The sequence below is a fragment of the Uloborus diversus genome, chromosome 4 (assembly GCF_026930045.1).
Source record: "Uloborus diversus isolate 005 chromosome 4, Udiv.v.3.1, whole genome shotgun sequence".
In the NCBI taxonomy this organism is placed as follows: domain Eukaryota; kingdom Metazoa; phylum Arthropoda; class Arachnida; order Araneae; family Uloboridae; genus Uloborus; species Uloborus diversus.
The window spans coordinates 103,551,332-103,695,510 of record NC_072734.1 but is presented as its reverse complement, the minus strand read 5'-3'; the positions used below and the strand labels follow the sequence as shown (position 1 = coordinate 103,695,510).

The 144,179-nt window shown below is 32.9% G+C and overlaps 2 protein-coding genes across 2 annotated transcripts in view; one reads left to right on the top strand and one right to left on the bottom strand.

Moving 5' to 3' along the window:
- The window catches only part of LOC129221521 (S-adenosylmethionine synthase-like), a 16,481-nt gene extending 8,169 nt beyond the window's left edge, over window positions 1-8,312 (bottom strand). Inside the window, exons 1-4 of the mRNA XM_054856013.1 lie at window positions 8,119-8,312; window positions 2,865-2,942; window positions 2,606-2,728; window positions 120-232 (exon numbers count right to left, since the gene is read on the bottom strand). Of these exons, the coding sequence (XP_054711988.1) occupies window positions 120-232; window positions 2,606-2,728; window positions 2,865-2,942; window positions 8,119-8,266 (462 nt within the window). The 5' untranslated portion in view covers window positions 8,267-8,312. The remainder of the gene's footprint in view (window positions 1-119; window positions 233-2,605; window positions 2,729-2,864; window positions 2,943-8,118) is intronic.
- Window positions 8,313-54,210: 45,898 nt separating this feature from the next.
- On the top strand, window positions 54,211-129,922 carry LOC129220739 (uncharacterized). Its single transcript, XM_054855169.1, has 3 exons — window positions 54,211-54,214; window positions 64,625-64,683; window positions 128,234-129,922. The coding sequence occupies exons 1-3, from the start codon at window positions 54,211-54,213 to the stop codon at window positions 129,164-129,166; spliced, it is 996 nt and encodes a 331-aa protein (XP_054711144.1). The 3' UTR covers window positions 129,167-129,922.
- The last annotated feature ends 14,257 nt before the right edge of the window (window positions 129,923-144,179 follow it).

Below are 144,179 nucleotides of genomic sequence, written 5' to 3'. Positions count from 1 at the left end.
TGAAATAAAAGGATGAGATTTTAAATCTGCCTAACAAACGGCTCATGGGATAAGCAGAAGGTTGGTTGTTGGAATTGCACTGCTCTTGATTGTAAATAAATAGATTAAACATAGCATACTTGGTCTCCTGCTCCAATATCTTCTTCATTTTTGTTTTTATGAACACCGGTAGCTATTTCCGTAACTTGTTCGTCAATAGCCACTTCAATATCACAAGTTTTGTAGTCAATACCTGCAGGGAAAAAAGCTCTTTGTTAATGATTGATTATTTTGTGAGCAATAAAATTATTTTCAGTCAACTAATAACCTTGCCATTTTAAATTTGATAATAGGAAAATATTCTAACCTTTGAAATGACAAAATAGTTTTAAAAGAAAGTACTCCTTATTTATTTGAAAGGAGTTTTAACTGGTTTTCGAATGGAATATCAAAACAATTCAAGGAAATAGGGTGACAAAATTTTTAAACACGTTATATTTACCTAACTCTATAGTTAAGCCGAGCTTTATTCTACTTGTTTCGGTTGAAGAGAACATGGGTAACAGACTTAATATCCTATTTTCTCTAGATAATTGTTATTTTTAAAACTTGATATCGACAATTGTATACTCATCGGGAAACCGTACGATATTGTAATAATGCAAAAAATAATAAATAAATAGACGCATAATTATTTGCCCGCGTGTCTCCGTTACCGAAATATGAGGTCTTAAAGTCTGCCGAAATTTAAAAAAAAGTCACTAAATTTAGCGATTTTCGGTGAATAATGGAAGAGACCTTTCACATGCTTTACCCCGCCGCATGCAGACGATTAAGTCTAGGGTACCTTTCATTTATCGCCAAATCTTTAAATTTGCCTCTTTTCTTAAAATTGTGGCGGAGTTTAAATTTTATTAGCCGCCTACTGCCGGTTGGTGTGCACCGCCACGCCGTGGGAGCTTCGCCCCCTCCTTGCCGCTTGCGGCGTTACAATATATAATGTGCAGTACGTTAATTTTCAGCACAGCATGTCTTTAACTTGACCCACTTTCGCTAGAGTCATTCTAAGGCCGCTCGCGCCATTTCTTCAAACAGAGAGGATGAGACAATTCCAAATCATTCCAAAAACGCGCCTTTTTAATTCTTCCACTTCCGCTCGAAACAGGGAATCTGCCAAAGAAATGAAGAGAGAAGCGAAAAAGTCGAAAGGAAAAACAAGCTACCAGTAGATTTCGAGAGAGGGGGAAAAAAACTTTTTTAATGAACATCTCCGCTAATTGAAATCGTATAAGTATGCAACTTGGCCAAACACGAAGCCTAAAAAAATATGAATCTATCAATACCTGATTCGATGATCAGTTCTCTGTCGTTCGCTAGGAGTAGCGGTGACATAGATAGATGCATATTGCATACATAGATTCATACACTCGCTTTTTAATAAATAAGGTATCGCGAAACGGGGGTATGAAGGCAAATTTTCGACTGCTTTTTTACAATGAAGGCAAAAATAAAGATTTGGCGAAATGAGAAATGTTGCTGAAGTTATAAATGAAACCATCGTAGCGAATGGAAAAGGTCTACAGAAGATCTTCTCAGAGGAATGGTAGTGGTGAATATTGCTCATTTGACTGGAGCTCGCAAGTAAATACTATATGAATAAAAATGTCGAAGTGTATTGGATTTAAAAGAAAAAACTAATTATTAAACATTTAATACATTTCAACTGTATTTTCTTGGACAATTATCTTTGTTTCACTATTCTTAGCAAGCTGTTTTAAAGCATATCCTTAGTACTGTCTGTATTCCTTAACTGAAACCTCCCGCAAATGTGCGCATGCGTCAAGTCTGCTTCGATTTTATAAAAAAAAAAAGGGGGGGGGGTGGAAAGCCAGAAGCAAATGGATGCAAATTGGCAGGGTCCGACTAACTAAAAGTGAGGCCCTAGGCCCACAGTAATTTGGAGCCCCCCCCCCCCCCCTGCAGACTCTTTAACGGGATACGGTGGTTACAAGTTTGGTCCCCGTCGGAATTCATTTTTGGGGCCTCTTTGTCTATCCCAGAATTACGTAAATCATTAACCATGTGCATTTATGAATCCCTTCAGGGCCCCTCATAGTTATGACATGGTAAATTCGCTAATAGCAGAATGAAAAAAAATTCTCCTTTACGGAAGTTTTTTGCGATTAATAAGTTATTATTATTATTTTTAATTATTATGCATAATTCTTTAGGAAATTTGAGGCCCCTTAGGAAGATGGGGGGCCCAGGCCTAGTTGGCCTATGCTATAATCAGGCCCTGCAAATTGGAAATGCAAAATAAGGTGTTCAACAGTTTTTCCAAAGTAGTGTCGAAAAAGATAGAGATGACAAGTGCGAGCGGAAAGTGCCCATCCTCTGCCTTTCGCCCTTTTCGAAATGAAATCTGTTCCAAGTGCTAGTCTTAGCTTTTGAAAACGGACAGTGCCCAGCAATGCAAATTCACGAAGAAACAAATTGCGACTTTGAACGCTTTTTCCTCTATTCTTTATATTTATGTATCATACATTAAACTTAAAAAAAAAAACATAACACATTAATTGAATATGAACAATTCAGTTAAAATTGGAGTATTCTTAAAATATATTACCTGTTTGCACATCATCGTACCCAACGTGTTTTAAAACTTTTCGAGCTACTTCTTTGTAGTCGACCGTGTGAGAAGATGTGATTTCACCACAGATAAGAATTTTACCATTCTTCGTCACTGTTTCTGAAATTCAAATGATAAATCGTTTTATTTCAATCAAATGATAACAATTTAAAAAAAGAATAGAGGGAGAAGATTTTATTTATTAATTTATTTTGATTTGATGTTAAGAAAGATTAATTTCAACAATAAAACTTACCACAGGCGACCTTGGAGTAAGGATCGTGCCTGAGATGAGCGTCTAAGACGGCATCACTTATTTGATCACATAATTTATCTGAAATTAAAATGCAATTGTTAAATGAAGAAACGCAAAAAAAAAAAAAAAAGGAAGAAAGAAAGAAATAACTGAAAACAAAGTTTCGCCACAACCTAAAATTTTTACCGAAAAATTTGAAGTGTAAAAGTAACTAAAATACCATTATAAATTTAAACGCTATACGGGTTTTGAAAAAAAAAGAAAGACGGACTAATATTTTGGGGTTATGAATCCCGAACATATGGCCGCAATGTTTTGCAAAGTTGTTCATTCTTAACGTTGTCTTTTAGCACAAAGGAATTTACTTATTTCTTCTGTTTTAAATAGGTTTTAAGAAGTTATTGGGGCAATATTCTCTAAATAATTTCACCTGCTGTAAATTTATGTAAGTGAAATTGAAATTTCCAAACAATTATTTCATTTTCTAGGGAGGGTATTGTAAGCACAATGTTTGAAACATTTCAATTAAACCTTCCAAAATGTCAGATTTCAAAAAAAAAAAAAAAAATCAAGTTCAAATGGTTTTATTCAAGTTTTGAGGCAATATTCTCTTAATAATATTCTCACTAAATGTAAATTTATTTAAGTGGCATTGGAATTTTCTAAACAATTATCTAGTGTCCTTGGATATTGTAATCACAATTGTCTGAAACAATGCATGAAATTTCAAGTTTTGAAATGATCGTGTCATAAAAAAAAAACAAAGAACCTTTATATAATTGCACAAATTTTCAAAAAAAAAAAAAAACGCAGGCACGTGTTTTTAGGGTTATGAATCAACAAGAAACCATGTGTCTGCGTTTTTTTTTTTTTTTTTTTTTTTTGCAAAGTTCGGAATTTCTAACGCGGTGCTTACTTTCACAGTTTAGCACATCATTTATTTCTTAATTTTTTAAATGGTCTCATTCAAAAGAAAACTTATGAACGTAATATTCTTCTTTATCTTTACTAATAATAAAGCTGGATGTTTGTTTCTCTGGATGTCTGTTACGACCATAGCGCCTAGATCGTTCGGCCGATTTTCATGAAATTTGGCACAAAATTAGTTCGTAGCAAAGGGGTGAGCACCTCGAAGCGATTTTTCGAGAATTCAATTTTGTTCTTTTTATATTCCAATTTTAAGCCACCATTTGTGAATTAATTTCTCTGCAGCAATACCGAGCGAATAACCATAACATGGACGAGCAAATTAACATAGCATATTGGCAAGAAATTCATCATCCATTATTTGTAAATATACAGGCGAACCAAATGACCTTTTAATTTTCTACTTGGGGCAAAGCCGTGCGGGTACCGCTAGTAACTTAATAATTCTAACTGGTGTAAATTTTATAAAGTGGCTTTGAAATTTTGTAAACATTTATTTACTAATATCCTAAAATGTTGTAAACGCAATCATCTGAAACATTTTAAGAAATCACAATTAAATCTTTCAAAATGACAGAGTTAAAAAAAAAACTTGTTCCCCACCCCCCCTCTCAAAAATTTTCCACGGAATATACGTGGATTAGAAGGATACAAAAAACCTAGTAATCCACCTGTGATCTTAGACTTATGTAAACTCCACTCATTTAAATTGAGGACGGTTTATTTCGGTGTTATACTTTTGCTGAACCTTTTTTGAGCAGAGTATGTTTTCTTATTCTGTTTATATTAGCAGCTAAACATTTACAAGATAATTAAACGCATACACATCCTAAAATTCTACATTTTCCAGCATTTTAAAATAATACATGTAATTGTATTCCTTCGGTCGGTAGTCATGTGCATAAAAACCCATTAATTTTTGGAAGTGAAAAACATCTTTTCTGCAATAAATCAAAGTATAATTATTTAAAATTGATGTCTTTATTAGCTTGTTTACGTCCTTGAGTTATATCAATGAATATTTCGTATGCATTTCTGGATACATCTGGTGCATGACCGATAATTGCTTTAGTTCCTTTGGCAAAAAATTTGCTTATTATATTGTGGAAATATTATGCTGATTATTCGGATGCGTTCAGTTTTTCATTTTGGAAACTGAATACAAAATGTTTTTTAATTGACACTCGGGAGATCGAAATATACCTTTTTACTTCCTCTTACAAAAAAAGGAAGTATTATATTCGCGAAAAAATTTTCACTCAAAAATCGGCCTTAATTTCCATTTTGCTCACCCCCCAAATGAATGTTGAGTTTTTTTTCGATCCGACCACACGTACATATGTACCTAAGAACGTATAGACACCCGAAATATCCATTTTGACGTTTCCCGAGTCAATTACAACGAGCTTTCTCGTGACGTCTGTATGTACGTATGTATGTATGTCGCACAACTAAAGAACGGTATGTCCTAGAAAGTTGAAATTTGGTACGTAGACTCCTAGTGGGGTCTAGTTGTTCACCTCCTCTTTTGGTTGCATTCGGGTGTTTCTAAAGGGATCTTTTGCCCCTTTTTGGGCGGAAATCATTGTTAATTTCGATGTAAACTCAAATGGTGTTATAATTTGTCGGATACTTGACGATATATCGCCAGTTTTTTGGTCGCCAAGTTTTGTCACCAACTTGGCGATTTTTTTTTAATTTGGTTTTAAATTGGCCATTGTTGGTGATATTTAGAGAGTAAACTATTGAATCACATTAAAATTGCCAATAATGGGGAAATGACATTGAATTGGAGTAAAAGGAAGTCATGTGATGCACACATCTGCTCGTTTTTTTTTAAAGTGTGGGAAAATTTGAGTTGAAGTGTGATCTTCTCAATTTTTCTTCGGGAGTTGTTCTGTCAAATTTTGAGAGGGAGTCGGTTTGCGAAATTGTGTCTGACTTCAAGAAAAAGTGTGTAAGCATTTTGGTTGAAGCAAAAACATTTTTTATAAAAATATGTTCTCGTAATCAGGGGAACACCGCTGGGAGGTCACTGTAACTTCCCAAAAATTTTCTAATCTGGCAAATTCTTTCTCACTATTCGACCAAATTCGGAGTTCTATTCGGAAAAATTATCATCATTCGTTGAAATTTTGAGTTCCATTCGACAAATTGAGAATTTTTGCTCTCTCAAAAAATTAATTTCGGGGCGACCCTGCACGTAATAACGTAATATAGCATGACATGTGCCAATGGGAAGGAGTAAGAGGTGACGTGTGACACTTTGTGACAAAAGGGAGGGGTCAAATAAAAAATTCAAAAAAAAAAAAAAAAGCGACGTCGTTTATGGACGGCTCCTTTTGATTTTACATTCTTAAATCGCGGAATGATAAGATTCATTCATGTGTCAGTGATAGTAATTTTGATTATTAAGCAGTCGTTTATAGTATATTCAAAAAATATATTTACTCTTTTCTTTTAAGCCATAATGGCATGATATCAGATAAGACCCTGTTCTATATGAAGGTTACGTGAACTCATGCAACGCAAAAGAACGAGTTTCAAATACCCATTATTATATCAATACTCTGGAAGTAAATTTTGGCAACAGAATAAAATCTGTTTTTAAGTGTCAAAGAATATTTTCACTATTTACAAATTAAAACAATATTCAAAAAATTTCCAAAGTAAGATACGATAAAAAGCAAAGGAAAAGCAATATGTGATTTAGTGTGGCAATCTTCAGTGATTATGAAATCTTTTAAATTGGCTAAAACTTTTCTATAAATTTAGACCCAAAATGAAAGTGTAATGGAGATGAAAATTGTCACTGATAAGTTAGTTTCGTTAAGTTAAACATTAAGTTATTTTTACCAACTTGAAAAAAAAGTATGATCTTTAATCAAAAAAAAAAATCTTAACATAAAAGGAAATAAAATCAAAGTAAACTTCTCGTTAGTTCAACGATGAAAATTGCTTCTCTCTGGAAAACAAGTTACGTTTTGTTCATAAAAATGAACTTAAAAGTATTCCTAGTGGCATTTTAAAACTAAATATACAAGTGTTTAAGTCTATTTAAAACGTTTAATGGACTGTTCAAAAAATAAAGAAAATATTTCTTGATAAAACATAACTTCAATCAAAAAAAAATTTATAAACATGATTGGATGCAACTTATATTGTTTTGACAACAATGAATCAAACTTTGTTTCAACTTTTCCTGCAAAAGTTTTTTCAGCCCCTTTGCTTTCGGTAAATATAAATGAATAAAAAAGTGTTCTACTCTAAATTTCGTCGCTTGTTCTACCGATACTATTTTTATAGCGAGATTCTTCTTTTTTTCTTTTTAGGGCTTTAGTTAAACTTTCAAAGACTAAGTTTTATTTTCCTTTTAAGAAAGGGAGTAACAGATTTTTGATCAACTTATGGGTGAATTACTTTAACTTGGCCCTGCTTATACTAAAAGTTTTGTTTATTTAGTGCATTAAAATATGTTAGAAAGCCAATCTTCTGATGAAAGGACAGAAGTTTAGAATGAGTTGTGTCCCGTAACAATTTATTTCTTCTAAAACGGATTGATATGATGTGAATGTAGTTGATTGTGTCTCACAAAACAGAAGTACAATTATTTCTCTGAGCTAGGGCTGGTTTTCAGAGGTGAGTAAAATAAACTTAATTCCGTCTTATGAAAAGAGTACAGCTGTTTTTCTAAATTGGGTTTGTTCAGATTCAGACTTATTTAAATTGACTTAATTCAGTTTCACAAAACATTATAGTTGCTGATCGGAATTGGAGCTGTTTTTCCGACTTTATTTAAATGAACTGAATGAAGTCCTCAAAACATTGCAATTGGTATACCAATCTAAGATTGATTTTCAGGTTGTTTTTTTAAGCTAACTTAATTGAGTCTCTCAAATAAGTACACCTGGTTTCTCCAAACAGGGACTGTATTTCAGACTTGATTTAGTTCATTGAATCTCACAAAACTTATACTTGTATTGCGTTATCAATTGGAGCTGCTTTTCAGACTCGAGTTAAATTAAATTAATTGAGTTTCATAAAGATGAGTTCTGCCGTAGAAAGACATCTGTAAATAGCAGCTGTAGGCAGTATCTGCAAATTTTCTATCGCTGGTTTTTAGATTTGATCTAAATGAACCTAAATGAGTATCACGAAAAAATACAGTCGCTGGGTTTCAGATTTGATTTAATAGAACTTAATGGAGTACCTCGGAAACATACCGTTGCTTACCGAATACTGGTTTTCAGGTTTGATTTAAAAGAACCAAATGGAGTATCACAAAAATATAGCAGTTTCTATGGCAGAGCTGTTTTTTCAGACTTACCAGGGTGTCCTTCTCCAACGGATTCTGACGTGAAGAGGAAGGGTTCCCCCGTTCCGTGGTGCTCCCGGGATCCGTCGTGGTTCACGGTTTCTTTCTCGTTTCGTACCATGGTTTCTTCTGTTTGGTCAAAGGATCCTACGGTGGCCATATAAACGACGTTCTTGTGCGGGCGGGTTTCGAGCGAAAAGGAGGAGCGAAGCCCCCAAAGCTCGTGATGCGGCACTTCAGCCTCCTTATCTTATCAGCAACAAGTTGCTTTCGTCAATGAATTTGCGACATACTCCTGAGGAGGCTGTCCCAGACGCGGGGATTCTGCCTCATCATCGTCTTACGCAGATGCTGAAGTGAAATCCTTACCCGTTCACGTGAAATTCTTGGGCCCTGGATGCATGTCATCGGAGTAAGAAGACACCAAACAAACAAAGATGACTTAAGAGTTTATTACATTCGTGATTGCGCAGTTTCGTTACTGTGTTACAGGTTATATCGGTGCAACTAGTGATGAATCACGATCGCTGCCATATGTTGATACAATAAGTAAAAGCGTGGCTAAAATAAACTTGATTGATTGACTGAATGGAAAGAAAATAGATAGTTCTATTTTCTATATTGAGAGGTGAAATTGCGATTAATCTTCCAAAAACAAAACAAAAGAAAGCGTAACTAAAAATGACTATCCATATCTATTTTTATTGAACTGTAAATGTTTATCAAAAGATGTGTACAAACAAAGTTTCAAGAACTCCCAAAGAAAACGTATTTGCGCAAGCAATATGTGAGTAAACTGATATTCCTCCTGATTTTCACGATTTCGGGAGTTTTTTGAATCAAAATCGAAAATGATCCTAGAGGCTGTCCTCAAATGATGTCACGCTTGGGGGTAGGGGGGTCGTGAAATTGTGATAGTTTGTGACAAAGGGGTGTAACAAGAAGTGAGACATAACGTTTTTTTTTCCAGAATATGTTGAAAAATAGCGTTACATGTGACAAAAAGGGGAGAGAGGGGTTTGATAAAGTGTGACACTTTGTGCCAAAGGGGGAGAGGGTCAAAAGTGGAGAAAAAGTGTGACATAATTTATGGAAAACTTCTTATAAATAATTCTCCATGCAAATGGAAATTGGAGAGAACCAACAAAAACGTAATTTGAAAGAAATAAAACAAAGCATCAGTGGTGAAAGAGAAAAGTAATTATAACAATATTAATAAAACGCAAAAGATTTGATAATTTTTTCAATTAGGTTTTTCGAGCAAAAAAAAAAATCTTCTGATGGATGTTTTTTACTAATTCTGTCAGTATTATACTTTCTCTGGTAAGAGAAGCTTTTTAATCGTTTCCAAAAACAAAAATAAATAACAGTAACTAAGACGTTAATTGCTGATAAAGTTAGAAAAAAAAAATAGTATCTGGATTGTGATATTTTGAAACTTTTCAAATAGCACAGGTTTTCGTGGCTTTCCTTTTTCAAAACCTTTTTCACCATATACGTCTGATTTATTTCCTCTACGTTTGTTTGCAGAAATATTTGGGGAAAAGTTTGAATTCAAAATTTTCCTGATAAAAAAAAAGTCAGTCCTTCCGAAGTCGGAATGAACCGAAAAGTAATGCTGAACAGTTTGAATGAATGATCTGGGTATCCTTTATGTTTTAAATAAAAGTTTTAATTTTGCCTAAAAGAGACGTACTCTTTTGTTTTCGGAAAATTCTAATTTTTTAAAAGGTATATTTGAAATAATATGCAGCCTAGTTCAACGGGTAGAGGGATTCAGTTGAAGTTAGAAAATCGTTGCAGGTATTGGAGAAAGTAGACTCGCTTAGTTCTGAACGAGCTTTAATTTCTTTTAGGATGGAAAATTTTGATTGGAATAATTAATTTTTTATCATGCAAGAGTATGTGACGCAAAGTAAAACAGTCAACACGACAGAGCTTTTTCAAAATGAACAAATTGGAAATTTATTTTGAAAATAAAAGAAGAACATTGCATTTTATAATAAAACTTGCATTGAAATATTATTTTTTATTTTTGGCAGTGAATTTACTCCTTCAAAAAAAAAAAAAAAAAAGGTGGAAATATTTCACTATTTTTTTGAATGGGGCAATGGGGCAAAGTGAAAAATAAAATATTTTTCTAATGAAAAATTTTCTATTCGATTATTAAAAATAATTTTGATAAAATGAATCAGTTAATAAAAGGTTGACTGAATAATTGAAAAGGTAATGAAGCAGTAAACGAAGGATTATATAAATAAACTAATTAATTTTTGAACAAAAATTAATCAGTGAGTGAAAGTGGGAATGAATTAGAAAATAAGCGAAGGAATGAATAAATAAGTGAATTACTAAATGAAGGTATGTAATTGAATCAATTAATAAACGAATACGTAAGTGATTTAGTGAATGATTGATTGAGTAAACGAAAAATCCTATTTCACTTTCCCCTTCAACTTTACCCCGAATGTACTTGACTAATAGTTCAAAATATTTAAATTACAAATAAGCTTAATATTAACTAAATAAATACTGCACCGAGTAATAGAAAATCTTAACTAATATTGAAAATGTCAATAACAAAAAGTTTATAATTTTATTATACCAATTTTTTTTTTTTTTTTTTTTTTTTTTTTGAGCAATCACGATTGCTTATTGTTCTCACTTGACTGTTTTTGACGTTCCTTTGATTTTTCCCACCGCCACCCTCCGCACCATCACCGTCGACGGGCTCCTCACGATGCTGCTCCTATTGCGAAAGCCGCCTCCAGGTTGCATCCATGTCCTGCACACACGCGCATACATACACAACTGCACACACACACACATACACCTACACACAAGTACCCACACACGCATGCCTGCACACAGACACAAACACACATGCCTACACACACATACACATACCCCTACACACAAACACATACACACAATTACCCACACATTCATGCCTGCACACAGACACAAACACATATGCCTACATACACATACCCCGCCTCCACACACACAAACACTCATACACACTACCCACACACTCATGCCTGCACAGACACAAACACACATACCTACACACACATACACCTACCCCCCCCCCCCCCCTACACACAAACTCACACGCCTACATACACTCGTGATTGCGAAAAACATAATTTGAATTCAAGATGACAAAATTCAAATTAATTTTCTTTTTTTTTTTTTTCTTTTTGGACTTATAACAATATTTCTTGAAAATAGCTTATATATGCTTTAATCTTCCGTGGCATTTTTTTCTTGACTGGAATAGACTACATGTGCTACTACATAGTTAAAAAATAAGCAGAAAGATAGCGCTAAAAGCAGAGTAAATGATTCACCATTTCCTTTGCCCCGCTATTTCATTTTGCTCCATATTCCTCTACTTGTTTATCCATAAGCTTACTAATTCTTGCATTGAAAAAGGATTCCTTGCAACTACAAAACATGAACATGAAGCATTTGCTATTATCACAATAATTTTTTAAATTGATTTTATGCAGAAATTTTTTGAAATTTTTCCACTATAAAAAGAAATGCTTGAAGCTTGTTTCAACCTGTACCAATTATAGTAATTTATTAAACAGAGACAATTTAATTCATGTTGAAACACCTAAGTGCTCTTATTTAATTAGATAAGGTGTCGTGTTGGCGCTTTGTCACTGGTTATTCGACGAAAATAAAAAACAATGTTTAATCAATCTGTTTTCTAAGGCTATATATTGCTTTCCCAGTTGGTTAAACACTAACATAAATAAATGCATTATTCGTTATATTGCTTGAAAGAAAATTACTGTTATATATTTATTGGAAAGTTATCTTTAGTTAAAATAGTTCTCACAACGTTAACAACCATTTTAACTACAGATAAACACAGAGAAATATTCTATGCCTATACGTTTAAATTCTCCATTGAGATACTTTGTTCAACAAGACTGAAAAGTTTAAACACAAATAATCTTTACAAATAATAAAACTGAAAGTCTCTGTCTGTAGGACGTCTGAAGGATGTCTGTAGGATGTCTGGATCTCTGTGACGCGCATAGCGCCTAGACCGTTCAGCCGATTTTCACGAAATTTGGCACAAAGTTAGTTTGTAGCATGGGGGTGTGCACCTCGAAGCGATTTTTCAAAAATTCGATTTTGTTCTTTTTCTATTCCATTTTTAAGAACATTTTCCCGAGCAAAATTATCAGAACGTGGAAAAGTAAACTACTAAATTATCATAACGTGGAACCGTAAGATGGGCAAGCATTGCGAATTGGCGAGATTATAGCAAATTGGCGAGAAATTCATCATCCATTATTTGTAAATATACAGCCGAACCAAATGACCTGTTAATTTTCTACGGGCAAAGCTGTGCGAGTACCACTAGTGAATAATAAAATGACTACTTATTTGACATCTCTCTTGTACTAATAATTTGTTCTCTAGTGAGTTTTGTTGTTCTGAATGATAATTTTTACAAGAGATTAAAAAACAAGAAAGTCCAAAGAGAGTAAATTTTGCATTAACAAGCTCACGTCTTTTTGCATTGAAAAGGGAGGCTTTTTTTTTTTTTTTTTGTGGCAAATTGCATGTTTTTTTTAACAAGTTGGGAAAATGAGCTTTCAATTGCAAAGCTTAAATTTATTGCTAAACTTTAAATGCCTCGCTGCTTTTTTTTTTGCACTAGATAAGTTATTATTTTTCAAATATGCTTATTTAGACGTTTTAGAAATTCTAAATTGTCTCAGCATTTTTTTCCAGCAATACCTACTAGTAGAGTTAATGATTTTAACTGATATCTTAAGATTTCACTGTTCTTGCAAAACTAATAGAGTAATTCGTCTGCGGATATACTAACTCGTGTTTGGAATTTCAAGATTCTCTTCTGATAGCTATCAAACAAAACGGAACAACCCTCTTCAGACAAAATACTTGATTCAGTGCCACAGCATACAAATATTTTTCATCGGCGTATCCTTGGTAGTTTCTCAGGCGAAACTACATTTCCTATCTTATCAGTTGTAATCTGCAGACGACTGACTCAATTACGAAAAAACTTCTCTATCGTTCTGGTCTTAATGTCGCAGTTTATCTTTAACTAATCAAACTGTTGAATTGTTACAGGATTTTTGACAGATAGAATTTGAGCTTAAATTTATTGTTCATATTACGTATTATGTTTTTAAATTTTTCTACGTACAGTAGAGCCTCGCTTGTTCGGCCTTCCTTGCTTCGAATCTTCGGTTAATCTACGTTACGTTTGTAGATACATTTTTATTTATTTATTTTAACTTTTTTTTTGTTCACATAGATAATAAATTTAAATGATGGTAGCAAGAACGTAACTTGCTTAGTCTCTTTGCACGAGCGAGACATTTTTACGTATATATTTGCAATTCCGCAATCCCGGAATTTTGAACTGAAAACTTTAAATGTTATATGTTTGAGTATAAGGAACCATTATATATCATAACTAGCTGCGTTGCCCAGCTTTGCCCGGTCCATCTTGAAAATACAAACTGTCTCAAGGAACATATATACAAAAATCAGGCTTAAATAAACAATAATAAAAAAACATCATGCAAAATTTCCCTTCCAAACAATGACGTTAGATATTAAAATACTTTTAACAAATTAAATCGAGAAAGATGGATTTAAAAAGCGTAACCATGGAAACACAAAATAAAATAGGTTTAAGGAATTAAAATGCGAAAGAAAATGGTTAACAATTTGAATGCAAATGCGATTTTTTTAATTTGATTTAAAAAAGCTTGTAACTTTTTTTCGTTTGGAGATAGAAGCTTAGTTTCTCGACCAAAGGTCGGGATAGATCTGGTGTCAAAAAGAAAACTGTGGGACAACCCCTTCACTTTTTATTGATAGATTTAATGAAGAAAGCAGTGCCTAAGTTTCAGCTAAGCCTAAACAAATTCGAGCCAAAAACGTAAATAACTCCCGCCGTAATCAAGGAGGAGGATTGAAACAAATTGCGTAGAACGCGGAAAATTCTACTCTTTCTAACGATATATAATATTAATACGTGCAAGTAATTTTTCACTCCCATCATCGGGAATTTATGTGAAAATTGGACCTAAATTGGAATAAAAAAGAACAATTCATCGAATTTTTTTCGAACTGGTCTGCAAACCTTCTCAGGACTTAAAAGAAGAAACTGTGAACATTTCAGCGAAATCAGCCGGGTAGTTCTCAAGTTTTTGCGAGTTTGACCGGTTCCATGACTAGACCGCGAAGATATTTTCCCCACCAGAATTTTCTCAGGCACGAAATCAGTTTTAGTGTCTTCTTTTGTCTCAAAACAGTTCAATGCAGAATCGTCAAGGAGCTTGAATCAATACATCAAAATTTTAAACGTCCAAATAAGATTTTTACAGTTCACTTACTAATAATTGACATTTTCCCCTTTTTTTTCATTCTTTAAATATTACTGAACAATTAAATGGGAACTTTGACTTGAAAGGTGCATTTTCAAGTACAACTACCCATATTTAAAGTTTTATCATAAATCGTCACAGCAGTGACAACTATGAGAACATTCAGAATGACGCAGTTGCTATCATTGAACCGCTATGGGTTTCTATGAATGAACCAGCTAACAAAGTGGTTCATTCATGGAATCTTACTAATATTATTAAAGTTTTAGCTCAATTATCTAAAATAATTGGTCAATTTTTTTGAATAAGTATGATAATAATGCAAAATGTTTTTAAAATAAGTTTTGGGAACTCGCCTCAGTTATTATATTTTCAACTTAAAACTTGTGTAGTCGATTCAGTTTGTGTTAAAGTAAATATTAATACATCTTCAAGTACGTTTGTTGTTCGAGAAAAATACCAAAATAAGTGAAATAAAGCCAGTTTATAACTGAGGGCACGCAGCGTGCTATAACAAAATCCTTGTCGTCAAGTAAAATCTTTGTGGATCAAAATTTTTGAACTTGGATGAAACAGGACTCTCATTTGTTCAACAGAGGCCCGATGAAATTTTAGCTAAGAAGAGTAAGTCACATGTTAGAAAATAGCAAGTGGTGAGCGAGTTGTGATGAAAACAGCTGTGTTGTGTGAGTCCTTAGGGGTTTTCATGTTTTTCCTGTGATAAAAAATAATTTTAAGAGACCAATTGTCCATTTTTGAATAACTTATTGTTATTTGTAGTGTTTGTTTAACTTCTGTAATAACTATTTATACTTTAAGGTTTAATTTTCTTATTTGAGAATGTGGTCCGTCGAAGGAAACTCAATGGTCCATCCATAGCACCTGGTTCCCAAGAATGGACCACATGCTAAAATATTTCTTTTAAATTTTTATTCTTTATTGAATACAGTTAACATAAAAGCGAATATTTTTATTAAAGGAGCAATATACTGCGTAATTATTCCTATCGTCAATATAAAGTTTGAATTACTTCCTAAAAAAGGTCAAAAGTGTTACGTGGTTCATTGACAGCAACCGTCCCCTAAAGCAGAGTTTTTTTAAATTGTGATCCACAGAACCCAAGGGTTCCATTAAGATCAATCAAGAGCTTTTCGAAACTCTCATTCCTTATTTTGCTAACTTTCTTTTTAAACACTTGAAAAATGTTAAAATAAGGTATTTTCAAAACTTAAACTTAAATTTGAAACTTAAAAAAAAAATTGTGTCTAAAAAATTTTGTTTTTGAATTTGTTCTTAGATTTATTTATCTATGTATTTTTATTTTTAAAATTTAATTTATTTATTTATTTATTCATTCATTTATTTATTCATTTTTGTTTATTTTTGAAATTAAGCTTTGGCATATTTTTTTTTCAGATAAATTTTACTTTGACTGCAAATAAAACATTTGAAGAATGTTGCTTCAAACTATACTACTTGTGAAAAAAAACAGGGGTCTAAGAAAAAAAGCGATTGTCTAATAGAGTCCATTCATAAAAATAAAAAATAAATAAAAAATAAGAAACGCTGATATAGAGTATCAGCTTTTTAAAAAGATTTTTGTACAACTATAACAAAGACTGATGCTAACATCAAAAATTCATGTTTAAACTATTTTTTTTAGAAATATAAAGTTTTATATATATGAGTACATGCAACTTTTTATCCTGATGTAGGATATTTTCATTTATTTTTTGTCTCGACAGGATTCTGCGTAATATCCCAGAAAACCATAACATTTACTAGACTGAATAAATTTATATGATCTCAAAATCACGGGCGCCCATAAGGGAGGGGGGACTGAGGGGGCTAGATTTTCTTCCAGACATTGGAATTGTCTATTCTTTTAACGAAGCTTAAATGTAAGTATTATTCAAAACATTTCAACATCAGCCATGAGTGCTATAAAAAAAATTTTCACCTTAATTTTTTTATAGTGATAATCTGCATCGATTTTGCTGTAGGAATTGTAACAATGTATTTTTGATAACAAATCTCCACCCGTCTTCTAATGCATCGTTTTTAGTTTTTTTCATAAGTGGAACCCTTTTAATGTCCACTTTTTTTTTTCAGAATCACTCTTGTTTTCCATCAATAGTAAACGTAACAGTCTAAAAGTGATTTTCTTGAAATAAAAATGAAAATTATATGAGATAACGTTTATTGTCTTGAAAAGCAAACTCATTAGTTAGCACATGCTTTATGTATAAAATTTGAATTCTCATGTCAAGTTCAGAATGATGGAATGTCATACATTGACAATAAATGAGCATTTAATAGACAAATGATTTTGATAGTTTCTCTGCTATGCATTCGGAAAACATTCATTTAAAGCTTCACTCAAGCCTCATTTTCATCGATTTTTTGAGTGATTAATTTCAATTCAAGGAAAGAATGTAAATTTGGCGGAACCCGTGAGGAATCTCTATGGAACCCTAGGGTTCCATGGAACACAATTTAAGAACTGCTGTTCTAAGGAAAACAAATATACGTCTTCCCTTAAAATTTAAAGTCCATCTGAATTTTAAAACAGAAAATCTTCACGAATCGAACTTCCTTTTATTACTTCGTCGACAGAAGAAGAAATAAACTTTTTTTCCTTTAAAATACAGGTTTGAAACGCAAAAATTTTCTTATCTCCCTCTAAAATTACACATGGCTCCAATCCAGGGCCGCTAAGGTAGATCCCGAGTCGGTTTTGTCACTGGGCCTTCGCCCGTTATATTGATTTTATTTTCTGGAATACTGTCCAGAGCCACCTCCCCCAACCCACAACGCTGAGCCCCGCGTTTCCGATTAAACTGACATTGCTCTAATCTTATTCTAGGTACGCATAGTAAATATTGATCTGTGGAATATTCCAAAACAACAACCAACAGACTGAAAAAAAAATAAAGTTCTAAAATGTTCATCTTTTGATTAGTCAAAGTCGAAGCAATTTGCAAAATCTCTGCACCAGTTTCTACGTGTGAAATGTTATCGAATAAAAAGTCATTTACGTAAAAAGCTAATCTGATGAATTTCAACACATGAAATGACCTCGAGTGAGTGAAATAGTGAGATTAAATACGCTATCTAATGCTTCCGACAGTTGGTCCTTTGAATTTTTGTGCGTTCCGTTTCTGACGAGGAAAGATAACGCGAGAGATGGATACTCCCAAACTAGCAAAGAGCTCATTGTCATTAGATATGTTTCTGAATTAAGATTTTCTTTTATTTCCTTTTTTTTTTATTACAGTCGAGCCCGCTTAATGAAGTAGCCAATTTTCAACGAAAAAATATTTTTTAGCGGGTCATTCCATTAAGTGCTATTAAATTAATAGACATCAATTGTTTGGTACATTGAAAATGTATTACTTTAAGCGGGATATTCTTTTAAACGATATTCTAATAAGCGGAATTGACTGTACTTACAAAGCAATTGGAAAACTTTAAAAAAAAAATCCTTTTTTTTCAGCATCGAAATATAGTTTAACATTTTCACATAAAGCAATTTCTAAAGGGGGTGCGTTAAGCAATTTAGCCTTTTGCAGACTTCCTGCGACCCCCCCCCCCCCTTCCGATCTGGCATCCATATTTTCATGCACCACTATTAAGGGTCGAATGGGAATGGCACAGATAATTCGACACCCAGTTTCCACCAGATGGAGGCACCGGGGCTCTTTTCGGTGCGAAACTGCACGAGGGGTTTAATTTTGCCAAAGGCATTCAAACTAAGGCAAACAAGTGGCAAACTAAACGCACGAGTTTTACTACACTTAGACATCTTCAAAATATTACCAGATTCAATGCAATTGTTTGTATTATTTTCAGAATGGTTGCAATGGCGGGCTATAGGAACCGTAGAAAATGTTGGGGCTAAAATTTAAAAACAAGTTTTTTTAAGGGTTTTTTTTGGTAAATTTTGTTGCTATAATTAGTTGTATAAGAAAGATATAGTATAACTGATACTTTATGGTGTTGTTACATTTCAGCATGATTTTTAATCACTTTTTAATGATTTGAAATTGGGTCATCTAATATTTTCCTTGTTTCAAAACAAAGTATTTTTTAAGCCCTCCATAAACTACTTGTGTAGAAACCTTGATACGTGATTATACTGAATTTAATGGGGATTCAATGAAAAAAATGATTAGTTGGTGGAAATTATTAGAATTGATAAACATAATTCAAAGGACATGATTTGTAACATTTTTATAAGATTGAACCCACAGAGAGAGATTGACCCAAAAATACTTTTCAAAGGGAAGATTAGTCTGATGAGTTCATAAAAACTTTTTCAAATGAAAGTATATGATTTGGAGTACTTTCTTAATACAATTAGTCCTCTTTACAGAATCAATTGCAAGTTAACAAAACAGTTTGCGGTATTACAAATACCAAAAGAGTTTTTCCCGTTTGGTCATGTTTCTTGGCAAAAGAATCAATCCATTTAAAAGAAATAAATCTTGCAAAATCGATAAAAGTTGTGAGAGATACAGCGAAAGAGGAAATTAAATAAAGTAGAAAAAGTTAATCAGCAGTTTACCGAAGACGAGTCAAAAAAAAACATTTTTTTTTACAGACAGTGCAGGACTATCGACGATATATCCAAGAGACAATTGGTAGACATACCAGAAAAAATAAGTTAAACTGAACAACGATTCTCAACTCTCTCTCTCTCAGCTATCAGCACCGGTCAGCAGAAAAATTTCACCGCCCCGCAGAAATTTTTGCTCGTTCACGTTAAAAATAACATCCTAACTCAAAAAAAAAAAGACGAAAAGAACACGATAGTAATAATAATATCCTATACGTCATCGTTTATGTGAATTTCGCGATTAATTTTCGTATTTTTCTATGATTTTTCAACAATGTTTATTGCTTATGTATGATTATTACAATAGTTACTTATCTTATTCTTATCATTTGAATATTTTTTGTAACTTCTTTAACACCAAATCAAGCTTATTTTATGTATTTATTAATTCATTTATTATTATTTTTATTTTCTAGAAAGAAAAAACCTCAGCCATTAGTAAAAAATTTTCTTTAGTGTTTACTGGTTTTCGAGTTGAATTCTTTTTTTTCCCAGCAAAAAAAGGGAAAAAACCCACTTATTCATTTAAAACATACCACTTTTTTTAATGGTCCTCAAATGGAAGGTTTTTTTTTTCTTTCTTCCTTTGCAGAATAAAAGGAACGAAAGAAAAGAAAATAAATAAGAGAGGTGAAAAACATCACCTGTCCGCGAATTTTTTTCAAAAGCCCTTGCCCCATCCGCGGGTCAAAAAAGGTTGAAAACCGCTGTCTGAAAGGAATTGTAAAAACATTTTAAATTCTTGCACCTTCTAGTTGTCTAGTTTGTCGGTTATCTATGAAAGAAATACAATTTTAGAAATACTAAAATTACGAATGTTAAAAACAAATGTAACCCGAAAGCCAACAACGCAAAATGTCTTCTTTTTTTTTTAAACCAGGTATTTAAACTTACAGTGCAGTAGTGCATAAAAAATACATTTTCATCGAAAAAAAAATGAATTACATGCAAATTTGAATTTCAATTGCACGCGTAATAGCCGCATTTAAATGCAGATCGTAAACCATTAAATAATACAAACCGTAACATTAATAGAAAACACTTTTCTCCCAGCCATTTTCATAATTCCCGCTACTGGGCACCAAAGGATTAATTTCCGTCACGGTATTACAAGCATGTTTGTTCTCAGACATGATTATTTCTTGTTGAACGTTAAAAAAAAAAGGAAATTCAGAAGGGAATGAATAAGGTGTGTATTAATTCCCTTTTTTGTCGTCATAAGAAAACGAGATTTTTTTTTCCTCTCGGGATGGTGGGCCCGGGGCCCATCCAGTGTTGCCCTCGGGTGGAGACTAGGCCTCCTTAATTGGCCCCGTTTGCAGACAAATGGAGCGAGACTCAGCCTAATATTCATTACCTCCGCCGGTAAACCGTTACATTGAGATACATAATTCCAAAAAGTCCTTTATTCCATTTTGGGACGCTAATGCGTGTTTCCCTTCCATTCCGGTGATGAATGGCGACAGCCAATTGCTTATTTTATTAGGCTTTAACGTCTAGGTATTGCTTCTTTGCCAAAATTTTTGTTGTTTTTAGATGACTGTTATTTCAGTGCTGAATAATCTTTTTACTTCAGTGAGTGAAGCAGCGACGGTGTCACATCGCCCCAGAACCCTTGATTTCAACAGGGGCACCCCGATGGGAGGTCACTTTTACATTTCACTCCAGGGTCCTCCGTACCCACCACTATTTATGTTTTAACCAGTTGGATGGGTCCCTGAAGACAGCTCTGATTTTTTAATCCAGACTAGAAACCGAGCAATCCTTGGTCCAGCACCTTCAGCGGTATCTTTTCACTTGGAGCACTTTGTGATTACGAGCATATTTAACGTCCCCCAGTCACCATTAATGAAGACGGACGGGAGGTCACTAGGATCTTCCGAAAATTTCTTTATTCAGCAAATGTTTGTCTGGCAATTTGCCTCACGACCCGGGATTGTATACTTGCACTCAACGGATTTTTAAAATGAATATTTGGATATAAAAAACATCAATTCAGTATTTTTTTAGGGTAAAGAAAAATTTAATTATTTGAATTATAAATGAATTAAATTAAATTCATTTTAAACAAAGCGTAAACTACAACGTACATCACAAAAAATATTAAGGTCATGTTTACGTCTATGAGTGCGGCATGGAGGTTCAAGGGTTTACACTTTCACCCCCTAGATTTTAAAATACAGTTCAATTGTTTAGAAGGGATTAACTACATATTTCTTTAAAAACTACAATACTTCAAGGAAATTATTAATATGTCCACGAGCACAAGTAGGGGATGCGTTTCACACCCCTTGGCATTTAAAAGCAAAATTGAATAAAATAAACAAGGACAAATTACACAATACTTCAAAAAAAAAAAAAAAAAATGCAAAATACATCACGAAAAATATTAATCTCACTTTATTCATGAGCGTAGGCTGGGGGCTGCAAGGGGATGCACTTTCAGTCCCTGACTTTTAAAAATGAAATTAAATGAATTTTTGAAAGTAATATTAGTTTCTAGATTAATTATTTATAATTAATCCTTCAATTTTTTTAATTAAAATGTTCTTAAGGAAACTTTAAATAACAATTACTATATAAAATAAGTAAAATTAAACTCCTTTTAAGCAAATGACAAATTAAAAATATTTAAACTATAAAGTACATGCCGAAAATATAATCCTATGTTTATATCTGAGTTCCGGCAAATGGATAGTGCACTTTCACACCCTGGCTTTTCAAAACAGAATTAAAATTATTTTCAGGGACAAACTACTAAATACTGAAAACTACAAAATACATCCTGAAATTTATTACATAATAATCATGTTTATATCCATGAATTCCAGTAGAAGGGCGCAAGGCGGTGCACTTTTACACCTTGACTTTTAAAAATAAAGTTATAATTATTAAGCAGGGATAAAGATATTTCAAAAATAACAAAATAAATAGCGAAAATAATTAATCTCATTTCCAATGTCCACGAGCGCCAGTAGAAAGGTGCAGGGGGTGCATTTTCACATCCCTTGGCCTTTAAAAGTAAAATAAACTTAATAAAGTAAGGAAAAACTGCAAAATACTCAGAAAAAACTTAAATACATCATGAAAAATATTAAATCTTACGCAAGGGACTGCTTGGGGGTACACTTTCACTCCCCTGCCGAGGCTCACGTATAAAACAAAACTAAATAGATTTTTAAAAGGAATATTAGTTTAATATATTTTCAATATACCTTTTTTAAATAATTTTAATTTTGAGTAAGTGAAATGAAATTCATTTTAAGCGAAATACATATTCCAAAAATATTGTGATCAGAGAAAAAGAAAATAAAAATTAAATAATGACAAAAATGAAACTACATCTCGAAATTTACTTTAAAATAAATAAATAAATGAATGAGTGAAATAAAATGAATTAAAAAATAAGTAAATAATGTTTTTTTTATTAAAATGAACAAAAAACAACTAATAAAAGATTTTTTCTTGTGAATTAACGTTTGGGTGCTGCGTTATGCCCCAATGTATATGATTCTGTCGGCGTCCATGGTCACAGGTACGTTGCTGTTTTTCATGTTAACATTATACTTTTTTTTAACGAAATATGAAAACTAATGGAATGTGTAAAAATATAATGGAAGAATGAAATAGATGTAATAGAATTACTTATACTTAATGTTAAAATTAACTGCGATGAATAAAATATTTGAATGCAATTAAATGTGCTTATCAACTAAATCTATTTCATAGTAATATCTTCTAATTTTTAATCACTTTTACGGATCGGATATGTGTAAGACGACTGAATTTCCTTAAATGGAGGGGGGGGGAGAAAAAAAAAGGCAAAACATTTCCTTTTCTCCTTCATATTTTAAGCCTTTTACAAAATGTCTGAAGTACGTTTCGTAAGTCTTTGTTTTGGAGAGCAATGTCCTTTATCTGAAGACTCCCTCTGATGTTTGGATTCTGGACTTCCACTTTCATGTTTAGGACGGGAGAAAAAAACCATTGCCTAATGAAATGACTTTCAACTGGGAGACGAAAATGTTTACACTGATGAGCCGAGATAAGTACTCGGTACTGAGATACTTTTGTTTGTAAATTGTTTCGGGAAACAATGTAGCTTCTTTTACTTTTTTTTTTCTTTTTGATAAAAGGAGTCCACATACAAAGTCAACACGAGAGTTATCAGCAAGCAAAATTCAACGACGCAATTTGAGTAGATTGCGTGACATCGGATAAATGAGATTTACTTGTTAAATATCTATTCTTTGGTGCAAGTTAAGACAAAAACATTTAAAGCGCAGGAATGGGGTCGTTTCCAAAATTTTAAAAGTATTTTTTTCTGAAAGAGCATGCTTAAAAACATAGGATCTGACCATTTTTCAAATAATTTATTTAAGTTTAATATTTTTAAAAAATTACTTAAATCGGTGCGCTTTCATTGTTTACACTTCTGTCGTGTGACATCACAAATGATGAAATGCCATTCAATGTTGCCATTCACAGAACAAAATATTTAATTCGCATCTTTACTCACATGCATTGGCAACGATATGGTTGATAGCAAGTGTAGAGCGCAATTTTAATTCGCTTCTTGATTATCATAACGTGGTAGAAAGATGCACCAAAGAGCATCATATGTGATGCTATCAAGACCACGCCTTGTTTGAAAAATCGGACATTTAAAAAAAATAATTTTAAAAAAAAATTAGGAGAAATGAAAGTATTATCTGGGCCCATGTTTTTTTTTTTTTTTTTTGCTCATTCCATCCATTTCAATGACTAAAAGTAGTACTTTTGACTGAAGAAAACCACCCCATTGCGCAACAATCCCATGTATCACTAATGTCCAACCGTTTTTATAAGGCTGCACCTCATATTCAGATAGATCTCGCAAGCAACCAGAATACGTATGAAATTTAAATACATTTAATTTCGTTCTATATAACATGGAAAAACACGGGAAAAGAAATAAAATTATAAACCAAGAATTCTTGCTATCATTACTATATGCATATCTCAATACTCTTAACTATTAAAACCTGTGCGCGCCTGTTGTGTAAGAATTTTAATTTTTCAATCGTTACTATTTTATAACTAGAAAATCGCTTGTCAAAGTAGGACGGGAGAAAATTGCTTTTACATTTGAATGAAGCAATGAGCTTGTTTCCTTCAGTCAAAAGTACTACTTTTAGTCACTGAAATTGCTAGAATAAGCAAAAAAAAAAAAGACGTGGACCCAGAAAATACTTTTATTTTCCTAACAGTTATTTTTTAATTGATTTTTTTAAACGTCCGATTTTCAAACAAGGCGTGATCTTTATGACGTCACAAATGATGCACTTTGGCGCATCTTTCTACCGCATTTCCACGTTATGATAATAAAAAAGCGAATTAAGTAATTGCGCTCTACGCTTGCTATCAACCATATCGTCGTCAATACACGTAAGTAAAGATGCGAATTAGATATTTTGCTCTGTGAATGGCAGCAGTTAATTGCGTTTCATCATTTGTGATGTTATCGGCAGAAGCGTAAACAATGAAAACGCACCGATTAAAGTATTTTTTTAAACTATTAAACTTAAATAAATTATTTAAAAGATGGTCAGATCCTAGGTTTTAAGCATACTCCTTTAGAAAAAAAATACTTTAAAATTTTGGAAACGACCATATTGCCTCTTTGGTGATATTTTGAAAGTTGAAATTTTAACCCTAACTCCAGTGGATTAACCCTAAACTCCAGTAGATAACGTTCATTGTTGACCACTTTTTTGTTTCTTCATTCTCCTGAAATGAGTCTTACCAGTAAAACGAGTTAAGTTATAGGATCCAGTTCAGCCTTGTTAAAATAAAGCATTTCTCTGCGTGGTCAAACATTACCAAAACATATCATCAATTAAGTTCAGCAAGTTAAAGATTTACAAGAAAACACAATGGTGCAAATCTGTATACATTTTCAACTTAGTTCTTAAAAGTTTTAAAGCTCTCTGAACTGAATATTTGTATACATTTTACTATTTGAAATTTCAGACAAATAAAAGATTTTTTGGTTTTGTTTTTAAATCATCATTATTATTATTTTGGTTCTTCAGTGTTTTTTTTTTTTTTTACTTATTTTCACGCAAAGATGCCTAGACCAACCATGTCACACCGAATATTTCTCTAAAACCATGAACTCTAAAAAATAATTTGTCAGGTTTGTCTAAAAATATTTCCTGGTACTCAAGATTTTACAATTTTTCTTGGACTCTGGTTAGCATAATACGTATAGCAGAATAGAAACATATTAAATAAATGTTAAATTTTTATTAGAAACTAAAGAGCACGTAAGAGGACTAAGAGGATTGTGAAGCAAGTAATTTAAAATCTGTTTGAAAAGTTTTTATTTTTATTTTTATGTTTTTTCTTCAGCTGGCTGTACGAATTGTTCTAACAAAATGATGGGCGATCTAAATATCTTTCTATTCTTTCCTAAATTTCAAATCATTAATTCATGAGAGTCAAAGCATTTTTTCAATATCGACTTCAAATATTTATAATTATTTTTCTAAGAAATTACTTTTAGATTTACCGATGTTCAAAACTATTTAAGAGTAATGTTTTCCTTTACTCATAAATATTATTTAAAAATGATATTATTTTAAAATGATATTAGAAACCATAGAATGATAGATACCAAAAATTTTAACAAAGAGTAGTAAGAATTGTCTTTGCGCAATTCCTAACTTCGATAAGATTAGATTTGAAGAGTCACACTCAAGATCGCGAACAGAGAAAAAAAAAGTATGCACGTGTCATCGTATCAAACAAGTTGCAAAAAAGTTTAATAATAATAATAATAACAATAATAATACCAACAATAATAATAAAAAAAAAATAGTAAAAAATGTTTTTTAAATAATTTCTGAAAGATAATAAAAATAATTAAAATTAATAAAATAATGATAACGGTTATTGTAATAATAAATTTGATAATAATAATAATAACAATAACAATTATTATAATATTAATAATTATACTAACAATAATAATAAAAAATAGTAAAAAATAGTTTTAAAATAATTTTTGAAAAATAAAAAGAATTAAAATTAATAAAATAATGATAACGATGATGATAAAAATAATGAAAAATTTGATAATAATAACAACAAATAAAATAATAAGTAAAATAAATAAAAAATATAACTAACAATAAAAAATAGTAAAAAAATAATTTAAAAATAATTTTTAAAAAATAAAAGAATTTTAAAGAATTAAAAAAATGAAAATAATGATAACGACGATGATAATAATAATAATTTTGATGATAATAATAATAATAAATAAATTTAAAAAAAAATAAAAAGGTACTTAGCTCAACAATTGCTGTGCTTTTTTTTTGGCAATCATTGTAAAATGAAAGTTTTGTCCCAGGGGTGGTTTCAAGTTGGGAATCACGTAAATTCAATGTAAAAAGAAAAAGGTTTGTTTAAGACGTTTATTCAAAAGTTGGGGGGGGGGGGAAACATAAAAACAGATTATTTAGAACAACTACTAAATACAGTGATTTCATGCACACGTATCCTACGTAACATAATGTTGACTGCTATGGTAGCTGACGACGTTTTGATTACGTCAACACGTACCCTACGTAAAAATATCAGTCTTATCTCAAACATAAAATATTATCTTAATAAATCTAAAAACAATAAAAAAGTTACGATAGTTTTCAAAAAAAAAAAAAAGGAAAATACTCACACTTAAAGGTAAGAATGGTTAGGGGAAAAAACGTAAATTTTGCAGAGAGAGGTTTTTTTTTTTTTTCTGTCTTATTTTTCGAAACATTTAATTTCCACTCAAAAAAAAATTAAAAAGAAAATAAAAGACTAAAAATTCGGGCAGGAAGTAATGTAATCATAAGTTTATAATATTTAGGTTTCTAGTTTTTTTTTTCTTTAAGTATTTTTCATGTTCAGTGTCCCATATGAAAACACTAACTTTAGAGATAATTTAATTTTCCTGTGCATCAAAATTGCTGCTACTTTTCTTACTAAAACTGTAAATACAAAGAATAGAATTATGCTCATAAAATCAATTGGTGTAAGTGTTTAAGTCGAAATTTAAATATATGTTCATTTAACGTGCGTGTACTTTTGTAGACATATACATTTGTAACTGCGTGTTAGAAACTTAAAAAAGCAAAAGAAAAAAGAAACTTTCTGATTTTCTGTTTCAAAATTTCCCAATTCAATTTTCAAAATAATAATAAAAAAAATAACTTTGCAAATTGTTAACTCCAGGGATGTGTCGTTCGTGAACCAGCGAGTCTAAACAAAAGAATCCTTAAAATGAACGGTGCTGTATGATCTCCTAAAAACTGACAGCCATTCTTTTAAACGATGAACAGTTTGGAACATTGTACTGATGCACTAAAAGTAGGGAATGTGGGGCAAAGTGAAAAGGTGAAATATTTACTCTGCGTTAAGCGCCAACTATTTGATAATATTTTTACAATGTAGTTGCACATGTAGTATATTCCCGTCAGGAAAAAAATACCGCCAAATATTAAAGCGTATGATAATACAGGCAATTTTCAAAAATTGATACTCTTATTGTAATAAGTGTTGAAAGTCAAAAATTATTATTATTTTTTTTGTATTATAAAATAATAAAGTTCTTGTTATTAACATTTTAAGTATTAATTTAGGCTTTCTAATGTGCACTGCAATATTTATTTAGTTAATATAAGGCGTTATTGTGTTTTAAATATTTTGCATTTTGCTTAAGTAATCGAGTACATGCGGGGCAAAGCGAAATAGCTTATTTTGTTAATTCATTCAATCATTTACTAAAACATTTACGTACTCATGTATTAATTAATTCATTCACATTCCTTCCTTTAGTAATTCACTTATTTATTCATTCGTTCTCTTATTTTCTTATTCATTCACTCTTTTACTCACTCATTTATTTTTTTTCCTGCATCAGTTAATTAATTCAATTATTCGTTTATTGTTCCACTTTCTTTTCATTTATTCTTTCTTTCTTTTATTTAATAATTTATTTTATAAAAAATATCTTTTATAATCGAATAGAAAATATTTTATTGGAAAAATATTTCATTTTTCACTTTGCCCCATGGAAAAAAATGAAAATTTTCTACTATTTTTTGAAGGCTAAAAATTAGTACCAAAAATAAAAAATAATGTTTCAATAAAAGTTTTATTACAAAATACAGTGTTATTTCCTTTTGTACTGCAATTTTCAAAACAAATTTCCAATTTGTTCATTTTGAAAAATCTCAGTTATCTTAGCCATTTCACTTTGCCCCACATTCCCCTACTTTTGCCACAACTCACTCATTCGTTCGTTCGTTCATTTTAACGGCAGACGGTTTAAAACACTGCCGCTTTGTTAGCTAAAACTAACTTGCGTAACTTTTACTTATATTAGTATTATACTGCTCAGCAGTTATACCAAAGTTCTATTACCTTTGGTTATACTACACAAGAAAATATATTTTCTTCCTTCCCTCACTCTTTCTCTCTCGCACTCTCTCTTTTCTATTTTATAAGAAAGCATGCGGTATCACTTGCTCTTCAGCTTTTCGTCGCCATCTTGTCGTCACCGTTAAGTTAATGAACTACAGATTTTGTAGTTATAAATATAACTAGTATTACCCGCACGGCTTTGCCCGTAGTAGAAAATTAAAAGGTCATTTGGTTCGCCTGTATATTTACAAATAATGGATGATGATTTTCTCGCCAATTTGCTATATATTCATTTGTTTGCCCATGTTACGGTTCCACGTTATGTTAATTTCGTAATTTATTCGTCCACGTTGTGATAATTTGCTGGGTAAAATGTTCTTAAAATTAGAATAGAAAAAGAACAAAATCGAATTTTCGAAAAATCGCTTCGAGGTGCACACCCCCATGCTACAAACTAATTTTGTGCCAAATTTCATAAAAATCGGCCGAACGGTCTAGTGCGCTAAGCTCGTTACAGAGATCCTGACAGAGAGAGATCCAGAAATCCAGGCAGAGAAAGATCCAGACAGACTTTCATCTTTATTATTAGTAAATTTTGATTAAATTTAGAATTTTCAATTATTCACATTTAGTGTTTTTTTAAATGATTTTTTAAAGATTGTCATTGACTTTTTTTAATGAGCGAAGTCGTTGAAATGAATGAGTTCAATGTTTTCTGATGAGCGGATTATTATAAAGAACAACATTGCCTAGATGCCTAGATAACTCAATTATTTGAACCTGTCATATAATTGATTCAAAGATTTACAAAACCACATCTTACCCAAAATTTATACTTGAATAGTGATTCGCCTAATTTGAATAAATTTTGAGGTTTGAAACAATTACAGCTTTTGGCAGTTAGGAAACAAAAATGCTATTTTTATAATTATTGTTTTTAAGAAAAAAAATAATATTGACTGTGGATATTTTTGAATATTTTACTTTAAGTATTCTAAGAAAATTTTTAATAAATAACATTTTAACATGTAAAATAATAATTTTCTATTTTTTCCGATTTTAACAGGAAAAAAAAACGGTTTCTTCCCTCTTTTTCCAAAATTCTGGAAATTTTTCGTCTCCATTCACATATAAACCACATGGTCAACAGACACGTTTCATAAAGACTACTACTTTTAATAGTTGCAGCCTGATCAATATTGTTGTCACCTTTTAGTAAGTAGTACGCACTAGCGCACCACATGAATGCGAGAACATTTGGTTTCGTGTTAAAAGCGAATTGCATAACGTAATACTGACTCCAAAAATATCTTCAGTAAATACAGCTCTCGTTAATAATTTATAGTTTCTTTTTAAAACTTATACAAAAAAAAATAAATAAATAAATAATGGCATTATAAAATTATAAAACAATAATTTCCAATTACACATTTAAAGTTTTAATTTGCTAAAGCAGATTTTATGAATAAAAATGAGAAACAGTTATTATTGCCTTAAAATTGTTAAAGAGTTTGAGAATTAAAACTGTGAAGGCCAAATTAGTAACTACTTAAAAATGATGTCTGTAAGTAAATTCATGTACTTACTGTTTGGTAACTGTACCTGATTTCAGTTTAAAAACTCAAGATTCTAAAAAACACCTTTAATTTAACTTCACAAAATTAGAGGCAAACAAAATAAGAATTGGCAACTAATATGAAATGAAACTAAACTTCATAATCATTCATAAATTTTCAAGAGTCAAGTTTAAACAAAAAAAAATTGTCTAACTGAAATCAAATGCAATCAAAAAAGAAACACACTAAATTGTTGAACGATTTCAGTTTTTGGAAAATAAGAAAACGGAATTCATGCGGAAATTATCTTTTCAAGGAATTATTATTTAGTACTCAACGCTAATATTCTTGGCAATTTCTCTTGAAGAGAAAATTTATCAAAGCCTTGTATTTTACTAAATGCCACACGATATGGTTAAAGTATTGAGCAAATATGCAATTTTTGAGCAATCACGATTGCTTATTGTCCTCACTTGACCGTCTTTGGCGTCTGGTTCCTTTTTCAGCTCGGAGCAGCAGCAGCACCACCCACCGTCCTCTGCAGGCGCGACTCCTCCGGTCCCGAGCTATCCGCTCTCCTGGTCGGAGGCATCCATGTCCTACACACACGCACACTCACACATATACACACAAACGACTTCACACACATACACTCACACATTCACACATATACACACAAACGACTTCACACACATACACTCACACACGCCTACGTGCATACACACAGGTCTACGCACACACACTGTTAAAAATTTTCCGGAAAATTTACGATAATTGTTACTGGCATCTATGTTGCCAGTAACTATTACCGCAAAAATCAAATGTTACTGTAAAATTTTACGGTTTCCTCGGTAGGCCACAGCAACTAATTGGAGCTGGGATCGCTAATTTCTCCGGTATAAATTACTGTAAAAATCAGCGATACTGTAAGTCCACCATTTTACAGTAACAATTACCAGAAAATCTTCCTGAATTTTTGACAGTGCACCCAAGCCTACACACACACATAACTATGCACACGTATCCGCCCAAGAGGAGGGGCAGGAGCCGTTTCTAGAAACAATAACTCCAATGAGTAGAGTCCTGTCTCAGTTCGTGATTGTGAAAAACATAATTTGAAGTCAAAATTTCAGAATTCAAATTAATTTTCTTTTTTTTTTTTTTTTTTTTTTTTTGACAAAAGAATCTGAACAGGTTGTTTTTTCTTACTTCAGTGCGAAAAGTTGTTATGAAAATTATCGTCAAGAAGAAAATATTAATAATGAAAGATCAATTAGTAATAACAAAAAGAATGAGCTTCAATCTATACAAAAAGCTACCTGTTGAGGCAAAATAATTAAAACAAGCTGTCAGATGACAAAACCGAAAGATAGCAAATTCCTTGCAGGAATTGCAAATCACTCTTCAAACAAGATTAGCACGTTCGCTGATAATGTTGAATCGCACTGAGAAAAGCTGAAGTAGTTCACAATGAAGCCGAATTTTGCAACAAAAAAAAAAAAAAATGTTCGCCCTGAACTAAATGAGTCTACTTTTTCGAGTAGCAACAACAATTTTCCAACATCAACTAAATTTCTTCTGAGCAAGTTCAATTATTTCAAATAGCACTTTCAAACACTTAACATTTTGTTTTCAGAACTATCCCTTGTCTCTTTTAGGCAAAAATAATTTTTATAATTTTCATACATAAATTTTAATAATAAAAATAACAGATTATAATAAATATTAAAAAGATAGTAAACAACAACATATTATTTCCGGTTCCAGCGACTTTTAGTTTATTTACTCATTTGTGTCTTGTATTTCTCGTTTACTTCGTCCATTGTTGGACATTGTTGTGAACCATCTTTCTTTTTACACTGATGAAGGGGTTTGCTTTTATAACCTCGAAACAGCTGTTAGCAGAGTTTTTCAACTCCTTCTAATTGCTTTTATTTGTAATATATACCCCTTTCAGGGGCGCGTCATTAATTTTTGAGAAATCTTAAGAAAAAACACCACAAATGGGTTTATTTGATCATCTAGACATAGATTTTTCAGTTAAAAAAGAATTTTCAGAATTTTTTTCACTGGGGTGGTGTCCCCATTTATTCACACCCCCACCTGCGGAAGGACAAAAACATGTTTATGCATGTAAAAAATGAATTTGAATCTTTTCGAACAATATGATTGACTACCTCAGGAAAAAAGAAGGAAAATGATTCACTCTTTCAGCGCTAATTAAAAATTTTAAAATATGAAGAAAATTCCAATTTTCGGGTTAAACGAAAATTTGAAAATTTGATGATTTAAACAAGAAATTGAGCGTGCGAAAAAAAATTTTTTTTTGTTATTCTGCCATCTAATGTTGTTTATTAAACTTAAAAGAAGAGGACTCAAGCGATTTTGAATCAAAAAATTCGGGAAAAAGATAAAAAAAATTCATAAATCAGTGGTTTCACAGCGCAACCACTGCCCCTGAAAGGGACACGTTGTCGTAGTTTTACTCATTTTATTGCACAAAGTTTCTGCTTGTTTTTTTTTGGATAATAATATATTTGCATAAATTGCTTAAATATCTTTTATTGCAAAGGCTCGTAAGTGGCACAAAAGTGAGGAGCCACATACATTTAAATGGAATTTGAATAGAAAAAAAAATATGAGTAAAATAAGGCCTATTTACTTCAAAACTATCTCAAATCAAACTACTTACTTATCTGAAAATAAATATACAATACTGCCAGTTTGGAAAAGAAAACAAAACTGAAGTCGCATTCCGAATTTTTTACAAGCGGAAAAAATTTTTTTTGAAAAAATTAAGTTGGCAGAGCATGAAATACTTCCTGTCTTTCACGTAAATTTTAAAAAAATGTATTGAGCTAATTTTGATATAAAACGCGTAAGTTATAAACAACAAAAGAATAAAGGGAATGTTAAGCTGCCATACCAATTTTATCATTCTGCCACACACATGATTTCAGAACTTAGAGTGTAAGTTCATCCTGCATGTTTTAATGGGGTCGTTTTCAAAATTTTAAAAGTATTTTTTTCTGAAAGAGGACGCTTAAAAATATAGGATCTGACCGTTTTTTTTTTAAATAATTTGTTCAAGTTTAATATTTGTAAAAAATTTCTTAAATCGGTGCGCTTTCATTGTTTACGCTTCTGTAGTGTGACATCACAAATGATGAATTGCCATTCAGTGTTGCCATTTACAGTGCAAAATATTTAATTCGTAGCTTTACTCACATGTATTGGCAACGATATGGTTTATAGCATGCGTATAGCGCAATTTCAATTCGCTTCTTGATTATCATAACGTGGAAACGTTGTAGAAAGATGTGGCAAAGTGCATCATTTGTGACGCCTTGTTTGAAAAATCGGACATTTTAAAAAATTAATTAAAAAAAAAAACTGTTAGGAAAAATAAAAGTATTTTCTGGGTCCTTTTTTTTTTGGCTCATTCTATCCATTTCATTGACTAAAAGTAATACTTTTGACCGAAGGAAACCGCCCCATTGCCTTTTTTCTCTTTCAGTTCTCTCGCTCCCAACTCTTCCGATTCATCTCCTCCTACACTAACGCAACATCCGAAGAAACTTTACCTCATTGCACATAATAAGATAGATAAAAAAAAGTCTAACATGTAAGTTTGGAATAATTAAGTTGTTGCAGGTATGCAGTTAATATTTTCATTCATAAATGTTCGTATTTCAAGCAGCATTGTAGTTCTCAACATAATTAAAGTTCGTGCGTTGACATTTTCTGTCGTTTATCTATATCAGTTAAAACTTTTATTACAAAGTATTTTTCACATAAAGAAATTTTATTTTTTATTCGTAAAAACTTTATTAAAGTTCTACTTTTCAAAAATTTGTCTAAATATAACTGCACAAAAAAAAAAACTTTTTTCTGTCCAAGCGTTCAAGAGCTGCAAATTTTAGAATTTCTTTAAAATTTCAAAAGTTGATTTAAAATATTCAATCAAAAAAGTTTAGACTATTCCTTTTTTAAAAATGTATATGAGATGAAAAGTAAAATTAATTAAAATAACTAAAAGTCTAAACACAGATGATTGAAAAAAAAAAATACTTGTATAAGAATTTGAGTCTCTTTTTTTTCTTTAATCATTTTTATTTGATTGCATTGTATCATTTTGCTGCTTTATATATTTGTATAAAGCTTTTACAATTGATTTTTACACAAAGTGAATTAACATATTTTGTTTTACATCTTGATAAATATTTGTGAGATAATATTTAAAGAAAATAGCCAACATATATGAAATCGAACAAAAGAGAAAAAAAACCACTAACTCGATGAGAAATTGCTTTCATTTACTAAGCTTTAAAACAGGTTATACGTTACGACAATTTGTTTGTTTTACCTCTTTCAACCGTCATTAGCGAGAGACTGCAACGCCTCCTATAGTTTACTGCAATTGTGAGTAGTAAATTTACCAGCAGAGAGCAGCATGTAGTTTTCTAAAGTTTCAACAATCAAATGAAGTGACAAAAATTTAACCCAAGCAGCGCAAAGTTTCCTCTGATTTTAATGGAAATTAAAATTACTTCCAGGGGCGGGCTGACCTGCCAGCCCATCGGCCCGATGCGCCCTCAAGCCTAAACACATTTTTTAAATTTAACATTTTTTCTTTTTTTTTTAATGCAACTTCCTTTTTTTCCTTTCTTTAAACTCGTAAACCTGTGTACCATTGTTTTTCTTTCTTTCTTTTCTTTTCTTTTATTATTTTTTTCATTTTACTTTATTTTTATTTTATTTTTTGCACCTTATATCTTCCATACATTTTTTTAAACTTTTGCGCCCTCAGGAAGCCAATGTTGGCTCCCTCTTGAGAGACCTAGTCCGCCCCTGATTACTTCTAGACATTTAAAAGAAGAAACTGCTGAAATAAACTTCTCAAAACAACAAAAAGTATCCACGACAAACAGGTAATGTCACATTACACTTTTTAGCAGAAAACATTCAGATTGTCGACAATTATCACTATTTTATCTTGATAAAATCTAAATTTCTGAATTATTTATCAAATTTTGTTTTAGCGATTGCTTCATACGAACTTAAAACGCATTCCGTCACAAGACAAACCAAGGTCAATGTCAGTCATTTGAAAGGAAAATAATGGTGCAACGTTCTCATTAGATGTCCAAAGACTAGATAAGGTTCTCACTCGTGGCATTTCTTTACCGTAATCTGAAGTTCTTTTTATTTATATTTACTATTCTAACAATGTTTAAATGTGTTAAATTGAGCATAGAAGATGAAATAGAAAAACCTGATGAAACAGGAAAAAAAAACCCTTTGCGTTCAGGTTTGTGCTCGGGAGGGGGGGGGGGAGGACACCTTTATCTTTACTAATAATAAAACTGAAAGTCTGTCTCTCTGGATGTCTGTTACATGCATAGCGCCTAGACTGTTTGACCGATTTTCATAAAATTTAGCACAAAATTAGTGCGTAGCATAGGGGTGAGCACTTCGAAGCGATTTTTCGGAAATTCGATTTTGTTCTTTTTCTATCCCAATTTTAAGTCACCATTGGTGGAATTAATTTCTCTGCAGCAATACCGAGCGAATTACCATACATGGATGAGCAAATTACCGTAACATGGACGAGTAAATTAACGTAACAAATTGGCGAGAAATTCACCATCCGTTATTTGTAAATATATAGGCGAATCAAATGACCATTTAATTTTCTACTATGGGCAAAGCCGTGCGGGTACCGCTAGCATCAACATAAAATGACTTGCTGTGCACAAAAAAGGTTTTTCTTTCAAATATAGTATCGTGTCCGAGACTTTTTCTAATAAATTTTAATAATTACCATCAATTTAATATGAAACGCTTAAACGAAATCGTATCTTTTTATTGAATCTCCGTTCAAATATATGTCCATCTAGCGTCAATTGTTTGCACATAAGTAGTTTATAAAGGGTCCAAAAATGTATTTCTTTTTAATAAGGAGAAGAATATTGTCGCCAGTTCAAATCATTCGGAGTTGAAATGAGATTTAAGATTGCACTGAAATGCAACAACAATCTTTATATATTAATAGGTAAGCCGTTTTCTTTCGGTACCGATTCCTCCTCTGTTTGTAAACCGATTTCCTTCATTCTTTTTTTGTTCGGTAGCTATTGCCGAGTTTTAGTGTTATCAATAAAAAATTTTGAAATCGAACCCTAATTAACGGAGATATTAATTAAAAACGCATTTTCGTCCTAAATGGCTCTCTCTACGAGAACAGATGATCCAATTTTTTCAAATGTGATGTGGCTGGAAAGGTCTTTAAAAAACACTCCTAACGAAAAAATTGTCAGGGCGCCCAAGGTCCAATAACCTAAATCCATTAGAAAAAAAGTTATAAGCGGTTTTTAGTTAGCAAAACTCAAAAATTTTAATTTTATCTCTTTTCCATTGTTGAAATTCATTGTTGAAAGCGTGAAACATTAAGTTTTAATTCATTTTTTAAACCGCTTTTTCTACACGAAAAATGCATTTTAATGCTTCAAGCTTGGTATGGTTGGAAAACTCGCGAAAAATGCTTTGAAACACGTTTTCCCCGGTTTACCGAGCGAAAACGCTAACCCGCTAGAAACGCTAGAAACAGCACAAGAAACAATTAAAAGTTAATGAACATTCATTTTTATTTGCTTTTTCACGCGACATAGTTAGCGTGAAGAAATTGCTGGATAATATTGTGGTGTTGCCAATTCTCGCTTGAACATAAAGAAATGAAATACTTGCATTTGTTTTTATGATTGAGGCTTTTTGGGTAACTACGGGCATTTAAAATATTTTCATTTTGATTATGTTTTTGCGATTTTACTTAATACTTAAATAAATTATTTTACGGAGTGAGGGACGACTTTCAGTTCCAGCTTCCAATAATACCTGCATTTACTATCACCACAAACAGATCTCAAGGTGAAACTATTGATAAAATTGGCGTATTATTACGACGTCCAGTGCTTTCGCATGGACAGTTATATGTTGCCGTGAGTAGAGTTTGTTCATTTGACTGTTAGAAATTTTATATTTAACGGCAAGATCATAGCTACTTTTACAAAAAATATTGTTTGTGTAGAAGTTTTACGTATTAAGGGAGTTTTGCGGCATCATTTCATTCAGAATGACTTCCATAATTGTGAAATTGGCGAACTTGATCCATTTTGGCACCAATGCCAGGACGAGAAATATTTTTCTTTTGCATTCGTAAAAAACGAGTGCAAAAATGTCTATTTGGAAGGAACTGACTACGAATGAAGTTCCTCTTTAAGGTGGGGTTCATTAAATTGTAACCGTTCGTGACAAGGCGGAGGAAATAAATGACAAGAGGAACATACAATGGGGAGAAAGGGACATCAAGCTTTTTTTGATAAGAACGTTTATGAAAAACAGTGTGATATGTGGCAAATGGAATAGGTGTTATGGTGAAATGTGAAACTTTGCGACAAAGGGGAGAGGGATCAAAAATTTTGAAAAGTGCATTTGTCAGTTTTCCCCTAAACCGTAAACAAATCACAAACACGGTTTTTAAAATAATAACACCATTATTGCGACGTCCAGTGTTTTTGAATGGACAATTTTTAACGTAGCAAGTAGGATTCGTTCATTTGACTGTTTGGAATTTAATAATTCTAACGGTAGAGGGCAAGGCAACTTACTCAGTAATATTAAACTTATTAAAAGAAGCATTGTTCATGCAGAAGTTTTGCGTATAATCTGAGTTTTTCAGGATCATTTCATTTGGAAAGATTTCGACAATTGTTAAATTGGCGGCCGCTCTTCATCTATTGGCATCAAATTTTTGGCACCAATTGCAGCTCGAGAAATGTTTTTACTTTGCATACGAAAACAAAGAGTAGGTAAATGTATATTTGCATACAGTTGCCACAAAATAGGGGCTGTCCACAAATGAAGTCCCGGTTTAAGGTGGGGTCACGAAATAGTAACAGTTTGTGACAAAGGAGAGGAAAGACATGACAAGAATGGCACAAAATGGGGTGAACGTGACAACAAGCCTTTTTTTTTAATAGGAACGTTTATGAAAAACAGCATGACATGTGACAAAAGGAAGAGGAGGTATAGTGAAGTGCAAAACATTGCGACAAAGGGGGGATAAAGTCAAAAATGTTGAAAAGTATGACATCAGTTATGCACCGCCTTTAACCATAAACAAATCACAAAGTCGACCTTTTAAAAAAAAAATGTACTATTATTACAACTCCCAGTGTTTTTGAATGGACAGTTAGATGTCGACACGAGTCGAGTTCGTTCATTTGATACTTAGAAATTTATATTTCTAAAGACGAGGAAGCAACTTACTCAGTAATAGTAGACGTTTTATAAGTAACATTGTTCACACAGAAGTTTTACGTATAAATTGAGTTTTGATGCTTCACTTTTATACGGGAAATTTTCGAAAATTGGATAATTGGTGATTTTTATCCATTTGCGTCAATTTTTTTGTTTCCAATGCCAGCGCGAAAATTTTTTTTCCTTAGCATACGTTAACAAAGAGTAGGGAAACATTTATTTGCGTAGGGTTAGCACAAAGCAACATGATATCCAAAATAAAATTATTCAAGCCAGCAATTTGTCGATCACACCAATTTCTCAATGGGGTTATTTCCTTCGATTAAAAGTACTACTTTTAGTCACTGAAATAGATAGGATAAGAAAAAAAAATGTTGAGCCAGAAAAAACTTTTATTTTATCAACAGTTGTTTTTTAAAAAACTTTTTTGAATGTCCGATTTTAGAAATAAGGCCGTGGTCTTTATGACGTTATAAGTGATGTACTTTCGCGCGCGACTTCATTGCCGCGCTAAATATTTACGGTGTGCTCTCAACCGCATTTTCGGGTTTTGATAATTTGCGCTGTCCAATAATGGCATCAATGAGTGGCATCTTATCGCTTTTGAAGCCAAAAAAAAAAAATTAATTTCAACCCGCGCACCAATTAAAATAGTTGTTAAAAAATATTATTTGTTTTCAAATTATTTAAAAAATGGTTAAAACCTTTGTTTTTTAGCATCCTCTTTCAGTAAAAAATACTTTGAAAATTTCGGAAACGACCCCATTACCGAAATATATCCTTTCATCCATTTATTTTGAGATTATAGGTAAAAATAAAATTGGAATAAATTATTACTGTGGTATTGTGTATCCGTATAAAAATTGTATCTTTTCAGATATGCAGTAAACATGAGTAAGAGTAGAAATAAAAAATGTTGGAAATAGTTAAATTCATACAAGTTTTCTCTAATATTCATTTATGAATATGGTTGAATTTCGACCACTGGGCGAACACTAGTATAAATTATCAGTCATATCATATATTTCATGTAAAAACAAAGTTACAGCATAACTTGTAGGAAAAAAAAAACCCTGATTTGTTAATTTTTTTTTTTTTAAATTAATGTTGAAAAATTCTCCATGTCTCGCGTAGTCTATTTTGTTATAGAGATTTCTAAAACAAAATAAACAATTACATTGAGTCAGGGAATATATTTAATAATTTTATGTTTAGATAACGACTTTTAATTCTTTTGTCAACAAACATTCAGAGCCTGATTCTTATTTTCTGAAATTTAAGCTAATTTGTTATCTGTGTTACATTTACTAATCAGCAAAAAAAAAAAAAAAAAACAGACAGAATAACAGTTTTAGAATCATTCCTACATTTTATGTTTGTGATGGCTAGTTAGAAGGATTTTTTAAAGCCTCATTTGTTCATTCTGTTATTTGCTTTTTGTTACAAAAAAGTGGTCAAAATATTTAAGAATCCTCCGTAAATTCCTAAGGCACAAACCATTGATACTTTATTATACACAAGTAAATGTAGTATCTACAAAAAAAAATGGATTAGCTTACCTATGCATTCATTCACATATTTTTTAAAAAGTTAAAACACTATCTCAAAAAGTTTTGACTTTTAAAATTTTGTGAACCAACTTTATTTATAGAAAAGTATTTTAGTCACATATTAAATTAATGCATGCAGTTTTCTTTTTAAATATGAGCTTTACACAACACTGCAGTTCCCATAAAACTTGAGTAACAACATTTTAAAGCAGTGCCGGCGAGTTTTTTTTTTTTTTTTAAGCGTTTTTTAACGAATTTTAAAAAATAATTACTCGTTAATTTCGACCCAGAACAGGCAATCAAATGATCATGTTAAAACGTTTCTTAATTTCTTAATACTCATCATTTCTATCGCAAAGCACTTGAAACGCTGATAGGATATACGCTTTAAGTTGATACGAATGGCGTAATGCGTAATCAGTTAATTCATTGTTGTATCGCATTTTCTCATTCTGAAGGAGATCTGTCATCCGTCTGCAGACGAAGTTGTGTTCATTTTTCCCTGGGAAAATTTTTGGAATGCTATGTTGCGAAATACTTTCCTTTTATCCTCTCGATATCGCAGACGCTATTCCATTGAAAATATTCAAAAGTATTTCCATAGTTTGAAAAAACGTGACTTTGTTTACGATAGTATAAGAATGATTCTTTGAGTATTCATGAAAATTAGATAAATCTTTCAGCAAAAGCATGCTTGCTGTTGTTTATTGGATTTCCTTAATATGACCTATAGATTGTTGCCATTTTTGAAATGTTTCAATAGTTAAATTTTTTCTTTCCTCTGTTATTGCTATGCTTAACAAGGTTAAAGAAAACTCAGGAAATATTCATATTTTCAGGAAGAGAACCTATTTAATTTTGAGAAAACCTACAAGAAACACGAAAATTGAACTTTTAAGTCTCTAAAATGTTAAAAAATCAGCGGCGACTTTACCATGTTGTTAATGCTGACATTACGAGGGGCCTCCACCCGAAAAGAGTCCCAAAAGCTCTCGTTTATTTTTGCAACTTTGATAATAGTTTCAAGCCATTAAATTAGTTTAGATTAGTATGAAAAATTTTCAATTTAGAACATTATGTTCAATCCTCTCGGCAACTTTTTCTGCTATTAAATCTTCTCATATGTATCTTTTCAAATAATAAATAATGTTTTTGAATAAACTAATGATGAAATGGTGATATTGCTGAATTTATAACTAAACAAGTACCAAACGCATTCATTTTCTTTTTAGATTAATGTTCCATCAGAAGTCTTTTAAATTTTAAAAGTAGTTTTCAAGTATATTTTAAATCTTAAGAACATTTCTACATTACACAAACTTTCTTAACGCGTCAAAAAACTCAAAATATTTGTTTTATAATGGGGTCGTTTCCAAAATTTTAAAAGTATTTTTTTCTGAAGGAGCATGCTTAAAAACATAGGATCTGACCATTTTTTGATTTGTTTACGTTTAATATTTTTAAAAAATTACTTAAATCGGAGAGCTTTCATTGTTTACGGCTTCCGTCGATGACATCACAAATGATGAAATGCCATTCAGTATTGCCATTCACAGTGCAAAATATTTAATTCGCATCTTTACTCACGTGTATTGGCAACGATATGGTTGATAGCAAGCGTAGAGCACAATTTTAATTCGCTGCTTGATTATCATAACGTGGAAACGTAGTAGAAAGATGCGGCTAAGTGCATCATTTGTGATGTCATCAAGACCATGCCTTGTTTGAAAAATTGGACATTAAAAAAAATAATTTAAAAAAAAAACTGTTGGGAAAATGAAAGTATTTTCTGAGTCCATGTTATTTATTTTTTTTTTTTTTTTGCTCATTCTATCCATTTCAATGAATAAAAGTAATACTTTTAACTGAAGGAAACCACCCCATTCTAAATGACTTGATTAACAACGTTTGCACATCGTGAACTTTCTCTAAAAATGTTTTCATAGTACGAAGTCATAAAATTTTGTAATCTTTACTAATAATAAAGCAGAAAGTCTCTCTGTCCGGAGGATGTCTGGATGTCTCTAGGATGTCTGTAGAATGTCTGTAGGATGTCTGTGACGCGCATAGCGCCTAAACCGTTCGGCCGATTTTCATGAAATTTGGCACAAAGTTAGTATGTAGCTTGGGGGTGTGCAACTCGAAGCGATTTTTCGAAAGTTCGATGTGGTTCTTTTTTTATTCCAATTTTAAGAAAAAAACTATCATAAATTACGAAATTATCATAACGTGGAACCGTAACATGGGCACAAGCCAATTGGCGTGAAATTTCACCATACATTATTTGTAAATATACAGGCGAACCAAAAGACCTTTAATTTTTCTATTACGGGCGAAGCAGTGCGGGTATCACTAGTAACTTATAAAATAGGTGAAATAAAGGTTTTCATAATAAATATTTGATGAGTCTTCCTCATTTTGTTGCTAGGCTTTATTTCGAATTTTAGACTTATCAGCAACACATATAAAATGCTTTTTGTTTTTGAAAAATAAAATTTTAGCTGTTTTTATAATGCAATTTCAAACTTGTAGCTTATGGTCTACATTTGGAGCGTAGTGCTCCAAAAGTGACCCATGTGTTAAAATCACTTTTTAAAGTGTGAAAAATGTGTCGGAAAACTATTTTTACCTTTAGAATAGTATTGCGACGTTCAATTTAAAGAAAAAAATGATAATTTCAACGAAAAATATTACAGTTACCATTTTTTTGATCCTGCACTGTCATGATTTCTCTTGTTCTGGAAATTAAAAGAAAAAAAAGATAGCTGAATAATGTTGAATTTCAATTAACAATGTAAATTTCAAATAATAAAAAACAGTGAAACCCTAAAAATTACGTTTCTGCATTAGCTTACTTTTTCTTTTTTGAAAAGGGCCATAACCTTGGAAACATGCATGTGGTCGCCATTTGAACGACGTAAAATAATTAATATTTTAAATTTATTACACATAAAGCGTACTAAAGTGAGTTTGGATAAAATAAAAGAAATAATCTTTCAAAACACGTAATTTAGTTCAAAGTTCGAAGAATTTAAACACACGTAAGTTAAATATACATTCTTACCTGAGAATTGGAACTGTTTCTTCTCAAAAGTGAAATTACTGCCTACAATGGCGGTGAAGTTCAGCCATTTGTTCTGCAAATACATGTTTTACTATGCAGTACCGCCATTTTGTTATTTAAAAAAAAGTAATTTAAATTCTGCTTTTAAGGGGTGGTCTACACTGAGAAAAATGAACTTTCAAAAATGAGCATAAATATCTCAAAAGTAAGCATACATGTTGATTTGAGTATTTGACGAGTATTTGAATGTTTCGAATTTGAATACCACGTTGTCGGAGCCATTTTCACTCGCGATGTGTTCTAGTTTGAGTACTTTTTCGTCATTTTTGAAATTGTTGTTTTAAAAGTGTACTTGAAGAACAATGGGCACCTTTTGCTCATCTACCTTAATTTAATTAGTCTCTATTCTAAATTCTTTTTTGCGACAATAAAAATTAACTGAACTAAAAGATATATATATAAATAAATGCGGTAATATTTCTTTTTCCTTTTTATTGGAGCGATGCGTTTCAGCAAAATAATTATATTCTGCTTTTTAAGAAGAAATGTGTTCGAGTGGAAAAAAAAGGGAACTTAACGAAACTGGCATGAAAAAAAAAAAAAAGGAGAATGCACTTAAAATGTGTGGCGAAGCAAAATGTAAAAGTAAATCCACGCAATAAAATGAATGTATATTTTTCATTTCCTTATAAATGTGTACCGATACGCTTCAATAAAATCAAAGGAAAGTTGACTCTTTCGCTGTTAAGTCAATTTTGATGAATACTCATAAAAATTCTTCTACAAAATCCTCTTCAATGTCATATGCTGTTAATACATTACTCGAATGCCATACCAACAAGCTAAGAAGGAATCGGCTCACAGTCCAAACATCGCATATGCATAATAATACAATAATAAGCTTGTTTAACAGCTTTCCTTCATTATACCAAGTAAAATAAAACATCAACCTAGTTTCGTGACATATGCGTGGAAGATATAATAGAGTTCGATGTTATTTTGGCTGTCAAAGTGGTTTATACTTTAAAGGACTTTAGTAAGTGATCGCATATACTGAAGCTCTTTTGTTTAATACACTCCGTCTGTAAGGCAGCGTTTTTTTTTTTTTTTTTTTTTTTTTTTTGCACACACACACACACACACACACACGGGTAACAGTTAGTGAAAACATTTCTCGTTTTTTTAAATGTTTAATTTTACAAAAGAAAAAAATCGAGATTAATATTTGGAAAAAATAATGTAACTCAATTCCTACTTAGGTCAACAAAAAAAAAATGTTTAAGTTACTTTTTATAAAAGAACTAGCTGTACCCGCACGGCTTTGCCCGAAGTATAAAATTAAAAGACCATTTGGTTCGCCTGTATATTTACAAATAATGGATGAAGATTTTCTCGCCAATATGCTTGGTAATTTGCTCGTCCATGTTATGATAATTTACTTGTTCATGTTATGATAATTTACTCGTCCATGTTATGATAATTTACTCGTCCATGTTATGGTGATTCGCTCGGTAAAATGGGCTTAAAAGTGGAATAGAAGGATAAAATCAAATTTTCGAAAAATCGCTTCAAGGTGCTCCCTTTTATGCTACGAACTAGTTCTGTGCCAAATTTCATGAAAATCGGCCGAACGTTCTAGGCGCTGTGCGCGTAGCATAGATCCAGACATCCAGAGATCCCGACTTTTAGCTTTATTATTAACAAAGGTTACATTAAAAAAAATATGTATATACATATGACATAATTACGATTATGAAGTAAATAAAAATAATATTTACCCCTAAAACATCATTTGGCACCTTTTTTATGCTGTACCCGATAAAAATCAGTAACTTTTTTTCACCATAGGACCTAATATTTATATTGTTTTAAAAATTTGAGATACATTCTAATGAATGCATTGTTCAACAATGACCGTGATCAGCAATGATCTTTTACTCGAAGGCTTACCTTCATTTCAGCATGAAATTAGTTAAACCAATTATAATTCACGTTCTAATTAGTTTAGAACATTGGAACAAATTTTATCTGATGCAGAGAAATCAGGGGTTCTATTTAATTCTAATCTGTGAGAGTATTTTTTCGTCCTCATATTAGACGATTTATACAAAAATGTTGGTTAAAATTGGAATAAACTTTAAAAGTTAATTTATCAATTTGAGTAAAGAGTTTTGCATATTGTCATCAGGTCAAAGGTCTCAGACAAAATTTCAAAAGAATCCAATCACAGGAAGTGAGCAGGGTATATCTTACACCCTATGATTAATTCATATGTTCAAACCACAAAGTATCGTCCTTTTGTTAGTGCATCAAATACGATTAAAGTATTCAGCTCTACTATGACAAGAACATACATTTTAAAATGTTATTCAATTACTAGAAAATCGCCCGTCAAGAGATGGGTTGGGTAAAAATTGCTTCTACATCTAAACGAGACAATTGTCTGTTTGGTGCTATTTTGATAATTGAAATTGTAACCTTAACTCCAGTGGATTTACCTTAAAATCCAGTAGATAACGTTGACCCTTTTTTCGTTTCTTCATTCTCCTCAAATGACACAGTCTTACCAGTAAAGCAGCCAAGTTACTGGATCGAGTTCAGCCTAGTGTAACAATACAGCCTTTCCCATTTGTTGTTCACATGTGCCCCTTTAGGGGCACATGTGAACAACAAATGGGAAAGGTGCAAGGGAAATGGGAAAGTGTGCCCCTTTAGGGGCACATGTGAACAACTGCAGACAATTTTTAAAAATACCATAAGGTAAAAAAATATTTTTTAAAAAAATCCAAAAAAAAAAAAAAATCCATGACACAAAGAAATGTGTATTCAATCACGGGGACACTTTTGCGTTGAGAAATGAATAATATTTTTTGAAAAATAAGGAAATGAAAAAAATTGTTCACATTGTGCTCCTTTTTCCCCCATATGAGGATTAAAAATAGGTCAAACATAATTAAAAAATCTGGTTCCGATATTTTATTCGAATTAACCTAACGAGGTCCTAGCAAATCAATGCACATTGTATTTGTTTGCTTTTAAGTACGAAAAACGGTATACAAATCGATTTTCTCGGCTTTATTACAGCAGGTGGTTTACAAGGAATATTATAATTATTTAAACTCCTTATCTTATTATTATGTGAAATTTTTTGTACTTAATTTTACTGAAATTTAATTTTTAAATTTTTATAGCACTGAAAATTTTGTGTAAAAAGGCAGCAGTATATTTACTCAGGTTGATGTTTTTGCTTTCTTCTAAGCTCAAAGGATCCCTAAAAAATAAATTGAATTCCTTTAAATCTTTTATTTTCGAATTTTGATGAATTTACATGTTTGGTCATTTTAGGAGCCCTGATCAGAACAGATGCAGCTTAATTTAAAGGCTCCAATCACTTGGAGGTCTTCACATGGACGTGGCGCAATCGAACGTTTTTCTTGTAAAGCGAAAGCGCGATTACTATTTCCGAGAAGCAATGCAAATAATAACACAGGTGATTTATACATAACGTAGAGATGTACTTTGATAGAGGTACTAATGTATTTTTTTTGCTATTACATCTATATCAAATAGCAAAATGATTGTAGTTGTAGTAATATGGTCAAATATTATTAACACGCTTTTATTAGCTTCACCTGTATGTATGTATGTATATATGTATTTTGTAACGGAATCTTGCAGCTCAAATTTCGCCCACTTCCTGCGATCGGATTCTTTTGAAATTTGGCACGCGACCTCAGACCCGATGACAATGCAATATTATATAATCGAATTAATTAGTTTCCTCCAATTTTAATCAATATTTTGGCATAAATCCAACAGTGTGAAAAAGGAAAAATTTTAAAAAAAATACATTAAAAAACGCTTGGAAAAATTATTTAAAAATATCTATTAAAACCTTTAAATTTTCTGCATCAGACAAATTTTGTTCCAATGTTCCAAGGTAATTAGAACATGAAATATAATTGTTTTTAACAAATTTCATGCCAAAATCTAGGTGAGCCTTCAATTGGAAATTCATTGCTAATCAGACCATTGTTGAACAAAACTTTTATTCAAATGCATCTCAAATTTTCAAAGTAATCTTATACATATAAAATCTGAGTATCTATCTATCTATCTATCTATGTCCAAGCTTCTTCTCCCGAACGACAGTGAACTGACCATCGAACCAGGTATCGATGGATTCGTCATCCTCCCGTCTTCATGTTTGGCTATTTAACATAATTCTCCGATAATAATTAGCGGAGATATCAATTAAAAATTATTAATTATGACTCTTAGATTTCAAAATAAAATCCATATTTTTTGAAGGCTTTCCTCCATTCAAATTATTTTTCAGTGCTTCAACTCAACTTTCCGGATGAACGCTTTTATTAAAATTTACAGCGTGAAGAAAATCATTGAGATGAAAGATCTGTTGCCATTTCTTTTTCTCGAATATAAAGAAATAAAATTAGGCTTTTGTTTTAAGGCTTTTCCTGTAATCAGGGTGTTTAAGTTGTTTACTTTTCGATTATTTTGCCGTAATCTGCAGCAAAATTTTGCTGTTTTTTTTTTGTTCAAGCCTGATTGTTAAATACGCGTCACATGACATAACTTTCATTTTCGAGGTGGACCGTGCACGTCGTAAAGTAAATGAGTGATTTACATGCAGTTTATTTTTAGTTACCTAACCTTAGTTAAACCTTGCTTTACGCGCATTTATTTATTCCTTAACGCGTTAGAAACTAGTGTCAGTGTACTACAAAAGCATCAACTGGACTGCTCTTACCTTTTTTTAGGTAGCCCGTGCAACGCCGGGCACGCAGCTAGTCTTATACATATAAAATCTGAGTATCTATCTATCTATGTCCAAGCTTCTTCTCCCGAACGACAGTGAACTGACCATCGAACCAGGTATCGATGGATTCGTCATCTTCCCGTCTTCATGTTTGGCTATTTAACATAATCCTCCGATAATAATTAGCGGAGATATCAATTAAAAACTATTAATTATGACTCTTAGATTACAAAATCAAATCCCTATTTTTCGAAGGCTTTCCTCCATTCAAATTATTATTCAGTGCTTCATCTCAACTTTCCGCAACAACGCTTTTATTAAAATGTATATCGGGTGAAGAAAATCATTGAGATGAAAGATTTGTTGCCATTTCTTTTTCTCGAATGTGAACAGGTAAAATTCTTGTTTTTGTTTTGAGGCTTTTCCTGTAATCAGGGGATTTAAATTGTTTACTTTTTTGGGGGGTTTTCCGCAATCTGCCGCAAAACTACACTGACTTTTTTTTTTTTTTTGGTTCAAGCCTGAGTGTTGAACTCGCGTCACTTGACATAACTTTTATTTTTGAGGTGGACCGTGCAAAGCCGGGCGACGCAGCTAGTATAAATATAATTTCTGCAAACATACATCGACGATTCAGAGTAGCTTCTTATCGGGGTGCCCTTGTCTTAACTTTAAGATATTATCTCGCACTCGTTTTATAAATCATTTCGTCGCCTGATAATTTTCCAACATAAGACTAAGAAGCAGAAAAATAAAATAATAGTTTAAAAAACTAAAAAACACGCTTTCGTAGCAAAATGAACTAAAATGTGAAAAAAAATGTTTGGATGATAGTAGTTGACCAATCACTTAATTTTAATGTAATACAAAAAAGCGTGGGGGGCTTCTAATCAGTTGTCTTGAATTTCTTCCATTTGTTGTCCAAGTAAAAATGTAAATAGACAGCACCCCCCGCTTTTTTGTATTACATTAAAATTAAGTGATTGGTCAACTACTACCATCCAAAGATTATTTTTCACTTTTTAGTTCATTTTGCTACGAAAGCGTGTTTTTTATTAGATTTTTAAACTATTATTTTATTTTTCACTAAACTTTATTTATGTGAAAACTAGTAAAAATACTCGGCGTTGCCTGGGTCAAAAATAATTGTGAGAAACAATCGCTACTTTCTTTCGTTTTCTGTTTTAATTGAAAGAACTCAAAACACACCGCTTTGACATGATTAAAAATCGAGCTTCTTCCTTACCCATAAAAGTAAAATAGCAATAAGTATAAAGAACGAACGAGTATTCATTTAGACACGAGAGCACGAATTGAAGCATATAAAAATTTGAAGAACTTCCAAAATATGAACTAACAAAAACAAAGATCACTAAAAAAAACCCGTTCGCTTTATTTAATTAAATAGTACACACATACAAAAAGGGGAAAAAATCTCTACTATGTTTCTCTAAGTGTCCAAAAAGTAGACTTTCCAAATGTTTAAATGATTTTAAACTCATGTTTGCTCAGGAGAAGCCTTGATTCAAAACTTTCAATATTATTACTATTAATATTGATGTTGTAAGGCATTGAATTTTCGTAACAATGGGTTTTATATTTAATCATTAAATGGGGAAATTACATAAAATTTACTGTTTTCCATCATAACTTTTTGAAACTAAGTTTTTAGATATAAATTATAGCCTATGTTACTTCCTGATAATGTAGCGATCTGTGGTGAAAAAATGGTTAAAATCTGTCCAGTAGTTTTGAAGTTTACCCCGGACATTCTTACATACAGAAGTAGCCATTTATGTATAAAGATATATTTGTATGGAACTTTTAAATTGAATCTCTGTTAATTTCTTATTTTGTATGCAGCACAATAATGGATCGTTCAAATTTCCTGAAAGAGTGCAAACAAGCAAATAAATAAATAATTTCCGTTGTGAAATGATTGAGTTATAGTTTTCAAGATTCGTTCAAAACAAAGTCATCAAGCATTTTGCATGAAAACACAAAATGTGCAATTTTAATTTCACTGATTTACCATAAGCATCACTTATTCGCTGCAGTTGTCAAAACAAGCAAATCATAAAATCTAGAACACTCTATTCCCAGTTGCCATTCTGTCACGGTGAAAAGCATCATTTAGAAGATTTCTGGAGGATTGGATTTCTCTTGTAGAGACGCGTGGTTTTTCGTTCCGGAATACACACGCCATGCTACCATTTCTTGTCAAGAAAGCATTTCAATGTCACTCACAGATTCATTCGACCATTTAAAAGAACTCCATGTTTTCTTCCTGGCGGAATAATTTCGATCGGTAAACCTCACGTAAATCGGTGAAATTAACTTTTCAAAGACTGGTCATTCAATTTTCTTCGACTACGCAGTCAACATAACAAATAAACAAGATTTTGAAAAATGCAAATAGCTTTTTGCGTTAGAAAGAAGGTTTGTGAGCAGTTTAGTCTGTCTTCCATATAGTGAAGATTTACTTTACGAATTATTCTATTTAGAGAGATTAGTGGTAGAACGACATTGAATGTGTGAATTGTGTCACAATAATGGTCTATATGCGTGTTTCTTTTTATTTATTATTAGCGATACCCGCACAGCTTTGCCCGTAGTAGAAAATTAAAAGGTCATTTGGTTCGCCTGTATGTTTACAAATAATAGATAATGAATTTCGTTTGCTCGCCCATGTTATAATAATTTGCTCTTCCACGTTATGGAAATTTGCTCGTCCATGTTATAATAGTTTGCTCGGTAAAATGGACTTAAAATTAGAATAGAAAAAGAACAAAATCGATTTTTTGAAAAAATCCTTTGGGATTTTCCCTCTTATGCTACGAACTAATTTTGTGCCAAATTTCATGAAAATCGGCCAAACGGTCTAAGCGTTATGCGCGCAACAGACATCCAGAGATGCAGACATACAGATTTTCAGCTTTATTATTAGTACTGTCTGACCACGGATTGCATGGAAAAGCAAACATCCGATTTAAAGGCGGAAATGGACTTATCTATTAGTTTTCAGGGGTATCAGATTTTGCACATGTACAGGTAATTATCAAAATAATGGAGACACTCTGTGACAAGTGTGTTGGGAATCGCTACTCGGCCATTAAATGTTCTTTTGACAAAGGTGCCTTCTGACTCTAATCACTCACACTGATGAATCCAGATGGTGATCGAGTTCTCTGGTCATTTTTGCTGATATTGTTCGCTTTTTAGACATTACAATCCCCTTTAATACCGTCGGTTCTTTCACTAAGTTTCTCTTTCCGTCCACTATTTTGCTTTGCCGAGCTTGTCGTGTATGCTGTCATGACTTTAGATACTGTACCTCTAGAAACACCAAAAAGTTGAGATGTTTCAGTTACACTTGCTTCGACTAGACGCGCTCCAACAATTTGGCTTCTTTTAAAATTTGAGAGTTCTGATATTTCACGAGCTTGGAAAAAATCCAAGACGTCCAGAACTTCAGTCAATCCACCATATACTACTGGAATATGTACATTGTTATTTAAAAAAAAATAAATAAAAAAAAGATATCTAGTGTTATTCTTTATTACGTATGAAGCACATTCAAAAATGTCACTTTTATTCACTGGTGTTTCCATTATTTTGATAACTACCTGTATGTTAGCTTCTAAATTAACCCGCGTCTCATTCAAATGAGTGGAACACGCGCATCAATTTTTTATTTTTTTTTTTAGTTTGCTTATCTCCCAACAACCCTCGGAAACTGCAAGTAGTTCCATTTGGATCGTTTTGCGATTCGAGCTCATCCAATTGTTACGGTCCCTTCAGGCGATTTACCATTTGCAGTACAGCCTCGCTTTTCCGGCCCCCGTTTATCCGGATCTCCTGTTTATCCAGATCAATTATGTAGAGGTTTTAAAAAAATCTTAAAGAATAATTTTAAATTACGACAGCTGGAATGGAACTATAAATACGCCAAATATTCGGTTTTTGTTTTGATTCAACATACAGCTCCTGCATAGAACGTACAATCAAGTATAGTACTAACTAAAAAAACAGTATGGCGCACGTAGAGCATCAGTCCGACACCACTGCAGCTGAAATATCAATGATAAAGTATTTGCGAGAAACGGCTTTATGCAGTTTTGTTACAAAGCATTGTTTTTTGCTGTTATAAAATATAAGTCTGCTTATTTTAGAATGTGGTTTGAATATTGCTTGGATTATCCAGTTTTCGTTTATCCGGGTTGCCATTGGTTCCTGTAAGTCCGAATAAACGAAGTTTTACAACTTCAAACTGTTCAACATTATAAACATATATTATTATAATCATACTATTAAACTTTCACCTAACAGGTGCAGACTTAATAGTATGCTAATAATTATAATATTTTCTGAGCAATATTTTTTTTTTTTTTTTTTTTTTTGCCTTGTCGATCTAGCTAAACGATAACTGTCCCAAAATCTCAAATATCATCATATTTATGACCCACCATATTAGACGCCTACTTCAGTTTTTTTTTTTTTTTTTTTTTTTTTTTTTTTATCAATGCAAAAATACCACGCAACAAATTTACATAACAGTGTTACTCCTGTACTATTTTAATCAATTGCAAATTAACTCAGATCTATTTCAACCTTTTCCAGAAATTTTTAATCGTCAATTGTAAATTTCATTATGTTATTTTCTATGCCAGTGGTGTCCCTTCAATGTCTACCCGAAGATCACACCTCTTATTAAAACAATCTTCGCGGGTCAGAACACATAAAACTTCAAAATATTAAAAAAAAATAACTAAATAAATAACATGGAAAAAGATGAAAACGAAAAGAAAATTAAAAAAACATTAATTGTTGTTCTCCTTCTTTTATTCTGTTATGTTTCTTTCATTACATGCATTTGTTTTTCAGAACCCAAATTCTGATTATTTGGATCCATAATTGTGTAACTATCATCAACGGTGATTTTCGATTTTTAACTTTGAACAACGGGCCACACGAATCAGCTTGGCGGTTCATAGGCTAGGCGCCACTTTCTTTACTTATAACTATATCCCCACGCCCCCCTCCCCTTTTTTTTAAGATGTCAAAAAAATCTTGAACCTGTGAGGTATTATGGCATAAATCACAAACTGGTACGAGAGTTTGTGACTTTCCGATTAATTTTTAAAATGTGTTAAGAACTTTTCGGACACCCTGTACATCAGATAGCGCTGTCCCTATTTCAAAAAAAGGAATCTTTTAATCCGTCTGTTATGGAAACTCGTCTTTTATAGTCAAACTGTAACCGAGTTAATTACTTTCGTAAATATACTAACTACATAGAATGCAGAACTTAAAATATGAAATTCCTTTTACTGAATAATTAACCTCTTACGGAAATAGTAGGTAATAAGCAGCTTTGAGACATTTTAAGCAATAAAGAAAGAGATTGCACGGAACATGAAATATTTCCGTAGACATTGCCGTACTTTTACACTGATCTAGATTTATTATTTCACTTAAAACAAAAGAGACATATTTTTATCAGTATGAAAAGTCTGAGGAGGAACGAAAATAGCAATGAAACACCTGACTGCACTTGGTGCGGTTCTGAGACAACTGCATTCCTTGTTCTCTAAGACAATTTGTTTTAAAAATTCGGAAACTTCAACATTTATCGGATTAGTGTTGCAGCAGATCAACGGAACAATCAGTGTAATGTTCCGAGTTGAGTCTTCTGCCGCTTAATCTAGGTTTCCATCATCAAACGGGCGAAATTGGGGACATTAATTAAAAAGTGCAAAGAGGTTTCTTGCAGGATGGAAAAAAGGTTGAAAGTTAAGTATTAGTTTAAATAGAAATCCCAAGACAAATCGGTCAGAAATGGTGTTTTTTCAGCAGATGTATTATTTCAGCAGGGTTAATGCTGGAAGGTAGATGTTGGTTTGCTTTTCTCGACTTAATCTTCTTTAAAAGTTAGATCGGACGAAATGCATTAGCGACTACGTAATATTTCCATGTGAAAGAGACAAAAGGTGTATGAACTCTTTGTGTAATAAACTGAATGAACTCTTTGTGCAACAGCAAACAATGAATGACCTTTTTAGCAGTAAATAAGCCAAAGATAAGGCCAGTACTACTTGCAATTTACCAGACAGCCCGGTTATCACACCCAGAGACTTTCATCCAATTTCATTCCTGTTAGAACTCATCAGTCTGGGATAGTGAATAAACGAGCTGGAGGCAGATGTCATCTCGTTGAAGCTGCGAGCGCCAACAAACTGGATGATAAAGTAAGTTTATCTCACCGGCGACAGCAAGTGTCCATAGCATGGTGCGGTTCAACTCACCAATTAAAGGCAAAGCTTGGGTATTTAGCAGTAAGTTAACTTACTGCTAAATACTCGGCTGCGGACACTCATGGGTGAGATAAATTTACTTTACTTACCAGTTTGTTGAAGCTCTCAGCTTCAATGAGATGATATCTGGCTCTAACTCGGTCATTCACTATTCCAGACTTATGGGCTCTAGCAGGAACGAAACTGGCAACAGTCGAAAACGAGTCAACTATTTGTGTAACAGTCGGAAATGAATCGACTGTTTGTACAACCTCACACAATTTAACTTTCATAACAATCTCCAACGGACAGAGGCTAAGTATTTTCATTAATATTAGAAATTCTGTAACGATCTATACAGGTTCCTTATTTTACACAGAAAAATGCCAACTAGATAAGCGGTTTGTCATATAACCCATAATGCAGACACCTTGTATAGAAAGTAAAGGGTTGCTATTTCGGACGCCAACATGAAACCGGTTTTTATGTTATTGTCACTGGACATTCCTTGGACCCGTAGAATTCCCATACTCAAAAGAAATTCATCGCATCTTTTGGCAAGAAATTCTTTATTCAACTCACTTTAACCTAATTAAACTAAAAACATCCAATGATCGGAAATTAGATATCACGCCAAGATTCGTCACGTAACAATGAATAAAGTGATAGGTATTTGTAAAGCTTTTTTCTGATTCTAAGAGAGAATATTCGGATTGGAATCGTAGAGAAGGCATGCTAACCCCGAAATGTTGTCACCCCATAAAAGGTTCTAAGCATGAAAAGAACTATTGGGGGAGGGACCTACTCTCTCATTAATAACTTAATAGAATCCACCCCTAACAGAATCTCAACGTAACTCTCAGACAGGCAAGCCATAGCCCCTACTAAAAGGGTTTAAGTGGCTCGTTCGGTAATGCACCGAGATTGTTGTTGGAGTGTCATAGGTTCGACACTTGCCGGTTCGAAGATCCTCGGTGTGTGCTAATGGTGACATGTGCAGTGCACATTAAATCTGTCGCGGTCACAAAGCCATCCTATTCCAGTTCTATAGCTCTACAGGGCTGGCTCCTGGTCTAAAGTAAAAACAGATCCGTTTTTAAGACGGCCTCATCCAACCGACTAAGTCACCGCTTTGGTAGGCACAAGAGACCTGTGTAGCCCTATTAAAATAGGGTTTTTAATCTTGGAAAAAAAATCGTGCGCATAGACAATATATTCTTCATCTTATATTTTAGAAAGTCAACAAAATGGTATTTTTACTTTTAGAATATATGTTCCAACTTTATTTCTCACAGCATATTAAATCAGTGGATTCAGAAGTGTGAAGCTCCTTTTCAAATAGGTTTTTAATTTAAGAAAATATATTTTCTGAATTTGATCAAATGTTTCGGAATAACTCACGCTGTTTCACTTGTTTATTTCTTCTTAATTTATTGATATAGTTTTTGGAGTAATCATGAAGACTGCTTATAGATCTAACTCGACCAAAGCCGATCACATCAGCCGATTTCTTGATTTCGACATCCGTTTTGGGGTTGGTGCTCTGAATAGTCTTGTAACCCCTTTTTAATTTCGGTGAGTCCCGTAAAACGAGGTTACTTCAATAAAAGTGTTCAACATTTTGCACTGTATCTGTTGGTAATTGGAATATTTTTTTTAATTATTTCACTAAACCCATGTACTAAACAAGGGCGGATCCAGCTTCTGGTGTTATAGGCGGTCATTTCCGGAAGAGCTGGGTGTCATAAGTGTCATTTTTGGGTGTAAATAGATATCTAGTGCTAATTTTTTGAAATATAAGTCCTCAAAGCGCAACTATTGGCCATCTTTGGTCACTTAAAAAGACCTCCCGTGATCCTTTCCCGAGGATCCGCGCTTAATACTAGTATTTTGCTTGCGTTATATAGGATTTTTAAAAATTTATTTTCTTCTTGTGTAAATTTTACTCCGTGTTCCGGCTTATTTTTTGACAGGCCTTTTTCATACATATTGTTTATTTATTTATTTGCATTTTTAGTTTTATTACTCTGAGTTATTTTACCTAAAAATTAATTTGTAAAATGGTTAAAAAGAGCATGGAAAATCTCTAATGCGTAATTTATCATGTTGGGCGCCTGAAATTATAACTTTTGGAAGCAGAGTAATCAACTAATATAGAAATCTCGAAGACTAATTTGTCAGAAACAGATCCTTTTTTTTTTTTAACATCTTGCAACTAATAAACAAAGGTATGACGTTTCATTAACACTTTGCGACAAAACTGAGTTTATCTATGTAAACAGCCAAGGTAACCATTTCAAATATAAATAACTTTTAAAACCGGAAACGTAAAACACTCAATACAAACAGGTTACATAAATTACTAAAATACTTAGCACAAAGTTTTGCTCAAAATATTTTCATTTTAAACTGTTCATTGCTCCAAAAGTTTTATCAAATAATCAATTTACATCCTCAGTTTGTCAACAGCGCGTAAGTTATCTCATCATTTTGTAAACCATTTCAAGGAGTTTATAACACCAAAACCTTGCTTAATAACAAATTCAACCTGAAAAATAAGTTGAATGCTACTTAAAACTACCCTGTTTTTCCCTTAAAAAGATATGCAGTTATCAGTTACTTAGCATCAAAAAGACGGATAAAAACCTGTTGACATTATCAGATGCACTGCATGTTTTTCAGATATTCTATGAAGATGAAAAACAGTTTGAAAGCCTAGGTATACATTTCAAAATCACCTGTTTCAAAAATCAACTGTGTTGCCACTTATTATTTCTTAACAATATCTAATTTGCCATCTAATCGGAAATGGAAGATTTAGGAAATATGTTTTCATCTCACCATTAAAAATCATATTTTACAAGTGTCATTTCTGAGCAAAGTGGATATTTTTATGAAATACTTCTGGCGAAGTGCATAGAAGCGCAAAACAACCGTAATTGTATTATTACTATATGACTAGTGTGCACGACGAGTCAACTCTCAACAACTCGAAGTCCCAAGGGACCGGCAAAAACCTTGGAATTATTGGTAGTTCGAGTTGAGAAGCTCCCACAGTCTTCTCAAGAATATGGGACCCAATGTAGTGAAACCCCGATTGTACGCATTCCGAATCTACGCTTTTCCCGCATTTCAAGTTTTTCCCACCAGATCCCAGTTTTTCCGCATACCAATAATGTTAATTTAACCCGGATGGAAAATTTGCTATATGTCTGAATCTCCCGCATTCTATATCCCTGGGAAGTAAAAAAATAAAAAAGAATGCTCTAAAATAAGCAATATGTACCCTTCTGCACTTTTTTAAAGCCAAACCAAGCTGTTGAAATTTAATCTATGAAAACAAAAATGCCACTGCTCCATCCGCAGCCGACCTTATGGGCTTTTCTTCCACCAATAAAAATGAACAAGAAGAACCGGAAGCACAGCCCGTCCTTTCTTAAAATTACTTTTATTATTGCTTTGAAGACCTTGCAAATAACAGACTATTTTCTTTCTTATAAAGACCAGGGGGAAACTTTCGTATAAAAAAGTATTTCAACCCTGGAAGGTGCTACATTTACTTTAAATTCAATAACTAAAAAACAATTCACTATTATTCTTTACCTAAACGACCGGATTCGCAACTAACTGTCTTAAAATGATCTAAAATAGTGTGTACAAAAATTTTTTTTGCAAAATATAGATATTATACTTTCTAAATGAGCTATATTTACTACTTTTAATTTTTTCTATTTAATTTTTGCTTTCTATGCATTTCTCGTATGTTACGTTTTTGCCGTGATCTACATTTATTCAATCCTGTCTCTTGAGATACGTAAAATTGGGGATTCACTGCACTTCAGGTGGAGTTCATGCAGTACACAAGTTGAGTATCAAAAGCGAATCGTTTTAATTCGTAATATTCATCTGTGAACTCTCATTTTCTGGCTGCGATTCCTTCAGAAAGATGATTACTGGTCCTGAAGAAAAGCTTAAAGACTTTCTCCATGCTTCGGTGCTCTCCAGCTGTTAAAGGATGGGGTCAGTAGAGTAAGGCGGTGCCTAAGGCAAACGCACTTTCGGTATTCTCTGCGTTGGCTCGTTGGATATTTCCCATCAAGCTATGATAAGATAAATACAGACTTTTATTCCAAGTTTTTACGATATTTCCCCCTTTTATTGAGTTGATAGGGAAATGGTCTGTTTTGAAGTAACATTGCGTGTACATTGTTTGTTTGTAACATGAATATCGTGAATGAAGAGTGATATTTTAGGGATAAAAGCAAAAAGGTTTTCAGGTTGCATCAAACGGCAATTGGAGAAAGGTTGAAAGCTAAAGTGGATGTTTCTGGTTGCATGAGAAACGATGAGAAAAAACATATGCCATTAAATCCTCGACCTTGAAAAGAATAATAAAACCTATAACATTAAAAGGGACGCTAAATGGCGATATAGCGTTTAAGATTTGGTGCTGTGAAAGTAGATGTTTTTGATTTTTGTAAACTTGATGTATCAATCGGGTTAAGTTGAGTTGAATAAACTTCAGGTACATTAGTTATCCGCAAGTTGAAAATTTACCGTAAACATTCCGTTTTCATCACAATTTTGAGATATAAAATGTAGGAAAAAAAAGGTAACAATAGCAGCATATTTCAAACAATTGAAAAACTTTATGATTACTTCATAGTGACGCATACAACAGTGTAATAACTTCAACAGATTAAAGTGATAATTTACTTTGCATTATAAACAATTATAAAACAGTTAAGGTATGGGTGTCCGCACTCTTCGAGTACAGGAACAAGATTGAAAACGGGCACAGGTACAAATATAGGCACCCCTCTCTAGTGGCTAAGGATAGGCACTGAAGACTGTCGGCAAGGACTGTATGTGGTACCATTTAGTAATATTAGATAGCAGAGAGCAGTTGGAAACATTATTTCAAGTTAGTATGGATGCAGAGTGAGTTATTTTGCAAATTTGTGTTTTTCTGGACTGCAAACTTTTAAGAGATATGTGAAATCGTTTTATTTTCATGTTCTTACGTTTAGTTAAAAATAATTTCACAGTGATATCCGGAAAGCAGGGGTCTTAAGCTACTTTTTGAAGCACATCTTTATTCAAACAGGCTTATACGTTACATGTGGTAGTGGCCGTCTTTCTTAGATGTAATTGGTGCAAATACGGGCTCCCATGTAAAGGTCGCCTAAATTATACCACCTCTTTTTTTATGCAACAAAAAATATTTCCCAAGTAATCAAGTAACGCAACTTGCATCTTTCGTGATGGAATTTTCTCTGAAGACACTTGGGGATAGGTGTGGGTGAAGTGTATTATGTGCCAAATGTATGTGGGCACACTTAAATTGTGCCAGGGCTGAAAGAGCCAGCAATTTTTCCGATTTCTGTAAATATTTTTTCTCTCATGTAATAAATTCTCTACCATTTTATAGTTTTATCCGGTTTTTAAATTATTTTTTGTGACATTTTTGAAATGGACCCATATTTTCACCTCATTTTTTCTGAGGCTTTTTAAAAAGCTTTTTGAAAATAGTCGTTTTTGAAATGAAACCATTAGTATTAATCGTTACTTTGCACTCTCGCATTTAGTATTCTTGTTATAACTGTTATTGAAAGACCAAAAATCGAGAATTGTTTGAATTAAAAGTAACTTTAATTCAAAAACAAAAGATGGTGCCCTATTTACAACTTTTCCTATATTTGTTTCCTCCAATATTTATTCTCCTCTTTCACAGATTTGTTAATAACCCTAGCCTGCGCTGATGTTGTTGCCTCTTTGAATGTTTTTGAAGTATTTTTAGCATGCTGAAAACGAATTCAAAGCCAGAAAGTCAATGTTGGTTTATTAAGCCTTGTTTGAATGCAACAGTCTTGTGTGGTAAATAAAATCTTTGTAAGCAACAATCTTTTGTAGTTAATTAGTAGTTAATAAAATTGATGTGTGCTGCATTATTTGGCCTTAATTCTTCCGTATTCATGCAGTGCCAAAATTCCTCCTGATGGCAAATTTTCGTATATTTTTTTTAATTGTAGAAATCGAAATCACATGGTCTGCTATGAACGTACGTGAAATTTTGCCTCGATAACTCGAAGCCTTATAACTCAAATGCTCCTTTACCTTCAAGCTTTAATTATGTCCTAAAATAAATAAGTGTTTCAAGTACAAAGTGTCTCTATATCTCGAATGTATTCTTTTCAAGTCGAAGTTTTTACGAAAGTTTCATTTTATGAAATAATTTAGTCAAAAACGGGGAAAAAAGTTTATTTTTCCTTTAACACATTACTTTACTTATCAGCTTGTTTTAGGATAATTTCTTAGTGCTCCCTAATGTGCACAGTGTTGAAAGATGGCGTGAAAAGTAGCCGAATGAGCTACTTTTTTGCCGTGGATAACGATCAAAAATTTCATTAAGGAGCAGCTACCTAATCTTTGGGAAATTTATAATTTTTGCAGAAATTGAAAAAAAAGTAGCTTTTATTTTCTGGATGCCTCAAATAATCGTGCTTTTAGGACAAAAAGAAGTTGGATTGAAGTCAAGAAAAAATAAGTTGGGGGGGCCTAAGACGGAAGCAGTTTTTAGAAACTGTTTTAAAAGCAGTGGTTTCATAAACATCAATGATAACGAAGCTTAAGTGACCGACAAATGGAATCATTTTGAAATCTTTCTTGATGTGGACAGAGCGTAAGTAAAATACTCCTTGAATATTGAAGAAAATGTAACAAGGTTTTAGTCCTTGCTATACAAAGCGGTTGTACAAGCAGTTATTAAAGAATCTGCGTGTGCAGATTCTGATGAAAAATCTTTACCATCTCCGACTAAAAGTATCGGATTCTGCAAAAAATAATTTAATGCAGTATCTGGAAGATTCTGAAAACTTGGATACGTTGAATTGGTTTGGGGTCAAAACTTTGCGGACAAAACTGCGTCAGACAAAACTTCGCTGGCTAAACTTCGCGTGGACAAAACTTCGCGGGCTAAACTTCACGTGGACAAAACTTCGCGGGCTAAACTTCACGTGGACAAAACTCCGCGCTGTCAAAGATTCGCCTGGAAAGTACTTCGCACGGTCAAAGCTTCGCCTGGAAAGTACTTCAAACGGTCAGAACTTCGCCTATTCATAACTTTGCGTGGGTAAAACTTTGCGTATTCATAACTTTGCAGGTGCAAAACTTATCTAGTCCAGATTTTTTCCATATTTACAATATGGAAAAATATTTACAATATGGAATTTTCCATAATAGCAATCAAGTGAATAGGTGTTTTTTTCTGGGGGGGGGAGTGTTATTGTTTGATGATTTTCAGGAAAACATTAGACACATACCGTATGAACAACTAATTTTTAATAATGAATAAATTCATAGCAAATTGATTCTTTAATGAACTAAAGCATATCAAGTTACTTAAATAATAAATTGATATAAATTTAATTAAGATTAAAATAAAATTTATTGATTACTTTTCCGAAAACGATAGAAGAAAAGAAAATTTTATTGGTTATATTATAATAGTTTGAAAGTTCTATAGCTCACTAAATGCGAAATGTTTTTTGATTACTAAACAATTTTGATGTTTCAAGTATTCAAAATTTTTTTCGCACAAAATTTCGTCCGTATTAAGTTTTCCACACACGAAGTTTCGTCCGCAAAGTTTTGTCTGTAGAAGTTTCAGCCGCGAAGTTTTGACCCATTACCGTTGAATTGTGGTTACAAACTTAATGGATGTTTACAAACTTAAGATGCGGTAAAAAAATGTAATCAGTCAAAAATAACTTCCTTTTCCAAGTATATTAACATTTTCTATAAAGATGTTGAAAATGAAGGAATAATAATTAATTTTGTCCAAACCATCAGCGTTATAGTCCATATATGCACTATTTCTGTGAAAAAGAAAATTAAATTATTCTTGAGAAGGCTGAGAGGGGAACTTCGAATAACTCGAAGTACCTATTATTCAAACGTTTTTGACGGTCCCTTGGGATCAAGAATTGACTGTGTACATATATGCATGACTGATTAACTTAAAATGCACACTCGCCAAGCCAGAAAAAACACTCGCCAGTGGCGAGTAAATCATGCAGTGCCACATTTTTGCTTATTTGTGTTCTTTTTGATTTGATATGTAGGGTAACGGCACCAGTAACAGACATGCTTAAGACATCGCTCTCTGGTTAACTCAATTTTCTGAGCCTTTTAATATATTTAGACATTTAAAACTCTTTTTCTTTCATGCAACTACATCTCATCTAACATTTGGCTGCTTCTGGATCCTCTGAGTTAGTTAATTCTATTTTTATTTGCTCAATTTTGAAAAAAAGTCCGGCCGTCTAGTAACAGACACCGACAATTCTGATGATACCCAGTAACAGATAGGATGAGGAAAGGATGAGTAATAGACATATGTCACTTTTCCCTTCAAAATGTAACGAAGTTCTTTTATTTCTAGACCTAAAACCTTCTTAAATTCAAATGAACACAAAACACCTGCGAACCTCGTGGTCGCTGTTCATAACCCTCCACCACTACCTTGTAAATACCAACTGGCTCATAAAATTCACTCTGATAACATTAGATGGTTTCAACGTATTCATGGGTCGCAACAATATCAGTTTTATCCGCCTAAAATTCTTATTATTTAAATCCACACATACGACTGTCTATTACTGGACCCTTCTGTACTGGTACTGTTACCCTAGTATGAGTAAAAATTCTGAAAAAGGAAACTGAAATTTATGCAGATTATAAAATTTAAAATTAAGAGTAATAAACTGATTGCAATTCTTGACTGAGAAATTTTTAATTTGACAGAGAAGAAATAAAGCTTTTTTGTGCGAGATAGCACATGGCATAAAAGTGATAAACTACGTGAATTAAATCGGAATTTGAACAAAAAATAATTAAATAAAAATTAAAAAAGGCCGATTTATTTCAAAAGCAAACTCAATCAAAATTATTTTTATCGACAAATAATTAGACAATACTACTAACTTAAGAAGAAAACAAAAGTTAAGTCGTACCACTTATATTTTTCAAACGAAAAAAAAAGTCATTTGGAAAAATTACAGAGCGAGAAGTGTTTCTCATCTCCCCTGTAATTAAAAATAAAACGAGCTGATGTGTGCATCACATGACTTCTTTTTATACCAACTTAATGTTATTTCCCCATTATTGGCAATTTTAATGTGATTCAATAGTTTACTCTCTAAATATCACTAGCAGTGGCCAAATTGAAACCAGATTTTTAAAAAAAGAAATCGACAAATTTATCGCCAAGTTGGCGACAAAACTTGGCGACCAAAAGACTGGCGATCTATCGCCAAGTGTCCGCCAAATTGTAACACCACTTGAGTTTACATCGAAATTAACAATGATTTCCCTCCAAAAAGGGGCAAAAGCCCCCTTTAGAAACACCAGATTCCAACCAAAAGGGGAGGTGCACAACTAGACCCCACTAGAAGTCTACGTACCAAATTTCAACTTTCCAGGACTTACCGTTCTTGAGTTATGCGACATACATACGCACATACATACATACGTATATACAGACGTCACGAGAAAATTCGTTGTAATTAACTCTGGAATCCTTATTATGGATATTTCGCGTGTCTATACATTCTTAGGCACTTATCCATGTATGGTCGAGTCGGAAAAAAAAACTCAATATTCATTCGAGGGTGAGTAAAATGGAAATTAAGGTCGATTTTTGAGTGAAAATTTTTTCGCGAATAGAATACTTCCTTTTTTGTAAAAGGAAATAAAAAATGGATTGAGCTGAATTTGTACTGAATGCTTCATTTGTTGCTAGTAGAGATAGTCAAATCGGAGTCAATAAATATATCACAGTAGAATTCTAATGACATTGAAATCCTGAATTAGTATTCGATATAGCAACAGTAGATAGGGAAAATCTCTTAGAAGTTCTATAACCCATTATCTTTCAATAAATCCAGTCGAATCCGACTCAAACACAACCGCGTTCCCGATAAAGCTCGATACACAAGATGCTTGTTTTTATAGATGTTTCTAAAAACCGTATTACGTGTTATATTAATAAAAGCGAACGGTTTGTGTGTTTTTGAAGACGTCTGTTACGTTAGATCTGGGGAAGCCATTTTTATGTGACTGGTCGTTGAGAACACAAAAGTTATTAAGGATATTTATGATAGCAAAGTTCTTTTGTTATTGTTTTCCCTGAAGAAAAAAAAAGTAATTGGGAAAAACAAGTTTTTAGGATGTTCCAACATTCATCTATGCGTTTCATCATATGAAATTTGTTACAAAAAAAGTTAAATTAAAATCGATGAAAAAAAAAAGACTGGTGAAATGGAATTCCTACGAAACTATGCCGTTTCTATACTCAAGACCGAATGTAATTTCTTTACACGCACTGATTCTGACTTTAAAGTTAAAAGTATTATGCATCATGAAAAACATGAAAGAGAACGAAATCTTGCTAAACTATGGATAAACGACAAAAATATTTTATATTCTTCTGCAAGAGTGTTGTGAATTTGATTGTGTATATTTCCAGTTGTGCTTAAAAGATCTAAAATATTTGGTAAGTCTTTTTGAAAATTTTAACTACTATTCTGGAGAAAATAGTGTGTGAATAATAAGATATATCTGATGTAGTGTGAAGTTGATTCCTCGCAATGTTAAATATATTAGTGATATTATTTTTTCAAAGAAGAGAAAGAAGTGTAAAATAGAGATACATTGGCGGCTTTTAAGACTTTATTACTTTCTATCTCTGGGAAAACAGGAAAATATCATTTATGTTGCCGCCATGTTTGCTCTTTATTTTATTGCATTCTAACGAATCTTCTAATGCGTTAAATGAACTGTTAGATTTATTTAGCAGAGTATTTCTCATTTTAATGGAGTTTTTAACATTTTTTACTTTAGTTGGCAGATTAATTTACATTTTAATAGAACTTTTAAAGCTATTTAGTGGCTTCTTTTATTTATTTGGGGTATTAGTTTACATTCCAATCATTTTAAAGGTCTAAATTTATTTATTTGGCCAACTATTTTAACTTTTAATGGGTTTTCAATCTTGTTAAATGACTTGTTTTGTTTAAAAGTCCATTAAAATTATAAAATAATAAATGGTATCGCTAATAAGTGGTTTCTGTGGAACTGTGACCAAACATGGCGACAAATGCTAAAGTTGCCATAAATTTGTAAAATATCGCCAAGGAGGGAAAAACTTTCCATTTTTAAATTACCTAAATTACCAGATCAATAGACACCTTGTTATCATTCTTACTAAAGCAGAAAAACTGCTTCAGTTATCACCGTCGTGCATTGTAGTAAGGTAGTGGTATTTGGTGCGTAAAAACAAAAAAAAAAATAAATAAATAAAACAAGCAGGAAAGGGAGAACCCACATGAACGCAAGGCTCCATAATTTGATTGGGTCCTGGTTCTGGATGATTTAAATTATGATTAAAATCGTGACTTTAATAAAGAGTTTTTTTTTTAATCATTAATTTAAATCAATTGATTTGAATCAAGTGATTTTTTAAATTGAAATTATTGCTTATAATCAATTAATTTTATTTTTGTAAATTAATTTTGCAGTTTCAGAATGTGTTGCTCTAAATATAACTACACTGCATTACCTTAACTTCAACAGGCAAAACTACATCGATCCCTCTTTCTAACAGGTTTTCACTCTTGCAACATTGCTTTTACTCCGAAATCAGTTCAGAACAAAATAAAAATTCACAGTTTTTCTTGTACATCATGACTAATATAGTTTAGAAAAGTAATTGTTCAACATATTATTTTACACTAAAAACATACGCGATGAGGGAAACCTTAGCTTTAAGCAAAGCATAAAACAAAGTTACATCTTATTTAAGCATTATAACGTATTGATAAATCTTAAAAATTTATTGAATAGTTAGAGCTCTTATCTTAATTTTAAAAGTAAGCTGAATGGATTCATCTATTTTATGAAATATACTATGTTTATAAATGTAAAGTAATCAATATCTACAAATTTTTGAAATTTAAAAAAAAAAATCACAAAAAAATCCGATTTAATTTTTTTTTTAATGTGACTTTTTAAATTTTTTTTAAATAATCATGAACCCAGTATAATTATTAACCTAGGAGTCTTCCTTTGAACCCTTTCCAAATAAATTAATATCTTCATTTCCAGATCTTTGATTTTTTCGAGCCGAGATTAATCTTGAAATTGCCAATCCTTGTCAATTTTCCTTTGGATTTTTACGTCGAGTTTCAAGAAAGAAAAAACAAGTTTGCCACCCCCCCCCCCCTCGGTTGCTGCCATGACAAGACTATGCTGCTAGATAAGCCTAAAAGTCCTGACTTAATTTAATAGATATATAATAGACCCTTGTTTTGCGCGGGTTTGTTTTACGCGGATTTGAAGATTTAAGATTTGACACCATTATTTTATTTTAAGTGGATAAGTTTTGATTTTACGCGGATGCAGCATTGAAAACAGATTAAAACAATAGCAAACTCTTTCAAAACCCAGACTCCTGAGGTTGCATATAACACGCAATAAGATGGATTTCGAGTGCTAATATGCGAGTTTGGACGACCGAAGACATTTTTTGCGATGGACTGTAGAACTCTTTCCAGGAGTAAAGTTATTAAACTCACGCAATGCAGAGTTCACTGGAAGAAAAGCTTTCAGAAGTGACTGAAGAGAACTAAACCAACGGGGATACCTACATCGATGACACACAACCAAAAGCTTTCACACTGAAAATTTTGAGCCATTCCTTGACAATGACAATTTTTTTTTTTTTTTTTGATTTGTTAGGGAAGGAAGATCTAGTCATGGAAATGGTGGGAGCGATCATGGAAGCATTAATGCCCACAAAGAACTACATGGAAAAATAATAAATGGCTACCAAAAAATATCATAACCAGCTCTTTTTTTATAAACACTGATAATTTGTGTTTTCTGTATACACGTTGTGAATATGTATCCGAATAAATGCACATTAAACTTATTATAAATAATTATCTATCACTACAATGCAGTTCTTTTTTTCATCTATAGAAACTATCCCCTATATAAACACTACTATTAAGTCTTAATTTACGCGGTTTTGATTTACGCAGCATTTCCGTAGAACGTAACCCCCGCGTAAAACGAAGGTCTACTGTATTGAATCATCTCCATGTTTTTTAAAGAATGTAGAATTGATTATATAAGTAGATAAAAAACGCTAATGAAGTACAAAAATTGCAAATTATGATGGGATACTCGTGTTTAGGTTTGCAAGGAAAGGAACTCTTTTTTTTTTTTTTTTCAATGCAGAACACGTGAGCTCATGGAAGAAAGGGCAAATAACACAAGTGTTCAATCTTTTGCCGGTTGTTCTTTAATTCATAAGCTTACATCTTTTTCATGGAAAACAAATTGAAATTGGGTTTCTTATAATCCAAAAATTCTGTCCGCAATAATTTGCAGTGCTTGGGCTACAATAAGGTTGTTTTTATCAAGTTGCTTTGAACCCAAAACTATACTGTGTTGTTTTTTAACGTACAGTAGGAATTAAAATTGTAGATACTTTTGAAAATTTGTAAACTTTGTATGTTTGTACTCACTCAAAAGTTATTTGGACGCACAGACAGACACCCATTCTTCCCCATCTCCATACCTTGCTTTCTAATTTTAGAATTATTAAAAAAAATACCCTTAAAATTGTTAAATCAAAACACCTGCTCTATACATGTTCCTCATCTAGAGCTATTTCCAACGAAGTTTATTTGAAGCAAATTTGCCGTTAAGTTCGGGATAATTATTTGCCTTAATTTTCTCCGTAGTGCTTATGTTTAGTTTTTTGCACTGTTCGAGATTGAACGAAAAATTGTTCAAACAAAAAGTGAAACATGGGAATGGTGTGTCCTTGCCGAGATCTTTTGAGCAAAAAAAAAAGTTTGTTCGAATTAATATTACTATTAATTATTAATTCGCTCTATTCGTTCAAACATTATCAGGGAGGGGGGGCAGACAGACCGATAGACTGACAAATACACATTTTGACCATCTCAAAACCCAACTTTTCAATCTTTAATTTTTCGATATTTATTTATTTTATTTCCTTTTGACTTTTTCTTCTACTTTGCGATGTATTAAGCTGCGTTTCATGTTTTTAATCATTTTCTTTTCTCTAACAGGAAAGTTTGCTAAGAAACAAATAAAGGAATTTTAGGTCTTTTTTTTCACGAAAACTTTTTTAACGACCACTTGGATATAACGAGTAATTATCGCGGTCCCTTCGTGCTCGTTATAAGTAGGTACTATACTGTATCTTCTTTGAGGAAACCGTTAATACTGTAGCTACTAAAGGGTGTTTTTTTAGAGGTAGAGAACTTTAGGTTCAAATAAAACACAGTTAAATGTTGTTAATTGCCATAAATGTTGCTTTATTCGAAAGATGATTCTTTGCCATTTTTATTCAAATATGATTTCTGGCATATGATCACCTCGGCTGGCTCGGAGAAAGTCCAATTTTCTCACTTTTTGCAGCAATAGAGGCCGTGTGTCAGTAATAAGGTGGCGAATGTTCTCTTCCAAGGCGTCAATCGTCTGCGGCTTATCGGTGCAGACTAGAGACTCCACATAGCATCACAAAAATTAGTCCAGCACTGTTAAATCGAATGATCTTGCAGGCCAATTCACGGGTCCTTTACGCGAAATTATTCGTTCACCGAACGTTTCTTTCAATAAATCAATTTTGACGCGCGCTGTGTGGCATGTTGCACCGCCTTGTTGTCTATTCATGATGAAATGGCAAACCGAAATGAACACAAAACAAGTGATAGCTATTGAAATGGCACACATATCAAACAGTGTTGCCAACTTAAAGTTCTATACCTCTAAAAAAAAGCACCCTTTAGTTGAATAAGGATGGATAAGTTATCTAATAGAGAAAGCTATTCCAAGCTACCCTGCAGTCTATCAGTGTGGTAGCAAAACTTATAACTATAGAGCTCGAATTACATGCAAATGCATGATGTGTTTGTCCATATGCAATTGCATATTTTAGCTTCTTTGGACGTAATGCATATACTGCAGTGGGAAGGAAAAGGATAGTATTGAGGGAAATGAGATTTTGAGATTTTTGAAGCGTACTAACTATAGGGAAAGGTTGGAATTGGACGCTTTTTTCATTGTTTATTTTCAGCGGTAACCAAATAAGCAAGCTTGTACAAGAAACTAAAGTACAATAGATGGCAAAAAAGGCATTAAAAACGAGCTGATGTGTGCATCACATGACTTCCTTTTACTCCAATTTAATGTCATTTTCGCATTATTGGCAGTTTTAATGTGATTTAATAGTTTACTTTCTAAATGTCACCAACAGTGGCCAAATTGAAACCAGATTTAAAAAAAAAATCAAAAAAAGAAAAAAAATCGCCGAGTTGGCGACAAAACTTGGCGGCCAAAAGACTGGCGATGTATCGCAAAGTGTCCGCCAAATTATTACACCACTTGAGTTTACATCGAAATTAACAATGATTTCATGCTAAACCATGGTTAAAATATCTGACTCCCCCCCCCCTTACAATTTTGCATATGGGCGCCCATGCACACCATTAATGCACTAAAAATTTTTTGTGGACGTTATCATAAAAAATTAAATTTTATTTCAAAAAAATAAAGAATGCAAGAACAGATAGACCATTTGTGCTTTTATTCAGATGTGAAAAAATTTTTTGTATGAATTTAAAAACAATTAAGTGCATTTTTTTCAATTTTCAGGAAATATTTTTGGAAAATTTTTGTACACATTTAGATTTATAATTTGGAGACTTTACTGTGCATGTAGTAAGGCTCCATTTATAACCAAGAACAGTGCATTTTCGCTACGAAACCTATTACTTTTATGAACCGAGTAAATATAATTCATTTTAGACTTTTATGTATGGGAATCACATTTGTCGGCATGTATGCGCGCATGTTCAGAGCAACTTAAGTGCTCACTGACCATAAGTCCCCTAGCTGCTTTATTTTCTTAATAGTACATGTCAGATTCACAAGAATCAATAAAATCATTAATTTCGAATCGCATTGTTTCGAATAATAAGCGCATAAATTTCATGCTTCTGAGAGTACATTGTTCCCCACGAGAGATCATTGACATTCACGAAACAGATCAGCATAGAAACAGTTAAGATAGGCGATCACCCTAATTTTCGAAAAAAGTCGATTTTAAGGCTTTAAGAAATTTAAAGAGCCCCAATGCTCTTCTTGCGAAATCCATATTTTTTTTTTAATCGATGAATTACTGAGAAAACTAGAAGAAGTTTACTGCGCTTAAATTTACTACTTATAATTGAAATTTACTTCTTTCTTGATTTTCTCACAACCATGTTTTCGAAGTTTTTATTGACGCCAACAGCTTTAGCGAAAAAAGTATTAACTCTATACATTTGAAACTTTGCAAAAATGGTAATTGATATAAATCTCGAAAAGCTAATGTACATGCAATGAAATAATTACCAATTAAAGTTGGGGGGCAAAGGACGCGTTTTTCGGAGGAATTTTTCAATCTTTTACCCATAAAACCAGTTTTTAGTTAATAATTTTCAAATTGGAGTGTCATATCACTTTCTCGTGTTTAACAAAGAGAAAGACACAAAAAATTTAAAAATTGAAAAAGTGGATGCACTGGAAGTGTTAAGGAAATAGTAGTTTTTTACTTTAAAAAAAATGTATTTTTTTGCTTTAAAAAAACTTTAGAATTTTTTTTCAACAAATAAGTAGTCAAAATGTGTTATTTATGCCATATTTAATATTCGTATAAAGTTTTAGAAAGCTGCAATGGATATTGAAGAAAATAATATTTAGGGTTATCGCCTACCTCAAATCGTTAATGTAATTCAAATAAACCAACGTTTGTCATTTTTAGATATCAGTAATAAACAAGAAATATGACTTTCTCATACCTATATATTCATTGTTCTTATTAGCTTCTAAGAAACTGAAACCGAAGATGGAAGAAGAAATCCGACTTTGGACAGTCTCGTCCAAGTAAGGGTCTAAAAGAAAAAAAAATCTAAAGAGCGAGCAAAAGAAAGAAAAAAAAACGCAAACATTTTTCGAAGAAATGAAAGTGTTTGCAATCAAGAACTGCAAGAAATACAAAAATTCAGTTAACCTTTTCAAATTTTTATTTATTCTTAACATCGCGCAGAAAGAACAATAATAAACGGGGGTGTGGAAAGGAATTATGTTTTTTCTGACGTGGTTAAGTGACGTAGTCGTTTTATAAGTTCAATCAGTTAACCTTTTTTTTTTTTTTTATTATTTTGTACGTTTAAACTAAACATCGACATGTCAATTGGAACAGCATATTCGGCAGTATTAAACATAAATAGTTGCATTGAACCCCTATGGAGTAATAAACAAGAAGTTCCGCCTTCTAGATTTTAACGAGTCAACTTTCTCGTGTAATAACACAGATTTTCTAGCAACGGATCACATTTCTCTTAATTAGCTAAGATTGCGAATTATGAAAACCTATCCTTTTTAGCATTTAAAACCGATTTCTAAAAAGAAAATGTGTCTCTCTCATGAAAAAAAAAAGCTATTTGATGATTTAGAATTTATATAAAATTCATTCTTTCAAACTGTTTGGTTTTATTTTTCAGTTTATTAAACCGGTGATGCTCGTTCTATTAAGATCCCGTTAAGTTTAATCCCTTTCTCTAACATTTTAGCGTACAATTTTACAAACGGAAAATTGAAGAATAAAATTACAAAAAAAATTCCCCCAACATAAAATTTTAAATGTGAATAGGGGAAATAATAAAAGAAAGTAGCAACAATAATTTTAAACAATACAAAGGCAGGTTTTTCATTTAAAAAAAAAAAAATCAGTACTTTGCGAAAATAAAGGTAGGAGGAAGAAAGGAAGAAAAATATAAAACATAAAAATAAATATTTTTTCATGAAGTCAACATCGTTTGCAGCTACTTCTTTTTGGTAAAAAGTAAAGATTCTCAAATTTATTTTTCCCCGTGTCCGAAAAATAAAAATAAATAAACAAACATTAGGAACAAAACAAAAATAAATAACTTTCATCAAAAATAAAACCATTTGTAGCTTTTTCTTTCGGGTAAAAAATAACATAAATTTATTTTTATTTTCTGTTGCCAAAAATAAAAACAAAATTAATAAAATCTTTAGAAATAAAAAAGAAAAAACGTCTGAACAATCATAAATAAACAAATATTCTAAACAAGAATAAATTATTAAAGTTGACTTAGATAAGTAATTTTCATCACAAATGAAACCGTCTGTAACTCTTTCTTTCAGACAAAAAAATAAATCAAACCATGGCTTCCTTTTATTTCTCGCTGCCAAAAATAAAAATATAATAAATTAAATATTTGGAATTAAAATTTAAAAACAAAACTTCTCATCAATCATTATTTCACTATAAATCATTTTCGCTTCATTTTGATTCAGCCAATCAGTCAATAGTTTTTGCCACTGACTTATCTGCGAGTAATAGTAAGTTCGATTTTTTATTTATATTTTTTTTCGATTGCATAACACCAAAAATTGAAAAATTCAGAATCTGCACAATTCTTTTAATTTTTGTTACCAAGATTTTTTTTTATTTTGTTGGTCTTTAAGATGAAAAGATTTGACCCCCCCCCCCACAACCACCACCACTGGGCGCTAATGTTAAAACATTTTGAACTGTTCAGAAAAAAAAACCTTTAATTGGGCAAACAAAAAAAATATTTTCTACGCATGTAAGAGCTTTTTTCAACAAATATGTTTGAAGCAAATCCATGATTAAGTTCGAAATCTATATTTGCCTAAAATTTATCCGCAGTTGCTAATGTTAAGTTTTTTTTTTTTTTTGAGCTGTTCAAAACAGAACGAAAAAATATTCAAATCAAAAAGTGAAATATGGGAAAGAGGTGTTCCTTTCGAGATCTTTCGAACAAAAAAAGTTTGTTTGACTCGGATTATTCCCTCAAAAGTTATTAGAGGGGAGGGGGCAGGCAGATAAACAAAACTTCATTCAAGCATTTTCCCCATATCAAAACTCTACTTTTAATTTCTTTATTTTACAATATTTATTCAATTGTTTTACTTATCTTTGTCTTTTTTAATGATATTTTTGATTTGCATTAGGCCTTCTTCTTTATGCTTTTTTTTTTTTACTTTTACAGAAAAGTAGGCTAAAAATGATAATATAAATAATTTACGAATAATGGAAGTAAACTATCATTCTAGTTTTTCATTCAACATTATAAAGATTCTGCTCATTTGAAACATTTTTTTTTTTACGGCATTATCATCTTAGGCAGCTATTTATTTATCTACTGTTGTTAGTAGGTTTTCTTTTTGTTATTTACTTTGAGATACATTTGGTATTGGGACATTTTTAAGACTGTTAAGCCTGTTAATGAGAACCATTCTGGGGGAAGACAACGAGCATCTACCAACAAGAAAATGAGAAGCCATTGAAATAAAGTGTCACGTAAATCCAGGAGTTCCAAAACCGTGCGTCCATCGCATTTTGTAGCGTGCCCAATTATTGATTGTAATGTTCGGTACACCGGTATCTCGAATTAGCTATTTTACAATTTCGTAATACCAGTATTTGCTGAGGTAAAATACCGGGCATTTCTGTTTCCGCTGAAAATAAATATTTTTTAATTGAAGAGTTCCCACTTTAACTTATCAGAGATCTACTGTTCTTTAAATGTACATTTCTCTTTTAGTGAGACGACACCAAAATTAAATAATTGTATCGGCACATTTTGCTTCAAATGTACAAATTTAGAAAGAATATTAATAAATGAAAGGTTTTTACGATAATTTTGTGTTAATGCTGTAAAATGAATATTTTCTCTGCTGAAAAGAGGAACTCACTCCAAGCGTACCAAGAAAGTTTTTCTTCCACCCTCTGCTTAGTTTTCATCGTAGTAGAGTATGAAGCTCCGTGAGTTTTGCTTTTCCATTAGCTTTGTACCATAGGTCCTTCCTCAGGATGGTTAAAATTGATCCCTTCGATATTTCAAGCTCTCGTTCAAGTTTTATAGGATATTTTTGTCCATTTCGTCCTATAATTTTCCCGCTCCTTTTCACAGGCACTTTTATCCAAAAAGATCACGATGTGTCAAAACTACCTTTTTCATTAAAAGAGGACATCTCATTATATCTTCGGTCAATTCTGTAAACGAAATCTTTCTTAATCTAATCTAAGACTTGTACACGACTGCTCGTCTTTGATGAATATATTTGTCACGATTTATCAAAAGTTCATCCCAGAAAAGAAAACTATTAATTGGATGGCTCAGTTGCCAAATCGATTAACTCCACTTTTAAAAAAAAATCCTCATTTCTGCTTTAATAGAGCTTTGGTTCAGTACATTTCTGACCATGTGATGGCAAAAAACTGATTACCAGAAAATGTATCATGAGGTCCTATTTACTCCTATGGATAACGCCATCTTCTTCATAACTTTTCTTTAATTTTTGTTTCATGGACTTAGTCGATTTGGCATTTGAGGCAATTAGTGGAGCATTTTAAACTTGCGATAGCGTTTTTCAACCTTATATTAACTTTCCTGAAAAGAATTTAGATAACACTCATAATTTTTTTAACGCGCTTCAAAAAGTTATTTGAGAAATTAGTCAGGGCGTACATATAAATACTCTCCTAACTCTTTTAAAATTAGTGCAATATCTAACTTATAAAATCTACGTTGGTTTTTGACCCTTGTTTGCTTGAGCCATAGAGAAATTAGTCATTGAAAATTAAAAACAGATTTTTGTTGAAAGTTATCGTTGATTTTTAGATGGTAATAGCAACTAAATAGAAAAAAAAAAAAAACTGAATTGCACGTTATTATTGCTTAGTCGCAGTTGAATATTGAAATAACTTTTCAGCATCTGTGAAATATGTATCAATTTTTAAATACAAGTAAACTTTACACCGCTTATTTCGTACTGCCCAACTTAAACCAAGAAAACATCAACCTAAAACAAAAACAGGAAGTTGGAATCAAAACTTCCTTAGAGGTCATTCCATGTCAAATCATCCAGGAGTTTTTGAAAATGCCATCCACCATCTCCGATTTCATTCAAATTTGGTGCATTTGTAGACTTTTTGATGCTGATTATGAAAACATGAATTATATTGGGATTTATGAAGGGGTTGAAAAGTTACCGGCCTTTAAACATATGCCAAGATTATTTTTTTCCGCGATTTTGATAGGCACAAAGACGGGTATAAATGGCTACGACTCATTAACAAATTATCACAGAGCTTTGAATTGTTTGTCATTTTGTTCAGTATGATGTAAACTTGAATTTAAGCTGGGTTTAACTTAAATAACTCTTTTACATTTCTTCTGTGAGGGTTTACTTTTAAATTTTTGACTAGAAAACGGAGTAACTCAGACAGAAATTTACTCAAAGAATACCCTCTTCGATTTAAACCAAATTTTGTGCACAGATACCTCTAAGTGTGTTAAAACATTTGGTAAACTAGTATGTTGTGGCCATCACGAAACTTTCTTCTATATTTTTCTTTTTTTTTTTCTGATCCCTCCCCATGCTTGACGAGGAAGCAATATTCCCAACAAAAACAAAATTACACATGCAAAAACTTGACGACTATCCCAATGTCTGAATTATTGCAAAAGCAAAGCAAAGAGCGAAAATTGAAAGTTTTTTTAAAAGCCTTGCTTGAATTAATTACAAATATTTTATTTGTTAACAAACATAAGATGGCAACAGTTAAAAATTTTAAATCATTGAGATAATATTTCCTATCATTTCCATACAATTAAAATCACGAGAAATACGCAGACGACAATCTATAACGATTTATCTTTCTTATTGTTGCATTAATAAAAATATTTTTATTCGCAAAAAAAAAAAAAAAAAAAAAAATCAACACCTCTTGGAGCGATCGGCGTCAAAATTGAACCAAAGCCTGTTTACACATGGATTCACATATATTCCAAATTTCAACCAGAACGTAGCATTACTTCTTGAGATAGGACACTCAAAATGGAAAAAAAGAACGGGTGATTGCGCTACCCCCTTTTTAGCTGTTGACACAAAAATAAAATCAGTTCTTATACCCACTAAGGGCTACTTGCCGATAAATTTTTCTTTCATTCCGTTCATTATTTCTTGAGATACAACAGTCACAATTGACGACAAAAAACGTTCTATAGCTCAACCCCCGTTTGCGTTATTGACACCAAAATTGAATCAGCACCTGTTCCTGTTAATACCAACATATGGACCAAATTTTGTTTGATTCCGTCAGTTACTTCCTGAGTAATAGCAAGCACGCGTAACTCGAAAAACGTCCCATTGCTCCACCCCCCTTGGAGGAATTCGCGCCAAAAACTAATGGGCACAAGTTCCCATAGGGGCACATATGTGTACCAAATTTCGTTCGATTTCATGCGGTAGTTTTTGTTGTAGAGCGGCCACAAAAAACTGGTCACACACAGACGTGACACACATACACACACACATACACACACACATACAGACAGACAGACATTTTCCAAAAATGGTCGAAATGGACTCAGCACACCCCAAAACGTTCGAATCCGTCAAAATTCGAAATTCGAAAATTTGCACGAATCCAATACTTTCTTCTATATATTAGATATAGAAGAAAGTAAAAAATCTCGGTTGGCCATTCACAGGAAATAGTTAAAAACATTTTTTTACTTTCAGTCAAAAAATAAAAATTAAACTCCTTTCAAAAATAAAGTTTATCAAACTGTGTTTTTGCTAGAATGAAAGCCAACACTTGTAAAAGAAGCCGCAATATGAAAATTTAGGTGTGTATAAAATAAATTCCAACATCAGAATAAGTTAAGAAAAAAAAATTAATTTGAATTTTTGGCATCTTGAATTCAAATTATGTTTTTCGCAATCACGAGCGTGTGTGTTTGTGTAGGCGCATGTGTGTGGGTGCGTGGGTGCGTAAGTGTATGTATGCATGCGTGTGAGTGAGTGTTGTGTACGTGCGTGTGTGTGTAGGCGTTCGTGTGTGTGGGACATGGACCCCACCGCCCAGCAAAAGTGGATTTCGGGGGACAGTGCTCAGGACCAGCCGCGCCGCCGCCGGTGGACGGTGGTGCTGCAGGCCTGGTCCAAGCTGAAAAAGGCACGGACGCCAAAAACGGTCAAGTGAGAACAATAAGCAATCGTGATTGCTCAATTATCTACTAGTAAAGGTATTTACTACTTTGCCTTAGAGTACACACCGAAAACATTATATTTGAATCTGAAACTGTTATACATATGTTATAAAATATCTATGAATAATCCTATTAATAAATAAACTTCAAATGAATAATAACATGGAATATTACTCCATGTATTTAGACCTACCACAGCTGATGTACTTGCAATTCGATAAGGGTAAATATCGACGAGTGTTGCATAAACCCTGTTTCGTGTGAAGCGTAGGATAATGATTTCAAATATTATTTTCTTGCACTATATTTTATAAAGTGAGCAATACATTTTTGAGTTTCTTCATTGTTACAAAATTTTAAAATAGTGATAGCAGATTATATTTATCATATTAAAAAAAAACTGCAGTAATTTATGAATTTTTGTTCCTTTATGTATAGACTAGTTTCCAAAATTAGAATTTTCCACTTTTAGAAGCATAACTTTAGAAGCACTAAAACTTTAGACCTACCACCAATTCTATATGGCCTGTGTTGTTGCATCGAAATCATCAGTACAAAGAGTAAGTAAAAGCAGTCACATATTCTGGCCCAAAGTAAGAAGGTGATGGACGATACAGAAAAGTTGTTGCATCACTTTCTTCGAAGTAGATTTCTGGAATAATATTCTTTTTCTTCAATAGAGGTCTAATACTCATCACTCACAAGGATTTTTGTGTTCAATTGTACGTAAAATCTACCTTTCTTCGCAATACAGAGAATTATATCATTTAAAAATCTGTCAAATTGAGGAATGTATGTGACTGGTCAGAAATTAGTCTTCCAGAAAATAATTTAAATATGACTGCTCAACACTCAGTCATCAGTCAATGTTTCCTATCGAATGATCTTAACACAATTGGATGCAAAGAAATATCTCTCTTTTGGTAATTCTTATCTTTTAAGTTTTCTTACACATCACTAATAAATTAAAAACAATTTTTGAAACATTAAAAATTTTTGAATTGAAAAAATACCAATAATCGACCATCAAAATTTTATCACCAGGTGTTAAAATGCACTCAAAGATAATTGTCCACACCAATTTTTGTTAAAAGATGCAAACAACTTACAGGAAAAAATGTAAACTGTAAATACTTTTGCCGACTGATAACCATAACTACTTATACTTGTGTTTTGATTTATTTTGCAAGACACCTAAACTGTCATGCTGTGTCTCATTTTATAAGTATTGACTTTCATTTTGTGAGAAACACAGTATAATAAACATGACTTTTTAAAAGGAGTTTCTTTTTTTTTCTGATTGAAAATTTAAAAAATGTGTATTTAATAAAATTGTTAAATACACATTTAACAATTAGTCTAAAGTTTTAGTGTGCTCTGTGAGGATAAAATATGCTTCTAAAAGTGGAAGACTAATTTTGGAAAGTAGTCTATACTTAAGGATCAAAAAGTTATAAATTGCTGCAGCTTTTTATATAATACATATAATCTGCGATAACTAATTTAAAACTTTGTAACAATAAAGTAACTTGAAAAGATATTGATCACTTTATAAAATATAGTGCAAGAAAATAATATTCGCAAATAATATCTTACACTTCACACAGGATAGAATTAATGCAAAAATCATCGAATCGCAAATACTTCAGCTGAGGTAAGTCCAAATACATGGAGTAATATTTCATGTTATTATTCATTTGTAGTTTATTTATTAATAAGATAATTCATAGATATTTTATTACATACTTATAATTGCTTCGGATTCAAATTTAATGCTTTCGGTGTGTACTGTAAGACAAAGCAGTAAATAACTTTACTGATAAATAATCTTAACTTATTCTGATGTTTGTATTTATTTTGTACACACCGAAATTCTCATGTTGTGGCTTCTTTTACACAAGTCGGCTTTCATTTTAGGGGAAACACAGTTTAATAAACTTTATTTTTGAAAGGAGTTTCATTTTTTGACTGAAAATAAAAAATTGTGTTTTCAACGATTGCCTGTGTATGGCCTACCGAGATTATTTTTTTTTATCAGATGTCTTAACGCACTTAGAGGTATATGTGTACAAAATTTGGTTAAAATCGAAGGGGATATACTTTGAGTAATATTCTGTCAAAGTTAATCCGTTTTCGAGTCAAAAAGTTAAAAATAAACCTTCACAGAAAAAAGTGTAAAAGAGACAAGTTAAACCTAAATTAAATTCAAGTTCATACTGAACAAAATAAAAAAAAGTTCAAAGCTCTGTGATAATTTGTTAATAAGTCGTAGCCATTTGTAATTTGTGCTTCTACTTACGTTGTTTGGTCTGACTTTACTATTCAGCACAAAGGTATTTATTTATCTCATTTGTACCCGTCTTTGCGTCCATCAAAGTCGCGGCAAAAAAGTATCTTGGAATACATGTAAAGGCTCATAACTTTTCAACCCTTTTACAAATCTCAAAATGAAATATATTTTTATAATCAGCATCAAAAAGTCTACAAGTACATCAAGTTTGAATAAAATCAGAGATGGTAGGTGGCATGGCCTGGATGATTTGACATGGATGAACCTTAGTTATCATAGAACTTCCCTTTTCGAAAATACTTCACTTTATACAGTCCCCTAACCCTAATTGAATTTTTTCTTGTGAGTTCTTTACGTTTTTTGTCGTAAATCAATGTTAGGCTTTATGTGTAAAACGACTTAAGAATACGTACTTCACTTTATACAGTTCCCTAACCCTAATTAAATTTTTTCCTGTTCATTCTTTACATTTTTTTCCCTGTAGAGCACTGCTAGGCTTCATGTATAAAACGACTTTTTCTTATCTCCCTATTGTCCGGCATTTTAGCCATTGAGAAGGAATAGCTGGAGAGAGTGCAACCCTACTATCCCGATACGGCAACAGTACCATGTGACCTGGGGAGCAATTTCGAGTTGACCGTAACCGCTGAAGAAGTTTTCATTAGCTGAAGCCATGCTTGATAACAACCTTTAACTGTAGAAGGGAAAAATTAGATTTATAGTAATAGTGCAGTATTCCAGCATTGTAAACTGTGAGGAAAAAGCCACACTAGGAATTCCAGTAACTTTTTCCTAGCATGCACGAAGGTTTTTTTACTTCTAAGTAAAGAAAAAATAACTTTTATATGCATTCAACGAGTACATATTCCACAGTTGCCTATAATTTTTAAATTTTTGTACTTATTTTGCCTCTAAAAGTTATAAAACATTGTATATCTTGAGTGCAAATAACATTTTAGTTCCATAAAAACACTTTTTACTTAACTAGTAATTATTTTAACGGCTCTTAAGCATTTTGTGTGCATTTGCTTTGTTCGCGAGTAGCTTCTCGCCAAGATCCTGTGAACAGCAGATGCGCGAGAATAAAGATTTGCTATTTTTATACTTCAGTTGAAATACTAGTATGCCTGCGTATGAAATCATTTCAAAACATTGATTACAATACATATGAATCCATTAATTTTCAGTCAATAACAGAACACTTTAAACTATTTGTACATGTCCGTCATTTCAGGAAATAAGCATCAAAATACATGAAAAATGCAGTTACATTATATTTTAAAATCCGGAAAGAATTGGGGAGAGGGAGTTTGAATGATAGGCCTGTATTTGTATCCGTTATTTATTTATTTATTTATTATTATGTGGTAAAGGAGTTGGAGCCAGAGTTGCTCCGATTTGTAGCCCCGACTTCATAATAAGCGCCGTCGCGTCGTCTGAAAAATATTTCATGCCAAAAGAGCGATTGCGTGCCAAAACGCGACAACTTCTCAGCCAAACAAGTCACCTGACCTGGGAAATATTGGGTAACAAGCTTATTTCACGGAGACATTTGCTATGGCTCCCTCCATTAATATTCCCTCTCAATGATTTTAACTCTTATCAGACCCCTTTACATCGGATTAGAATTATTGATTTGTGGAGTAGGGAAGAACTTATTTCATATTACCTGCTTTCTGAGAGCGCATAAAAGAAACTTATGTTTTTTTGAGCAATCACGATTGCTTATTGCTTTCATTTGACTGTTTTGATGTGCTATTTTATTTTCCCCGTTAGCACCCTCTGCAGCATCACCGTCGACCGGCTCCTCACGATGCTGCTCCTCTAGCGAAAACCGTCTCCAGGTTGCGTCAATATCCTACACTTACACGCATACATACACGCACGTACACACACACAAACACATACACACACCCACACACATACACATACATACACCCACATACATACACACACTCAAACACATACACACAAACACGCATACATACACACACGCCTACACACAACTACCCACACACTCATGCCTGGACACAGACACATATGCCTACACACACATACACATCCCCCCCCCACACACAAACACTCATACACACAACTACCCACACATTCATACCTGCACTCAGACACAAACACATACCCCCTACACACAAACACACCTACCCCACACACACACACACGCCTACATACACACTGGCGATTGCGAAAAACATAATTTGAATTCAAGACTTAAAAATTCAAATTAATTTTTTTGTTCAAACCAATGACTTTGCTGTAAAAACACTAGGAACAAAAATTTAAACGTTTGGATTCTTAGCCGGCCATTGACCACAAGCTCTTGTGCTGTTAAGTCTCACAGAGTTCATCGAATACAAAAGCAGCAAAAGTGCCCGACTTGGTGATTGAATTAAATTCCAAGACATCAGCCACCACTCTCACAATCATAAACTCAATATTATTGCCATTTGTCTCTACTGGGGCCGTTCCCCCGCAAAAAAGTTCGATTTCACCTGAGCTGAAGAGCTATTCCGTTTTGATAAGCTGTAAGATCCGCCATCATAGGAATTGGGTCGAGACCAAAGCTAAGCATCATTGTCTATCGTTTGGCTTGGAGTTTCGGTTGAGTGGAGCCCCACTTCTCGACTCTATCCAGAGGTCTCTGTCGACGATGGCAAAGCTTTTCCAAAAATAAAAGCCACGTTCTTCGAAAGAACACGACGATTTTGTTGCTCATGAGATTCCCCAAAGACGCGTTTTTTGTCACCTCTTTCCGACGTAGCTCCGTCATGTGTGGGATGCGTTTCGGGGCGGACTCGCAGGTAAGAGTTCTTCACTTCGCTTCATTGACAATTAAAACTTTTTTTTTGACAATATTATTTACCGGAAAAAGGAAACAGTCGATTTTTTAGTAATTTATATACAAATGATTATTATTTGCTTGGTTTTTTTACGGAATAGATGGATCATTTGTTGTTAATTAGTCATGAATCAAAAGTAATTAGACGTGAGCTGCGTTATATTGAGTATTAAACTAAGTATTTTATTTATAACTTTTTAAAAGCACTGTCATTCCAAATCTTTATAAAAGTTGTGCCTTTATATCGAAATTAAATTTAAGAAAGCAAATTAACTTTGCTTGCTTGCAAACATTACGGTTCACATGGATTATGCTGAAAGTTGTATTTTATGGCAAAATGAGTTCTATTTAAATCTTGGAAGGAGTAACACAAGTAGCTACAAGTGCGAACATTTTTGCATTACATTTTTGCTTTACAACTGTATGCTGTCTGTAGCAAATGAGAAATAAAAAAATTATGTTTTTTTTTTTAATTTTTTTTAACTTAAAATCTGCGCAAAAAAAAAAAAAAAGATTTGAATAAGTGTTACACTTGTAATTTTGAAAACATTTTTTTGAAAAATTACAAAAATTAAAAAAAAAACTTTTTTTTTTTTTCAAACTGATAATTTGCCCATATGAGAAAGAGAAAACTCAAACGATATTTAAAAAGGAGAAAACACGTTCTGTTTTTAAAAGAGCGCGTTGGACAAAGAAGGATTTTGAAGACATAAACGCTAAATGTTACCTAAAGTGTTTTCACTAAAAATATTTATTTGAAAGCTTAAAAATTTATTTGAAAACATTGGATTTAATTTAATTAATATTTTGGATTTAGTTAGATTTAGTTATATAAAACCGCAAAGTTTGAAAAAGAAGTTATTGAGTTATTTGTGTATAATTTTACTCACATTCTGAAATACAAATTTTTGGTACAATTTTGCATGTCCTTTACATTCTCTATTCAGCCGGATACAATTAACGCAAAACGTAAGTATGTGACACTTATGGAGAGTTATGTTAGATTTAAAACCTCGGCAATAAATTTAAAACTACTATGTATGACTTTTTCAACAGTGCAATATAAAAAATTGAAAACAAGATTGAATGCTTTAGTTGAATGCGCAAAATAAAAGCAGAAACAAATGTAATTAATGTTGTAAATTTTTTCACAGTTTTTACTGCTATTGTCAATGTATTGATAGATTTATGGGATTCTATCTGACGAATGACGATAAAAATCTAAGTCTGAAGCCAGTTAAAATATAGTTATGGCGTAAAAATTCACCTTCAAAAGATGCGAATTTCTTTGCAAACGTGGTGATAAATAATGTATCGCAATCAATATATTATCTTGCAAACTTTATTTTGAATCTTGAAAGATAATTTTTATTGACAATTCTAAGTGCCTGGAACCATGCCGCCCTAACATTGTACATAGTTGTAATTGTTCATAAATCATAAATTGCTATTTCTGACGTACTTATTGAAAAGACATGGTCATGTGAAGTTAAGAAAACATTCTTGCATATTCCAAGATATGAGTAACATTAAAACTTCTTTTTGTTTCCAACGTAACTGCATGTTTAACACATTAACGACTGCTATTTCAATATGTATTTTAACGGTATAACTTTCTCTTATTGGATATTTTTCGTTGGTAAGAGTGATTTCTACGTCAATTCAGAAAACCAAAAAGCAAAAACTGTTGCATACGAATGTGCGTGTGTCGAAACAACTAAACATGAGCACAAAAAGTTTATTTTTAAAACTCAAAACGCTGCCTAATTTTTTAGAGAGATTAAAACTGCAACTTTTAAAATGTTGCAAGTAATTACTGTCGATATCCATTTACTAACTCGTTAAAAAATTATGCAACATGTGAAGTAAAAACGATAATTTAGTATGTAATTTAAAAGCAAACTGTAATACAAGCGATGTTACTGGAAGGTGTGTAAAATCAGTATGTTTTTGATCATTTACATTTTGTGAACTGTCTGATAGTTGCTCCTTAAGAGCTAACATAAATGAAAATCTACTGTACAACTTGAAACTACGCAAAACAGGCCCGGATTTATACATTTTGCCCCCCCCCCCCCCTTGCAACAAAATCTGGTGGGCCGCTCCCAGAAAACAACAATTTTTTGGGCCGTTGGGTTCCTTAAGGACGTGCCCCCCCCCCCCTGCACTGCGTGATCTGCGGGTACGCAAGATCTGGCTTTGACGCAAAATATTCCTTTTTGAAATTATTTTTAACCCCTAATAAAATGCTATAAAGCACATCGTTCTCTAAGTAATAGAGCTCAAAGTTGGAGCCCAATTTCAAAAATTTGCAATTGTAGCCACATCAGCTGCCACAGATCTCTTACGAAAACCTTATCGCAATAATTCAAGGACATATATTCTTGACCTGTGGTTCGCGAACAGCTAGTGTAAATTAACCTTCTGGATCTGGGGAATGAAAACTAGTGCCTATGCCTATCTTTGTTGCTCACATCTTCGTATTATTTCACCTAATATAATTGTTGTGAAAATGATCCGGAAGGGTACCAAGTGGTCCCCAGAAGAGAAAGGATTCTGAACCTCTGGCTCCACGCCATCGAAACTAAAATTTGGTACCTCAAATATAAGAATACTCAGAATCAACTGTTATTTGTTATTGATTGATACACGAACTTTCTATTATTTATTTGTTTGTTTTTTCTAGTCTACATTTTCGTAAAAGCGATTGTTACGTAATTTAATACTTCAATAAAATTCCAGAGTAAAATAGTTTCTCTTATGAAATTCATGTTAACCAATTGATTAAAATCAATTCAAATGAATATAAAACAAGAATGCACGTTTTATAGAAACACCTAGCAACTCTTATCCTTTTGCACAAACAAATATAATTCACTGATAATTTAAGATAAAAAGGATTTTCTGGAAGGTATGCTTAACAGAAAACAGCTCAGATAAAAATGACGTAACTTAATCAAATTTCAAAACGGAAAGTTGTTTGGGCCGATTTTTTCTTTATTTAATATTTCCTCTGAATCCTCAAGGACAGACATCAAGAAATTAGGTCAACAACAGATTTTCCGATTCGTTTGAACGATGATACCGGATTCGGATAATTCTAAGTATGTGAACATTTAGATTTAATTTCATCCGTTTCGCATGAGATGAAATTAATTCTATAAAAGCATTTTATTTTAATCCCCTTAAAAAGCATTCAGTCAAAAACAATTTAATTTTAGACTTAATTTTTAACATGGGACATGCCTTGAAGTTAAAATGAATTGGTAATTGGTGCAAAACAGCTATAGTCACTTTGGGTGTGGAGTTGCACTGGTTTTGGGGTTGCTCCTATGGGCTTCCGTTTTTTTATTACAAAAGCGTTTTTCAGTATTCGTTTGTTTTTTAGCACATGAAATGGTTTTTTTTCCTCACTCTGTCAAATGAATTAAGGATTATACAACCCGTCCTCAAATGTTTATCTTTTTTCATTGAAGTAATTTCTCTGATTAAAAAAAAAAAAAGATAAAATTATGCGCGATATTGTTATTGTAAAACCGTAGTTTTAGCGTCAAGAATTTGTTTCCAAAAACGTCCTTTTTTTTCTTTCTCAACTGGACTGAATTTCGTTATCATTCTTAACATTACTCTGATTTTCCTAAAGATTTAACTACTAACGTATAAACAATACGTTAAATAAATGCTCGTCTAAATCTTCATCTTTATTAATAATAAAGCTGAAAGTCTCTCTGTCCGGATCTCTGTCTGTCAGGATCTCTATGACGCGCATAGCGCCTAGACCGTTCGGCCGATTTTCATGAAATTTGGCACAGAATTTGTTTGTAGCTGGAGGGTGTGCACCTCGAAGCGATTTTTCGAAAATTCGATTTTGTTCTTTTTCTATTCCAATTTTAAGAACATTTTCCCGAGCAAAATTGTCATAAGATGGACGAGTAAATTACCAAGTTATCATAACGTGGAACCGTAACATGAGCAAGCCAATTGGCGAGAAATTCATCGTACATTATTTGTAAATATACAGGCAAACCAAAAGACCTTTAAATTTTCTATTACGTACAAAGCCGTGCGGGTGCCGCTAGTAGCTGAATAACGTTGGAAGTAAACCGCAAGGGAAATGTTACTATTAACTTATTTTGGTAATTTTTTCAATACCAATAAAAACCTTTTTTTTTTTAGGGTAATATGTATCATTTGAGAGGTACAAAATCTAGAGTGAATAATATAAATTTTTCAAAGCAAAAACAGAACATTACTTGAAAACTGTATAAAATAATGGTGAATAGTGAGATGAATTGTTAATGATGTCCCCCCCCCCCCCACCCCACTCCCTCACACACATTATCTTCGGGTAATCAGTTTATTTTATTCAGGTGTACGTTAGGTGAGATGTAGATAGTGCATTATTAAAATTTCTTTTTACTTTCTCCTTTTTTCCCCTCAAAACTATAATTTTACACAAAACGATTTCATCCAAAGTTCTCTTTTCAAAACAGATGCTTAATTTATTTCTACTGTTGTTGTCATTTATTTATTTGATTTTCCCAACATTACTTGAAAAAGCTATGCTCTAGAGAAAAAGAGAGAACGGAGATGAAAAAATTTAAATTTATTTTCTTTGCAGAAAATTCGAAGAAGAAAACCAATGTTTTGTGCGTGTGTTCGGTGCAATCACTTTAACGAAAAATTAATAATGGGATGAAAGAGTACCACTTAATTTTGATTTTTTTTTTTTTTTTTTTTTTTTTTTTTTTTTTTTGGTGAGTGTTTGTTATGTGTATTTCTTTTCTTTTTTTTTTCGTGTTCGATGCAACTCATTCGGCGAAAAATAAATTTTGCGATTTTGGGTTACCATTTAACTTTAACATCCTTTTTTTTTTAAGTTTTTGCCTTAGAGCGTTTTCTATAATTGATACGATTACTTCGACGAAAAGTACTAATTTTTGTGAGATGCACCATTTAATCCTGACATTTTTTTTTCGCGTGTATGTATTGTGTAAGTGCATTTCAATTCCCTTTCTTAAAGTGCACTTGTCTACAGTTTCCTCGCAAAAAAATAAACCGAATTGCCCGAAATGAGAAAAAAATATCTTCCTTAATGAATAACAGTTGGTAAGAAAACCAATCCTGAAACACGTGATGACATTTTTAAAAAAGATTGCTTTTTTTAACTGTGTTGTTTTACCTTTTCAGTATAGAAGGCGTTTTTTTTTTTTTTTTTTTTTTTTTTTTTTTTTTAAATCGGTTTTTCATGCAATACTTACATTAGTTCGTACTGTTATTCAGCATGCACACGATTTTCTCTTAAGAATCAAAAATGATTTCTCCGAGTGTGTCTCAAGCAAAAATGTTTAATCAATACTTCACATTATCTTTGTATTGTTCTGTTAATGATATCACTAGCTGTATTGAACAATAGTCCGACAATTTTGGGGCAAAATTTTTTTTTTGAACAAATGCTTTTCAGACGGTTTGTTATTTTTCTAGAAAAATGAATGCTCACAATCTAAATGAGAAAATTTTATTGTATAAATAACTCCATGTGGTTGTTTACTTAGATTCATATGACTCATTTTTGTGGATGTTGCAGCTACAATGTATTAAATACAGGGGTTCTCAAACTGGGTGCCACAGCACCTTGGGGTGCCGTAAGAAGAAGTGAGGGGTGTCGCGAAGTGTTCATGTTATCAGTATATATGTTAGATTGGTTTACCAAATAAGGTTATTTAGTTAAACCAATAAGACCACCCCAGGTTATCAAATATGATTTAATATTATTTGTGGTTGATATTAAATTATCTTTCAATGGAGTTGTTTCCTTCAGTCAAAAGTACTACTTTTAGTCACTGAAATTGATAGAATAAGCAAAAAAAAAAAAAAAAAAACATGGATTTGGAAAATTCTTTTATTTTCCCAACAGTTATTTTTTAATTAGTTTTTTAAAATGTCCGATTTTTCAAACAAGGCGTGGTCTTGATGACGTCACAAATGATGCATTTTGGCGCATCTTTGTGCCGCGTTTCCACGTTATGGTAATCAAGAAGCGAATTAAAATTACGCTCTACGCTTGCTATCAACCATATCGTTGCCAATACACGTGAGTAAAGATGCGAATTAAATATTTTGGTTCGTGAATGGCAACACTGAATGGCATTTCATCATTTGTGATGTCATCGGCAAGAAATATAAACAAAGAAAGCTCACCGATTTAAGTAATTTTTTAAAAATATTAAACTTGAACAAATTATTTAAAAAATGGTCAGATACTATGTTTTTAAGCATGCTCTTTCACAAAAAAAAAAAAAAAACTTTTACAATTTTGGAAACGACCCCATTTGTTTTAGTTTAATAGTACTTTGGGGCGTTTTTGGTTCCAACTCTGCGTGAAGTAATCTTAGCCTAGAGTGTTCCTTATTAGGGCTCATGTTTTTAATAAGGCTTTTCTTTGCTAAAACTGCTGAAAAACATAATTGAAACTCAAATTCCCACTCGGTTTACTTTTTTGCTTTGTTTTTATGCGTCATCTGATGAATATTCAAAAGCTGGATTGATATTAGGTTTTGAACCTTAGGGGAGTGAAGTTTGGCGCACTTACTTACCTCAAATAATAGAGATGGACCAAGGTGCCGTGAGAAAATTTCAATTCTCCGAAAGGTGCCGCGAATCGAAAATGTTTGAGAACCCCTGTATTAAAACATTTAGTTTATTTGATTTCGTGAACCTGATACATCATTGCGTTCCGAAAAATTTAAGACACGTTTAATGCTTCTCAACTTTTAGTATAACAACCTCATCAAAAAAAAGTGTCTACTCTCATAAAATTCAACTCAAAATGTATTCTTCCTTGTCTGATTTAGTGTTCTGCAAAAGTTTTTGCTTTCTATCGTCTTGGATTTATTTTTCATGCGTGCTCTCTTAGTTATACAAAATTGTCCTTTAGTTGATTCATTCATTTAGATTTTCAAAATTTAAAATGGCGTATTGGCAAGCTATGAAAATTCTGGAAACTGTGTGCCCTTTTTTTCCTGAACTCCTTTTTACAATTCTATTGCCGTTAATTTGGTTTTGCTCTTCCTTGGAAATAATGTTTTGCTTAGTATATAGTCTATATAGGTTTGTATACTTTTAAACACCAATGAAACCAATCAACCAATCTTGCATTGATTTTAAAATTATGTCTTGTGGAATTACACGCATAAAAAAGCCATTGTTATAGTAGAATATATGCTTAAATTCCTTGCAATTGACATATTTTAAATTAGAACAAATGAATACAGTTCGGATTAAATTATGCATTACAATGAGAACTTTTAGCTTTTAATTTCAAAAACGTTGCAGTTATCAATCTTTTGTCTTGTAATGAAATAAATGAACTAGAACTTAGAGCGCGAAACAAAAGCAATTACGTTTTCATTATATATGAGTCGCTCGTAAAATTTAATCAACCAGTTCAAATACCTATTTATAGTTCCTTTCATGGCAAAATTTCACGTAACGTTGTAAGTGAAAGAACAAAACATTAAGGTCAAGTAACTAAAGCATGCGATTTGCATAAAATCTTTCTAAATAAAAGCTTTACTTCATAAATAATTAAAATACGTTATTCGATCTTCCTATGTTTTGTTTTTAGGACTACAAAGAACTCATTTTATTAAAAGCAATTTGCTAAAGACTTTTAATGATGTATTTTCCCCTGTAATCCTTACAAGATTTCGTGCGAATATTAGAAGTCAAATATAGAGGATATTAGATGTCATTTTTTTAAAAATATTTTTAAACTGAAAGGCAATTGAGTTTTCTGATCATTTGTCTGAGACTTTACCGAAACTTTTCAAAATATCGCTCGCTTTTAGGCGCTATTTCACAATAGAAATTCACATGAAACTAGTAAAGGGCAAAATTAGCGGTCGCCACCGCCCACAGGGCGACTAAATGAAAAAATGGCGAATGGAAAATAATCTGTCAATGGCCGTCCTATCGCTATTTCAAAACATAAGTCCTCTAAATGACCTTAAAGTGTGCAACTGGCATCGAGTAATTGGTAAAATCTTTTCCACCAAGATTAAGATGAGACTTTGAGGTAATTTATTTAAAACTATATTATGGTCAGGAAGGATAAAAGGAAACACGCGCACAAAAATTAAAGGGTTGATAGAAAACATTTTAAAAGACAAGAATCATACTGGACATAAGTTCTCAAACACAATGATGAAGCGACAAGAAACTGACAGATAGGAAGCTGTTCCAACTTATTACACAAAGTTGATTTTACACCAGATTTTAGTTTTTAAAGAAAAGTTTATAGCGGTTGTTTCGTGTGCCTGTTATACACGAGCCTCGCCGACAGCGCAGCGATTTTTTCGTGAAAACTTGTCAGAGTGGCTCGTCGTTGCGTTGTCATTGCGACACATGCAGGCCAAAAGCTTCCTTAGCTGCCTTAGACCTTTTCAAAAGCTAAAGTTATGTTTAAAGTCATCTTTGTGCAACAAATTTATGACCTACTTTGCATTCGTTATTTTCTGATTTGGTGTGCATGTAGTGGGCTTCAGCATTGTGTTTGCGACGATTATATTCCTTTATGTTTCTTGCTCGTTTAGATGTTTTCTATAAACAGTTAAAATTTCGCAATTAAGCTTCTATGGTAGCGTGATTACTCATTCGTGTTACAGTGAAACCTCTCTGAGCGGCGACCCCTCCGTAATTGCAAAATTTCGGCCGTTGAGAGGGGGTGGCCGCTTTAAAGGGTTTTCGTTACAGTTGCAATATAATTCTGTAATACACAATATAAGCAAATCTAATACGTAGAATGAAGTTTGAGATCGTTCTAAAAGGGAAACAGTATATTATTTAAGTAATTGTTTGCATTTTTCTAAGAAAAGATACAATTTGGGACTTAAGTTTTTAATCTTCTCCAACAATTGTTTTCAAAATCGAATTCAAAATGTTGCTTGTTGAAATTCAAAATGTTATTCAATTCAAAAGGACAAATACATTGCTCTAACCAATTTATTTGTCATTGCATCTAAATTTCCGGTGTTTTTTTTATTATCCCCAAAATCACTTCAGCTGAAAGTTTAGATTGCTCATGATTATAAAACGTATTAGTAAATTGATTGTCAGAGGCTGAATTAATGCTTGAAAGGTATAAAAATGTATTTGCTCAAAAGACGTTAAAAATACACACAACGAACTGATTAGCTGTTTTAAATCAATCCCAAACTAATAGATATGATTGAAAAACGCTTATTTTCCCTGACTCATCAGCCAGAAAATATTTTTCTCAGTCGGCAATGTAATTATCAAAGCTCTCCATTGCTATTTCATGCTGGAAATAATTCGAAATCGTTATCTATTAATTCTCTCTCCGATTTTCCGCATTCATATTGTTCAGAATTTCAATATACGTTGTTCGAGATTCATAAAATGATCTGACAGTATTTTTTGCAACCCAGATTACACATACAGACTGACCAACTAATAAAATAAACATGTGTGACATTTTTAATCCAAAATTATCGGAATTCGTTAAAGGCCGATAAGAAATCTCCTCTTTGAACTGAAAAGCTGCAGATTAAAAACAGAAAGTGAATAGATTTTCCTGAAAAATGGAATTGACGCATCCACTCGGTGGCCGTTCAGAAGGGGTGGGAGGCCGATGCTTAAGGTGTTTTTAACATTAAGTCTATGGGCTAAAAAATCCGAGCCGCATAAAAGTGGCCGTTAAGAGGAGTGGCCGCTTAAGACAAGTGGCCGCTCGGAGAGGTTTCACTGTATATCTTTATATGTTTTCCTTTTATGAAGTTGTTCATTGCATTGAGTGATCAACTAATTTTCCAAAGAAGTGGAAGAACATTTTTGATTTGTATTATATGTTCTACAACCTAACAGACAAAAATTAAACTTAGTTGAAACTATGCCTCTTTTCCAAATTTTTATTCTCTTCAAACTAGAGATTTTTAGCTAAAATTTTATTCACTAATAACATTTAATAGTTATTTATTTTTGATTAGTTTATATTTTGGATTAAAATCATACATTACGTGAGAAAAAGTTTCGCTTTTCATCCAGAAAAACACTTTCCCCTGAAAACTAACGCTAACACAATGATCTCCTTGGTAGAATAATAGAAGTGAGACGAGATAAGTCGCATTATTGAGCACTATTCCTGATCTAGAGAAATCGCTTTGCTTATGTGATTTGAAGGGTTCGCCAATATATATATATATATATATATATATATATATATATATATATATATATATATATATATATATATATATATATATATATATATATATCAGTCGATATATATCATGATTATATCACGAAATATATCCCATATATATTTTGAAAATATCATGATATTTCCGATATTTATTTTTTCAATTACGGTCTTTTCAATACAAAAATTACATTAATAATAGTAATATTATTAATTAATTATATAATATTATAGTAATATTGTTCATTTATTATTAAAAATAACCAAAAAATTATGCACTATACATTTATGATTCATTAATACCTCATTAATACAGCAAAGTAATATAATATGTCTTTTTTATTTTACATTCATTTTTATTAATAGTAATACAACAATTTTAAGTCATACTAAAAGTGCCTAGTTAAATATTTAACATTGATTAGGAAAAAAAAAGTCTTATGATTGTGCAGCTACTAATGCGTATTTTTTATTTCTGAATCATAACTATGTAGAAGTAGCTAACAGAAGAAAAATGAGTGTAACAGCTAATTCTAAATTAACTTCATAAAAATTGACATAAATGTAAAATGAAATATTATATATAAATAATGAGAATAAACGTTAATTTTAAGTCTACATATTGTAATAATCTTTACTAATAATAAAGCTCAAAGTCTCTCTGTCTGGAGGATGTTTGTAGGATGTCTGGATCTCTATGACGTGCATAGCGCCTAGACCGTTCGACCGATTTTCATGAAATTTGGTACAAAGTTAGTTTGTAGCATGGAAATGGCAACTTGAAGCGATTTTTCGCAAATTCGGTTTTGTTCTTTTTCTATTTCAATTTTAAGAGCATTTTCCGGAGCAAAATTATCATAAGACGGACGAGTAAATTACGAAATTATCATGACGTGGAATGGGAGAGCGAATGAACATAGCCAATTGGCGAGAAATTCGTCAACCATTATCTGTAACTGTACAGGCGAATCGAATGACCTTTTAATTTTCAACTACGGGCAAAGCCGTGCGGGTACCACTAGTAATGTAATAAAATAAAGAGTGATTTGAGGATGCATTTACTATTTTGAAGAGTGCAGACATTATTTTGTGCAGATTGGAAATATTGGATATGTATCAAAATATCCGATATATATCGAAATATTGGATATTTTCGATATTCTTCGAAAATATCATATTTTTGAACCCTTATGATTCGTTAAGCAAAATAAAAAGAATTCTAATCTGCAATTTTTTATGAAGTTTACTAGTCACGTACAGGATACACTTTTGGACATCCGTTTTAGACTTCTAATTCTAGCTAAATATACTAAACCTGTTCTGTAGCATTTTTTAGAACATACAGTACAATTTCGTTAATCAGTGCTAACTTGGACCAAAAGACGTCCAGATAATCCAGGTAATATGAGTAATAAATGAAACATTCTTAAAAATGAGCCGACTTATCTTTTATTACCGAAAAAAAAAAACAATGTTTTACATCAAAACTGCAAAAAATTGCTCCTCGTAAGCGCTTGATCATTTATAGTTAACCTGCAGCGACAAGGACAAATGCAGAAAGTAGTCAAGGAGGGGGCGATCGATTTCAGATACTTACCTTTTTATAAATTCCCAAACCTCCGTCTCCAAACATGATGAAAAATCGTCTCAAATTATGTTTTTTTTTTTTGAACTCGCACTTTCAAAAATTCCGGAGTAGCGAACGGAACCCCATTTTTTACTTTAAAGTCATCTAAGGTGCCTTATTATTGCTTTTTTTCTTTTTTTCGGGCTTCAATGTAAAAACTATTAAGGGGAGAACACCCAAATCTAATCTAAGATCATCTAAGATCGTTAAAAAAAAATATTTGAATTTTTGGAACTTCGAAAAACTTCCTATATAAAGTTACAATTTGTTGAGAGTTATGCTAATATTGCGACTTCAAGCCTACAATTCTAAAAAAAAAGAAAAAAAAATCCGAGGGAGTGCCTTTTAGTACAGTATGAAAAATATACCGAGGGAAAGTTCTTGTATTTCGACTCAAGGAGGGGGCGATCGCCCCCCTCGTTCCTTCCTTGTATCCGTCCTTGTGCAGCGGTGTCATCCTGACGTTCCACAGTACGCGATGTTGTTTGTTAAATTGCTATAATTTATTGAACGACCTATGCTGGAGTTGTAAAAATAATAAAAACAATGTGCATATTTGGCGATCATAATTTAAAATTATTATTTTAGTGAATGTAACTTTTTTTTTTTTTTTTTGTAGTCCTACAAATTTGATTCGGATTCACGGGAGGTTCGGATAAACAGGGGGCAGATAAACGAGGTTCTACTGTACTTTGCTTTCCCACTGATAACTTTTTAGTGTTAGCTTTAAAAAGAAAGAAACTGTGGGACATTCCCCATAAAACCAGACATTTTGTTTTGCACGCGACAGCTCTGTATTTCGTTTCAAAAGTTTTTTTTTTTTTTTTGTAATGAACAAACCAATGAACTGCTAATGAACAAACAATGTAATGTGCAAACATTTTTGTTATGTCCACCTACACGTGTGGTTTCTTGGGTAAGAAAAATGTTGTCTATTACGTGTTTTGAAATGAAATACAGAGCTCTCATGTACTAGCGTCGACTCCATTGGACTCGGAGGGGGGGAGGGGTTCGTCCCTCCCCCTCATAAAACCAAGCCTTGTTTGTAAAATCGGACATTTAAAAAAAATATTTAAAATTATACGATTTGAAAATAAAAGATTTTTTTCGCTCCATATTATTTTTTTGCTCATTCTATCAACTGCAGTGACTATAAGTAGCACTTTTGACTGATGGAAACAACCCCATTGGAACCCTGAGATAAAAGACAAAACTTCTGAAATACATAAAAACATTTCGTCTTATGCATTATGATTTTATTGAAGAATAAAAAAAGAAATAACAACATCAAAAAGCACAAATTGCAGATTACTGCTGACACGTGTTTCGGCGTTACAAGGAACGCCTTTTTTTAAAAAAAACTGAGTTTATGAATGATGTCATTTCATCCATAAGCTTATTTCCTTTGCATTGAAAAAGGCGTTGATTGTAACGCCGAAACACGTGTCTGCAGCAATCTGCAATTGTGCTTTTCGACGTTGTTATTTCCAATTTTAATTTTCAGCACAAAGGTAATATTTAACTCACATTGAAGAATAGTTAGCTTCACCAAAATAATTTCTTTTAACTAAAAACTATTAAATAAGCGACAAGATGTTTCTTCAATAATATTCAAGATGGCACGCATTCTTCTTAGTGTTCTGAGGTTGATTATCGAATTCCAGTCAGATAGTCGAGTTTCAGTTTCTAAGCTGTCCTCTGTTTTTTTGTCCTGTGTAAAATCCTTTATGTCTCTGTATGTGAGAAAAATTCTTTTTGTACTCTGTAATCCTTTTTGTCTTCTGCATAAGATCCAGATATTTTCTTAAAATTTGGATGTATTGATAGATTGAATTTTTGAAAATGTTTTGAACTATTGCATAATTTTTGATGTTTAAATGTTCAAGGATGTGTGATTGCTTTTTAAAAGTTTTTCATTTAAATTAAAAAGAATCATGATGTTAGTATCTACCAATTTCAAAAACGGTCGATAAAACGTGTTTATCGGGCTGAGGGGAGATAAGTAAGCAGTCCTCATTGCTCAAAAAAATATTTTAAAAAACTGCTGGGGAGGGTGGAATATGAAAGAAGTCTCCTTATTGAGGAGATTTGGAGGGGAGCGGTCAACACGTGTGCCTCGTTTCAAAATGTTGCACAAATACCTACACTGTTAAAACTGCGGGTTACATTTTGCACCTATAAATGTGAAACGTTGTAGCAATAGCGTCACCCCTTAAAGGTACGACAGGAACAAAAATGGCACCCTAAGAGGTGCTGAATGGTGCCACACGGAACAAAATAACAAAATGACCCCTTTAAGGGCCACATAAGCGTGCCATAAAGAGTCAATAAGCACCTTTTCAAGATGCAGCTGGTGCAACAATATTTCACCCTAAAAGGTGCCACATGTACAACCCCGCAGTTTTAATAGTTAGTGAACAACAAGGCCACAGAGAGTCAAGGTGGGCCCCCTGTCAGTTATGTCACCGGGCCCCTCTCGCCTCCCAAAGAAAATGGGGGAAAGAAAAGGGGGTTCAGAAAAGAGGGAGGAAGAAGAAAAATGGGAGAAAAAGATCAAAACTGCTTACTAGGAAATAATTAACTCTATTTTAAGTGCCGCAGAGTAAATTTTTCATAATCTTTACGTTTCCTCTTGTTCGGAGTTTTCCCCCTTTTCCTTTCCTCCTTTCTTTTTTTTTTCTTGTCTTTTCTATCCTTTTCTTTTGCGTCAGATTAGCCGCCTTCCCCCCCCCCCTCCCAGGTCCGGGCTCCTAGTTTCTGACTTGGCTAACATGGCCTCTCGTCGGACCTAGTGAAGAACTCCATTAGAATAGGAAACTCAGCCAGCAATTTAGAACCGATTGCATGTTTTTTCATAACAGTTTACCAGAAAAGAAAAACATATTTCATTATTTTCCTATGAGGAATATTTTCATCGATAAGTATACTTTATGGGGAAGTTAATGATCATGGTATGTGTCGCATAATTTCGATTAAACGAGGTTTCTGGAGCAATCGAAATTTGTCATTTTCGGGCGAGCATGTCCATTTATCTGTAATCAGGCCCTTTGAAGAGCCGTCGTTTTGCGTGATGTTGCATGACTACCAAATAACCCCCTTTTCGTCACGCTGACCATCTTCACGGATGTCCGCGGCCGAAACTCTCACAAGATTTATTTAACCGCTCGAGATCACTGGAGTTTAAAAATAAGATCTGGGTTACAAATTTCAACAACACTTGAAAGTGGTAAAAAATGCAAGTGCATGAATATTCGGTAGAGTGAATCTTTCCATTCGCTTGAAAATAATCAAAAACGGAGCCTTACAACTATAATACGTTACTGTTACTAAACCTGGTAGCAGAAACGGTGCGACGTGCGTCGCAGGTTCTTTAGAAAGTCTGCAGACTATTTTTTAGTCGGGGATTTAAAAAAAGGTCTAAAATTAAAAACAAAAAAGTCTTAAATTTCAGTTTATGAAGATTCGTTTCGTATTTTTGAGGATATGATCCACAGGTAGTACATACTTGTATCAGCATCTTATTTTTTAGCATTTCTTAGTGCCAATTTAAGTTTTTCTACTAAGCTGATGACGGTTTATGTTGCAGACTATTTTTTTATTTTTGATCTGCGGCGCAGACTGCTGAAACAATTTCTGCTACCGGGTTACTAAATAAAATCCGAAGATTGTACCAATATTTAATTTGCTTTAAAAGAACTAACAAATGTCAGGACAGGGCTTTTTTCTTCACCCGGTGAAGAGAAACGTTTTTCAAAATTTTAATTTGTATTGTGATTGGTAGATAACGAGTCGGCAGATTCGCTGTTATTGCTTGTAGTATTTTCTAAAAACTTTCTTTGTTGAAAATTTCCAGTGAAAAGCAGTAGCTTATTTGCTCCTGTATGCAGTGTTATAGTTGGGGAAACATCGTTCCTCGATATTGTTGGATTTAAAACTAGTGGTACCCGCACGGTTTTGCCCGTAGTAGAAATTAAAAGGTCATTTGATTCGTCTGTATATTTACAAATGTTACGGTAATGTTATGGTAATTTGTTCTTCCACGTTACGGTAATTTGCTCGTCCATGTTATGGTAATTCGCTCGGTAAAATGTTCTTAAAATTGGAACAGAAGAACAAAATTGAATATTCGAAAAATCGCTTTGAGGTGCACACCGCCATGCTATAAACTAAGTTTATGCCAAGTTTCATGAAAATCGGCTGAACAGTCAGGCGCTATGGGCGTCACAGAGATACAGACATCCAGAGAGATATCTAGAGAGAGATCGAGATAGAGAGACTTACATCTTTATTATTAGTAAAGATAATGAAATTTAAATGTGGGAAATAGTCATCTCTACATAGTATAAAGAAGTATAGAAGTCTCCAAAAAGCGTCTGTTTGTGGGAACACGCAAAACTCGAGAACAACCCGGCATAGGCGGATTTACGGGGGTGCCAGGGGGTGCGCCGCACCCCCAACAATTTTGGTTGGATTTTCAAAGAAAATTTAAATGAAATATATTTTATCAGGAAAATATATATATATCTCCTCAAGAATTTTGTAAAACAACTTATATTTTCCTACAGCTAAATGCAAGTTAATTTACTTGAAAGCAAACCCAAAAATACAATAATAGGCAGCTTATAGTGTGAGCCGGTCACCACACATCGCCAGTGCGAGAGAAATTGTGCTACATTAATTAAAAAGAAGTATTTCTCCATTTAAAAAGAAAGATGATAAATCTTTACTAATATTATAAAGAGAGAGGGCGGATTTTTGTGTGTTTATATGTTCGAGGTAATCTCCGGGACCACTGCACCTATTTGAAAAATTCTTTCACTATATGAAAGGTGCTTTCTTACTGAGTAACAGGCTATAATTCGAAAAAATCCGATAAATAGTTCTTTTTTTATTCAAATTTAGGCCCAAATTTCACGCAAATTGCCTATTATTGGCTATTAAAGGGGTGAAAAATTACTTGCACACATTGATATTATGTATCGTTGAAAAGGGAAGAATTTTCCGCGTTCTAAACAATTTGTTTCAATGCTCTAACATAATTACGGCGGGAGTAATTTGCGTTTTTAGCTCGAACTTTTTTAGGCTTAGCTGAAATTTAGGCACTACTTTCTTCATTAAATCTATCAATAAAAAGTGAAGGAATTGTCCCACAGTTTTCTTTTTGACAGCATTGGAAAAAGCGAGATTTTTACCTCCAGATCTCTCTCGACCTTTGGTCGAAAAAATTAGCTTCTATCTTCAAAAAAAAAAAAAAAGTTACAAGCGTTTTTAAATCAATTTCGAAATATGTCATTTTGATTCAGGTTGTGAACCATTTTATTTTCGCGTTTCCATGGTTACGCTTTTTGAATACATTGATTATTTCCTTATTTTGCATCTGATTTCTTAAACTTATTTTATTTCATGTTACCATGGTTACGCTTTTAAAATCCAGCTTTTGCATTTTAATTTCTTAAAAGTATTTTAATATCTGTCTTCATTGTTTGGAAGGGTAATTTTGCATGGTGTTTTTTTTTTCTTTTATTTAAGTTATTCTTTAAGTTGTTAAGTTATTCTTTTAATTAATTGTTGAACATATGTCACTTGATACAATTTTTGTTCTCAAGGTAGACCGGGTAAAGCCAGGCAACGCAGCTCTTAATATATAAAGATTTGAAAGCTACTGTTAATGTGATTTTATACCTTTTTGTTTGTTTGGCGTAACATTTATTATTGCTAAAGAAAAAACACCCGCTTCACTCGCAAAAGGGCTGGGTTCCGGTAGCGTGGTCGATTGGCATGTTAGGCGCTGAGCAGGTTCAGTCTAGGATTATTGTTTTAAGGCAACCGTTAATGTAATTCATTGTTTTGGCGATTTATTTTGAAAGAAAAGAAACTTTTGATTTGTTTTTATTCGAGTGAAATGTACGACATTTTCTTCTTTTTTTCTGACGATGATTTTTGAATGTTCCACGGGATGTTTTTTTTTTTTTTTTTCGTTAGACGGATGGATTATCATAGCGTGGTTGCTGGGCAAATTTAGCGATAAACAATAGAGCTGCGGAATTATTTTTATATTTGAAAGATATTATTTAATGTCTTTTCATGTTTATTTGACAAAATATTTTAAATTGCAGTAAAAACCGCTTCACTCGCTAAATAGAGTTTTAAAGCAACTGCAAATCTAATTTAATGATTTGACGAAAAGTTTTAAATTCCAAAGAAACTTAAATAGTTTTTTTTTTTTTTTTTTTTTTGAAAAGGTGTGTACGCATTTTATACAAAGAAAAACGATCATTTCACATCAGAATTTTTTTTTTTCCAACGAACTTCCATTCAATTTTTAGCACTGGCATCGTTGTGCGGGTACTGCTAGTAATTACATAAATCAAATAAAAACATTCCTTTAATTATTTTTCAGCGCTGTATTATATAATAACTTTATACTCTGTAATTGGGTATGTATTTTTATAACATTACAATTTTCTTTTTCTTGGAAACAACCATGGCTAATAAAGTCAAACAATATGGCTATTGTGATATACTTCTTCAAAAACCATATAAAGTCCTTACACACTGAAATTAACTGAAAACAACATTTCCACTGTAAAATTTCAAAATTTTATGAAGGTTGAGGGGCAGTGCTATCACTGAGTTCCGCTTCTAAAATTAGTTGCTTTTGTTGCCTTTAATATGAGTAATAGTCTCCAAATAGTTACCAGATACAGAAAATAATTTATAAATTAGTCTCCTATTTAAAAAAAAAGCATCTATATCATTTTAATGCCATGAAGAGGGACAGACCTACGTGGGGTAAATTTTCTTTAAACAACCTTTAAAAAGGAAAACTTTAAAACATATTTTCCAAATCTCGTTTGAAAAAAAAATGAATGTATAGTACGAATAAAAGAAATTAAAAACCAAAAAACAGTAAAAAAAAAAAAGAAGAAAGAAATAGTTGAGAAACAAAAATCGCGATTCCAAAAACTAATCCTTTACAAAAATCGCACTCACAAAAACGATACCGTTACGAAAATTGCGATCTCTTACGATCGCGACGAAATTTTACGAAACTCTTTTTATACAAAGATATAAACTTCACATTTTTTCTGGTCTAGAATGTTTTATTACATTTCATTTTCTCACTTTTCAAAACGATTGTTTTCAAAAATTAAACGCGGTAAAACTTTTCCTTTTTTTCCGTGGTAACTAGAGGGTAAACTTAAAAGCGATTTTTTAATTTTTTTTCTTCTACGAGAAAAAAAAAAACCTAGCTTTTTTACGAATTTTAGTTACACTTACTAAAATAGTCGCTGTATTTTACAATTGATTGCAAAATACTCGCTCTCTTGTCATCAAAATAGTCACCTTTGCCGTCAAAATAACAGCTTTAGTCGCCATCTGCAGTGCTGTACCCCCCCCCCATCCCCTGTATTGCAATGGCGTAGCTACAGTTTCTGTCGCCCGGTGCGGTTCCTCTATTTGCCACCGTTTCATTGAGATGTATCTAATAATACATTAAGGCATTGAAAATTATCGCTCAAAATAGAAAACTTCATTTAAGGTAGCAAAGGGAAACTAATTTAATTCGTATTCTTCCTACAAAAATGAAGGGGGCGGGGTCAGGCGACTATCTCGGAGAAATATTCTGAATTTACATCAAAAATTGCAGTTAAAAGTAACTTTGGGGGGAATGAGGTTCTCTACCGAATCTTTATCAAAACTGAAGTCAGTTTAAGCCTTTGGGGATAATAGTGAGTCAGCTTTTATTCCGTAACAAAGTTCCAATAATTTGTTTTCCCTGCATTAATTCAACACTTAAATACAATTTAAGCGTTGAATTACAATTTAAGGACTTACAATTTAAAGACATTAAGTGAATGAGAAAGGTTCAAGGGCTCACGACGGAAATATTTCAACTTTGAACACTGAAATGACCGTTCAATCGTACCAAAACCTTACATTTCAAAGGGTTTTTTTTTTCCACTTTGCACCCAGTATTAGATTTCAAGTATGATTTTCTTACTTGATTTTTTTTTCACACCAAAAGTTCTAAATCGCCGCCCCGGGCGAACCACCTTCTCTGCCCCTCCCTACCTACGAAACTGCTATATTGTTGCACCCCCAGAATTCACAGCCTAAATCCGCCTATGCTACCCGGCCAATTTTGTTGAAATTTTCACAGTATCTTTCTTTTAGCACCGGAAAGGTTTGCAGATCGGTTCGAAAAAAATTCTTCGAGTAGTTCCTTTTTTATTCCACTTTAGGCCCAATTTACATAAATTTCCAAATTTGGGGGTGAAAAATTGCTTGCACATATGAATATTACATATCGTTGGAAAGGGTAGAATTTTCCGCGTTCCACGCAATTTGTTACAATGCTCTAACTTAATTCGCAACTCCAATAAACTATAGGGGCGCTACAGCCACTGTCTAATGACGGATGATAAAGGTAAAACAAACAAATGCCGTAACTTATAACTTGCTCTGACGCTTAGTGAATGACAGTAATTTTGCATTGTGTTTGTGGGAAGTTTTATTTTCTCTTCTGAAATTACATTACACCACAAACTGTCTGAAGTCTGTAGTTTACCCCAAAGAAAACACGTTGAATGGAATGTTTTACCTTTTTCTTTAGTATTGTTAATCACCGCAAGATAGCGTGTTCGAGCTCTGGAATTGCGAATTACGGCTGGAGTTATTTGCATTTTTAGCTCGATTTTTGTAAGGCTTGTCTGAAATTTAGGCACTACCTTCTTCGTTATATCTATCAGTAAAAAGTGAACCACAGTTTTCTTTTTGACACCATTGGAAAAAGTGACATCTTTAACTAAAGATCTGTCTCACACTATGGTCGAAAAAGTAAGCTTCTATCTCTAAAGAAAAAAAAGTTACAAGACTTTTTAAATCAAGTTCGAAAAATTCTTATCTTCATTCAAGTTGTTAACCATTTTATTTCCGCGTTTCCAAGGTTGCGCTTCTTGAATTCATTAATTCTTTCCATCTTTCTCATATAATTTCTTAGACTTTTTTTATTTTGTGTTTCCATGGTTACGCTTTTTAAAAGTCCATCTTTCTCATTTTGATTTCCTAAAAGTATTTTAATATCGTCGTCATTGTTTAGAAGGAAAATTTTGCAAGATTGTTTTTGTTTCTTTTATTTAAGTCTGATAGTTGAATATACGTCACTTGACACAATTTTTATTTTCTAGGTAAACCGAGCAAAGCCGGGCAACGCAGCTAGTTTCATACTATGTAGAGACTTAAACAGCAAAACTTCATCTAAATACAAAATTTGTAGGTTACTAATTCCCAGCATTCAAGATTTAGCTTTACTAATAATAAAGCAGAAAATCTGGATCTCTATCTGTCTGGATCTCTGTGACGCGCATAGCGCCTAGACCGTTCGGTCGATTTTCATGAAATTTGGCACGAAGTTAGTTTGTAGCATGGGGGTGTACACCTCGAAGCGATTTTTCGAAAATTCGAATTTGTTCTTTTTCTATTCCAACATTAAGAAAATTTTACCCAGCAAATTATTGCAACTTGGAATAGTAAATTACGAAATTATCATAACGCGGAACCGTAACATGGGCGAGCCATTTAACATAGCAAATTGGCGAGAAATTCATCATCCATTATTTGTAAATATACAGGCGAACCAAATGACCTTTTAATTTTCTACTACGGGCAAATCCGTGCGGATAACACTAGTAAGAAAGAAAAATACATAACGTTGTACGCTGTAAATAATCTTTATTATAAAAGTACTAGTGGATATCGGCTATAAAATTTTTATCTTTATTACTGCATCTTAATCAATATTTCTTCTTTATGGATGTGCCTCGTATTACCTAGTTTAGAAAATCACCAGTCATGATGTGAAGGGTGGAAAGTTCTTGGCTATTTCCCTTCCATTTCATTTGTAGAAACAAGAAACTCAACGAGTAGTGTAACATCGTAAATCGTGATTATGAAAAACATAATTTGAATTCAAGATGTAATAATTCAAATAAATACTGGATGCAGATTTTTTTTTAAATACTTCTTTTGCATGGTTTTATTTTATTCATTGTGATTTCGTAGTTGCAGTGTCCAATTTAGAATTTTTAGAACATTAAGCCAGGCTCATCTGCGGGGCTCCACTGAATAGTACAAGCGACGAAAGTGTTGTAGAGGTGCAATCGCATAATTTTATTGTTATTGCATATGCACTCACACATTGCAATTGTATACGTTAGTGTATCGCACTGGATTTTAAACATAACAAACAAATTAAAGCCATATTTTGGGAGAATTCTTTACATCAGGGGTTCTCAACTTTTTTAAGCAGCTTACCCTTTTGTGGTGCAATTAACATTGTGTACCCATAATTTAAAAAAAAAAATGTTTTTTGGCCTACTTCCCGTAAAAGTAAAAGAAGGAAAAAGCACGAAAGAAGGGTTAATGCATCTTTAAAATATAGCTTTAAAAAAAAATAAATAAATAAATAGATATTGAAAAATTAAAAATTATAAAGTTGGATTTTGAGGTAGGAAAATGTGTCTGTCGGTCTATTTGTTACCCCCCCCCCTCCCCTCCCCTACACACGGTAACTTATGAATGAATAGTCCGATTCGAATAAACATTTCTGTTTTCCAAACATCTCGGCGATGACACCTTATTCCCATATTTAACTTTTCGATTTGAAAAATATTTTGCTCAATTTTGAACAGCTTGAAAAATTTGATTAATAGCGTATCCGAGGAAACTTAAAGCAAATATAAATAACGAACTTAATTCAAATTCGATTCAAACAATTTTGGTTGGAAAAAGCTCAAAATGAAGAAAATTTATAGAAAAGATCTTCTTGGATTGGAACAATTTTTCTTTCGGTTTTGAACAGTTTGAAAAACCTTAACATTAGCCCTGCGGGGATACTTAAGGCCAATACAGTAGATCCTGAACTTGAGGAGATTTGCTACAAACAAGGAAGAAGGCCTTGACCATGAATAGAGAACATGTATAGAGAAGATAGTCTTGATTCAGTTATTTTAAGGGTATTTTTAAACAATTCAAAAAATTTTAACGCCAACAGAAACACGAAAATTTTTTTTGTCTCCAAAAATTGAAAAAAATTTTCAAATTCTAAATATATTCCCAGTTTTTGGTTTCAAGAAATAGGAAAAAGTTGGAACAATAAAAATTAAAATACCATTTTCGTAGACTTCACATTGAAGCAAGTCAGAGATAGATATGACTGAATCAAAATGAAATAAATTCAAAACGCAAATGTTTTTACCGGGGCTGTGGAGTTTGTGGGAAAATGACCTACTGGACTCGTTTAGCTTTAGGATGAACTACTAGTTTAAAAAATGTGTTGTTTTAAAAATGCAATGTTTAAAGTTTGTCTGTTGAAATTCAATTACGACCATTCCACCTACATGCGCGCGATTTAGTCCATCTGCCATAATCGAAAATTATTATTTTTCGGAATACTAGAAAGTTGCCCGTCAAGATATGACGGGGTAAAATTGCTTCTACATTTAAACGAAGCCATTGCCTGTTTGCTGATATTTTGATAGTTGAAATTGTAACCCTAACTCCAGCGGATTAACCCTAAGCTCCAGTAGGTAGCGTTAATTGATGACCATCCTTTCGTTTCTTCATTCCCCTGAAATGACAGTCTTACGAGTAAAACTGTTAAGTTACCGGATCGTGTTCAGCGTTGTGACAATAAAGCCTTTCCCTGCATGTTAAACATTGTCAAAACATATTATAAAATTATCATGCCGTGGCGCGAGTTTCATTATTGAAACACGCGGGTTACTCGATCATCGGCTATTATGATTTATATGAGGATAAAACTTTTTCAACACTACAAATTTAATTCGGATAAACGGGGGCCGGATGAACGAGATTCTACCATACTTTTGTTTAAATATAGGATCACATGAAACTTGTCACAAATAAAGTTTTGCGTTATTGGCATAATTTTAAATACTTTCTGGTAATTAACTATTTTCCATCACAGTTTTTTGCGAATCTCTAGTGTTACTCGCAACACTGATTGAGAACCACTACTCTTTTTTGCCTAATATTTGGGGGTGCTAGGCCAGGGCCCCAACGACTGAATGGTAAATCAAGTCCTGCGCATTTATTCTTCATTCCGCATTGTTTGTTTATTCCAGAAAATCTCAGTTTTTGTTTTCCTGTTGTGTTTATTATTTCACTACACACACACGGTACACGTGAGTACACGTGTTTATCATTTCAATGTTTCAAAAATTATTTTCAACTATGTTCAAGTCTTAAAAGAAAATCAACAATCAGTCATAAGTTATCAGCAGTTATCTGATATTGTATTGTTCTCTGCATCAGTTGTTTACCGTTTTATTTTATTAATTTTTTTAATGTTTTTTCAGTTTAAAAAAATAAGTTACCCAAACGCGTTTCCCTTTTTTTTTCTAAATTGCAAAAGCAACAGTATTAAGTTTATTGCATGATTAGTTTAACGGGCATTATTAAAAAAAGATGCAAGTTAATATAATTAGAGCAAATAATAACAGTTGTCGTCGCACTTTTCCGGAAAAGCAAATAGGAAGACAAGAGCTCTCAAACTATATTGGGGAAAAAACGCTTAGAGGTTAAAAATTTTCTATAGGCATTTATGAAATTTTAACAGCTTCCCTAAGGCGTTTCCATCTTTTCCGAAATTGTAAAAGCAATGGTCTTTAATTTATTCCATAAGTAATTTGGTGGGCATTACAAGAAAAAGATACAAGATTATTAGTGCAAATGCTAACAATGAGATTGTTTCCATCAGTCAAAAGTATTACTTTTAGTCACTGAAGCTGATAGAATGAGCAAAAAATAAATAAATAAATAAATAACATGGACCCAGAAAATACTTTCATTTTTCCAACATGTAATTTGTAATTAATTTTTTTTAAATTCCCGATTTTTCAAACAAAGCGTGGTCTTTATGACGTCACGAGTGATGTACTTTGGTGCAGATCCACTGGTACGCTGAATGCTTTCGCTTGCTGTCAACTGCGGCTCCACGTTATGATAATTCAGAAGCGAATTAAATACTGCGTTCTACGCTTGGTATCAACTATATCGTTGCTAGTACATGTGAGTTAAGATGAGAATTAAATATTGTGTGTGCGCTTTTGCGCTAATGGCATCAGTGCATTTTATCACTTGTGATGTCCTGGGCTGAAGCGTAAAAAATGAAATTGAATTTTCGCAACGATTAAAATAATTTTTAAAAAATATTTAACTTTGTAAAATTATTACGGTCGGATCCTATGTTTTCAAACATGCTCTTTCAGAAAAAAATACTTTTAAAATTTCGGAAACGACCACATTCTCGTAATAATTATCGCACTTCTCCTGAGAACATCCCAAACTTTTAGCCGTTACATCTAATTTTTTGCAAGCTTAAATCATAACGAGCTCTACTTAATCACTAGAGATAAGATCTTTCCCCTTCGATCTTTTGCATTTTCATTAATAATTGTACAACTGAAAAATTTAAAAATACGCAGGGGGGGGGGGGGGAGATAATCGGAAAGAATAGGACAGCTTTGTATTTGTGCTGAAATAAAGGGTGATTTTTTTTCCTCGCTTGCCCAGTAAATGCAGCAGCTTTTCTGGAGTTATTCAAATGCTTAATAAGCTGATAAAATCAACTTATTCAACTTTAGTGCTGCTACATCTACTTTAAAAGATAGGGGGAAGATCACATTTTGTTTCAGCACAATGCAGAGCTGTCACATTTCTCTCAACGCTGTCTATATAATAATCAAATTTAAAAAAAAGTTTTTATTTTGAAATTTTTCATCGTTTAAAATTAATATTCTCTTCTAATTTCCAAAAGTATGATGGAATAAATTTACTCAGAAAGAGTTGCTGGTTTGGAAAAGTTGTTCTTGAAAAAGCTTGAACTTTTAAGTAAAATTTTCCTATGTGTAACATGGATGTGATAATAAACATGAAACGCAATGAAGTTTAAAGGGGCTTATGGGCCCCGCAAAAACTGACAATTTGTCCCTCAACTGACAGTTGATTTGCATCATTAAAAATATTAATACAAAAGAATAATGAACAAAATTTTGTTTCTTAAGAAATCACAAACGTATGAACGATTTCTTAAGAAAAGACTTTTGTTTATTGCTCTTTTAAATTAATATTTTTATGATGTAAATAAGCTGTCACGTGCGGGACAAAATGGAAACCTTTTCGTGGAAACGCCTATATAAGAACATCTGAGAAATTAATCTCATTATTTTTATCACAGACTGGATTTTAGTCTCATAAAGCCACCAATAATCTTGCCCAAACCAAATCCTACCATTCTCGTTGGCCGATTTTAAGGGTTTTTTTTTTTTTTTTTTTTTTTGAAATCTCTATATCTAGTTTAAGAGTACAGTTAGTTATGCGGGAAAGCAAATCAAATGAATTTTCAATCAATGATTTCTTTTATTAGATAACCAGGCGGCCTAGAATAGAACGCAAAAAGATTCGTGTTATTTAAACTAAAATCCCTTTTAGATTATCTGTAACATGATAAACATTTGAAAAAATTAACGAGAAATTTCGCCCAGAAGTAAACGAGCCTACTTTCTCTTACACAAACAGTTTTTCTAGCATCTGATCAATATTTTCATAATTAGCTAAGATCGCAAATTCTATCAAAAATAGCTTTTTAATACTTAAAGCTGTTTTTAAAAACATAATATGCCTCTATCCTTTAGAAAAAAAAATCTGATGATACAGATTCGCAAAAATAAATAAGCAAACTAATAAAGCAGCAACACATTCAGACACTGGAAAAGAAACTAATATATTAGTTTTTGAACAAAAAAAATTGTTAATCATTCAAAAAAAAAAAAAAAAAGCAGAATGGAACATTTAAAAATGAAAAATACTTCAAAATAAATATATTTGTCCAAAAAAATATCGTTTGCAACTCTTTCTTCTAGGTAAAAATATAGCTCCTCGAATTTTATTTCCCCCCCCCCCCCGTTTCCAAAAATAAAAATAGAAAAAAAAACTTAAGAAAAGAAATAAATAAAGCAAAAAGACTTCTTTAACAAGTTATTTTCTTCAAAAATGAAATCGTTTGGAGCTTTTTCTTTCTTTAAAAAAAAATAAAACTCTCCATATTTTCTTTTATTTTCCGTTCAAAAAGAAAAGGAAAAGAAATAAATTAAAACTTAAAATCAAAACGAATTGTCTCAACAATCTTTATTTCAAACTGAAAGCATTTGAACTTTGAATTCATTTCATTTTGATTCAGTCATATTTATCTCCAACTTGAGTTAATATTAAGGCCACGAGAGATTGTATTTCAATATTTTCATTACTAACTTTTTTTTGAAAATTTTTTGAAACAAAAAATTTAAGAACATATCCGGAATATACACAGAACTCACAATTTTTTGGTACCAACAAACAATTTTTAGTGTTTTGGATTTCTAGGTAAAAAAGTTTAAAATTATCCCTTAAGCCAAAATTTTAATCTTAAAAATTTTGAAATCGTTCAAAAAATATCTTTAAAACAGCTAAACAAAAAACAAAACAAAAAAAATCAAAAGATCTTCATCAAAAGCTTTTTCCAACAACGTTTGAAAAAATCCGCCGAAAAGCATGCGAGCTATATTTGCCTTAAATTTCCCGTAGGCGCTAATGTTACTTTTTTTTTTTGAACTGTTCAAAATTGAATGAAAAATTGGTTCGAATCAGAAAGAAAACTAAAGGATGAGGTGTCCTTGCGGAGATTTTTTAGAACAAAAAGAGTTTCTTTAAATCGTACTATTCTCTCAAAAGTTATTTGGGAGGAGAAGAAACAAACCGAAAGACAGCCAGACCACATTTTCCCCATCTACCAGGCCACATCCTCGCCCCCTAATTTTTAATTTTTCAATGTTTATTTATTTTATTTTTGACTATTTTTTCTTTAGCGACACTTTTAAGATGTTTTAAGACTTCTTTTCTGCGCTTTTCTTCTTTCTTTTACTTTTACAGAAAAGTAATAGCTGAAATGACAAAATCTTTTTCGTCTGGCACAAAGTTGGAGGTACGTCAACCTTTGCATCACCCTCTTTTTCTCGTTAAGAATACATTTTAAGCTGGCCCTGTTATAATATAGTCGCAAACAGTTTTTCATGATTATAATCTGCGTTTTAAAAAAATTATTTTTTATTTATTTTTAATATATTTTTCTTAAGTTTTGGTGGACTAGAAAAAAAAATTGAGTGTCAACCTTTCTGTTGAAACTTTTCACAAAATGGGAAAGCAGCAAGCTTCGAGTGGTACATATTTTTAAATTTCTTAACACAGTTTCTTGAAACTTTTAGCCATTAGTTTAAATAAACTTTATTTTCCCTCTTAAACATTTGGAGTTCAACCATAAAAGGGAATAATCGAACAGAAGACAAATTTTTAAAAGACCAACACACAAAAACAAACAAAAATAACTCATATCTTCGTAACTTAAAATTTAGAAATAAATTACAGTAAAATTTGTCTATAACGATATTGTTGGGAGCTAAGAATAATGTTGTAATAGACAAGTTATCGTTATAGACGATTTTTGCTCAGTTTTTGGTCGATTTTGATATTGTGCCTTATGAAAAAAAATAATGACTACGGTTAATTAAAAAATTCCACTTTTTTTTTTTTTTTTTTTTTTTGCATCAACTGCTACTGATATCAACTGTGTAGCGTTTTCCTAAATTTTCTTAGTGTTTTATTACCACCTGTTTTCATCCCCTATTTAGGATGTAGTTTCAGAGACAGCTGTAATAATTAAATACGCTAATTTTTGTTTTTTGAAAAAATGCATACATAATTGTTATAGGCAGTTGCATCAGAAATGTGGTTATGGCTATAGAGAGATTGAAAATACATTCAGTAAATGAAAATTTTGCCGATATCAAAGAACATATTACAAGTTTATTGTTATAGACAGTATTGTTGTATACAGATTTCACTGCTTTACCAATTTTTCGAACTAGACATTAAATCCCAATTATCACAAATTTGCCATTTCAACTGCGCTTGCTCGCGTACTTAGCTTTTTGGCTTTCTGTTTTAAGATTTCGTGTTGCTTGTTTATATTTAGGCTGAGCGAGAGTCCCACCAAATTAATGAATGCGATTAGACTATTTTCACAGCGATTTCGTGATATATTATATGAAACTATGGATATAAATAACTGATAATCTTAAGAGAAAAATGACATTTCAATATTTATTAGTTTGGAAATATTTATTTAACATAAATGTAAAACACGTTGTGTACTTCAAAAATAATTAGAATATTAGTACAGAAATCCGTCTTTTGCGGATATTTTACGTTAAACGTAAACAACTTAGTATTATACATTTTTATTTAGATTGAGGGTTCGGCTTTGTATTAGAAGTGATGCTGCAATTCTAGTACGCTCTTCTGAGATTAAAAATTTGGTTGAAAAAGGACAGACAAATCAGACACCGAATCCATTAATAATTAAGACGCAAAATTCAATCTTTACCGAGGCCTAAAAACTAAATCAGAGAAAACTTTGTGAACTTTCAAACTTTTATCTGTTGCCATCTCACATTTATTACCAAATTAAAAATGTTTGTAATTAATTTTAGCAAGATTTTTGAAATCAGCTAAGTCCGCGCGCAAGCGCAGTTGAAATGGCAAATTTGTGATAACCGGGATTTAACGTCGAGTATTTTTCGATGGGGCTCATATGGTTATTGTGCGGTTCCGGTATGGTTGTCCTCTATCTTTCTCTTTTTTCCTGATGTTCGAAAAGGGTCTAATAAAAATTCTAAGTAAAAAGTTCTAAAAAATACTGGTGCTTGCCAAATTATTAAACTAAAGAGTTTTTTTTTTTGGTGAACTATTTGTACTAAAATGCTATTTATTTTACTGTTAAAGTACAGTACATACTGTACACTAATTATTACGTTATTTTAGCATAATTTAATGTTTGCAGATGGCAGCACTGTCTCCTTTGTTTATATTCTTTATTTATCTACCTACCAGGAACATAACCTCAATCAGCTTAAATAGTTCACTAATTCTTTTTATTAGTGTGTTCTGTTACATTTAAAGTTAGTTTTAGGTAATTAGTGAGTATGTATGTGTGAGTATATATATAATAGTGAGTATAAACAATTTTTTACCTAACTTTTTTTAAAAAGGTAAGAAATGGTGTAAACGTTGTGAAAAGTATGCTAAAAAGACTTAAAATGCTCATTAAGAACAAGGGAATGCATACTAAATATTAGATGATTATTTCACTGTTCGTTAATGTGACTATAGTTATGTAATCAATAAAGAATTTGCTTTTAAAACATTCTTAGTCTAATAATTTGGCCAGCACTGTAGGTACTGTTAGCCCCGCTTAATCGGGTAACGGACAAAATACCCCGCTCATACCAATAAAATCTCCCGGAACCGAATATTTCCCCATTGGTGTAATGTTAGAGATCCCCGATCAATCGAATATTTTGCCCGGTTAATCGAATAATAGTGATCAATTTCGCAAATATTTTTGCGGAGAAAAATTTTGAATACGTTGAACGTAAATTAAATAAGAGCAATTATTGACGTAAAAATTTAAAATAGTATTTTTCGGCAAACAACGCGGGCGGGAAAAACAACATTCATATTCTATCAAAGCATTTCCACTATTCTGTCTTGTTTCTTTTATTGTTGCCATTACCAACAGACAGCTGATAATTAAATTAAAAAACACAACGAAATATAAACATTGCAGACGGTAAGAAATTAATAAATATTAATTGCGTGAAACAGGGTAATTGAAGTTAGAAAAGTATTATCAAAATACCTTGAGCAAGGAATCCACTATTATGGACTTTCTACAAAAAATGTGAACTGAAAAAGTTGTCAAAACAAAGATTTAATACCTCAAGTTATAAGTTACATATTTATAATTTTCATACGTACTTGTATTATATATACTTAATTATTATATTATACTACTTTGTTGATTACTTAGCATATTTAAAGCTCTCTTTTTTTATCAAAATCATTATTTCTTTTATTACTTAGACCAGCGTTTCTTAAATTGTGTTCCGCGGAACCCCAGGGTTCCACGAAGCTCTCTCAGAGGTTCCATGAGACTTGAATGTTTTCATTCCACATCTTTTAAATTTGTCACTTAAAAAATCGATAAAATCGCTTTCCCAAATTAAAAAAAAAAATTACTTTTACTTTCGTACACTAATCTGAGCTTTTTTACCCATCAGGGTTAGCCACTATAGGAATAATTTTATTTTTGTCTAAAATAGTGCCTTTAGATTCAACTTCGAAATTTTTCCAAATTCGGTCATAAAGCACCTCTTTCTCACTTTTAAACACTTCAATTTCGAAAAAAAATCCGGAAGAAGCTACTGACCCCCTAATATTACCCAAGATAATTTAAAAGTGACTTGAACGTTGAAAAACTTATGGAAGGACACCCCAAATTCTCTTTCCTGCATCATTAGCAAATGTTGCCTAAAATTACGATTTTTGACGTACATTTCAAATATTCTATTTTTAATACCAGCCACTCTCCCAGTATCTATGACAGCAGTTGAAAGCACAATTCTAACATTTAACGACTGAGGATCAATTTAAGTCAACATAACATACAGTGACATCAAAGTCTGATTTATAAATAACTTTAAAATTTCATTTCCTATCTAAGAAAATATTTTAATCACCTAACTCATGCATGAATTCTGAGGTTATTTATCCCTTTTAAAAATACTCAGAATCACAAATAGGCATAGGCGGCTCGTACGGCAAGGGGGTAGTTGTCCTCCCACTTTCAACGGTAAAGGGACTTTGCCCCTCCACTTTTCTAAGTTCAAAACTAAGGATCGAATAAAAAATGACAGTGATGATCTATTTACGTATTTAAGGAATGATTTTGTAGAAGGGAATCTTCTGAGGCCATCTGGTCCCTATTTTTGAGTCCGTTTCTCGAATTTTTGGAAGAAGGTCAATTCATTAGTTATGACGAAAAATTCAATTACCCCATTTTTGAAGAAAAAATTTAGCTTTAAGGGTGTGTCGCCCACCAATCCCTGCCCCCCTCCCCGCACCTCCTTTGATCCTCTACTTTTTTTGGGACACCAGCCGCCTATGCAAATAGGCGGGACAAAATAAGGGAACAAAAAAAAGGTGAACAAAAGAAGGAGTTTTTTGGTATTTTATAACAATAAATAATAACTAACAGTTAGCAATAATTACCATGGTTTATAATGAAGTCTAATTATCAATTTAACGATAAATAGTTAATGTGATAGTCTCTTTGAGATACGAACCTGGGCTCCCTCTCAAACAGAATCTTAGCTACTCCACTGCAAACTAATGACAAAAAACTAAAGGTTCCACGAAAAAAGTGAGCATTTAAAAGGGATCCACTGATCAAAGAAATTAAGAAACGCCGACTTAGACACTGATTTATTAATACATTTTAAGACAAAAGTTGTCAACCAGGAAAGGTAAATAAAATTTCCCCGCTCAATCGAATAATATTTCTTGGAACCGACGGTATTCGTTTAAGAGGGGCCGTGAGTATATATATTTTACGGGGAAACAACGAAAATGATTGAAGTAATACAGTTTCCGTTATGAAAACTGGTGGCACAAAATTGTAGCACGTTTCTCTCATTTTCAGATAACTTTGACATAGCACTTAAACGAAACAACTTGTGCAATCGCCTGTTCAGGTTATATATAACCTTCGATAATGTAGAGATACGATTTAAAGCTTTCCAGGAATTTAAATTACGTGGAAATAGTTGTTTTAATCAGGACTGCGGAGTCGTAGCGAAAATGACCGACTCCGACTTTAGGAATTGGGTTGTTTCCGAAATTTTAAGAGCATTTTTTTTTCTGAGATAGCATATTTAAGAACGTAGGGTTTAACTATTTTTAAATTATTTGAGAAACTTTTATATTTTTTAGCAATTGTTTTAATCGGTGCTCAGATTCAATTTCATTTTTTACGCTTCTGCACATGAGATCACAAGTGATGAAATGCCATTCACTAATGCTATTAGCGCAGAGCGAAATATTTCATTCGCTTCTTAATAAAAACATGCAGGCAAACGTGGTAGACAGCAAGCGTAAACTTTCAGCGCGCCAGTGGAGTAGCACGCCAAAGTACATTACTTGTGACGTCATAAAGACCACGAATTATTCCCAAAATAGGACATTTTAAACAAATAATTTAAAATTAAACGCTTCAAAAAAAGAAAATTTTCTTCCATTCCAAGTTTTTTCTGCTTATTCTATCAATTTTAGTGTCTAAAGCAGCGGTTCCCAACCCATGGGCCGCGAAAAACGTGTTACTGGGCCGTGGACACTGACCGAGAATCTGAACCAAGAAAAATCCCTGGGTTTGAATTTCCGTTTTTTTTTTTTTTTTAATGCTGAAATTCGCTTTGTAAATGAACCGTCACTCAAAAGCTCTCCCTAGCTCATGGTCAATAAAGAACTTTAAAATTAGAATTTTTCATATTTTTTAGGAACTTTTCCTTATAGTTGAAGATGAAATCTAATGAATCAAACTCCTTTAAAGACAATTGCCGAAGAAACTAGTATTAGCTTCAAGTTAAAAATGCTCCTCCTTTGTTGAACTGGCATGACTAACCAGTGAGTTGAGACACTCGAGAGGCTTTTATAAGCAGATGCCCCCCCCCCCCTCCCAGAAAGTCAATTTTGGCTGCGCAAGTAATGTATAGGGTTTTAGTGGGCCTCAATGGTGTTCTCTACAAAATTGATGGACCACAGAACTAAAAAGGCTGGGAATTGCTGGTCTAGAGTAGTACTTTTGACAGAAATAAACTACCCCATTTTTCGACTCTGATTCCACAGACCTGGTTTCACACAAGACACCCAAGACACTATAAAAAAACAATACAAAAACAATGTGAAATACCGCATTGAACATTTAAATTTTTGTCATCACTTAAAAAACAACAATAACAACAACAGAGATCACTTTCAACAAGATTGTACTGCACTGTAAATAAAAACCGAAGCTCTATTCGTACTTCGACAGCCGCTACGTAGCGCAAAAGCTGTGGCACAAAATTGGAAATGCTAACACGAAGCTGGCGATCTTGATTGTAAATTCGCAAACCATTTCAGCCTTTCTTTCAGGATGCTTTATTTTTACTAAATATCATACAGCAAACACAAGATCACTAATAAACCGGCGTATTTAAACGTATAATGCATGAATCAATCATCAAAAATAATACGCTTAACAACAATACGTATATTAAATGAAACTTACAGTCAAAATAATTGTGATATATTTGTTTTAAAAAAAATGTTTCATTGATGATAGTAATATAAAATAGCCCTTTTTCCGAGCGTCTGAGCACTCTCAATTCAACGACTGCTAACTTTTCTGTTAAAAATTAGTCAATAAAATGCAAAAGAATTTGCCTTGAATTTGTTTCTGACAGATGGAAAATTGCAGTCAGGTTTGTGATTTCTTTTTTTTTTTTTTTTTTCAGATTTCTATGTCGATTACTCCTTGTCTCTTAAAGTTACTAATTTGGATAAATTTCAGTCTATCTTTTCAGATGCTTCACTTTTACTAAATATCATGCAACAAAAAGACTAACAAATCGTGATACTTTACGATTATCATTATTACACCAACCTATGAATTTCTCCGCTTTCGGCCCAGATATGAATGCGCTTCTCCGAGGTCAAGCATCAACTTACCAGAGCCACACTACCAATGAACAAAACCCTGTGGTTCTCGTGACCGATCCGTTTACTCACGAAAGGTGCACTGATTCTCGTAACCCACCCACAATGTATTGCAGCTAGAATTTCAACCTCTGGTCGAGATTAAATATCATCTGCAAGAAAATTTGTTCGGTCTTAGGGAATTTTTACCTGTTTGCGTAAAAACAATTTTTATGTACTTTATTCAAAATAGTGATAATAACATTTTATGATATTTTTAGGTCATTCTTCAAAAAGTGTAACTTTTCTGTCACACGCCTTTTACAGTAAAAACGTTAAGGAACAATTAATTTAACAATAATTTTTAATTTCATCAAAAATACATCTATTTAAATCTGCCAACAATTTTTTAATTACAATTTTTATTTTAGTATATTTTTGGTTCACAACATGTGAATTCTCACCTCCGTGATATGTCACACACCTTGTGTGACTGCTTACGTTGCTTAATAACTTGTTTAGTTAAAAGTATGTACTTATTTATTTATTCTTCCTTTCACAAGTGTCTCAAATACTAATTGTTTAAGTATATTTAATTTTTAAATATTGTGTTTTAGTTCGTTTTTTAAGGACAAGGAGTCATGTCACACAATAAATTCTCACCTCCGTTACCTAAACACAAAATGCCATTCCTCATTAACACTTGGCAGTAATGACATCAAATTTTATTTTCCATGATACAAGGGAGTGTTTACTTTCAGCCGTAGTTGAAGTTGTGATATTTTTGTAGAAAAAAAACGAGCTGATGTGTGCATCACATGACTTCCTTTTACTCCAATTTAATGTCATTTCCCCATTATTCGCTATTTTAATGTGATTCAATATTTATTCTCTAAATATCACCAACAATGGCCAAATTGAAACGAAAAAAAAAAAACTCCGCCAAATTTGTCGCCAAGTTGGCGACAAAACTTGGCGACAAAAAGACTGGCGATATATCGCCAAGTGTCCGACAAATTATAACGCCACTTGAGTTTACATCGAAATTAACAATGATTTCCCCCAAAAAGGTGCAAAAGACCCCCTTAGGAACATCCGAAAGCAACCAAAAGGGGAGGTGCACAACTAGACCCCACTACGAGTCTATGTACCAAATTTCAACTTTCTAGGACATACCATTTTTGAGTTATGCGAGATACATACGCACATACGCACATACACACATACGCACATACATACAGACGTCACGAGAAAAGTCGTTGTAATTACCTCGGTGATGGTCAAAATGGATATTTCGCGTGTCTATACATTCTTAGGCACTTTTCCGCATGTGGTCGAATCGAAAAAAAAAACTCAACATTCATTTGGGGGTGAGCAAAATGGAAATTAAGGGCGATTTTTGAGTGAAAATTTTTTCGCGAATACAATACTTCCTTTTTTGTAAAAGGAAGTAACAAGAAGATAGATATTGCTTTAAAAACTTAGTGTGGTTATTCGGCACCTCCGTGAACTTGAGTTTCAGGGATGTAAATTGGTGTAAAAAACAGCTGGGGAAATTAAATCTTTCTAAAGTTGTAGCATTTTCTATACTACGGATAATGTTAAAATAAAAAGATCATTGAGCACCCCTTAAAGTTTGAGTAAGAGTTAAAACTCTTACAGTATAATACTATTAGTAAGTCTAAAAAAATAAGAGGTGTCCTGGATTTTAGCTCGGAAAAAAAAATTTGAACAACCCTAGGGACCAGCAACAAATTATTGAAAAAACGTTTTTTATAATCACCCAGTAAAAAACGTTTGCAATGCGTTTAAACCATAGCATATGGTCGATTGCTTCTTTTAAAATTTTGTATCCATTTTTATTGAAACAGAATACCAACATATCTTTGTAGTTATTTAAAAGTTTCTGTGCTTTTTGTTCACAGCGTGCAGGGTTTTCATTCCAATGCAAAGTCCTTTTTGAGAAACATGACAATTGACAGTAAAGACAATATCCTGGAGTCAGTATGTGTAGTCACATGAAAATATTAAGTTGAACCGATAGCTCTCTAGTGGAGCTTGAATAAAAGAGCCAGTTGTAAAGTTTCAATAGGCTACTTCATTGGCATGTCGAGGATTTAATCTTTTTTAACACAACACTCCCTCAACAGATTGACTGTTAAGGGAGATGTGACTTAGCATTTTATGATTACTCCTCTCGGTCACCAGACTTAGCACCATGTATTTTTTTCCTGTATGGATATGCAAAAGATAGTGTTTGTGGCTTCTTACCTACGAATCTCAACAAACTAAAAAATCGATCGCTGCAGCACCTGCTTCTGTGGCGGTGAACATGCTATACAACGGGTGTGACAGGAGTTTGAAAACAGGTGCCACATCGAACATCTTCAGAATGGTTTAAAAATCTGATTTTTTTTTAAAATCATTTTTACTCTTAGAAATATACATGTTTAAAACCCTACCATTCTTTTTGAATCACCCTGTATATTGTCACCACTGATGAATCCTTTATTGTTTTTCTTTTCTCTTTGAAAGATACTGAAGTACATGTAACTCATTCTATCGACGATATCATTCTGATTTTTCAGTCCACTAGATTTTTTTTTGTAAGAACAGCTTTATGCAATAAGAAAATTAATTATGTACAAAAAGTTTTGATAACGCTTGCACTTTCGTAAAAAAAAGATATTGTATTTGTAAAAAATTGTCATTTCAAATGTTCGTGTCAGAATGTTATTTTTAAAGTGGTCTGTCAAATTTCATGAAAACGGTTTAGCATTTGATTGAAATCCGTGTGTATTTTAAACAGAAACGAACCTTGTTGTTGTTTTTTGATAGGAACATATACTACATGAATGTACGTACTATTCTCATAAAAATAACCACTGACGACAAAAAGTAGCATTACAGTGTGACTCTGATAAGTTGAGCAATGTTCACTTCTTTCGGGGGATTTCAGTGAAAAAGAGACGTATTTCAGGTTTTTAATTTCCAACCACATGTAAAGATTTTTTTGCGGCAGTGTATTGTGCCTAATTTAATCACTCGGCAAAATTTGGAGTTCTATACGGCAAATTGAGAATTTCCCTCCTCCCAAAGATGTAAGTTCGGGTGTCCTTTGGTGATGAAAACACGTGCGCTGTGAGATGCACAGTAAAAATTCAGATAATTCAACTTCTAAAAAGTCATGCAGTAGTTCATGTGTTCATGCGTTTCGTTCATCTCTCTTTTTGCTATTGGAAGGTGAAAAGAATGTGAGTGTAGACATACTTGTAGCTTTATACGTATACCAGGGGTGCCCGGGGGTCATGGCGCAGACTGCGTCATTAAAATTTTTAGAGGGGGGTGTTTTGAGGGGTTTTTTCTTTTGTTTTGGGGGCGCTTTCGCTGTGGGCGGTCTTTATGATATTTAGGGCAGTGAGCTCTTGCTCTGTTGGGGGATGGACACCACTCCGTATACCATTAACTGTGAAATAGTATGGCAGTGTTGCCCATCAACCTACAGCCAAAACTCTATACAGGATATAAGGCCCGCGCGACTCATTCATGTGACCCGTTTTTGTGTTCAATATATTAACTATGTTCTGTTTCCAAAACAATCGATCTTCTTAATTCAACATTGAATGATTGTTGCAAATTCAGAGCCAAATGGTCAGAAATTGGTTTCTAAGAGATGGGAGAAAACTTCGCGTTCAATAAGCATGTAGTAATAACAACAATTCTTGATTTGCAATTTTTGTTCCTTTTTCGTGTTTTGTTTATGTTATTTAGAAAAAAAATATCACTAAATTTTGAATGCGTTCTGCCCCGCGAAATTCATCTTAATACAAGGTGTGACTTTGTTCCAAAAAAAGGCTGAGAATCAAACGATTAAAGGAAATTAAATTTTAATGGCAATCTAAAGACTTCCAAAGTTATCGGACAGATAACATCAAATGATCCAGAGTGTCCATAGGAACCTAAATTTGATAAATTTTAACTGCTAATGAGATTTTGAAGCTCACAAAAAGCAAGTATTCATCATAAAAGAAATCGAAAGCGCCTGACTTTTAAGCTTAGTAATACTATATGAACGCGTCCGACAAATTTTTACCAGACATAGTTTACACAGCTGCTCCAGAATAGTAACTCACCCATCAATCAATTACTCAATTTCCATCCACAACTCGTGAGAAAATGGAACAGTAAACGTAAGTGAAGGTTTTCCAAAATGCTTCAAAAGCTAATTTATTTACCCGAACCACTTTTTCCTCGTAGAAAGAGAAGGAAGAGTGTTTAGTCTCGCGGTAACATCACATCACGATCTTCATCAGTCCTCGAAGAGATATTTCTATTTGTTCCTAATTCTCTCCGATAATCCCGCCCTTTTTCTGCCATCTCTTGGGCAGGAGAGAAATGGTAATCGGAGACATTAGTAACGGAAGAGTTGCGGCCTCGAAAAGTAACCGGCGTTCATCCGCCGCTAGACTGATTTTCGAGGTTGAGGTCTAATTCGTGGATCCATGCAGAACACAATGAATCGCTATTTTCTCCTATTTTTACTTCTTTACGACAGAAGAAACTTGTGATGTAACGCCAGGGAAACGCTTTCGGCGTAAAACAGTGAACGCTTGCATGTGTGCCGGCATAATCTGTTTCTTGCGTAATATGAAAATGATTAAGCTCAATTTCAGAAGTATGCGATAGTCTGGAATAATTCAAACGGCGCACTTGGGATGCGAATTTTTCACGAGGAGGCGGATGAAATAATCATCTGGTTATGTGCAAATGCCCCGGGCAGTTTGTATTGAAATATTTAAAGGTAGGCAGAAGCTCAATTTCAGGAATATGCGATATTCTGGAATAAGTCAAAGAGCGCACTTGGGGTGCGGATTTTTCATGAGGAGGCGGGTGAAATAATCGTCTGGTTATATGAAAATGCCCCGGACAGCTTGCATTGAAATATTTAAAGGTAGGCAGCAGCTCAACTTCAGGAGAATGCGATATTCTGGAATGATTCAAATAGCGCACTTGGGATGCGGATTTTTCACGAGGAGGCGGATGAAATAATCATCTGGTTATGTGCAAATGCCCCGGGCAGTTTGTATTGAAATCTTTAAAGGTAGGCAGAAGCTCAATTTCAGGAATATGCGATATTCTGGAATAAGTCAAAGAGCGCACTTGGGGTGCGGATTTTTCATGAGGAGGAGGATGAAATAATCGTCTGGTTATATGAAAATGCCCCGGACAGCTTGCATTGAAATATTTAAAGGTAGGCAGCAGCTCAACTTCAGGAGAATGTGATTTTCTGGAATGATTCAAATAGCGCACTTGGGGTGCGGATTCTTCATGAGGAGGCGGATGAAATAATCATCTGGTTATGTGCATATGTCCCGGTAAACTTGTATTGATATCGTTTGAGGTAGACAGTTCTAATGTGTGGTTAGTACTTTGTTCACAAGTACTGAAAGAAAGTATTAACTTCGGCAGTAGAACAAAATTTCTTGTCTAGAAAACGCCCGTCAAGGTATGACGGGTGAAAATTGCTTCTACATTTGAACGAAGCAATTGCCTGTTTGGTGGGTGATACACTGGCCTCAAAAAGTTAAGGTACAACCGGTTTTTTGCGTCTAATTTGCAAATGAATGAACGTAGAAACAAAAATTTTGGAAGATATGTGCAATAAATAGTTTTATACTGAATGCGTCATAGAAATTTGTATAAGTGTATTGCAAAAACGATTTAAAACAAAAAAGCAATATTTGAGGAAAAGTCCATTCTTGAAGAAAACAGAACATCAGTTTTATGTAGTAAAATGTGATAGAAACAATACAAAAACGGGTTCCAATAAGGAATGTGTCCCCCCTAACTTGAATGCATTGGCGGCATCGGTTTTCCATGCTGATTATTCTGTTGTCGGATACCGGAAAAGGAAGCTAAGACCAAACACAGAGTAAGCCTTGTTCCAGCTCATGTAACGACCTTGGAGGAGGATTTAAAGCAGCAACCTGTCTGCCAAGAAAGTCCCAAAGATTTTCTATCGGATTCAGGTCTGGAGATCTAGCTGGCCATTCCATTCGTTCCAAACCGTGGTCCTCAAGATACTCCTCACAATCCGAGCTCGGTGAGGTCGTGCATTACCATCCATCAGAATGAAGTCATTACCAATAACACCAGCATATGGGCGGACATATGGATCAAGGACCTCATGCCGATATCTCAGACCAGTCAAAGTTCCACCATGGAACACATGAAGGTCAGTGTGACCACCGAGCGAGATCCCTGCCCAAACCATGACTTCACCATTCCTATAACTGCGCCTTTCTACAATGTTGTATTGATGGTATCTAGTGCGCTGTTCCCTCCAGATCAGTAGACGCCCTGAATCACTCTCCAATGTAAATCTGGACTCGTCTGTGAACAGCGCAGAAGCCCATTGCTGCTGGGTCTAGGAAATATGTTCTCTTGCCCAGCATAAGCGGATCCTTCGCTGTGGTCCGTTGAGGGGAACACACACAACTGCTCGTCTTGCATAGAGATCTGCATTGTGAAGACGACTTCGCACCGTTGTAGCAGAGATTCTTCTTCCTGATGCTACAAAGTGGTCTGCAGCGAGCTGCGGCACAGTAGTGGTTCATCTCCTTCGGGCCGAAAGAATTAGAAAACCGTCTTCTACAAGTCTTGTATCTCAAACTCGGCCTGGAACAGGTCTTCTAGACACAGAATTTTCGGATTGGTATTGATCCCAAAGTCGCCGAACTACACTACGAGATACATTGAGACGTCTAGCAGCATCAGTCTGAGACAATCCGATTTCCATCCATCCAACTGCCCGCCACCTTAACGAATCGGCAAACGACGTCTCTGAGACATTTTCTAAACTCTATTGACTATTGTCACCGAAACTGCTAACAACAGTTGAAAATTAACACAACTTACACCCAAAAGTACGAAAGCTTGCTGTTTGCATATTTTTTTCTCATTCTTAAAGATATATTCTTTTCTATATATATATATATATATAAAAAAGTGCCAGCTATCGTTTTTTTTTTTTTAATGGTTTGAAATTATCATTCATGCAAACTATGCATTTTGTTGTTACTGCCATTTTCTTAATGGTGAGCTTCGAAAAACATATTGTACCTTGACTTTTTGAGGCCAGAGTATTTCGATAGTTGAAACTTTAACCTTAACTCCAGTGGATTAGCCCTAAACTCCGGTAGGTAGCGTTCATTGTTGACCACTTAGAGCAGGAATCAAAATGGAGAGAGCAAGTCCAATCATTGGCAAAGCAAAAGCTGACCCATAGACCCCAAGTCACGTGACTCAACAACGATGAATGGTTGGCACGTTTTGCATGAAACAAGCGAAAGAAACCTGATTTCTTCCAATGCTTTGCTTTAAAATCTATCACGTGACTTGGGGTCTTAGTTTCATTAATGAAAGTCTTCACTCCTTCCATTTTATCTCTTCTCAATGGTTGACCACTTTTTCGTTTCTTCATTCTCCTAAAACGACAGCTTTACCAGTGAAACAGTTAATTGAACGGATCCAGTTCAGCTTCGTCAAAATAAAGAATTCCCCTGCATGTAAACATTACCAAAAAATATTATCAAATTATCAAGCTATGGCACAAGTTTCATTGTTGAGGACGTCAGAGCGTTACTCGATCAGTGAACTCCCTATTATATATGAGGATTACTTTTGTTTTTCAACGGTCTTGAATGATTGGTGCCAGTTTCGAGATTCCCATTTGCGCGAAAATGGGGATCATTTTCGTTTGAGCGCCCGAAACCTGCTGTTGACTTTTAATGATCTTTATATGTTTTCATGCTCAAGTTTAAACTTGTAAAATAAAAGCAGGTGATATATTTTGTTAACAGTGAAAAAAAAAAGAAATTTTGGCATTTTATATCCTTTACTACAATTTTAAGGTATAAGCGAGAATTATGAAAGACAAATATTTCGTTAAAACAACTATTAGACGAACTTGTAATAGGAGAATGAACTTTGAACAAATGTTATGGAGCCAAGTAGTCAGCAGTTAATTAATGTATTAATTGATAATTTTACTGAAAAAAGAAGGGATGCCATGAACAGGGTATTATTTGCGCGGAAATGGGAAGCGTCACGGAAATAAGAACCCTTTCGCGCAAATAGAGAAGATAGCTTTGAAAATGTTTTTAATGACTAAACTTGACGTACTTTATCATCTTGTCACAGTACAATAGTTAACGAAATATAGTCCTAACACTACTTTTGTTTTGCAAGAATCAATTATTTGTATTATTATTAGCACGCTTTTATTAGCTTCACCTGTATGTATCTTGTAACGGAATCTTACAACTCAAACTTCGGCCACTTCCTTCTATAGGATTTGGCATGTGACCTCAGACCCAATGACAATGCAATATTTTATAATCAAATTAATTAATTAACTATTAATTATTCGTTTATTCCAATTTTAATCAATATTTTACATAAATGCACTAATACGAAGACGAAAAATGTTCGCAACAATTAGATCTAAATATCGATAGAAGCGCCTGATTTTTCTGCATCAGATATGTTCCAATGTTCCAAGGCAATTGGAACATCGAATTATAATCGGTTCGTTTTTAACTAATTCCATGCAAAAATGAAGGTAAGCTTTAAAATGAAACTTCATCGTTGATCACGGTCATTATTGATTTATTAAAATGTTTCTCAAAAATTTAAAGTAATATAAATATTATTTCCGCACAGATACGTTGATGACTGTTGAGGATTAGCTGGATTCGACAATTATTCGACAGAGAACTTATCGGAGCAGTTGAACATTTTTAGAGATCGACTATTTAAGGAGTATCATTATTATTTTTGGAGTTCGAGAGATCCGCGTTACAAATTTAGTCCGAGCCCTTCAGTCATTTGTAGGGAGGAGGATTTAATGAGTGTAGAAAATCTTGAATTATGTTATAATAAATATTTTTTCGTTAAACAAGTAAAACAAAAAAATGTGTAGGATAAAATAATAGTTCAAAAACTATTTAAAAAAAAAAAAAACACGCTTTTGTCGTAATATGAACTAAAAAGTAAAAATAATCTTTGTATGTTAAGTATGATAGAATAACTGACCAAAAATTAACTTTAATGTAAAAAAAAGCGTGGGGGGGGGGGGCTTCATATCAGTCATCTTTAATTTCCTCCCTTTGTTGTCTTTTCAAAAATGTAAATAGACAGCATCCCACGGTTACATTAAAGTTAATTGTTTGGTCAATCATTTTTTCATACTTAACATCCAATGATTAATTTTTACTTTTTAGATCATATTTCGACTAGAGCGTGTTTTTTTTTTTTTTTTTTTTTTAACTATTATTTTATTTAGTCTACTTTCCTAGAAAGTTAACACATACATATGAGATAAGGAATAATGTATCGTAAAAATATTACTAAAAACAAACAAAAAGTGAAAAAAAAAATTTTTTTTTTAATTTAAAGCAAGATAGAAAATAGGGTTATGATATAAGCAGATGAGTGTACATCAGTATGTCTATCGGTCCGCTGATCTTGCCCCCCCTCCCTTTCCTCCCCTCTCACCGCATTACTTTTGAAGGAATTGCCAGATTCAGGAAAAGAAAAAAATATGCGAAAGTTCTCGGCCACGATTCCTCATTCCGATTTAAATTCGAAACAATTCAAAAAATCTTAACAGTTGGCCCTACGGGGAAATTGTAAATACTTTTTTGAACTGTTCAAATTTGGACAAAAAAATTATTCATACAAAAAATAAATAAATATGGGAATGGGGTAACCCGGCCGAGATCTTTCGAAGAGGAAAGGGGTTTGTTCAAATCGTACGATTCTATCAGAAGTCATTATGGCAACAGGACAAATGGACCGGTGCACACAATTCCTTTTCTCAAAATTCTACTTTCAAGTTCTTACTTTCTAATAGTTCTCTTTTAAATACTTAAAATATTTTTGACCCTTTTTTTACCGAGTTTTTTATAATTAATATTCTTTCACGCTTTTTCTTTGTTATTTTTTTTACTTAGCTTTACGAAAAATTGACTAAAAGTATATGTAACTAAAAACGTATTTTTCAACAATAGCATAAATCTACGTTTGAAACATTCTATCCAATTTCTTATTTCTGGATTAATGTAAAAAATACGTTTAAATAATTTAACCAGAAAACCATACATTAGTGTAATAATGAAATATTTTTAAATAAATAGTATTCAAACGAACATAGTGAAATGTTTTCTGGCGCAAAAATCATTCGCCCTCATCCCACAGTTATCGAAATATAAGGTCTTACAGTCTGGCGGTATTTTTTTAAAAGTCGCCAAGTTTAGCTTGAACTGTACTGAAGAGTTGTTGTAGCTTTGTCAACATTCAAAGATATCGACCATCTGATCACTATTTCCAGAAACGGCAACTTTTCTCCAAATGCCGCCCAACTTTAAGCTCTTATATTCCGACAACGGGAAGACGAGGGCAAACGATTTATGCATCAAAAAACATGTTTCACTATGCTATTTCGATTGCTACTCATTTAGATTTTTTTCATCTTTACACTATTCTTGTGTTCCCTAATCAGAAAAAATTTCTTACTTCTTTTCCGAAAGAAACTTAGCTTTTTTTCGGAAAATGCATATATGTAGCAAAATTATTTATTGCATTTCAATTTAACTCCTTGTATTGCTTGCATAATCTAAACCCAGTTCGAGCAATTCAAACGCTCAAGTTCTGATGTTCGAGTCAGTTTCGTGCGCAAAAAATATTAGTGTATTAAAAAAACAGGACTTTAACACTTAGTAATAACCATGGTATTTTGATCACTGTACATTTATTCAAATTATACTATATTTTTCTTTTTTGTCAATATTAGTATTTTATTTTATCTCTTATTATTGTTATTATTATATCTTTATTTACTGACTAAAATATAGATGTAATCGATTTTCTCACTTGTAACAAAACATTGACGGTTATAGTTAACTCTTTTATTTCATTTTTATGAAGTAGACATTTTCTAACTTATCGTACACGTTTTCCATTTTTGATAAAAGATACCCATACTAATGCCACAGTTGAACTGTTAAAATTAAGAGCGTTCAAAATACAGTATGACATTTTCTTTAATGTTTAGTTTTCTTACTAACCACACAAAATTGCTTTTAAATACGACTTCAATCAAAAAAAAAACTGATCGATTTTTTAATATAAATTTTTGTCTCTAAAATGCTTCCTCTCTTTTGCAGGTTCTACTGTTACTTTTAATAACATGCTTTTGCATTGCCGCAGAAGGCCAACTGAACCGAATAAAAGTTCCTCGACGTGCAGGCACGTCAAAATTTTCACTCAATCCTTTGAAGCCCCTCATGAATCTCATGCGCCAAGACCCGATGAAAGCTGCTGCGCAGAGGCATCATGCAAAGTACCTTCCACCTCCACCAGGAATGTTTCAATCACCTGCACCTTCAAGAGCCTCCACAGTTCCTTATGGGGTACATCCATATCGACCTTATCCATCCCATCAATCCAGATATCTACCACCATCAAGCATATCCTTATTACCACCACTGTCTGCTGCTCCGTCATCTCTAGTGCTGTCGGCGCTTGTAAATGATCACTATAACCACTATAACCACTACAACAATCACCACCATAGTCACTATAACCAGAAACCCATGTCTTCTGATCTCCAAATAAAAGCTGTGCGTATTCCTTCGAAGGTGCGTAGACCAGCCTCCATCGACTCCTTGAACATAGCGGATAGTGTTGTTCGGCAACTACTGGACTTCCCACAGCAGCAAACTGAGCAAAATTATCCATCAGTGTTAGTGATTGAGGATCCAGATGTGACGTCATCGAACGGAGGTAGTGAAATCTATGGCGATGCTTTGTCACAATTATCGCAATTATCGCAATCGCCCCAAAAAGTTCTGCTATCTCCCCCTGTCCATGCTGATTATAATGGAGACGCTTCGACTGATGTGTCCAGCAACTCAGCCAGTAATCCCGAAGTGTTTGTAATTGTGTCTAAGAATAAATCCAAAGGAAATTATTTTTCTGACGATAAGAAAACGGATTCTCTCACTACATCAGGATCTTCAACGAAACTCAAAAAGTACAAAATCACTTCTGCATTTGATGAATCTGGAGGAAGACAGGTGTGGATAATCAAACGGTGATTCCGTCTCTGAAGAAACTATGTGGACTCTAGAACTCTTTATTTTTGAAGAGAAAAATACGTGTTGATTTTTGACAAATCAACAAGTGTTAAACAATATCCAATGTCGTTTCATAGGAGAAAAAAAAACTTAGGATTCGCACTCCAGGCGAGTTGCATGAAAAATTATTCCGAGGTGCTGGCACAATAATCTCGGCTTTCCTTCTTTTTTAACGGAAAAAAAAAAGACTCATTCACGAAAACATCTCATATTTTAAGTGAGATTACGCCAATTTTTCCTAAACTGCCATGTGAAGTTGTAAGTTCAAATATGGATTTCGAGTACGTAATTGTAAGCCTGTGTTTCAATATATTCCTGTCAAATAGGATTATCCAGGATTTAAGCATCGATAAATGTTAATACCGATTTCGTAAATATTCACTTAAAAAATTTCATTGTTTTTCCTTAAAATCAAATCTATTTTAAAGCATTCCACTTTTTTTCCCAAAAATAATTTTAAAAAATAAATAAAACTTGATAGACCACTAAGTTATAACTTGTGTTTAAAATATGTAAATAAGCAACAGATCGTTACCTAACGATTTTTGGAATATGAAAGAGTTGACATAACATTTTAGGAGTGCAATATTTTCATTAAAAATTGTTTGGGTAATCAAACAAAGGAAAACTTTGCGTAAAATGAGCTCCCCTCTGTGTGGGGATCAGCAACAGTTATATGCATATATGCTTTTTTTCTTTTTTTGAAGAAAATGTAAATAAAACGTCATCAGAATGTTTGTGGTTTCTTTAATAAAAAATGTTTAAAAACTTCATTTTTAGTCTCTTTTGGATTCACCTCATTTTTTTTTCCAGCTGACATATTTTTGTGTTTAAAATGAAATCATCCAAAGAATAAATATCAATCTGTAATTGAAAAAATACAGATAAAAACTGATTAAAGTATTATTTTTAAATTTAAATATTTAATATGAATACGTCATCAATTCATTGAGAGAAAGCATTAATTTCATAACTAGTCGACCCGTGCGGAACTCCGCACTGTACTCCGAATCGTTTCATAAGGCATTTCGCTCTTTAAAAATTTCAAAGAAAGAATATTATGAAGAAAAACGGAAAAAAGTAAACGGGAAAAAGTAAGCGCACAAGAGAAGGCATGTAATTTGAAGACATCAGCAACAAAACCTCGTTAAATACAACGTCGTGATAATTTGATCATCGCTCCCCTTTTGGTTGTACGTATTTTCAATGCAAATATAAATATCATTAAAAGTGTGACTGAGTGACACGTGAAAAAATCAGTAATTTTGCATGTGAAAAAACAGGTTCTGGCAAATACAGTCCTGCCCATGTGAGCATCTGACGGAAAAAAAAGAAACATTAAAGCGGTATTTAGTGGCACGGATTCGAACTGGCGCCATTCTGATTAACAGTACGACGCTCCAACAAACCTAGCAACTGTGCCTTCCTTTTCGAATGCTATTCATTGAAGGAATGCGTAATAAAACACAGTAAAAAAAGTTTTTCGCCAAAAAAAATATAATAAGATCATGCGTCTATGTTTTGTCATTAGCCAGCATGATACGATGTAAAATTATTCGTAAAACATGGAATTTGATTAAAGAATGAGGAAGATCTCACGTAGTGATTGAAACAAACATTCTAGAGAAGTAATAAATTCGGTTGAAAAAATAAGTGTTTTTATTTTTGAATATTCAACAATTTCCCATAGCAGGCTTCTTTAACCTGTACGGCTTAAAAGCCCGCACTTGTTTTTCTTTTAATCGAACACTTAAAATTCAAAACCAAAACCAGTAGAACTGAGTCCGTTTTTTAAGTGTAATTTTTCGAAAGTAGACAAAATGTTTTTTTTTTTTTTTTTTCAGCCGAAAGCAGAGGAGTAGAAAATGATTTCTTACTAATGAAGTTGATAATAATTTTAATGTTTTATATCGTATACGAATAAATAATTAAAGATTTACTGGTTGGAACTCGTAATTTTAATTTGGCGTAGTATTTTTTCATTTGTACAAAAGTTCGAACACTGCTATTGAAAAAATCTACATATCAGCATACAATGAAAATGTTTTTCTGCACAAAAAGGATTCCCTTGAGGTATATCTAATACTTTTTTTTTATGCTTGCATTATGCTCAGTGGTCTGGACGGAGTCAAAGCTTTAAAAAAAGGGAAGAACACCCTTCGATTAGCAATCAACTTATATGAATAATAACTGTAGCCTGCATAAAGGAGTCGAAACAACAAATAGCATTCCCACTGCATTTATTTTATTACGTGTGTTATCTGTTGTATGTTATGAGTACATGTAATGCGTAATATTACTGTAAATTTTCTATTATGTCGGACAGCCCGAACTGGCCCGAAGTTCAGACAGTTTATAGCCGAACGCTGTACCAAAAAAAAAAAACACAGGTAATTTTAAATTTTTTTTCTTGCCAAAAAGTGTTTTTATTTTTAATTTTTTTTTTTTTTTTTTTTTTTTTTTTTAAATTTGTTATCGCAGGCTGTTTGAACCGTTACGACTTAGATGGCGGCACGTGTTCATCATTTAACAGCACGTTTAAAATACAAAATAATTTGAACTAAGTTCTTTTCTAAGCGTAGCTTTTCAAATGTAGTAAAAATGTGATACGCTATTTGTTTTTTTGCTAAAAGAAGAAAAATATATATATTACACTTTAAATTGAGGTAGTATTTTTTTTTATTTGTACAAAAAGTCAAAAACTCATTAGAAGAATCTATATTTCAACATACGATTTATTATATTTTGCTGAACAAAAAACAATTCCAATGTAATCTGAAATCTTAAACCTGATACTTATATTTTCGCTTACATTATGCTTTAATTTTCTTCCCGGAGCCAAAGCTTTAGAAAAAAAACCTTACAATTGAGTATCAATTTAGCTCCGTGTTGCATCAAGTTTTCATAACAGCTAGGAGCGTTTCTACCTCATATTTGTTATTCACTGTTCTTGTAATGCGCGATATTTTTCTAATTTTTTGATGCAGATTGTCCGGACGTGAGCCCGAACACGCATTCTCCTGATTACGAGGAGGACGCTCTGCCGATCAAGCTATTCAGCTCTGTCGGTCATAGTGCAAGTTAAAGTTATAAGTTTAACCAAAAACCTCATTCTGGTTCTTTAAAACATTCTGTTTCTGGCTGAAAAAAAAAAAACAATTTTTAGACCGTGGGTCTATTTTTCGTCAGTAGCCAGAAGCTTTAAAATAAGGTGTAAATCAAAGAAATCGATTGAGAATTGAGGAAAATCTGGCGTAGAAACCAAAAACAGGCTACAGAAATAATATATAAGGATAGGTGTATGAAATGTTTTAGCGCAATGGGCTCGTTTCCGAAATTTTAAAAGGATTTTTTCTGAAAGAGCATGCTTAAAAACATGGGAACTGAACATTTTTTAAATAATTTGACAAAGTTTAATATTTTAGAAAAGTTATTTTAATCGGTGCACAGATTCAATTTTATTTTTTACGCCTCTGCACATGACATCACAAGAGATGAAATACCATTCACTGATGCCATTAGCGCAGAGCGCAATATTTAATTCACATCTTTACTCACATGTACTGGCAACGATATGGTTGATAGCAAGCGTAGAGCACAATATTTAATTCGCTTCTGAATTATCATTTGCTGGAAACGTGGTAGACAGCAAACGTAAGCATTCAATGCGCCGGTGGAGTACACGCCAAAGTTCATCACTTGTGACAACATAAAGACCACGCCTTGTTTGAAAAATCGGACGGCAGTCATGGGATTGCCGACAGAAGTGAAAACTTAAAACTACAAAATAAATTTGGTATGCTTGTCAGTGCGCGCACGCTTGGGTATGTGCGTGTGTGTGTGGTGTGTGTTTAATTTTGATTTAAATTAATTGTAGCTTCAAAAATTAAAATTTTATAATTTGTAGATTCAAAATATCAGCTAAACTCTAGTTTTTACGTTTATCATCAATCCGAGCATCAATTATGCACATTTTGGTTGGTCAATTTCAGTTCGTTGATAAAGTAAATTTTCATGCAAATAAAGGAAATATTTGAAAATAAATTTTAGTTTATTATTCATTTTTCCTAAATAAAAACGAGCTGATGTGTGCATCACATGACTTCCTTTTACTCCAATTTAATGTCAATTTCCCGTTATCTGCAATTTTAATGTGATTTAATAGTTTACTCTCTAACTATCACCAACAGTGGCCAAATCGAAACCATAAAAAAATCGTCAAATTCGTCGCCAAGTTGGCGACAAAACTTGGCGACCAAAAGACTGGCGATATATCGCCACGTGTCCGCCAAATTATAACACCACGTGAGTTTACATCGAAATTGACAATGATTTCCCCCCAAACGAGTTGATGTGTGCATCACATGACTTCCTTTTACTCCAATTTAATGTTATTTCCTCATTATTCGCTATTTTAATGTGATTCAATTGCTTACTCTCTAAATATCACCAACAGTGGCCAAATTGAAACCAAATTTTAAAAAAAAACCGCCAAATTTGTCGCCAAGTTGGCGACCAAAAGACTGGCGATATATCGCCACGTGTCCGACAAATTATAACACCACTTGAGTTTACATCGAAATTAACGATGATTTCCCCTCAAAAAGGAGCAAAAAACCCCCTTAAGAAAATCCGAATGCAACCAAAAGGGAAGGTGCACAACTAGGCCCCACTAGGAATCTACGTACCAAATTTCAACTTTCTAGGACATACCGTTTTTGAGTTATGCGAGATACATACACACATACGCACATACGTACATACAGACGTCACGAAAAAATTCGTTGTAATTAACTCTGGGGTCGTCAAAATGGATATTTCGGGTGTCTGTACGTTCCTAGGCACATATTCACGTGTGGTCGGGTTGAAAAAAAACTCAACATTAATTTGGGGGTGAGCAAAATGGAAATTAAGGCCGAATTTCGAGTGAAAAATTTTTCGCGAATACATTAATTCCTTTTTTGTAAAAGGAAGTAAAAAGGGCACTGCGTAAACGTGCCCCGGTTTACCCTACTAGTTGAGAAAAGTCGGTGGATCCTGTGGCACCCATCTGCCAAGGGCGGGAAGATAAACGCGGTGACCGTATTGTAAGATGTTGCTTCGGTTCTATTAAAACTAAATCTGTGTTCTGTTTATTCATTTTTGAAAAAAAATTCCACATTTTAGACTGAATTAAAAACTTAGAGTTCCAATAGTCATCTTTTCACTAACCTTGAACTTCTATACGAACAGTCTTCCTCAGTTCTTCTCCGACGCCATTGGCTACTTCACAGGAATAGAAACCTTCGTCTTCTTTTCTGACGGATGACGTTGTTAAGCTTCCGTCCTCACCCATACGCCAATGGTTCACTGTTAGACTCTCCATTTGCTGAAGATTAAATCCTGAAAACCAGAGTTTACAGAGATATTCAAAATCTTATGAGGATCACTGTCGTATTTAGCAGCAATAGAACATTTCTCCATGAAGTGCACGAATGAAAATCTGAGTTTATGGTGAACATTCCTGGGTTCAAATATTTTATGTAAAATATCACTGAACAATAGTTTAGAAAATTGGAAAGTTCACTCGTACTATTGTTTTTCGGCTTCGCCTGAAAATCACATTAAATTCACACTTAAAAAAAAAAAATTCATCAGTTAATTAAAATGAATGCCACTTTCTATAAACTCGTTCCAGATACCTTTCGGGGAGAAGGGAAACTTTTTAAATGTTTCATATAAACTTAGCAGTTATAATGTTTAGAATTAATGCGTGTATTGGGAAAACAAGAAGGGAACTCCTTTTGGCAAACTTTTTACACATTCTTGACTTTTTAAGCATTTTAATATCACTGATATTATTTGATGTTATCTTTTAGAAACGTTTAGTTATTGTCTGCGTAACTTCAGATTTTGTCTTTGTATTTCTATTTCACTGTTTTGTGCTCATAGATTTGTGTATCTACACTGGGAGGACAATTAAAGAAAGTTAATTTTGTAGGAAAAAGCCTTTCTAAAGATATTTTTATCATTAAAAAATAAAAGCAATTTATTTAGTTTTCATCGGATCTTTTGTTCTTTCCTTAAGCTCATTTTCTTCTCATAACAGGAATCTAACTGCTCATTTGCAAGTCGTGTTCCTTCTTCGTTGATTCTCTTCCGACATATTTCTGTTTTGAATTCAATTTTACTGCATAATCTCATGTGCCACGTTACTTTTGTAATTTGAGACTGCAAAAATAGATACTAACTTCTGATACGCAACATTTCGTAGCACAAAATAACTCAAATAACATTTCTAATACTTTAAAATAATTGGTAGAAAGTAGAGTTCATACAACTTAAGTCCTCTATATTTTTCCAGAACGTCAGGTTTCTTAGCGTTTTCTCTCAAGGTGTTACATGACAAAATACGTATTGAAACGTTTATCCTAACGCCACTGCAGTAAGAGTTATTATGGGTGAATCTCAAAATAACAACTAATCGATCTTAATGGGAAACGAGCTGATATGTGCATCACATGACTTCCTTTTACTCCAATTTAATGCCAATTTCCCATTATTGGCAATTTTAATGTGATTTAATAGTTTACTCTCTAAATATCACCAACAGTGGCCAAATCAAAACCAGATTTTTAAAAAAAATCGCCAAATTTGTCGCCAAGTTGGTAACAAAACTTGGCGACCAAAAGACTGGCGATATATCGCCAAGTGTCCGCCAAGTTATAACACCGCTTGAGTTTACATCGAAATTAACGATGATTTCCCCCTAAAAAGGGGCAAAAGACCCCCTTAGGAACATCCGAATGCAACCAAAAGGGAAGGTGCACAACTAGACCCCACTTGATTTGGTGAGTCCACGTACCAAATTTAAACTTTCTAGGACATACCGTTTTCGAGTTGTGTAGTATTGTAAAATTTCCGGAAATTTTGAAATGGTGGAAAAAAAAAACGGTTTCTTACCGGGGTTTTTTCGGAAAAATTTGGAAAAAATGGAAATTTTGATTTTTTTATGAATAAAATTAGGGTTTCTTAATAGCTCTGTGTTTCTTGGAACATATAAAGGGTTAAGCATTAAAAAATATATGCTATTCACACATCTTCATTTTCTGCTTGACAGAAATACACATAAAGGTACGATTAAATAGAAAAAAGAACCTTTCTGTTTTATAACTGAGAGCTTTCATGGTCAAACACCAGAAATAAGTCCAGTCGTTATTCAACCATTAATATTGGGTAATGTGGGTCTAATCAGAAAAATTACATTTTATATTTTAGATTGCCTTTGAAACTTGAAATATTAATTGAAATTTTCGACTCTCAAACATTTTTTTTTTGAAAAAAAAAAAATAATAATACAGTGTTACTGTCTGAAAATAAAAGCTATTGAGTTTTGATTTTTTCCAACCCAGGCTAAGTAGAAATCAAAGCTAAATTGGTTTTTCTTAAGCGGAACCAAAACTTTAAGAGTTTCAGTTTATTCACATGGCCGTGCTAAGCACAGTAGTAAATGTTTTCATACCAGCACTTTTGAACAAAACTGACTTATTAGAACCAAGTTGTTCTCTATTTCGTATTTTACATAATAAATAAAATGTTTTATGGTCATTTGATCAAGAACTTAAAAAAAAAAAGAAAAAAGAAAAGAAATCTGAATCAAATATATGGAAGAGCCAAACTTTAAACACAATATATCAGCTTGAGCCCAACTTCAAATTCCACTTTTTTGCTTAGCACGGCAGTATACAGGGTGCAGCAAAAAAAACATCGGACGAAAATTGCATCATCGGATGAAAGTAAAGTAATTTCATTTTAATAAGTGCCTAATTTATTTTTGTCTCTCACTTGATTAGAAAATAGTTTACAATATATTTCCTAGTTTATTTATTGTTTTTCGGTTTTCTTACAATTTTAGATAAAATACTTGCTGTTTTAAGTTGTTTAACCAAGTATAACGACAGTTCGTTTGCTTGTTGTGCCCCGGCAAACAGTATTTGAAACGGTATGTCGTTTCGAGTGGCTTGGAAATGATAGTCGATGTCCGGAAAGTTGACAAAATGAACACTGAACATTTGAGTTAATCATCAGGTCATCCAAAAGTGAGTTCAATAAAATCCTTGGGTTTCCACGAGAGCAGTCTTTCGTAAGATGGGAATTTTTGACCGATAAGTGCGACTAAGGGAAAAAAACAGCTCAAATTGAAGTTTTACGAGTTCCAAAAAGTTCAGGCATTTGTATGACTCCAAAGATGCCAAAAACGTTTAGACGGGCCGCAAAGCCACACCGAAAGAGATAGTATTCAACCAGCTCATATCCTCCAGAACAATAAGAATTGGTCTGTAGCCAGGCACCTTAAAAAATGTTAAATATCGCCAAAATCCGAAATCAGGCATGGTCTGTGATGGAATCGGCACAAGCGGAAAAAAAAATCTCTAGTTTTTGTGGATGAGGGCCGTAAAATGAATCAAAAAGTGAACCAGAAGGACATTTTAGAAGTTATTGTACTTCTGTCGGCCTAAGAGCACTTCAGCAATGTAAACTGGACATTTTCCTTGATCCACACCGATTCATATGAGCAAAAAGACAATAATGGTGCAAGGCGAAGGTTTTTTTTTTTTTTTTTTTGGCATGATACTATCTTTTGAGTGAACGCTCTACTCTCTAGCTCTCAATCCCATTTATTACATTGTATGGCCTATTTAGGAGTCGAAGGTTTACCCTAAACTACACGTAAGTTTGAACTCTCTAGACCAATTGCTTTATAGGGAATAGGATTGATTAAAGGACTTTGGCCCTTGAATGAAAAATTTAATAAGCAGTTGTATCTCTGTATTACTGAAAAAGGCTGCTAGTTTGAAACCAATTAAATTTATTGATTGCTAAAGGTCTACTCATATTATTTTTTGTGTTTTGTTAATTTATTCATTTTTAATAAAGTTTCATGGAAAATTGCTTTCCCGGTTTTTTTTTTTTTTTTTTTTGTCGCACCCTGTACATTTGATTCACACAGTCAGCAGAAACATAGTTTTGTGGTTGATGTTATGCTTGTTTGTTTCATGAAGAAGGAAAATAAATTCTTCACTAAAGTTATTGGTTTAAGCTTTTTTGCAATAAGTATTATTAAATGTTTTTTTATCTATTAGTCCAATCATTTAAGTTTAAATTAGGTAAGAATCTCAGAATTCGAGATACCCAGCTGTAAGTCTGTAAATACTTGTATATTGACACCCTGAAAGATGTCTCAAAACCTACATATGGTAGGGTGTACGCAACTATTAAATTTCAAGGTCAAAGGTCACAAAAATTGTTTTTTTTTTTTTGCGCTTTTTTTGTAACTATCTCATTTTCTATGGGTTTTTTGCTATTTTTATTTATTATCAATATTGCAGAACACAATATTCTCTACAAATTTTGTTTAAAAAATTTTTTATACAGTGAACCGTTTTCGAGATAGAGGGCGCGCGGTCACAAGATCACTTCAGGTCAACTAAACCGACGACCGGTGCCTCCGGTCCGGTCCGGTCCTTTCGACCGGTGCCTCCGGTCGAAAACTCACCATATATAGTTGATGAACTATCGATAAATCAATGATTATAAATATTTGTTAATTTTTATTAACTATTATATTATATTTTATCATTTTCTTCATGCATTAAATGATGATGCGGATGTTTTTATTGTTGAAACTGCAATTGAAGAATCAAAGTCTGAAAAAACTGCAGTTATAATAGGACAAGATATTGATTTACTTGTCATTTTAATTGGGCGTACACTGTCTTACGAACAAGAAATTTTCTTTAAAAAAGTTGGGAAAGGAAATGTAAAAACGGAAATATACTCGACTAAAAGTTTTGATAATTATCCTCATTCCAAAACACATATTTTATTTCTGCACGCATTAAGTGGCTGTGACACAACTTCTGCTCTTTTTGAAAAGGAAAAAAAATCATTTTTAAAAGTTTTTGAGAAACTGACAAATTTGGATGAACTAGCTGCAGCATTTGAGGAAGAAAATTATTCGGCCCAGAGATTATTAGAGAGTAACTCAAACTTTATTGGCAGTCTATAATGCCCCGAAATCTGTGAAAAGTCTATCATCTTCGTTATATGCAACGACAAATCTACAAAACTTAATAAACCTGTGCAGCTTTCAAATATTCCACCAACAAGTGCAGCTGCTCATCAACATTTCAAACGTGTATATTATCAAGTTTAAACTTGGTTAGGGCATGATTTGGAACCCCAGGTATGGGGTTGGGCAATGCGAAACGATTTTCTGGAGCCTATCCTGACAATTTTATCACCTGCTCCAGAAGATTTGCTAAATACAATTTTCTGCAACTGCAAGAGTGGTTGTGGTTCGCGATGCGAATGCAGGAAAGCGGGCTTGCAATGCTCTTTAGCTTGGGGCCAATGTAAAATGGACAAACTTGTCTCAATTCTCTACCATATCAGAGCGACATTAACGAAGATGGAACCTTTGACCCCGAAATCAATAATCATTTTCCGAAATTCTTACTCGCAAGAAACTAGACTCTTTTTTGCTTAACCATACTTTATTTTGTCCACAACACTTATCTGGACAACAGAACAACAAAAAACCAAAAAACAGACGAATTAAGCTTTCTTATATAGGCTGCGCAGCAGCGCCATCAGAAGAAATTAGCATAATTTGCAACACACCCCACCTGTACACTGTACACATAAAAGTTCAAATAATAACTGAAATCTTAATTCTAATTGAATGTGTTGCAAACTTAAATTTTACAAACTCGTAGAATTAAAATGTTCATATTAAATCAACAAATAGTAACCAATTTAACAAATTTTGTTCATACTTCAAAATAATAGAATAAATTTACAAACATGATAAATTAATATAATTGAACAAACTCAAACTTCAAAGGGATACAGCAGTTGAATTGGTCTTCTGTAGAGTCCCTTTATAGTACGCACCATACAGGAACGTACCTTTCCGTCACGACCAATAAATATATTTTCAATCACACCTAGTGACCAAAGTAGTTTTGATTTTTCTAACCCTTCAACTAATACTATATCATTTTGCTTCAAATTAGTTTCTGGCAGAGGATTTAAGAAATTATGAGCATTGCGTAATTGAAGATATTGTTCTTTAAATTTGCGCCAAACTTCACGCGGAATTCTAGTCATGAATAATTTCCTTCTAGTTAAATTTTCTCTACTTGAATTTTCGCTAAACACTTCTGCAAAATAGATCGGATAACTAGGGTTTTCCTGTCCTGGATACAAAAAATGGGCTGGAGTTAAGGGCTTTGGTTCATTTATATCGTTAGTAACGTAAGTAAGAGGTCTGTTATTTAAAACAAATTCAATTTCCGAAAGAATAGTTGACATTTCCTCAAAATTAAGTAGCGCTCTGCCAAGGGTTTTTCGCAATGGATCTTTGACACTTTTCATTAACCTTTCATAAAATCCACCCCACCATGGAGCATGAGGGGCTATGAATTGCCATGTTATGCCTTCTAAAGCAATAAAATCTTTAACTTCATTAGCTATTACAATTTTAGAAAACCCTTTTAAAATGTCATTTGTATTTTTAAAAGTCTTTGCGTTATCAGAAATTAGAAATTTACAACTACCCCTTCTAGCTATAAATCTTTTTAATGCTAAAATAAAACTTTTCGTAGTCATATTCGTGATTAATTCAAGGTGAATTGCCCTTGTTACACTACAAGTAAATAAAGCTATGTAAGATTTCTGTGGGCTACTTTTTTCAGATTTAACAAAAACTGGACCAGTGAAATCCACTCCTGTCACACTGAAGGGAGGAGTATCAATTATGCGATTTTGCGGCAGTTGCGCCGTTATTTGTTTTGCCGGTTTTAAGGAGTACCTTTTACAAATCAAACATCTCCCTATAACCTTTTTCACAATTTGTCTACCCTTCGAAATCCAAAATTTACGTCTAATTCTGGCAAGGGTAGCAGACACCCCACCATGAAATATCTTGTTGTGCTCCCTAATAATTAACAATTCAGTTAATTTAGATTGTTTTGGTAAAATTATAGGATGAATTTCATCTATTGAATACTGGCTTTCTTCCAGTCTACCCTTTACGCGTAGAATATTATTTTCATCTAAAAAGGGAGCTAATTTAAAAAGACTAGAAGTTTTAGAAATTTGCTTATCATTTTTAATGCATTGTAATTCCGAAGAATAGACAACATTTTGTTCAAACTTAATCCAGGAATCTTCTGCGTCTTTCATTTCAACTGCAGAAATAGTTCCTGTATTCGATACATGTTTTTTTAATTTAGCAATAAATCGTTTAACAAACACAGTTATTCTTAACACTTTTGTCAAACTACTATACTTATTTAAATCTAATAAATATTCAGGAGGATTTACAACACAACTATTTTGTACAGTACTTGCAAACTCTTTACGAAACTCAAGATCTCCGACATCATGTTCGACTTCTGTACTCATGTTTGGCCAACACTCAGATGGTCGTCGTAACCATGGTGGTCCGTTCCACCACAAACTATTTTTTGCCCGGTCTGCTGAATACATGCCTCTGCTAACTATATCGCCGGGATTTTGTTTACCAGGGCAATGGAACCACATATTAGGATCACTTAACCTTTGAATTTCTTCAACCCTATTTTTTACAAATTGCTTATATTTACAAGAATTACTTTTGACCCAACAAAGTGTTATAGTAGAGTCTGTCCAATAAAAACATTTTGTATTAAATTTTAAGCAACACTTACTTGCTTTACTAATCTTGCTGACAATGTTCCACCCATTAATTCTAATCTTGGTAATGTAAGGGATTTAAGGGGTGCTACTCTACTTTTAGAACAAATAAAACTAGTAACAATTCTACCATCTTGTGCAACGGCACGTAAATATAATACAGTACCATAAGCAGAAACAGATGCATCTGAAAAAGAATGAATTTCAAAATTTAAAAAATGATCAGTTTTTAACTCATACAGATAACATCTGGGTATCTTTACACTGTTCAAGTTCTCAACTTCATCGCACCACATCTGCCACCTGTGGTCCAATGGTTTCGGCAGCTCTTCGTCCCAATCAACACCGGAACTCCAAATTTCTTGAAGAATACACTTCACGATGATGATATAAGGCGCGAGAAATCCTATAGGATCGTAAATACGACCCACCACTTGCAGAACGAACCGCTTTGTGCTGATACGGTAGGTTAGAATTCGAGCTAGCTCTTTCATACAGAACTTGAAAACATCTTCTCCTGGATCCCAAATAAGACCCAGCACCTTCGAAGAAGAATCATACTGCTGGAGTCTAATGTCGGATTGTTCACAGTCAATATTGTTCTCTTTCATCAGAGAAATTAATTCGCGCGAATTAGTCTTCCATTTGCAAAGCACCATGCCAGCTTCTTTCAGAATTTTTATGCTTTCAATACAAGTCTGAAAGGCTTCATTTACTTCTTCTCGACCCCCAATCAGGTCATCAACGTACATGGAGCTTAACAATAGTTCGCAAGTGCTAGGATATTGTTCACGAAGTCTCAAAATGATATTTCAGGGTTGCAGATAGGAGATACGCGCTGGGTTTTAGTCCAAATGAAACGCGATTAAAATGAAGCACAGTTATTTCTTCTGATTTTAAATCATTCTTCCAAACAAATCGAGTAAAATCTCTGTCCGAATCGGATATCTCAATTTGTAGAAATGCTTGTTTTATATCAGCAGTAAATGCGATTTTACTTTGCCTAAATTTTAGCAACAGCTCAAAAAGACTTGGATATAAATTCAGTCCTTTAAAAAGACATTCATTTAGTGAAAACTGTCCATCCTCATGAGCAGAGCCATCGAACACAATTCGCAAACGTGTCGATTTGTCTTCACGAATTATCGCATGGTGAGGCAAGTAAAATCCCTGATTAGATGACAGCCTATCTAATGACGGAACTGCGACTATACCTTCTCCAAGATAGCTATCAATCACTCCCTTATAAGTTTCAAAAAATGGAGGACTATTTCCAAACCTTTTAATCAACCCCTGAAAACGCCTAACTGCATTTTCCTTATTATCGGCTAATTTTTCCTTCATTTCTGGTTTCCACGGCAACTCCACACAATATCTCCCATTTGAAAATTGAATAGAATTACTGAAATCATTCAAGATTTCCTTTTCCCTAACACCGAGAACATTCGCTTTCATTTCCCGTATACCTAAACTTTCCAATTCCCAAAATCGTTTCAATTCAGACGAAATAGAATCATCTGAATGAAGGACTAAATTCACTGAAGTTAACGTATTATTGTCTAAATTTCCCTGTACAGACCAACCTAAGGCTGTTTCTATCGCCACCAAAGACTAATTTAATCGCTCAGTTTTATGAATTAAATTCCAATAATTATCTACTCCTATAAGCAGCGATATTTTCTTATTACACGTTAGCTCATCCACACTGTATGTTAAAGTGTAACCCATCGAGTTTAAATCTTTCCATATATTTTCATTAGGTAAACTTATCATTCCCTTCGAGATTTCATCGATTTCTAATGCTTCAATACTACATCTAGACCCATCTACTAAATTCTTTAAATTCACTTCGACCCTTTTGCAAACTTGTTGCTTTGGAATACTACATCCGAATGAAAATATGCTTAAGTTTTCTGTACCTAACACTTTTAAACCTAATTTCTTTGAAATATTTTTGCAAATGAAAGATTTTTCAGAACCATTATCGAAAATACCAAAAATTACTTCAGAAGAATCTTTCCCGATTATTTCTGTTTTAATACATTGCAATAGTACACCTTGCTTCTGTTTATCCGCTATATAATTAGAAATAGTCTCGCTACTATTTACAAGTACTTCGGATTTGTTAGCACTACGAATTTTATTTTCATTTTGACCTACCCTCTTATTTTCTTGTTTGAAACAAATAGCTTGATTATGACGTTTCCTACACAACGTGCAAACTTTTCCGCTTTTACAAAATCTAATTCGACAA

Coding starts and splice junctions, on each gene's coding strand:
- LOC129220739 (XM_054855169.1), top strand. Junction 64,684..128,233: donor TAAAAGATCTAAAATATTTG/GTAAGTCTTTTT, acceptor TCTCTTTTGCAG/GTTCTACTGTTACTTTTAAT.